The sequence below is a fragment of the Pongo pygmaeus genome, chromosome 15 (genome assembly GCF_028885625.2).
Source record: "Pongo pygmaeus isolate AG05252 chromosome 15, NHGRI_mPonPyg2-v2.0_pri, whole genome shotgun sequence".
Lineage (NCBI taxonomy): Eukaryota > Metazoa > Chordata > Mammalia > Primates > Hominidae > Pongo > Pongo pygmaeus.
Window position 1 is genome coordinate 105,869,953 of NC_072388.2, and position 144,179 is coordinate 106,014,131.

General features: G+C 42.4%; 2 pseudogenes and 11 gene segments (V, D, J or C); all 13 read right to left on the minus strand.

Annotated features, from left to right (window-relative positions):
* Positions 1-1,157: 1,157 nt before the first annotated feature.
* LOC129013268 (immunoglobulin heavy variable 4-59-like) lies at positions 1,158-6,512 on the minus strand. The segment is given in 3 exon segments: positions 1,158-1,534; positions 6,024-6,341; positions 6,424-6,512. Coding segments are annotated over 3 exon segments (681 nt in total).
* Positions 6,513-12,634: 6,122 nt separating this feature from the next.
* On the minus strand, positions 12,635-13,813 carry LOC129012415 (immunoglobulin heavy variable 4-38-2-like). The segment is given in 3 exon segments: positions 12,635-12,750; positions 13,322-13,642; positions 13,718-13,813. Coding segments are annotated over 3 exon segments (495 nt in total).
* Positions 13,814-25,414: 11,601 nt separating this feature from the next.
* LOC129012424 (immunoglobulin heavy variable 1-58-like) lies at positions 25,415-25,862 on the minus strand. The segment is given in 2 exon segments: positions 25,415-25,731; positions 25,817-25,862. Coding segments are annotated over 2 exon segments (363 nt in total).
* A 3,680-nt stretch (positions 25,863-29,542) lies between these two features.
* LOC129012421 (immunoglobulin heavy variable 4-59-like) lies at positions 29,543-30,721 on the minus strand. The segment is given in 3 exon segments: positions 29,543-29,682; positions 30,163-30,537; positions 30,620-30,721. Coding segments are annotated over 3 exon segments (561 nt in total).
* A 6,097-nt stretch (positions 30,722-36,818) lies between these two features.
* Positions 36,819-38,015, minus strand: LOC129012423 (immunoglobulin heavy variable 4-39-like). The segment is given in 3 exon segments: positions 36,819-36,958; positions 37,470-37,847; positions 37,923-38,015. Coding segments are annotated over 3 exon segments (585 nt in total).
* Positions 38,016-49,625: 11,610 nt separating this feature from the next.
* LOC129013269 (immunoglobulin heavy variable 1-58-like) lies at positions 49,626-50,073 on the minus strand. The segment is given in 2 exon segments: positions 49,626-49,942; positions 50,028-50,073. Coding segments are annotated over 2 exon segments (363 nt in total).
* Positions 50,074-54,362: 4,289 nt separating this feature from the next.
* LOC129012425 (immunoglobulin heavy variable 4-59-like) lies at positions 54,363-54,903 on the minus strand. The segment is given in 2 exon segments: positions 54,363-54,748; positions 54,831-54,903. Coding segments are annotated over 2 exon segments (432 nt in total).
* Positions 54,904-57,194: 2,291 nt separating this feature from the next.
* On the minus strand, positions 57,195-57,771 carry LOC129012426 (immunoglobulin heavy variable 3-23-like). The segment is given in 2 exon segments: positions 57,195-57,621; positions 57,698-57,771. Coding segments are annotated over 2 exon segments (501 nt in total).
* A 3,852-nt stretch (positions 57,772-61,623) lies between these two features.
* Positions 61,624-62,298, minus strand: LOC129012427 (immunoglobulin heavy variable 4-59-like). The segment is given in 2 exon segments: positions 61,624-62,135; positions 62,211-62,298. Coding segments are annotated over 2 exon segments (579 nt in total).
* Positions 62,299-74,252: 11,954 nt separating this feature from the next.
* On the minus strand, positions 74,253-79,550 carry LOC129012428 (immunoglobulin heavy variable 4-59-like; annotated as a pseudogene).
* A 3,365-nt stretch (positions 79,551-82,915) lies between these two features.
* On the minus strand, positions 82,916-83,497 carry LOC129012429 (immunoglobulin heavy variable 3-23-like; annotated as a pseudogene).
* A 13,011-nt stretch (positions 83,498-96,508) lies between these two features.
* LOC129012430 (immunoglobulin heavy variable 3-23-like) lies at positions 96,509-97,113 on the minus strand. The segment is given in 2 exon segments: positions 96,509-96,906; positions 97,006-97,113. Coding segments are annotated over 2 exon segments (444 nt in total).
* A 15,552-nt stretch (positions 97,114-112,665) lies between these two features.
* Positions 112,666-113,192, minus strand: LOC129013133 (immunoglobulin heavy variable 3-23-like). The segment is given in 2 exon segments: positions 112,666-112,982; positions 113,086-113,192. Coding segments are annotated over 2 exon segments (366 nt in total).
* Between the last annotated feature and the right edge of the window lie 30,987 nt (positions 113,193-144,179).

Consider the following 144,179-nt stretch of genomic DNA (forward strand, 5'->3'; position numbering starts at 1 on the left):
CAGGGAAATGTCCAAAAACAAAAAGATGAGGTTTGCTGTAAGGATGCAGGATCCAAACTAAATGAGCTCCCAGCACCTAATAAAGCTGTGGTGTTTTGAACAATAAAACAAGTAATGTAACAAGGATCTTCTTCAGAGTATGAAATAGATACCCATAAACCAATATGGACATCAGTAGATGACTAAATAAAGAAATAATGGGAAGGACACATCTCCTTACAGAAGTATTCCAAATATCTCAGGTGGGTAGTCCTCCAGTCAGATAGGGAAGGTTAAACACTCATGAATTGACTGTGTCCTAAGATTAGAGACATGGAAAAAATAATGACTATTGTGTCTTTTACAATGAGATTTCAGATATACTGCCAAAGACATGATCTTTGAATGAATAAAAATGTACATTTTTAAAATCTAAATTTGTACGTACACATGCACACACACACACACAAACATTTTTCTGCAATACACAGGGATAAGGGAGTAAAAGACAACTGCAGACTTGGAGAAAAAAATTCCAAGTCACATATTTGTTAAATGAATTATTTTAATTTGTTAAATGACTTTTATAATCAATGTGCAAGCATACTTACAACTCATAAAAAATGCAGTTAAAAAATGAACCAAATATCACGAGAGGCATCTCACCAAAAATTATACAAAAATTGTTAAATATGAATTTTTTTAGGGACATGTGCATTTAAATAAAAATTAGATACTGTTACTCACCTATTAGAATGGTTAAAACACACAATACTCTTAATGACAAATGACAACTTGAATGAGGAAAACCAAGAACTATCATGCATTGACGGTGGGAATTCAAAATGGGACATGCACAAAATAAGATTCTTTTTGGCATTTTTTGAAAATAGAGATAAAAGTAGAGTAAAAATGTGATCTTGTGTCTGTGTTCCAAAATATTCACAACGCTGATTCAGAAATTGATGTTTACGAAGATATCTTCAGAGGATGTCTATATCAGCTTTGTTAATTGGATTCATATTCCAATCCCTGAAATAGCTTACAGAATAAATGTTGTATGAAAAATCTCTCAAAAAATTAAAATTTCTCAAACACGCATTTATGTTGTTCCTTTTCTTTAATGACTTGACGTTGTTTTCTACGAAAATCTTCAATCTCATAATCTTTGTCATCCCCTCCATGCCAGTACAGCTGCCTCCTTCCTGGGGTTTCTGACACTCTCAGGATGTGGGTTTTCACACTGTGTCTGCCGCAGAGTAATACTCAGCCATGTCCTCGGATCTCAGGCTGCTCAGCTCCATGTAGGCTGTGCTCGTGGACATGTCCCTGGTAATGGTGACTCTTCCCTGGAACTTCTGTGCGTAGTTTGTGTTACCACTGCCAATGATGATCCATCCTATCCACTCAAGGCCTTGTCCAGGAGCCTGTTGCACCCACTGCATAGCGGAGCTAGTAAAGGTGTATCCAGAAGACTTGAAGGAGACTTTCACTGAAGAACCAGGCTTCTTCACCTCAGGCCCAGATTGCACCAGCTGGACCTGGGAGTGGGCACCTGTGGAGAGAACACAGGAGTGGGTGAAAGCCACCTTGACTGGACTCAATCCCCTCCTCATCGCTGGGACTTGGCAGCCCCTTACCGGTCACTGCTCCCACCAAGAAGAGGATCCTCCAAATCCAGTCCATGGTGAGGAGCTGTGCTGTCTGGGGCTTCTCTAGCTGAGGGATGTGGTTTCTGGGTGATGCTCTCAGAGCTGACAAATATCTTTATCTACCTCAGTGGATCTCAGGTTATTTGCGTATTCATGAGCAGAACATTTCATAGCTGAGGACCCTGATTCAGGATAAGAAAGGGAAGGTAAATGACACATCAGCCTTACAAAAGTGGGATGCTGATGCTTCAAGCCCTATCCTCCTTGAGGAAATGCATGCCCTGCTCCATTTACAAACTTTTGGTTGCCAGACATCCTTTCACTGAAGACCAAGCACCCAGTGGACATGCTCCTCACTGTGAACCCATAGTTGACTAGCGAATAGACCACCTGGATGATTTCTGGAACCATCACTCTCTATGACACTGAGAAGGTGCCTTGACCCCATCCTAGTCCCATCAGGCACCAGCACAGCTCACTGGTGACTCTGAGAAAGTGACTGCTGATGTCCCACGTGAGTGTCCATCAGGCCCCCCTGAGATCATCTGGGCACTCCTGAGACAGTGTCTCCAGCACCTGCCTGGCATCCTGATCCACCACGATCTTCAATAGAAACACTCTTGGTTTACAGATTTGCCCTGTGATGCCTAATTAGAGCCGAATTTCTCATCTCATGGACAATAGGAATCAGAAGATGTAAGAGAAGAGAAGTGGGTTTCTGATTAACTCATTGCTCCCAAAATAATCGTCAAGGAATTTGTGTTTTGGATAAGTTTGGGTTTTATTTCCTACTCTATTTAATAGAATTTCATGAACTGTTTACATACTTTCAGTTCATATCCATAGATCCTCATCTTTCCATATTGATTTCTGACTCACTAGGTCTGTGCACCTGCCACACTCTCAGATCCACCACTGCCCTGTCACTCACACAATGTAGGCAACATTACTTAACACTGAAATCTGAATTTTTAATTCATAGGAATATAGTGACTCCCACAATTCTGTATCCTTTCAATTAGTAAAACCATTCCTATCCTTTATACCCTCAATATTAGGATACTTACAGTCCTTGGAACCCACTTTAAAAAATAGTTTTGGTTGCCTTAAGTTATATGAATGGTTCTGATGTAACAGGATATTTAAAGACATATCAGCAACTTCTTGAACACTTAGGATTTTTTTTGTTGCCAAAGGAAGACACAGGTGCTGAGAGGGAACCTCACCCTCAGCCTCCTGTGCACCGCTCCAGGGATGGAACCTGTGCCGGGCGGCTTCTGCGCGACCCCTCCAGCCCAGCCCTTGCCTTGCGAGGAAGTTCCTGTGGGGCTCACAAAGCATCTTCCCCCAGCTTCCCTAGCCTAACATGAAATGGCTTTGTTCTGGTTTAGAATACTCCTTCAGTGACAGCATACGCTGCTGACACCATCTCTTGGAAGAATTGATTAGCTTTGCTAAATCTAATGAACTCTATAAGGAAACTCAAAGCAAGGATGCTATGACACAGGAGGGAGCCCCTTCTCTGAAGCTCCAGTTGCACTGAATCAGTGGACAATGAATCCAAAATCTTCCAGGAGATGTGGATGTGCCTTGTTTCTTGCAGTTGAAAGTTGCATTTGAGATTTCCAGCAGGTGGAGATGCTTTCAGATGAGAGCACACTTCATATCCACTATTCCAATAACACACGTTTTCCGTTTCTTCTAGTGCCTCACCTGTAGAAAGTGCCTCCTACACTGACACTAGGCTGAGGTATCTGACTTTTTTCTCCTAGAGATCTAAAGCAAACAGGATACAAGTGGAGACTTCAGAAATGCATGCAGGTTGTTATTTTCTTTGTCTCAGCTGAGAACCTTGCAAAGTCTTCATGATAAAAGAAGCTGAGGTGAACGAGGGAGTTTCCAAGATATTGTTTTTAAAAATGTTGAAGCCAGAGGCTTCATGTTGCTCTACTATCCTTGTCTAACTCTCTGCCATTGCTTTTTTAGTGTCCCTATGTTCTCCTCAGAGTCTGTGCATTGCCATACCCTCATATTTAATCCAGACCATCATCCTGGTTAGAAAGGATTGTGCAGTGCAGGTCAGCACTGCCTGTTCTGACCATGGAAACCTAGAGACTCGATCAGCTTCCTCTTCTGGGTTGTGACTTTGACCAGGCGTTTCCAGGGGAAAAGCTGAATTTTCATCTTTACTCTTTTTTGTGGTTTCAAGTTCCCTGGACTATTTGTTTACATCTTACCCTATTGGCTAATTTTACTCATTTGTATAATAATGGAGGAAGTGGAGAGGGATCTGGAATGGGCTGATTTTTCTTCTGGAAAAGTTCTTCCCTGTAGGATCTTTTGGAGAAGTCTCCTGGTATATTGGTATATTTTTCAGTAATTAAACTTCCCCAATTCTGACCCATAGGAAATGTACTTGGATTGGATTTTTTAGATTCTGAAGATTTCTGGAGGGAAATTCCAGAAGACTGAGGAGTGTGTGGCTCTCTGGAACTGTCATTTCACCGTAGTCCACATCTGTCTTGCAGATGTCTATAGTGCTAACCATGTAAGTGCCTTCAACAGCTTGTGGCTTCTGCAGCTTCTCTTCCAGTTAAGCAACTGTCAACTGCCATTCTGGACATGCCCATCTCTCCAGTTTTTGGAGTGGTAATTTAAAAAATGGAATTTCATTCATTTGATGAATTCTAAAATGTATTGAAGATCAGATTGTGCAGATGATTCTTGGTGTAAGAATGAGGGTGATGATTTCTGTAATCTTTATATTTTGGAGCAAAGACCAAAAGTACAACCAAAGGTCCTCTTCATGTGTTACTGGAGGCAGGATTCTAACCTGATTACATAGATGTGGCACCTGGTCTCACAGAAATGAACAGGCGAGACAACAGAGAAAGGACATGGCACAATGCTTATGAAAAATTCTCTGCAATTGTAATTTTCTCATGAGGAAGCAGAAATAGTGAAAGTGAAACAGTGTGACTGGTCATGTCTCAGGTGATGTTGTGTTCTGGAAAGTATCTCCAGTCCTGGGCTGGATCTAGTAGATTTACTCAGGCACCCAAGCCTGAAACAGGGACTCTTATTCCTTAAACAGAAGACATTCCAATGAGAAAGCTGTTCTCAGGTGAGTAGCAGAGCATGGAGGAGGAGATGGAAGCACACTTGGCTTTCCAGAATTGCTGAAACTTGAAGACCAAGGCCAGGATAGATAAGACCTTTCCCAGAGAAGCAAAAACCAAAGGAGTTCCTCAACGCTGGGCCGGCCTTAAATACCAATCGGTGCAAATTTATAAAGTTGAAGACATAGAGTAATGTTGGTGTGGTTTTCTGTGGCATACTTAGGAGACAGCTGAAGATAGTCAGTGGTCAGTCTGCATCCAACTGGTACTCATTGTCCATTAGTTATGTCCTAATAAAAGGTAAAAGCAAATTCTATGACAAAGCCACCAGGGCTTCTTTAAAAGACCTTGCCCAGAAGTTGGCCAACAGGGACATGACAAGTTTTTATATCAGAACTACTATTTTTTGCCTACTTTATGTGGAAATCTGAGAGATGTGCCCAGCCTCAGGGGGCTGATTCTCCACTCAGGGGACAGCGGTAACAGAGTTATGTGGTATTAGTCTGTGCGGACCTTCATAAGAAGACAACAAGGAGTGGGTGACTTAAACAACAAATATTGATTTTCTTAAAATTCTGCAGTCTGAATGTTGAAGATCAATGTGCTGGCAGGGTTGGTTCTTGTCGCGGCTTCTTCCTGGCTTGCACTGGGCCACCTTCTAGTGCATGACGTCTCCACGTGGCCTCTTCTATGCCTGCACGTGAAAAGTGAGAGGTCTCTGGTGTCTCTTCCTCTTCTTATAAAGACGACACGTGTATTGCATTAGGGTCTTACACTTATGACCACATTTAACCTTAATTATTTCATTAAAATTCCAATATAGATCCATTGAATTTAAGGTTTCAGCATATGAATTTCAAAGAGGGCACAATTCAGTTGATGACACAAATGAAGAGATGGTGAGAAGGGTTAGAATATATATTTTTTAATCAGTAAGCTATAATGGGCCATGCAGGAAGTTGTAGGAAAGTTCCTAGTAATTGGTGAAACTTCAACTACAGACGAAAATTTGTCTTCCTCATTTCTTTCCTGGCACAAGAATGTGAGGAAGCAGAACCACAGATAATAAAGAAAGAGGACCCCTGGGGACAGCGAGGTGTTGGCGAGGAGGGAGACCACAGAGCAGATGAGGAAGCCCCGCCCTCCCTGCACCTGCTCCTGACCCGGCCTCCAGCTCTGTGGGCCCCGCACGCCCCCTGCTGGTCGTGAGCAGCAACTGTGGCCGCCCTCTCCGCCTCCCTGCAGGGAGGTTTTTGTCTGGGCTCACACTCACCTCCCCTCACTGTGTCTCTCGCACAGTAATACACGGCCGTGTCCGCGGCGGTCACAGAGCTCAGCTTCAGGGAGAACTGGTTCTTGGACGTGTCTACTGATATGGTGACTCGACTCTTGAGGGAGGGGTTGTAGTTGGTGCTCCCACTGTAATAGATACCCCCAATCCACTCCAGCCCCTTCCCTGGTGGCTGCCGGATCCAGCTCCAGTAGTAACTACTGATGGAGCCACCAGAGACAGCGCAGGTGAGGGACAGGGTCTCCGAAGGCTTCACCAGTCCTGGGCCCGACTCCTGCAGCTGCACCTGGGACAGGACCCCTGTGAACAGAGAGACCCACAGTGAGCCCTGGGCTCAGAGGCACCTCCCATATCTACATGTCTGGATCCCTGAGACACTCACATCTGGGAGCTGCCACCAGGAGGAGGAAGAACCACAGGTGTTCCATGTTCTTGTGCAGGAGGTCCAGGACTCTCAGAAAGCATTTCCCATTAGAGCTGGACCCTGAATTTAAGGAAATGTGTGGTGGTTTCCTGTGGGTGCTTAAGTGAAGATTTGCATGTGGGTGGTGCCTTTGTATGGACAGGTGAAAAAGGAGGAGGGAGGCCCCAGTCCTTTGGGCTCGCCCTGGGAGTAGGATGCTGGCTGTGCCCTTTGAGAACTCAGTTCTCTTCCTGGGGCCTCCCCTCAGGAAGAGAGATAAATTTTTATTTACAGAAAATAATTCATAGGCTTGTAGACATTTATGTGGGTGTGTACAGGGTTGCTAAGATATGCTTATACACAGAACAGAAAGAATTATATTACATGGAAAGAAAAACAAAGAGCTTCTGAATTTGTAGGTCTTCTTTGCCACAGCTGTGTGAGATCACTAGATCATGTTATGATGGTGGAGGTAAAACTTCCCAACATTTTCATGGAGACAAAATACAAAAGAGTAAAGATTCAGATGAGATTCCTTCGAAAAATACCAGTAATGAGCAGGCCAAAAAAATGAACCATTATGGAAAGAGTGCTAAGAATTGGGGTTTGAGAACCTCTGCCTAGATTTCAGAAGATGTATGAAAACAACTGGATGTCCACTCATAAGTTTGCTGCAATGGTGGATCAGTCACGGAGAACTTCTGCTTCAGCAGTGAAGAAGGGAAATATAGGGCCAGAGCTCCCACACAGAGTCCTACTGGGGCACTACCTGGTAGAGCTGTGAGAAGAGGGCTGCTATCCTCCAGACCCTGGAATGGTAGATCCACTGACAGTTTGCACTTTGTGCCTGGAAAAGCCACAGACACTGAACACCCGCCTGTGAAAGCAGCCAGGAGGGAGGCTGTACCCTGCAAAGCCACAGGGGTGGAGCTGCCCAAGACCATCGGAACTCAGCTGTTGCATCAACATGTCCTGGGTGTGAGAAAGGGTGTTACAGGTGATCATTGTGGAGCTTTATGATTTGACTGCCCTGCAGGACTTTGGACTTGCATGGGGCCTTTTTGTTATGGCTAATTTCTGTGATTTGGAATGGGTGTGTTTACCCAATGCTTGAAAGTTGCTTTTGAATTTACAGGCTCATAAGTGGAAGGCACTTGCCTTGTCTCAGACGAAACGTTGTACTGTAGACTTCTGAGTTAATGATGAAATGAGTTTATACTTTGGGGAGCTGTTGGGAAGGCATGATTGGTTTTGAAATGTGAGGACATGAGATTTGGGAGGGAACCTGGGGTGGAATGATATGGGTCGGATGTGTCCCCTCTCAAATCTCATCTTGATGTGTAACTCTCATAATTCTCAATGTTGTGGGAGGGACCAGTGGGAGGTGACTGAATTATGGGAGTGGGTCTCTCCTGCACTGTTCTCTTAATAGTGAATGAGTCTCATGAGATCTGATGGTTTTAAAAAGGGGAGACCTCAGCACAAGCTTTCTTCTCTTGTCTGCCGCCATGTCAGATGTGCCTTTCACCTTCCACCATGGTGGTGAGGCCTTGGCAGCCACGTGGAACTGTAAGTCCAATAAAACTCTTTCTACTGTAAGTTTCCCAGTCTCTGGTATGTCTTTATCAGCAGCGTGAAAACAGACAAACACAGTCAGATGTGCACTACTCAAGGTCTCTGCACATGGAGGAAAAACAGGGAAATTGAAAATGCATTTTCTTGGTTTGATGAAAAATACCTATAGAAAACACAACCCTGTGCCAAGACGTCATGCAGAATTCAGAAATATTGGAATTGGAATAAATGTGAAAATTACAATCATTTGTAGATGCACATTTGTTCATTTACCTTCAAATGAAATAAAGTAAAAGCAGGTGTTCTGTGTAAAAATCCACAAAGAGTGTGTTGACCTTGAGAATACACCCCTCTCCCAGCCTCTAAAGGTGAGAAAATGCACCTGGATCAGGTGTCAACCTGCTGCTTTGTGACGTCTGTGGTATGGCTTGTGCTGAAGCCCAGGTGCTGCGGTCAACTCTAATGAAAGGAAGGACTCTTCAATGGTTTTGAGGCAGAGCCATTGCTGGAGTCATTGGGGCCCCCTGTGGGGTATTTTCCTCAGGACAGTGATCAATGAGATCAAGGCAGGTCATTTCTACCCCCAAAGTGACAGTCAGGCTTCTGCAGGGTGAGGATATGTCCTCCTGTTACAAAATAAAAGATACAAAGTTCGGGGGACATTTTGCAGTCAGAGACGACATCAAATGTTATTACAGAATTTGAAATCTCGAGAAGGTCCCTGGGGTAATTTGCTAACAAGGCAACCCTAGTTCATGACAGGAAACCGAGGCTTACACCACCTGCACTTGCCCCTGGGGACACCCCAGTACACAGTGTCCCAGGCTTTCCCTGGTTGTCCCTGGTATCCTGCAGGGAGGTTTGTGTCTGGGCTCACACTGACTTCTCACTGCATCTTTCACACAGTAATACACAGCCGTGTCCTCGGCTCTCAGGCTGCGCATTTGCAGAGACAGTGAATTCTGGGTATTGTCTCTGGAGATGGTGAATCGGCCCTTCACAGAGTCTGGGTAGAGTTTGGTACCACCACTTGTACTAGTAACTGAGACCGACTCCAAACCCTTTCCTGGAGCCTGGCGGATCCAGTCATAGCATAGCTACTGAAGGTAAATCCAGAGGCTGCACAGGAGAGTCTCAGGGACACCCCAGGCTGTACCAAGCGTCACCCAGACTCCACCAGCTGCACTTCACACTGGACACCTGCAAAAACAGAGACACCCTGGTCAGAAACTGCCACACATACCCACTGTTTCTGTCACTTATGTCCAATCACACTCAGTGTCTCTCATTCTCCATAAATCATCTTTTAAAATTGCAACAAGGAAAACCCAGCTCAGCAGAAACTCCATAGTGCTTCTTCTGTGTTCACTGTTCATGACTAAGTGGAGACAGCTGGGAATCCCAGGGCTGGGGCTCCTCTCCCAGAGTTGCAGGGTCAGGATTTGGCTGGTTTCAACAGCAGAGGGAGGGCCCTATTTGCTTGTCTCCTACTACATAGAGAGCCATCGGGTGGGAACCCTGAGGAGACGGCACACCCCAGATAAAATGACAGGGCCCCACAGGAGTTGGGTGACAATTATGGTATTTGGAAAATACACTGTCTTATTAGGAAATTTTGTGGTGATAAATATTGCACTATTTTATCTTTTGTATATTTGTGTAAATTATGTTCTGTAGGAGTCAATGGTTTCTCCATTTACATATGTGAAAGTCAACCCACACATTGAGGAGGGGCTAAGTGTGTGTCTACGAGCTCATGCCTGGGATGAGTGAGTCCCGGTATCTGGGCCTGTGATTCCTCATCACTGTTACTCCCTGAACCAAATCTTGGTAAGAATTGGACGTACCTCGTGTGCTTTGTGGAACCCACTTCCTGTACTGAGAATGTGTGTGATTCTGGTGCACTGTACCATTCACCTAAAAATAAGGAGGGAACTAGGGTTCAGGAGTTAAATTCTCAGACATTTCTGACATTTAATATATATATTTTCTATCTTTATACCACCTTTTTTGTCTAATTTTTCATTTGTCTGCTTGCAACAAATTTTGTGAGTGTTAACTGGCAGATAATAGACTTCACATATTTAAAGTGTGCAGTTGATCAACGTGATGTAAGCCATCATTACCAAGCTGGACAAGTAAATTCCCCTCAACATTTTCTCTTGTTCTTCTGTATGTTTCCTCCTTTCCCCTTCCTTTCATCTACCCTTTTTCCAGGTAAGTACTGATCTTCTGGATATTACTTTAGATTCTTTTTCATTTAAAAGAAATTTCATAAATGGAGTAATATGATACATATTCTTATTTGTCTGGCTTATTTTACTCGGCATAAACACTCAGATATTTTTCTTTGTTGTTCTGTGTACCAGAAATATATTTATTATAAGTGATGAGTAGTGTTCCAGTGAACACATTTACCATAATTTGTTTTTTTTGGGCAGCTGAAAAATGTTTGGATTCTTTTATTATTCTAGGTTTTACTTAAAAATATGCTGCTCAGCTTAAAAATGTACATAAATTTTCTCCCATTCTGTAGGTTGCCTGTTCACTCTGATGGTAGTTGCTTTTGCTGTACTGAAGCTCTTTAGTTTAGTTAGATTCCATTTGTCAATTTTGGCTTTTGTTGTCACTGCTTTGGTGTTTTAGACATGAAGTCCTTGCCAATGCCTATGTCCTGAATGGTATTGCCTAGGTTTTCTTCTAGGGTTTTTATGGTTTTAGGTCTAAAATGTAAGGGCTAATATCCAGAATCTACAATGAATTCAAACAAATTTACAAGAAAAAAACAAACAACCCCATCAAAAAGTGGGCGAAGGATATGAAGAGACACTTCTCAAAAGAAGACATTTATGCAGCCAAAAAACACAAGAAAAAATGCTCATCATCACTGGCCATCAGTGAAATGCAAATCAAAACCACAATGAGATACCATCTCACACTAGTTAGATTGGCAATCATTAAAAAGTCAGGAAACAACAGGTGCTGGAGAGGATGTGGAGAAATAGGAACACTTTTACACTGTTGGTGGGACTGTAAACTAGTTCATGCATTGTGGAAGTCAGTGTGGCGATTCCTCAGGGATCTAGAACTAGAAATACCATTTGACCCAGCCATCCCATTACTGGGTATATACCCAAAGGATTATAAATCATGCTGGTATGAAGACACATGCACATGTATGTTTATTGCGACACTATTCACAATAGCAAAGACTTGGAACCAACCCAAATATCCAACAATGATAGACTGGATTAAGAAAATGTGGCACATATACACCATGGAATACTATGCAACCATACAAAATGATGAGTTCATATCCTTTGTAGGGACATGGATGAAGCTGGAAACCATCATTCTCAGCAAACTGTCACAAGGACAAAAAACCAAACACCGCATGTTCTCACTCATAGGTGGGAATTGAACAATGAGAACACATGGACACAGAAAGGGGAACATCACACACTGGGGCCTGTTGTGGGGGTGGGGGGAGGGGGGAGGGATAGCATTAGGAGATATACCTAATGTAAATGACGAGTTAATGGGTGCAGCACACCAACATGGCACATGTATCCATATGTAACAAACCTGCACATTGTATCCTAAAACTTAAAGTATAATAAAAAAACCCACCATCCACACTTTGCTCAGAAATCCCCTCAGCTAAGTTTTTAAGTGTCACTTACTAATAAAAAAATAAAATATTCATATTTAGCTCAGAACATTAAAAACCTTTGGAAAAAAATTCATCTTAAACCCTCCAAGTCTAATTAACTCTCTTCAGGGATGCCCATTTTTTTCTTGTTTTCCTATAGGATATGGCCCTCGTTTCTACCTCAGTCCAGTCCTTGTTTTCATATGCATGAGGCAACCAACCATCACAGGCCCAGGAACATCTTGGAGGAATGTACCCTACCATCTGCCTCATTAGCCTTCAGGTGGGCAGTGGCCATTCCTTCAGCTGTTGTATGTGCTTTAGGGTTTTCCATTTAAACGTGCATTTCCCCAGCCCCCAAATAAAGTTCCTGGACATTAAAAAGTGATGTGGTGTTGTGGGCTTTAACAGCCAAATTTCGCTGAAAGTCTTTTCTGCCCTTGGTAATTGTGGAAGACTGGGAAGAAGGTAACAAAACTCAGACCCCATATAGCTCCTCATTTAGCAAAAGATTCAGTGCAAATTTAGAAAGATGAAGACATAGAGTAATGTTGCTGTGGTTTTCTGTGATATAATAATGAGACAGCAGAAGATGGTCAGGTGTCAGTTTCCATCCAGCTGGTACCCATTGTCCATTAGTTATGTCCTAATAAAGGATAAAAGACAACATTTGTGACAAAGCCCCAGGGCTTGTTTAAAAGACCTTGTCCCAACAGGGACATAACAGCTATTATATGAGAGCTACTGTTTTTGCCTAATTCATGTGAAAATCTGAGAGATGTGCCCATCCTCAGGGGGCTGCTTCTTCCTCCAGGAGACAGAACTAACAGAGTTGTGTGGTACTAGCCTGTCTGGGTCTTCGTAAGAAGACAAAAGGAGTGGGTGGCTTAAACCGCAAATATTAATTTTCTTACAATTCTTCAGTCTGAATATCAAAGATCAAGGTGCTGGCAGGGTTGGTTCTCAGTGCGGCTTCTTCCTGGCTTGCACAGGGCCACCTTCTAGTGCACTAGGTCTCCACATGGCCTCTTCTCTGTGTGCACGTGAGAAGTGAGAGGTCGCTGGTGTCTCTTCCTCTTCTTATAAAGACAACAGATATATTGCATTAGGGTCTCACTTATGTCCACATTTAACCTTAATTGTATCATTAAAATTCCATTATCGATGCAGTGGATTTAGGGTTTCAGCATATGAATTTCAAAAAGGGCACAATTAAATTGATGACATAAAACAAGAGATGGTGAGGAGCATTAGAAATATCTATATATGTATATGTATGTGTGTATATATATATATATAAGGTATAATGGGCCAGGCAGGAACTTGTAGGAATCTTGTAGGAAAGTTCTTAGTAATTGGTGAAACTTCAACTATAGACGAAAATTTGTCTTCCTCGTTTCTTTCCTGGTACAAGGATGTGAGGAAGTAGAATCACAGACAATAAAGAAAGAGGGACCCCTACGGAAAGCTGAGGTGTTGGCGAGGAGGGAGACGACCCAGCAGTTGAGGAAGCCCCACCCTTCCTGCACCTGCTCCTGACCCGGCCTCCCACTCTGTGGGCCCCGCGCGCCCCCTGCTGGTCCTGAGTAGCACCTGCGCCCGCCCCCTCCGCCTCCCTGCAGGGAGGTTTTTGTCTGGGCTCACACTCACCTCCCCTCACTGTGTCTCTAGCACAGTAATACACGGCCGTGTCCGCGGCGGTCACAGAGCTCAGCTTCAGGGAGAACTGGTTTTTGGACGTGTCTGCTGATATGGTGACTCGACTCTTGAGGGACGGGTTGTAGTAGGTGCTCCCACTGTAATAGATACTCCCAATCCACTCCAGTCCCTTCCCTGGTGGCTGCCGGATCCAGCCCCAGTAGTAACCACTGCTGATAGAGCCACCAGAGACAGCGCAGGTGAGGGACAGGGTCTCCGAAGGCTTCACCAGTCCTGGGCCCGACTCCTGCAGCTGCACCTGGGACAGGACCCCTGTGAACAGAGAGACCCACAGTGAGCCCTGGGATCAGAGGTAGCCTCCCATATCTTCATCCCTGAAACACTCACATCTGGGAGCTGCCACCAGCAGGAGGAAGAACGACAGGTGTTTCATTTTCTTGCACATGAGATAGATGACTCTCAGAAATTATTTGCCATGTGAGTTGGACCTGAATTTAAGGAAATGTGTGGTGGCTTCCTGTGCGTGCATAAGTGAGGATTTGCATGTGGGTGGTGCCTTTGAATGGAGCAGTGAAAAGGGATGAGGGAGGCGCCAGTCTTTTGGGCTCACCCTGGGAGGAGAATGCTGGCTGTGCCCTTTGAGAACTCAGTTCTCTTCTTGGGGCCTCCCCTCTCTAAGCCCAGAATCCTCTTCTTCCAGGTAAAGAGATGTGCTGAAGGAGCTGGTCTGAGAGATGAGTGTGATCATGGATCAAGGACAGATTTTGGAATAGGGTCAATACTGTTCTACCTTTAAAGATTCATATGAAACCAACCACACACCCAGGCCATCTAAATAGTCATTTACCGTTTCGGACATATTGGAACAGCAGCTGAATGTAATAATGACAGTGAATTCAAACAATCCTGGATCCTTCCAATGTTTTATTGTAGTTCAGAACATGCACCATGGTTAGAGGAAAGCTCTTGTCCCAGGAAGTGGGTCATTTTTAAAAAGCACCTAACAGCTGCCTTTCTCTGACCTTTTGAAATTTGGGATTCTGTCTGAGATCTCAGGAGAAGGTAGTGGGACATATCTCCATCCTTCTCAATGTGTGACCTTGATGTTGTGACCTGACCTCTAAACACTTCTGTAGAGAATACGTAGATTGAGTATTGCAGTGACAACTTCAGACATAAATTCTATAATGGGTCAGCACTGCAGGATAGTCTCAGGACGATCATGAAGATTATTGCAATTACCCTTCCCGTGAACCAGAAGACCTCCGTGAGCCCTCCCCTCTGAGAGCACAAGGAACTCTGGTTCTTCCCTAATGGTTCACACCTGTGAAACATGGCTGGACAATGATACTCAAGCCCAGAGCCCTTACCCACATATTTACCAATTCAGATCCATCTGTCTCTGAAAGACTTTCTCCTCCATTGATTTGCATGAACGAACCCTAGGGTGTGTGGTGTTGCAACTTGGGCATTTGACATTAGTTTGGTGAGTTATATAATAAATAATCTATCTCCATGGATGTGGGTAACAGGAGAGTCATCAGAAGTTGGGCTGTTTTAACATCAGGACAAATCTGGGCTGTCTTCTTAGGAGCTGAACAAGTGGGCTGACCTGTGGGATGGAAGAGGGGAAAAGACAGAACCAACATCCAGAGCCAGGTGAGCTCCTCACCTAGCAGGTGGTCTCTGGGACTTTTGTTTGAACAGATCCAGGGAGACCTTCCTCACCCTCGGGAGAATTATGAACATTGAGAGAAATTGAGTTAAATTTTTATTTACAGAGAATAATTCATAGGCTTGTAGACATCTATGTGGGTGTGTACAGGGATGTTAGGATATGCTCATATACAGAACAGAAAGAATTATATTTCCTGAAAAGAAAACCAAAGAGCTTCTGAATTGGTAGGTATTGTTTGCCACAAATGTGTCAGGCCCTAGATCAAGTTACAATGCTAGAGGTAAAACTTCCCAACAATGAGTTCTCAAACCTGATGTTTTGCAGAAGAAATAAGCTCATTATGGTTAGACAGAAGCTACTTTGTCTAGGAAGCTAGTCTTTTAAACTACAGTGCCTGAGAGGTGGTTTCCTGAAATCTTGTGAAAATTTATCTATTGAGGAAAAAGAAAATCAGGAAAACTGGTCTCAAATAATTGAAAGAAAGCTTATAAGAAATTTTCATCAATGCAGCTATGAAACTCCAGTTCGTCAATTTTTTTGGTTCATTTGTTACAACTCAAGAAGCACTTAAGAAATCTACTCAATTGGAAGCCTATTATCCAACAGAGATAATATTTCCTAACTTGAAAAACAGACTAGCATTCATAAAGAGACACTTACCGATGAAATCTACAACTTACACAGATTTGTGTAACCTGGAGAAGTTTCCCTAAGAAGATTTTTCTCTAGACATTTATGTATGCAAAAATATGTTTTGTGTACTTGTGCATGATTAATCTGTACAAACCGTTGGCACATTAAACAATCTTCGTGTAAACGTGATAACTTTATCACTTACTGTGCGTTCACACTTCACTGTTTCAAAAGTTCATCCCCCTTGCCCTGTAGCAACTGGTGTCTTTGAGAATGTGCTGTTGTTTCAAGTGAACATGTTCTAGATCTTCACTTGACTTCATTGTTTCATATTGAGTGTAGGTATGTATGGGACTGAAAACCCAACATTTTTAGCCAACAGATTCTCCTCTTATGAGATCATCCTGAAACCTGCCAACAACCTCCATCATCCACGCTAACAATCTTTTGCTTTTGGGAAATAAGAGGCAAATTCATAATCCATCCCTGCTTTAAGGTGAGGAATCTTTCGGAAATTCCATTATATTTAGTAGATATTCTCATTGATAGCCATAATCAAACATTATTTGTTTATAGATCATACCTCAAAACTGAAATTGTTTTTCATAATGGCTATACCATTCTACTTTTCCACAATTGTGGAAAGCAGTACAAAGGCTCCTAAAAGAATTAAAACCAGAAATATTACCCGACCAGAAATCCTGTTTCTGTGAGTCTACACAAACGAGATGAAATTACCACCTTGTAAAGATATCCACATCTTATATTTATTGAAATGCTGTTAAAAACAGCCAAGATATGGAAACAATCTGAGTGTCAGCAGATAGACAAATGGATAAAGACAATGTGGTATATATGCACAATAGAATATGATTTAATGTTACAAAAGAAGAAGATGTTGACATTTGCCACAAGATGGATCAATTCCCGTAACTATTAACAGTGCACACTATCCATTATAGCTCTTCCCTAGGGGATGACAGACCCTTATTCTGTAGTAACTACTGGCTATGATGGGAAGGCAACTTTTATGCACTGTTGAATTTTTCAGCATCACACATTAATGTCTTAAAATATTCTGCGGTGTCTGCATGTGATAAAGTAGAGTCTAACATTGGAGGTAAAATTAAAAATGCATGAGTCTTCTAGACACCAACTCATAGGATGATCATGGCTGTTTCCTTAAGGGTGTGAACCATAGGTCATACACACTAGATGGAGTACTTTTGACAAAAGAAGTTCCAGGGGTATAACTTTCTTGAACTGGCCAGAGACTGCACAGGTGGGGCAGACGGTCAGTGAGGGCACTTCCAGTCTAGGGCTGACTCCTGTAGCTCCTCCTAGGATGGGGCACTTACAGATACAGAAACTAAGTACCTGTCAGTCACTTGCCGCCACGACCATCCCTCTAGGTCACGTCTGACATCTGAAACACACAACTTGGGCACAGTCACCCGACAAAGGAGAAGACACAACAATGTTATCTTTTTCATCAACACAGCTCTGCATTCCTCTAAGACCTTAGCCTTTTCTAAAGAGAAAGTCATTAGCTGTTCCACTGCCAATGTTGATTCTATCTGAGCGCTTGAAGAAAAATCTTGATGTGGCACAGCTTTTTCTTTATAAGAGAGAGAGAGACTGAGGTCAGGCTTCCCTGTATTTGAAAGTTTTATTGTTGTCTTTTTTTTTCCGGCTGAATTGAAGCGCTGCCTTGTCAAAAACTACAGCCATTATGGTTGATGAATGCTTCTTTACTTTGATATTTCAGCTTGTGACCTATGAACTTCAATTGACTCGTGTAAATCTCAGGAGAATAATTACAAAATAACTCTCTAATTTGTGAGTATTTCTCCAATACTACCCTGCCCTTACTGCCAACAATCTTCTGGAAATGTTGAAGAAGAAATAAATAATAAATTCAATTTTAAAATTAAAATTATCAAAACTTTCAGAAACCCATGAACACCCTTTGCCAAAGCTACGGCCACTAGTGCGTACAACCTCTGGTCCACTCCCTCAGGGCACAGTCATAATAACCCTATGACTTAATATCTGAAGGTCCACGCATTACTTATTTTACCTCCCATATTAGAATTTGCCGTGTCAATGCAGATCTAACAACATATTTTAAGAGACTGATATTTCATGTATTAGTCTGTTTTCACGTTGCTGATAAGACATACCCGAGACTGTGTAATTTATAAAGGAAAATGTTTAATGGACTTACAGGTTCACACGGCTTGGGAGCCCTCAAAATCATGGTGCAAGGTAAGGAGGAGCAAGTTGTATCTTACATGGGGATAGCAGCAAGCAAAGAGAGGGCATGTGCAGGGAAACTCCCATTTTTAAAACCATCAGATCTCCTGAGACTCACCCAGTATCACAAGAACAGCACAAGAAAGAACTGCCTCCATGATTCAATCACCTCCCACTGGGTTCCTCCCATGATAAGTGGGAATTGTGGGATATATAATTCAAGATGAGATTTGAGCAGGGACACAGCCAAACCACATGGTTCCACCCCTAACACCTCTCATATCTTATGTCCTTACATTTCAAAACTGTTCATGACTTTCCAACAGCCCCCCAAAGTCTTAACTCATTTGAGCCTTGACTCAAAAGTCCACAGTCCAAGATCTCATCTGAGACAAGACAAGTCCCTTCCATCTATGAGTCTGTAAAATCAAAACCAATCAGTTACTCCCTAGACACAATGGGGGTACAGGCGTTGTGTCAATACAGCCATTCCAAATGGGAGAAATTGGCCAAAACCAAAGGTCCCATGCAAGTCTGAAATCCAGCTGGGCAGTCAAATCTTCATGTTCTACAATAATCTTCTTTGACTTCATGTCTCAAATCCAGGTTACCTGATGCACAGGTGGGTTCCCATGGTCTTGGGCAGTTCTGCCCCTGTGGCTTTGCAGGGCACAGTCTCCCTTCTGGTTGCTTTCACGGGATGCCCTTGAGTGTCTGGGGCTTTTCCAGACACACGGTGCAAGCTATTGGTTGATCTACCATTCTGAGTCCTGGAAGACAGTGACTTTCTTCTTACAGCTCCACTAGGTGGTGTCCCAGTAGGGACTCTGTGAGAGATTTCTGACCCCACATTTCCCTGTCGCACTGGGACTAAAGGTGTGTGCCACATTGCCTGCCTCATTTTTGTATTTTTTATAGAGATGGGTGTTTGCCATGTTGGCCAGGCTGGTCTTGAACTCTTGACCTCAGGTGATCTGCCTGCCTAAGCCTCCCAAAGTGCTGGGATTACAGGCCTGAGCCACTGTGCCTGGCCAAGATTAATAAAACTATGTCATTTAATGGTGTATTTAAAACTCCATGGTCATACAAACACACATACATACACAACAGCCCAGCAAAGACACATACATGTGCCCATGCAAAAGTGAATGTATATCTAAACACCAAAACAACACACCCATTTGTTTCATATTATTCTTATTATTTAATTGAATTTAAAGTGTGTTTGCAGTTTGAGGTTGTAGTACAAAATAATGCATTTCTACGTGTGTGTCTGCCTATTCCAATATTAAAAAGACAAATATATTTAAATACATGTTTTGGTAAAACTGAAAATCAATTCCATTCTTGTGAAGCATGTGACTTTAATGTGTAATGGTATGTATTTTAAATCTCAGTCTGTTATTAATAAATTGAAGAACTAATAAGACAAACATCACTTTAAAAATTGTATTGCATTATTTGTTGAATTTAGATGGTAGTTTTCAAACTAGGCAGAATAAAACTTTTTTATTTGAAAAGTTTTGAAAAAAACTTTTTTGGAATGAATATTCAATACAAACTCTAGTCTTTATTTGCCAGTATGCCTTTTATAATAGATAACATGCAGCAGCATGAAACTGAACCAAGCCCATACTTTCCAGGAGTCACTCACAATGGCAGCTTCCTAGAGCGTGGTCTGAGAGGGTGCAAGCATATGGGGATTTGGACTTCATCATTAAAACACTAGTGAGCCCCAGGGCTGAGCACACAGAGGGCAGCAGTAGCTGCAGAGCCCACTCTGTGGTACTTAGGGAAGGGAGGGAATGGGGTATGATGTCTGCAGGACCCTAGAAAATGGTGAGGAGGGCAGAGAGTCTGCAGGTAGATTAGCATACCGTAAGGAGAACCATTATTCTCCTATACTTGGTTGGCTTCCGTGATTATGAAGAGAAGGGAACTGTTCACCAGACTTGGAGGTCAGAAAGTAAAGGGACATTCTTTTTCCTGCATGGAGACTGAGGAAGATAAAAGACTTTCAAAGAAAAAGGGAAGATGGAGAAATAGTCTGCAAAACAGGACACCAGAAGCCAACCAAAGTGGAGAACAAGAGCCTTTAAAGTGCTGTTTAATTTCCACAAGCAACAGATGAAAGAAAAAGAAACCAAACACCATGCATATACTGAGTTGAAGTTAGAAAACAAATACAATTGCTTGACAATCACAGCACAAAAACACAAAACTCTATTCATGGAAACAGTTTGTATTGAGGATACATATTTTTTTAAGACAGGGTCTCACTCGGCCAACCAGGCTGGAGTGCAGTGGGACAATCACAGCTCATTGCAGTCTCAGCCTCCCAGTCTTAAGGGATACTCCCACCTCAGCCTTACAAGCACCTGAGACCACAGGCAGCATCACAGCCAGCTATCTTTTTTCTTTTTTGTATAGAAAGGATTTCACTATGTTGCTATCCTCTTCTAAAACTCCTGAGATCGAGTGATCGGCCTGCCTCAGCCACCCAAAGTGCTGGGATTACAGGTGGGATTTAAACAAATTTAATCTTTTAATAATAGTATTATTTTTAATACATAAAATATATAAATAACTTATTTTAAAAATTGTCCTGAGAGATCATTGCTAGTATTACTCAGAAAATATGCAGCATTAAAAGTTCAGTTAGGGTCTGGTGGTTCACACCTCTAATCCCAGTGCTTTGGGAGGTTGAGGCAGGTGGATCACCTGAGGTCTGAAGCTCGAGGCCAGCCTGGCCAACATGGCGAAACCCCATCTCTAGTAAAAGTACAAAAATTAGCCGGGCATGGTAGCAAACGTCTGTAATCCCAGCTACTCTGGAGTCTGAGGCAGGAGAGCTGCTTGAACCCTGGAGGCCAAAATTGCATTGAGCCGAGATCGTGCCACTGCACTCCAGCCTGGATGAGAAGAGCGAGATGAGGTTTCAAAAAAAAAAAGAAAGAAGGAAAAAGAGAGAAAGAAACAGAGAGAAAGAAAAAAAAAGTTGAATTAAATCCCTGTTGTGATTGGGTTACAGTGGCTCACGTCTGTAATCCCAGCACTTTGGGAGGCTGAGGTGGTAGGCTCACGAGGTCAAGAGATTGAGACCATCCTGGCCAACATGGTGAACCCCGTCTTTACTAAAAATACAAAAATTACCTGGGCGTGGAGACACATGCCTGTATTCCCAGCTACTCTGGAGGCTGAGGCAGGAGAATCACTTGAACCTGGGAAGAAGAGGCTGCAGTGAGCCGAGATGGCACCACTGCACTCCAGTCTGGCAAGAGAGGAAGACTCTGTCTAGAAAAAAAAAAATATCTCTGTTCTAAACTAATGTAGTGTAGGTAAGAAATCATGGATTTACAAGGAATTGATGGTGAGAAGTTCTGGGAAAGACTTTTGCTTGCCCAGGTCAGGAATCACCAAAGGCTAAAAGGAAACTATAGCCTCACAGGCTCCTGATGTGGAGAGCCCTTCTAAGAGGACACTGATGTGCTGAGCACCCCTTGGTGGTTCTCAGTGCCCTCCTCTCTGGTGTCCTGAGTGCCCCCTGGTGCTTCTGAGTGCTCCTTGGTGTCCTGAGCTCCCCCTGGTGCTCCTGAGCAACCCCTGTTGTCCTGATCGCTCCCTCTTGGTTCTGAGCGTCTCCTGGTGTCCTGAACGCCCCATGTTGGTTCTGAGCACCCCCTGGTAGTTCCGAACACCCCCTGGTGTCCTAAGGGCCACCTGGTGGTTCTGAGCGTCCCCTATTGTTGTAAGCACCCTCTGGTGTCCCGACCACCCCCCGGTGGTTCTGAGCACCCCCTGGTGTCATGAGCGCACCCTGGTGGTTCTGAGCGCACCCTGGTGTCCTGAGTGTCCCCTGGTGGTTCTGAGCACCTCCTGGTGTCCTGAGCGACCCCTGGTGGTTCTGAGCCCCCCCTGGTGGTTCTGAGCCCCCCTGGTGTCCTGAGCGCCATCTGTGATTCTGAGCACCCCTGCTAGCTCTGAGTGCAACTTGGTAGTGATGAGCAGCATCTACCACGCAGTTCCCTCCTGTCTCCCTGTAGAGGATTTGGCATCTGGGCTCACGCAGATGTTCCCTCTCCTGTGTCCCTCACAGTAATACTCGGCCTTGTCCTTGGCTTTCAGGTTGGTCATTTTAAGGTAGACTGCAGTTGAAAGGGTGTTGCTTGGGACTGTTAATTTACTTGAACCCATGGAAAGTAACTCTGAGAACTCCCACATGATCACTCACTGTTGTCACCTGCACTAATCTGTGTCATGAAACCTGCTGGACCAAGCTCATACTGTAGCCAGTAGAGGTGACATCAGAGGCTTTGCAGGAGGGTCTCAGCGAACCGCTGGGGTGTACAATTTTCCCCTCTGACTCCATCAGTAAACTTCACACAGGACTTCTACAAACACAGAGGAAATGGAAGAACGGCCCCATGTGGAGCAGCTGCAGCTGGACCTGATTCACAAGGGACGCTAATATTGAGGGTGATGAGAAGGGAAACCCAGATCAGTGCACACACCATGGTGTGGACACTGAGCAAGGGAACATACATGGGGTGGCTCCTCACCAGGGCCTGAAGGAAAAGGGGATGAGCTGCCTTTCATGAGGAGGGGAGGGGACACATTTCCATATCTTTCCTTTTGTGGCCATGGGTGCACTGCTCAGCATTGCTCATCCATCCTCTGTGTCTACATTTCAGGGAGGGCAGGATCAAAGGACTCCTGGGTCTGGATGCACAAGGTTAATCTGCTTATTACTCTTTTTTATTCTCTAGTATGGTCAGTGCTCAGGTATTTTCATAGTAGCAAACATTATCAAAAAGTATGTTCAGTGAGAACATAAAAATACATTTCCAGAGAAAAGGGATACCTTTCTCACAAAACAGTTCAATAGTGGATATATGTGCTTGTGTAAGGAAACAGTCAATGTGGAAATACACGTACTTATCTGATGGAAGAGTTCACATGGAGACATATTTGTTTGTCTGAGACAAGATTCCACATGAGGAAATGTCTGTTTTCTGAGGAAAGAGTAAATGTAAGGACCTATGTGGTAGTCTGAGGAAAGAGTCCATGTGGGGACATGTGTGTTTGTCTGAAGGAAGAATCCACATGAGTAAAGGTGTGTTTGTCTGACAGAAGAGTCCCCATGTTGACAGGTGTGTGTACCCATCTGAGGGTAAGTGCCCATTCAGGGACGGTGTATGCCTGAAGTGTGCTGAAGCTTGTAGAAAGTCTTTCTCAACCAAGGAAAGAAAAGAATCCTATAGGTTATTTGCTTGAAGAAGGAAAAAAACCTGGATCGCCTAAAAAATTCATTTTTTTATTAAAGGTCTTTAGTGAATGGTAACATCTTATATGCAAATGAGGAAAATTACTTCATTCTTTGTTGCATGCGTATCGTGATATCCCCACCCTCACCAAATAAGTTATTAGAAAATTTTATACAGTCTGCATTTAATCCTGAGGTTAATGAACTGACAAATTTTTTTTCACAAAAATTGTATATATTTAGGTTTATATTTTCTGTCACAAAAGTATGAGCTTAGCCAAATTAATCGTGTCATTCATGTCTCAACCATTGTATATCACTAAAAATAATTTCGCACTTGTTAAACAGTGCCATTTTTACTTATTTTATACCCACTCTCTAAATTCCTTGAATATCCTCTATATGTTTACCTGACTATAGTTTTGGCTTCGAAAGAATTTCAAATAAATGACGTTATACATTGTCATTGAAATGACTTCACTGAGGAAAGTGGAAAATGAAACGGCTGACCTAAGCACCTTTAAAAATGAGGAAATTCTATAAGTTTAAAGTGTAAAGAAACTGTACATAAGGACCCTGTTCTAGTAGATAAACATGTTTTCCACAGGGGTACAGCTTTACATTTCTGATACTGCTGGGCATGTCCTGAAATTGTGCAGCTAAGTAATCAAATGGCGTATGGTGGAATGGGGGGTTCCTCACTTAGCCGTGGGTGCTTATGGAGAGTCAAGGAAGGAAGGCTAGAAAGGTCCATGTGGCAGCATAGTTGGGTGGAGAGACCAGTGTGTGCTCAGTTTTAATGTAATCAAGTTACAGAAGATTAGATACATAAACAGTTTCGATGTGTCCATAAACATGGGTTCATATAAACATGCACATATACTAGGCCAATTGGTTGGGATGTCCTAGAAGTACTTATACCACATTAACGACACACATACCCAGTACCATATTTTTAAATTTTAATACTATTCTTTAACATCAGAAACAAGCAGTCTTTAGAAAAATGGCTGATTCTATGTACAAAAAAGGTAACGTAGAAAAGAAGCTTAGAATTTATTGTAATACTTGGAAACAGGGAAATGCTTTTAAAAAAAGATGAAGTGTGCTGTAAGGATGCAGGATTCAAATTAAATGAGCTCCCAGCACCTAATAAAGCTGTGGTGATTTGAACAATCAAACGAATAATGTAGCAAGGATCTTCTTCAGAGTATGAAATAGACATCCATAAACCAATACGAACATCCATAGACGACTAAATAAAGAAATAATGGGAAGGACACATCTCCTTACAGAAGTATTCCAAATATCTCAGGTGGATAGTCCTCCAATCAGATAGGGAAGGTTAAATACTCATGAGTTGATGGCGTCCTGAGATTAGAGACATGGAAAAAATAATCACTATTAGTGTATTTTATAATAAGATTTCAGATATAATGCCAAAGACATCATCTTTAAATGAATAAAAATTTACATGTTTTTAATCTAAATTTGTACGAACACACACACACACACACACATTTTTCTGCAATACACAGTGATTAGGGAGTAAAAGACAACCGCAGACTTGGAGAAAAAAATTCCAAGTCGCATATTTGTTAAATGACTTTTATAATCAATATGCAAGCATACTTTCAACTTATAAAAATGCAGTTAAAAATGAACCAAATATCATGAGAGACATCTCACCAAAAATTATACAAATATTGTTAAATATGAATTTTTTTAGGGACATATGCATTTAAATAAAGATTAGGTAACATTACTCACCTATTAGAATGGTTAAAACACACAATACTCTTAATGATAAATGGGAACTTGAATGAGGAAAACCGAGAATTATCATGCATTGATGGTGGGAATTCAAAATGCACAAAATAAGATTCTTTTTGGCATTTTTTAAAAATAGAGATAAAAGTAGAGTAAAAATGTGAACTTGTGTCTGTGTTTTAAAGTATTTACAACACTGATTCAGAAATTGATGTTTACAAAGATACGTTCAGAAGATGTCTATATCAGCTTTATTAATTGGATTCATATTCCAATGCCTGAAATAGCTTACAGAATAAATGTTGTATGAAAAATCTCTCAAATAATTAAAATTTCTCAAATACACATTTATGTTGTTCTTTTTCTTTAATGACTTAATGTCATTTTCTAAGAAAATCTTCAATCTCATAATCTTTGTCATCCCCTCCATGCTAGTACAGCTGCCTCCTTCCTGGGGTTTCTGAAACACTCAGGATGTGGGTTTTCACACTGTGTCTGCCGCACAGTAATACACGGCCATGTCCTCGGATCTCAGGCTGCTCAGCTCCATGTAGGCTGCGCTCGTGGACGTGTCCCCGGTAATGGTGACTCTTCCCTGGAACTTCTGTGCGTAGTTTGTGTTACCACTGCCAACGATGATCCATCCTATCCACTCAAGGCCTTGTCCAGGAGCCTGTCGCACCCACTGCATAGCAGAGCTAGTAAAGGTGTATCCAGAAGCCTTGCAGGAGACCTTCACTGTGGACCCGGGCTTCTTCACCTCAGGCCCAGATTGCACCAGCTGGACCTGGGAGTGGGCACCTGTGGAGAGAACACAGGAGTGGGTGAAAGCCACCTTGACTGGAATCAATCTCCTCCTCATTGCTGGGACTTGGCAGCCCCTTACCAGTCGCTGCTGCCACCAAGAAGAGGATCCTCCAAATCCAGTCCATGGTGAGGAGCTGTGCTGTCTGGGGCTTCTCTAGCTGAGGGATGTGGTTTCTGGGTGATGCTCCCAGAGCTGACAAATATTCATATTTACCTCAGTGGATCTCAGGTTATTTGCATATTCATGAGTCAGAGCATTTCATAGCTGAAGACCCTGATTCAGGATAAGAAAGGGAAGGTAAATGACACATCAGCCTTACAAGGGTGGGATGCTGATGCTTCAAGCCCTAATCCTCCTTGAGGAAATGCATGCCCTGCTCCATTTACAAACTTTTGGTGGCCAGACATCCTTTCACTGAAGACCAAGCACCCAGTGGACATGCTCCTCACTGTGAACCTATATTTGACTAGCGAATAGACCACCTGGATGATTTCTGGAACCATCACTCTCTATGACACTGAGAAGGTGCCTTGATCCCATCCTAGTCCCATCAGGCACCAGCACAGCTCACTGGTGACTCTGAGAAAGTGACTGCTGATGTCCCACGTGAGTGTCCAGCATGTCCCCCTGAGATCATCTGGGCGCTCCTGAGACAGTGTCTCCAGCACCTGCCTGGCATCCTGATCCACCAAGATCTTCAATAGAAACACTCTTGGTTTACAGATTTGCCCTGTGATGCGTAATTAGAGCTGAATTTCTCATCTCATGGACAATAGGCATCAGAAGATGTAAGAGAAGTGGGTTTCTGATGAACTCATTGCTCCCAAAATAATCGTCAAGGAATTTGTGTTTTGGGTAAGTTTGGGTTTTATTTCCTACTGCATTTAATAGAATTTCATGAACTGTTTACATACTTTCAGTTCATATCCATAGATCCTCATCTTTCCATGTTGATTTCTGACTCACTAGGTCTGTGCACCTGCCACACTCTCAGATCCACCACTGCCCTGTCACTCACACAATGTAGGCAACATTACTTAACACTGAAATCTGAATTTTTAATTCATAGGAATATAGTGACTCCCACAATTCTGTATCCTTTCAATTAGTAAAACCATTCCTATCCTTTATACCCTCACTATTAGGATACTTACAGTCCTTGGAACCCACTTTAAAAAATAGTTCTGGTTGCCTTAAGTTATATGAATGGTTCTGATGTAACAGGATATTTAAAGACATATCAGCAACTTCTTGAACACTTAGGATTTTTTTTGTTGCCAAAGGAAGACACAGGTGCTGAGAGGGAACCTCACCCCCAGCCTCCTGTGCACCGCTCCGGGGATGAAACCTGTGCCAGGTGACTTCTGCGCGCCCCCTCCAGCTCAGCCCTTGCCTTGCGAGGAAGTTCCTGTGGGGCTCACAAAGCATCTTCCCCCAGCTTCCCTAGCCTAACATGAAATGGCTTTGTTCTGGTTTAGAATACTCCTTCAGTGACAGCATACGCTGCTGACACCATCTCTTGAAAGAATTGATTAGCTTTGCTAAATCTAATGAACTCTATAAGGAAACTCAAAGCAAGGATGCTATGACACAGGAGGGAGCCCCTTCTCTGAAGCTCCAGTTGCACTGAATCAGTGGACAATGAATCCAAAATCTTCCAGGAGATGTGGATGTGCCTTGTTTCTTGCAGTTGAATGTTGCATTTGAGATTTCCAGCAGGTGGAGATGCTTTCAGATGAGAGCACACTTCATATCCACTATTCCAATAACACACGTTTTCCCTTCCTTCTAGTGCCTCACCTGTAGAAAGTGCCTCCTACACTGACACTAGGCTGAGGTATCTGACTTTTTTCTCCTAGAGATCTAAAGCAAACAGGATACAAGTGGAGACTTCAGAAATGCATGCAGGTTGTTATTTTCTTTGTCTCAGCTAAGAACCTTGCAAAGTCTTCATGATAAAAGAAGCTGAGGTGAACGAGGGAGTTTCCAAGATCTTGTTTTTAAAAATGTTGAAGCCAGAGGCTTCATGTTGCTCTACTATCCTTGTCTAACTCTCTGCCATTTCTTTTTTAGTGTCCCTATGTTCTCCTCAGAGTCTGTGCATTGCCACACACTCATATTTAATCCAGACCATCATCCTGGTTAGAAAGGATTGTGCAGTGCAGGTCAGCACTGCCTGTTCTGACCATGGAAACCTAGAGACTCGATCAGCTTCCTCTTCTGGGTTGTGACTTTGACCAGGCGTTTCCAGGGGAAAAGCTGAATTTTCATCTTTACTCTTTTTTGTGGTTTCAGGATCCCTGGACTATTTGTTTACATCTTACCCTATTGGCTAATTTTACTCATTTGTATAATAATGGAGGAAGTGGGGAGGGATCTGGAATGGGCTGATTTTTCTTCTGGAAAAGTTCTTCCCTGTAGGATCTTTTGGAGAAGTCTCCTGGTATACTGGTATATTTTTCAGTAATTAAACTTCCCCAATTCTGACCCATAGGAAACATATTTGGATTGTATTTTTTAGATTCTTGAGATTTCTGGAGGGAAATTCCAGAAGACTGAGGAGCGTGTGGCTCTCTGGAACTGTCATTTCACCGTAGTCCACATCTGTCTTGCAGATGTCTATAGTGCTAACCATGTAAGTGCCTTCAACAGCTTGTGGCTTCTGCAGCTTCTCTTCCAGTTAAGCAACTGTCAACTGCCATTCTGGACATGCCCATCTCTCCAGTTTTTGGAGTGGTAATTTAAAAAATGGAATTTCATTCATTTGATGAATTCTAAAATGTATTGAAGATCAGATTTTGCAGATGATTCTTGGTGTAAGAATGAGGGTGATGACTTCTGTAATCTTTACATTTTGGAGCAAAGACCAAAAGTACAACCAAAGGTCCCCTTCATGTGTTACTGGCGGCAGGATTCTAATCTGATTACATAGATGTGGCACCCGGTCTCACAGAAATGAACAGGCAAGGAAACAGAGAAAGGATATGGCACAACGCTTATGAAAAATTCTCTGCAGTTGTAAGTTTCTCGTGAGGAAGCAGAAATTGTGAAAGTGAAGCAGTGTGACTGGTCATGTCTCAGGTGATGTTGTGTTCTGGAAAGTATCTCCAGTCCTGGGCTGGATCTAGTAGATGCACTCAGGCACCCAAGCCTGAAACAGGGACTCTTATTCCTTAAACAGAAGACATTCCAATGAGAAAGCTGTTCTCAGGTGAGTAGCAGAGCATGGAGGAGGAGATGGAGGTATCCTTGGCTTTCCAGAATTGCTGAAACTTGAAGACCAAGGCCAGGAGAGATAAGACCTTTCCCAGAGAAGCAAAAACTAAAGGAGTTCTTCAACGCTGGGCCTGCCTTAAATACCAATCTGTGCAAATTTATAAAGTTGAAGACATAGAGTAATGTTGGTGTGGTTTTCTGTGGCATACTTAGGAGACAGCAGAAGATGCTCAGTGGTCAGTCTGCATCCAACTGGTACTCATTGTCCATTAGTTATGTCCTAATAAAAGGTAAAAGACAAATTCTGTGACAAAGCCCCCAGGGCTTCTTTAAAAGACCTTGCCTAGAAATTGGCCAACAGGGACATGACAAGTTTTTAAATCAGAACTACTATATTTTTGCCTACTTGATGTGGAAATCTGAGAGATGTGCCCAGCCTCAGGGGGCTGATTCTCCACTCAGGGGACAGCGCTAACAGAGTTATGTGGTATTAGTCTGTGCGGATCTTCATAAGAAGACAATAAGGAGTGGGTGGCTTAAACAACAAATATTGATTTTCTGAAAATTCTGCAGTCTGAATGTTGAAGATCAATGTGCTGGCAGGGTTGGTTCTTGGCGCAGCTTCTTCCTGGTTTCTACTGGGCCACCTTCTAGTGCATGACGTCTCCACATGGCCTCTTCTATGCCTGCACGTGAAAAGTGAGAGGTCTCTTGTGTCTCTTCCTCTTCTTATAAAGACAACACGTCTATTTCATTAGGGTCTTACACTTATGACCACATTTAACCTTAATTATTTCATTAAAATTCCAATATAGATCTATCGATTTTAAGGTTTCAGCATATGAATTTCAAAGAGGGCACAATTCAGTTGATGACACAAATGAAGAGATGGTGAGAAGGGTTAGAATATATATTTTTTAATCAGTAAGCTATAATGGGCCATGCAGGAACTTGTAGGAAAGTTCCTAGTAATTGGTGAAACTTCAACTACAGACGAAAATTTGTCTTCCTCATTTCTTTCCTGGCACAAGAATGTGAGGAAGCAGAACCACAGATAATAAAGAAAGAGGAGCCCTGGGGACAGCGAGGTGTTGGCGAGGAGGGAGACCACAGAGCAGACGAGGAAGCCCCGCCCTCCCTGCACCTGCTCCTGACCCGGCCTCCAGCTCTGTGGGCCCCGCGCGCCCCCTGCTGGTCGTGAGCAGCACCTGCGTCCGCCCCCTCCGCCTCCCCGCAGGGAGGTTTTTGTCTGGGCTCACACTCACCTCCCCTCACTGTGTATCTCACACAGTAATACACGGCCGTGTCCGCGGAGGTCACAGAGCTCAGCTTCAGGGAGAACTGGTTCTTGGACGTGTCTACTGACATAGTGACTCGACTCTTGAGGGAGGGGTTGTAGTTGGTGCTCCCACTGGAATAGATATATCCAATCCACTCCAGTCCCTTCCCTGGTGGCTGCCGGATCCAGCCCCAGTAGTAACTACTGATGGAGCCACCAGAGACAGCGCAGGTGAGGGACAGGGTCTCCGAAGGCTTCACCAGTCCTGGGCCCGACTCCTGCAGCTGCACTTGGGACAGGACCCCTGTGAACAGAGAGACCCACAGTGAGCCCTGGGCTCAGAGGCACCTCCCACATCTTCATGTCTGGATCCCTGAGACACTCACATCTGGGAGCTGCCCCCAGGAGAAGGAAGAACCACAGATGTTTCATGTTCTTGCACAGGAGGTCCAGGACTCTCAGAAAGTATTTCCCGTGTGAGCTGGATCCTGAATTTAAGGAAACATGTGGTGGTTTCCTGTGGGTGCTTAAGTAAGGATTTGCATGTGGGTGGTGCCTTTGTATGGACAGGTGAAAAAGGAGGAGGGAGGCCCCAGTCCTTTGGGCTCGCCCTGGGAGTAGGATGCTGGCTGTGCCCTTTGAGAACTCAGTTCTCTTCCTGGGGCCTCCCCTCAGGAAGAGAGATGAATTTTTATTTACAGAGAATAATTCATAGGCTTGTAGACATTTATGTGGGTGTGTACAGGATTGCTAAGATAAGCTTATACACAGAACAGAAAGAATTATATTACATGGAAAGAAAAACAAAGAGCTTCTGAACTTGTAGGTATTGTTTGCCACAAATGTGTGAGATCACTAGATCATGTTATGATGGTGGAGGTAAAACTTCCCAACCTTGTCATGGAGACAAAATACAAAAGAGTAAAGTTTCAGGTGAGATTCCTTTGAAAAATACCAGTAATGAGCAGCCCAAAAAAATGAACCATTATGGAAAGAGTGCTAAGAATTGGGGTTTGAGAACCTCTGCCTAGATTTCAGAAGATGTATGAAAACACATGGATGTCCACTCATAAGTTTGCTGCAATGGTGGATCAGTCATGGAGAACCTCTGCCGCAGCAGTGAAGAAGGGAAATATAAGGCCAGAGCTCCCACACAGAGTCCTTACTGGGGCACTACCTAGTGGAGCTGTGAGAAGAGGGCTGCTATCCTGCAGACCCTGGAATGGTAGATCCACTGACAGTTTGCACTTTGTGCCTGGAAAAGCCACAGACACTGAACACCCGCCTGTGAAAGCAGCCAGGAGGGAGGCTGTACCCTGCAAAGCCACAGGGGTGGAGCTGCCCAAGACCATCGGGACTCAGCTGTTGCATCAACATGTCCTGGGTGTGAGAAAGGGTGTTACAGGTGATCATTGTGGAGCTTTATGATTTGACTGCCCTGCAGGACTTTGGACTTGCATGGGGCCTTTTTGTTATGGCTAATTTCTGTGATTTGGAATGGGTGTGTTTACCCAATGCTTGAAAGTTGCTTTTGAATTTACAGGCTCATAAGTGGAAGGCACTTGCCTTGTCTCAGATGAAACTTTGTACTGTAGACTTCTGAGTTAATGATGAAATGAGTTTATACTTTGGGGAGCTGTTGGGAAGGCATGATTGGTTTTGAAATGTGAGGAGATGAGATTTGGGAGGGAACCTGGGGTGGAATGATATGGGTCAGATGTGTCCCCACTCAAATCTCATCTTGATGTGTAACTCTCATAATTCTCAATGTTGTGGGAGGGACCAGTGGGAGGTGACTGAATTATGGGAGTGGGTCTCTCCTGCACTGTTCTCTTAATAGTGAATGAGTCTCATGAGATCTGATGGTTTTAAAAAGGGGAGACCCCAGCACAAGCTCTCTTCTCTTGTCTGCCACCATGTCAGATGTGCCTTTCACCTTCCACCATGGTGGTGAGGCCTTGGTAGCCACGTGGAACTGTAAGTCCAATAAAACTCTTTCTACTGTAAGTTTCCCAGTCTCTGGTATGTCTTTATCAGCAGCGTGAAAACAGACAAACACAGTCAGATGTGCACTACTCAAGGTCTCTGCACATGGAGGAAAAACAGGGAAATTGAAAATGCATTTTCTTGCTTTGATGAAAAATACCTGTAGAAAACACAACCCTGTGCCAAGACGTCATGCAGAATTCAGAAATATTGGAAGTGGAATAAATGTGAAAATTACAATCATGTGTAGATGCACATTTGTTCATTTATCTTCAAATGAAATAAAGTAAAAGCAGGTGTTCTGTGTAAAAATCCACAAAGAGCATGTTGACGTTGAGAATACACCCCTCTCCCAGCCTCTAAAGGTGAGAAAATGCACCTGGATCAGGGGTCAAGCTGCTGCTTTGTGACGTCTGTGGTATGGCTTGTGCTGAAGCCCAGGTGCTGTGGTCAACTCTAATGAAAGGAAGGACTCTTCAATGGTTTTGAGGCAGAGCCATTGCTGGAGTCATTGGGGCCCCCTGTGGGGTATTTTCCTCAGGACAGTGATCAATGAGATCAAGGCAGGTCATTTCTACCCCCAAAGTGACAGTCAGGCTTCTGCAGGGTGAGGATATGTCCTCCTGTTACAAAATAAAAGATACAAAGTTGGGGAGACATTTTGCAGTCAGAGACGACATCAAATGTTATTACAGAATTTGAAATCTCGAGAAGGTCCCTGGGGTAATTTGCTAACAAGGCAACCTTAGTCCATGACAGGAAACCCAGGCTTACACCACCTGCACTTGGCCCTGGGGACACCCCAGTACACAGTGTCCCAGGCTTTCCCTGGTTGTCCCCGGTATCCCGCAGGGAGGTTTGTGTCTGGGCTCACACTGACTTCTCACTGCATCTTTCACACAGTAATACACAGCCGTGTCCTCGGCTCTCAGGCTGCTCATTCGCAGATACAGTGAATTCTGGGTATTGTCTCTGGAGATGGTGAATCGGCCCTTCACAGAGTCTGGGTAGAGTTTGGTACCACCACTTGTACTAATAACTGAGACCCACTCCAAACCCTTTCCTGGAGCCTGGCGGACCCAGTCATAGCATAGCTACTGAAGGTAAATCCAGAGGCTGCACAGGAGAGTCTCAGGGACACCCCAGGCTGTACCAAGCGTTGCCCAGACTCCACCAGCTGCACTTCACACTGGACACCTGCAAAAACAGAGACACCCTGGTCAGAAACTGCCACACATACCCACTGTTTCTGTCACTTATGTCCAATCACACTCAGTGTCTCTCATTCTCCATAAATCATCTTTTAAAATTGCAACAAGGAAAACCCAGTTCAGCCCAGACTCCATGGTGCGTCTTCTGTGTTCAGTGTTCATGACCAAGTGGAGACAGCTGGGAATCCTGGGGCTGGGGCTCCTCTCCCAGAGCTGCAGGGTCAGGATTTGGCTGGTTTTCAACAGCAGAGGGAGGGCCCTATTTGCTTTTCTTCTACTATATAGAGAGCTCTGGGGTGGGAACCCTGAGGAGATGGCAGACCCCAGATAAAATGACATGGCCCCACAGGAGTTGGGTGACAATTATGGTATTTGGAAAGTACACTGTCTTATTAGGAAATTTTGTTGTGATAAATATTTGCACTATTTTATCTTTTGTATATTTGTGTAAATTATGTTCTGTAGGAGTCAATGGTTTCTCCATTTACATATGTGGAAGTCAACCCACACATTGAGGAGGGGCTAAGTGTGTGTCTACGAGCTCATGTCTGGGATGAGTGAGTCCCGGTATCTGGGCCTGTGATTCCTCATCACTGTTACTCCCTGAACCAAATCTTGGTAAGAATTGGACATACCTCTTATACTTTGTGTAACCCACTTCCTGTACTGAGAATGTGTGTGATTTTGGTGCACTGTACCATTCACCTAAAAATAAGGAGGGAACTAGGGTTCAGGAGTTAAATTCTCAGACATTTCTGACATTCAATATATATATTTTCTATCTTTATACCACCCTTTCTTTGTCTAATTTTTCATTTGTCTGCTTGCAATAAATTTTGTGAGTGTTAACTGGCAGATAATAGACCTCACATATTTAAAGTGTGCAATTGATCAACATGATGTAAGGCATCATTACGAAGCTGGACAAGTGAATTCCCCTCAACATTTTCTCTTGTTCTTCTGTATGTTTCCTCCTTTCCCCTTCCTTTCATCTACCCTTTTTCCAGGTAAGTACTGATCTTCTGGATATTACTTTAGATTCTTTTTCATTTAAAAGAAATTTCATAAATGGAGTAATATGGTACATATTCTTATTTGTCTGGCTTATTTTACTTGGCATAAACACTCAGATATTTTTCTTTGTTGTTCTGTGTACCAGAAACATATTTATTATAAGTGATGAGTAGTGTTCCAGTGAACACATTTACCATAATATTTTTTTTTTGGGCAGCTGAAAAATGTTTGGATTCTTTTATTATTCTAGGTTTTACTTAAAAATATGCTGCTCAGCTTAAAAATGTACATAAATTTTCTCCCATTCTGTAGGTTGCCTGTTCACTCTGATGGTAGTTGCTTTTGCTGGGCTAAAGCTCTTTAGTTTAGTTAGATCCCATTTGTCAATTTTGGCTTTTGTTGTCACTGCTTTGGTGTTTTAGACAAGAAGTCCTTGCCCATGACTATGTCCTGAATGGTATTGCCTAGGTTTTCTTCTAGGATTTTTATGGTTTTAGGTCTAAAATGTAAGGGATAATATCCAGAATCTACAATGAACTCAAACAAATTTACAAGAAAAAAACAAACAACCTCATCAAAAAGTGGGTGAAGGATATGAACAGACACTTCTCAAAAGAAGACATTTATGCAGCCAAAAAACACAGGAAAAAATGCTCACCATCACTGGCCATCAGAGAAATGCAAATCAAAACCACAATGAGATACCATCTCACACCAGTTAGAATGGCAATCATTAAAAAGTCGGGAAACAACAGGTGCTGGAGAGGATGTGGAGAAATAGGAACACTTTTACACTGTTGGTGGGACTGTAAACTAGTTCATCCATTGTGGAAGTCAGTGTGGTGATTCCTCACGGATCTAGAACTAGAAATACCATTTGACCCAGCCATCCCATTACTGGGTATATACCCAAAGGATTATAAATCATGCTGTTATGAAGACACATGCACACGTATGTTTATTGCGACACTATTCACAATAGCAAAGACTTGGAACCAACCCAAATATCCAACAATGATAGACTGGATTAAGAAAATGTGGCACATATACACCATGGAATACTATGCAACCATACAAAATGATGAGTTCATGTCCTTTGTAGGGACATGGATGAAGCTGGAAACCATCATTCTCAGCAAACTATCGTAAGGACAAAAAACCAAACACCGCATGTTCTCACTCATAGGTGGGAATTGAACAATGAGAACACATGGACACAGGAAGGGGAACATCACACACTGGGGCCTGTTGTGGGGGTGGCGGGAGGGGGGAGGGATAGCATTAGGAGATATACCTAATGTAAATGAGGAGTTAATGGGTGCAGCACACCAACATGGCACATGTATCCATATGTAACAAACCTGCACATTGTATCCTGAAAACTTAAAGTATAATAAAAAAAAAAACCCCACCATCCACACTTTGCTCAGAAATCCCCTCAGCTAAGTTTTAAGGGTAACTTACTAATTAAAAAAAAGAAAATATTCATATTTAGCTCAGAACATTAAAAAACTTTGGAAAAAAATTCATCTTAAACCCTCCAAGTCTAATTAACTCTCTTCAGGGATGCCCATTTTTTTCTTGTTTTCCCATAGGATATGGCCCTTGCTTCTACCTCAGTCCAGTCCTTGTTTTCATATGCATGAGGCATCCAACCATCACATGCCCAGGAACATCTTGGAGGAATGTACCCTACCATCTGCCTCATTAGCCTTCAGGTGGGCAGTGGCCATTCCTTCAGCTGTTGTATGTGCTTTAGGGTTTTCCATTTAAACGTGCATTTCATCAGCCCCCAAATAAAATTCCTGGACCTTAAAAAGTGATGTGGTGTTGTGGGCTTTAAAAGCCAAATTTCGCTGAAAGTCTCTTCTGCCCTTGGTAATTGGGGAAGACTGGGAAGAAGGTAACAAAACTCAGACCCCATATAGCTCCTCATTTAGCAATGGATTCAGTGCAAATTTAGAATGTTGGAGACATAGAGTAATGTTGCTGTGGTTTTCTGTGATATAATAATGAGACAGCAGAAGATGGTCACTGGTCAGTTTCCATCCAGCTGGTACTCATTTTCCATTAGTTATGTCCTAATAAAGGATAAAAGACAACATTTGTGACAAAGCCCCAGGGCTTGTTTAAAAGACCTTGTCCCAACAGGGACATGACAGCTTTTATATGAGAGCTACTGTTTTTGCCTAATTCATGTGAAAATCTGAGAGATGTGCCCAGTCTCAGTGGGCTGCTTCTCCCTCCAGGAGACAGAGCTAACAGAGTTGTGCGGTATTAGCCTGTCTGGGTCTTCGTAAGAAGACAAAAGGAGTGGGTGGCTTAAATTGCAAATATTGATTTTCTTACGATTCTTCAGTCTGAATATCAAAGATCAAGGTGCTGGCAGGGTTGGTTCTCGGTGCGGCTTCTTCCTGGCTTGCACAGGGCCACCTTCTAGTGCACTACGTCTCCACATGGCCTCTTCTCTGTGTGCACGTGAGAAGTGAGAGGTCGCTGGTGTCTCTTCCTCTTCTTATAAAGACAACAGATATATTGCATTAGGGTCTCACTTATGTCCACATTTAACCTTAATTGTATCATTAAAATTCCATTAGCGATGCAGTGGATTTAGGGTTTCAGCATATGAATTTCAAAAAGGGCACAATTAAATTGATGACACAAAACAAGAGATGGTGAGGAGCATTAGAAATATAAATATATATATATATATATATATATATATATATATATATATAAAACGTATAATGGGCCAGGCAGGAACCTGTAGGAAAGTTATTAGCAATTGGTGAAACTTCAACTATAGACGAAGATTTGTCTTCCTCGTTTCTTTCGTAGCACAAGGATGTGAGGAAGTAGAATCACAGACAATAAAGAAAGAGGGACCTCTAGGAAAAGCTGAGGTGCTGGCAAGGAGGGAGACGACTGAGCAGTTGAGGAAGCCCCACCCTCCCTGCACCTGCTCCTGACCCAGCCTTGTATATTCTGTGCACCCCGCGCGCCCCCTGCTGGTCGTAAGCAGCACCTGCGCCCGCCCGCTCTGCTGCTCTGCAGGGAGGTTTTTGTCTGGGCTCACACTCAGCTCCTCTCACTGTGTGTCTCGCACAGTAATACACGGCCGTGTCCGCGGAGGTCACAGAGCTCAGCTTCAGGGAGAACTGGTTCTTGGACGTGTCTACTGATATGGTGACTCGACTCTTGAGGGACGGGTTGTAGTAGGTGCTCCCACTGTAATAGATACTCCCAATCCACTCCAGTCCCTTCCCTGTTGGTTGCCGGATCCAGCCCCAGTAGTAACTACTGCTGATGGAGCCACCAGAGACAGCGCAGGTGAGGGACAGGGTCTCCGAAGGCTTCACCAGTCCTGGGCCCGACTCCTGCAGCTGCACCTGGGACAGGACCCCTGTGAACAGAGAGATCCACAGTGAGCCCTGGGATCAGAAACAGCCTCCCATATCTTCATCCCTGAAACACTCACATCTGGGAGCTGCCACCAGCAGGAGGAAGAACGACAGGTGTTTCATTTTCTTGCACATGAGATCCATAACTCTCAGAAATTATTTGCCATGTGAGTTGGACCTGAATTTAAGGAAATGTGTGGTGGCTTCCTGTGGGTACCTAAGTGAGGATTTGCATGTGGGTGGTGCCTTTGAATGGAGCAGTGAAAAGGGATGAGAGAGGCCCTGGTCTTTTGGGCTCACCCTGGGAGGAGAATGCTGGCTGTGCCCTTTGAGAACTCAGTTCTCTTCTTGGGGCCTCCCCTCTCCAAGCCCAGAGTCCTCTTCTTCCAGGTAAAGAGATGTGCTGAAGGAGCTGGTCTGAGAGATGAGTGTGATCATGGATCAAGGACAGATTTTGGAATAGGATCAATACTGTTCTACCTTTAAAGATTCATATAAAACCAACCACACACCCAGGCCATCTAAATAGTCATTTACCCTTTCGGACATATTGGAACAGCAGCTGAATGTAATAATGACAGTGAATTCAAACAATCCTGGATCCTTCCAATGTTTATTGTAGTTCAGAACATGCATCATAGTTAGAGGAAAGCTCTTGTCCCAGGAAGTGGGTCATTTTAAAAAAGCACCTAACAGCTGCCTTTCTCTGACCTTTTGAAATTTGGGATTCTGTCTGAGATCTCAGGAGAAGGTAGTGGGACATATCTCCATCCTTCTCAATGTGTGACCTTGATGTTGTGACCTGACCTCTAAACACTTCTGTAGAGAATATGTAGATTGAGTATTGCAGTGACAACTTCAGACATAAATTCTATAATGGGTCAGCACTGCAGGATAGTCTCATGACGATCATGAAGATTATTGCAATTACCCTTCCCTTGAACCAGAGGACCTCTGTGAGCCCTCCCCTCTCAGAGCACAAGGAACTCTGGTTCTTCTCTAATGGTTCACCCCTGTGAAACATGGCTGGACAATGATACTCAAGCCCAGAGCCCTTACCCACATATTTACCAATTCAGATCCATCTGTCTGTGAAAGACTTTTTCCTCCATTGATTTGCATGAACGAACCCTAGGGTGTGTGGTATTGCAACTTGGGCATTTGACATTAGTTTGGTGAGTTATATAATAAATAATCTAACTCCATGGATGTGGGTAACAGGAGAGTCATCAGAAGTTGGGCTGTTTCAAAATCAGGACAAATCTGGGCTGTCTTCTTAGGAGCTGAACAAGTGGGATGACCTGTGGGACAACAGAGGGGGAAAGACAGAACCAACATCCAGAGCCAGGTGAGCTCCTTACCTACCAGGTGGTCTCTGGGCCTTTTGTTTGAACAGATCCAGAAAGACCTTCCTCACCCTCAGGAGAATTATGAACATTGAGGGAAATTGAGTTAAATCTTTATTTACAGAGAATAATTCATAGGCTTGCAGACATCTATGTGGGTGTGTACAGGGATGTTAGGATATGCTCATATACAGAACAGAAAGAATTATATTTCTTGGAAAGAAAACCAAAGAGCTTCTGAATTGGTAGGTATTGTTTGCCACAAATGTGTCAGGCCCTAGATCAAGTTACAATGCTAGAGGCAAAACTTCCCAACAATGAGTTCTCAAACCTGATGTTTTGCAGAAGAAATAAGCTCATTATGGTTAGACAGAAGCTACTTTATCTAGGAAGCTAGTCTTTTAAACTACAGTGCCTGAGAGGTGGTTTCCTGAAATCTTGTGAAAATTTATCTATTGAGGAAAAAGAAAATCAGGAAAACTGGTCTCAAATAATTGAAAGAAAGCTTATAAGAAATTTTTATCAATGCAGCTATGGAACTCCAGTTCATCATTTTTTTTGGTTCATTTGTTACAACTCAAGAAGCACTTAAGAAATCTACTCAATTGGAAGCCTATTATCCAACACAGATAATATTTCCTAACTTGAAAAACAGACTAGCATTCATGAAGAGACACTTACCGATGAAATCTACAACTTACACAGATTTGTGTAACCTGGAGAAGTTTCCCTAAGAAGATTTTTCTCTAGACACTTATGTATGCAAAAATGTGTTTTGTGTATTTGTGCATGATTAATCTGTACAAACCATTGGCACATTAAACAATCTTCGTGTAAACGTGATAACTTTATCACTTACTGTGCGTTCACACTTCACTGTTTCAAAAGTTCATCTCCCTTGCCCTGTAGCAACTGGTGTCTTTGAGAATGTGCTGTTGTTTCAAGTGAACATGTTCTAGATCCTCACTTGACTTCGTTGTTTCATATTGAGTGTAGGTATGTATGGGACTGAAAACCCAACATTTTTAGCCAACAGATTCTCCTCTTATGAGATCATCCTGAAACCTGCCAACAACCTCCATCATCCATGCTAACAATCTTTTGCTTTTGGGAAATAAGAGGCAAATTCATAATCCATCCCTGCTTTAAGGTGAGGAATCTTTCGGAAATTCCATTATATTTAGTAGATATTCTCATTGAGAGCCATAATCAAACATTATTTGTTTATAGATCATACCTCAAAACTGAAATTGTTTTTCATAATGGCTATACCATTCTACTTTTCCACAATTGTGGAAAGCAGTACAAAGGCTCCTAAAAGAATTAAAACCAGAAATATTACCCGACCAGAAATCCTGTTTCTGTGAGTCTACACAAACGAGATGAAATTACCACCTTGTAAAGATATCCACATCCTATATTTATTGAAACGCTGTTAAAAACAGCCAAGATATGGAAACAATCTGAGTGTCAGCAGATAGACAAATGGATAAAGACAATGTGGTATATATGCACAATAGAATATGATTTAATGTTACAAAAGAAGAAGATGTTGACATTTGCCACAAGATGGATCAATTCCCGTAACTATTAACAGTGCACACTATCCATTATAGCTCTTCCCTAGGGGATGACAGACCCTTATTCTGTAGTAACCACAGGCTATGATGGGAAGGCAACTTTTATGCACTGTTGAATTTTTCAGCATCACACATTAATGTCTCAAAATATTCTGCGGTGTCTGCATGTGATAAAGTAGAGTCTAACATTGGAGGTAAAATTAAAAATGCATGAGTCTTCTAGACACCAAGTCATAGGATGATCATGGCTGTTTCCTTAAGGGTGTGAACCATAAGTCATACACACTAGATGGAGTACTTTTGACAAAAGAAGTTCCAGGGGTATAACTTTCTTGAACTGGCCAGAGACTGCACAGGTGGGGCAGACGTTCAGTGAGGGCACTTCCAGTCTAGGCCTGACTCCTGTAGCTCCTCCTAGGGCGGGGCACTTACAGATACAGAAACTAAGTCCCTGTCAGTCACGTGCAGCCACGACCATCCCTATAGGTCGTGTCTGACATCTGAAACACACAACTTGGGCACAGTCACCCGACAAAGGGGAAGACATAACAATGTCATCTTCTTCATGAACACAGGTCTGCATTCCTCTAAGACCTTAGCCTTTTCTAAGGAGAAAGTGATTAGCTGTTCCACTGCCAATGTTGATTCTATCTGAGAGCTTGAAGAAAAATCTTGATGTGGCACAGCTTTTTCTTTATAAGAGAGAGAGAGACTGAGGTCAGGCTTCCCTGTATTTGAAAGTTTTATTGTTGTCTTTTTTTTTCTGGCTGAATTGAAGCGCTGCCTTGTCAAAAACTACAGCCATTATAGTTGATGAATGCTTCTTCACTTTGATATTTCAGCTTGTGACCTATGAACTTCAATTGACTCGTGTAAATCTCAGGAGAATGATTACAAAATAACTCTCTAATTTGTGAGTATTTCTCCAATACTACCCTGCCCTTACTGCCAACAATCTTCTGGAAATGTTGAAGAAGAAATAAATAATAAATTCAATTTTAAAAATAAAATTATCAAAACTTTCAGAAACCCATGAACACCCTTTGCCAAAGCTACGGCCACTAGTGCGTACGACCTCTGGTCCACTCCCTCAGGGCACAGTCATAATAACCCTATGACTTAATATCTGAAGGTCCATGCATTACTTATTTTACCTCCCATATTAGAATTTGCCGTGTCAATGCAGATCTAACAACATATTTTAAGAGACTGATATTTCATGTATTAGTCTGTTTTCACGTTGCTGATAAGACATACCCGAGACTGTGTAATTTATAGAGGAAAATGTTTAATGGACTTACAGGTTCACACGGCTTGGGAGCCCTCAAAATCATGGTGCAAGGTAAGGAGGAGCAAGTTGTATCTTACATGGGGATAGCAGCAAGCAAAGAGAGGGCATGTGCAGGGAAACTCCCATTTTTAAAACCATCAGATCTCCTGAGACTCACCCAGTATCACAAGAACAGCACAAGAAAGAACTGCCTCCATGATTCAATCACCTCCCACTGGGTTGCTCCCATGATAAGTGGGAATTGTGGGATATGTAATTCAAGATGAGATTTGAGCAGGGACACAGCCAAACCACGTGGTTCCACCCCTAACACCTCTCATATCTTACGTCCTTACATTTCAAAACTGTTCATGACTTCCTAACAGCCCCCCAAAATCCTAACTCATTTGAGCCTTGACTCAAAAGTCCACAGCCCAAGATCTCATCTGAGACAAGACAAGTCCCTTCCAACTATGAGTCTGTAAAATCAAAACCAAGTCAGTTACTCCCTAGACACAATGCGGGTACAGGCGTTGTGTCAATACAGCCATTCCAAATGGGAGAAATTGGCGAAAACTAAAGGTCCCATGCAAGTCTGAAATCCAGCTGGGCAGTCAAATCTTCATGTTCTACAATAATCTTCTTTGACTTCATGTCTCAAATCCAGGTTACCTGATGCACAGGTGGGTTCCCATGGTCTTGGGCAGTTCTGCCCCTGTGGCTTTGCAGGGCACAGTCTCCCTTCTGGTTGCTTTCATGGGATGCCCTTTAGTGTCTGTGGCTTTTCCAGGCACACGGTGCAAGCTATTGGTTGATCTACCATTCTGAGTCCTGGAAGACAGTGACTTTCTTCTTACAGCTCCACTAGGTGGTGTCCCAGTAGGGACTCTTTGAGAGATTTCTGACCCCAGATTTCCCTGTTGCACTGGGACTAAAGGTGTGTGCCACAATGCCTGCCTCATTTTTGTATTTTTTATAGAGATGAGTGTTTGCCATGTTGGTCAGGCTGGTCTCGAACTCTTGACCTCAGGTGATCTGCCTGCCTAAGCCTCCCAAAGTGCTGGGATTACAGGCCTGAGCCACTGTGCCTGGCCAAGATTAATAAAACTATGTCATTTAGTGGTGTATTTAAAACTCCATGGTCATACAAACACACATACATACACAACAGCCCAGCAAAGACACATACATGTGCCCATGCAAAAGTGAATGTATATCTAAACACCAAAACAACACACCCATTTGTTTCATATTATTCTTATTATTTAATTGAATTTAAAGTGTGTTTGCAGTTTGAGGTTGTAGTACAAAATAATGCTTTTCTATGTGTATGTCTGCCTATTCCAATATTAAAAAGACAAATATATTTAAATACATGTTTTGGTAAAACTGAATGTCAATGCCATTCTTGTCAAGCATGTCACTTAAATGTGCAATGGTATGTATTTTAAATCTCAGTCTGTTATTAATAAATTGAATAACTAATAAGACAAACATCACTTTTAAAATTGTATTGCATTATTTGTTGAATTTAGATGGTAGTTTTCAAACTAGGCAGAATAAAACTTTTTTATTTGAAAAGTTCTGAAAAAAACTTTTTGGAATGAATATTCAATACAAACTCTAGTCTTTATTTGCCAATATGCCTTTATAATAGATAACATGCAGCAGCATGAAACTGAACCAAGCCCATACTTTCCAGGAGTCACTCACAATGGCAGCTTCCTAGAGCGTGGTCTGAGAGGGTGCAAGCATATGGGGATTTGGACTTCATCATTAAAACACTAGTGAGCCCCAGGGCTGAGCACACAGAGGGCAGCAGTAGCTGCAGAGCCCTCTTTGTGGTACTTAGGGAAGGAAGGGAATGGGGTATGATGTCTGCAGGACCCTAGAAAATGGTGAGGAGGGCGGAGAGTCTGCAGGTAGATTAGCATACTGTAAGGAGAACCATTATCCTCCTAAACTTGGTTGGCTTCCGTGATTATGAAGAGAAGGGAACTGTTCACCAGACTTGGAGGTCAGAAGTAAAGGGACATTCTTTTTCCTGCATGGAGACTGAGGAAGATAAAAGACTTTCAAAGAAGAAGGGAAGATGGAGAAATAGTGTGCAAAACAGGACGCCAGAATCCAAACAAAGTGGAGAACAAGAGCCTTTAAAGTGCTGTTTAATTTCCACAAACAGCAGATGAAAGAAAAAGAAACCAAACACCATGCATATGCTGAGTTAAAGTTAGAAAACAAATACAATTGCTTGAAAATCACAGCACAAAAAAACAAAACTCTATTCATGGAAACAGTTTGTATTGAGGATACATATTTTTTAAGACAGGGTCTCACTCGGCCAACCAGGCTGGAGTGCAGTGGGACAATCACAGCTCACTGCAGTCTCAACCTCCCAGTCTTAAGGGATACTCCCACCTCAGCCTTACAAGCACCTGAGACCACAGGCAGCATCACAGCCAGCTATCTTTTTTTCTTTTTTGTATAGAAAGGATCTCACTCTGTTGCTAGCCTCTTCTAAAACTCCTGAGATCAAGTGATCTGCCTGCCTCAGCCACCCAAAGTGCTGGGATTACAGGTGCGATTTAAACAAATTTAATCTTTTAATAATAGTATTATTTTTAATAAATAAAATATATAAATAACCTCTTTTAAGAATTGTCCTGAGAGATCATTGCTAGTATTACTCAGAAAATACGCAGCATTAAAAATTCAATTAGCATGTGGTGGCTCACACCTGTAACCCCAGTGCTTTGGGAGGTTGAGGCAGGTGGATCACCTGAGGTCTGAAGCTCGAGACCAGCCTGGCCAACATGGCGAAACCCCATCTCTAGTAAAAGTACAAAAATTAGCCGGGCATGGTAGCAAACATCTGTAATCCCAGCTACTCTGGAGGCTGAGGCAGGAGAGCTGCTTGAACCCTAGAGGCCAAAATTGCATTGAGCCGTGATCGTGCCACTGCACTCCAGCCTGGATGAGAAGAGCGAGACGAGGTTTCAAAAAAAAAAAAAAAAAAAAAAGAAAGAAAGAAAGAAAGAAAGAGAAAGAAAGAAAAAAAAGTTGAATTAAATCCCTGTTGTGATTGGGTTACAGTGGCTCACATCTGTAATCCCAGCACTTTGGGAGGCCGAGGTGGTCGGATCACGAGGTCAAGAGACTGAGACCATCCTGGCCAACATGGTGAACCCCGTCTTTACTAAAAATACAAAAATTACCTGGGCATGGAGACACATGCCTGTATTCCCAGCTACTCTGGAGGCTGAGGCAGGAGAATCACTTGAACCTGGGAAGAAGAGGTTGCAGTGAGCCGAGATGGCACCACTGCACTCCAGCCTGGCAACAGAGGAAGACTCCGTCTAGAAAAAAAAAATCTGTGTTCTAAACTAATGTATTGTAGGTAAGAAATCATGGATTTACAAGGAATTAATGGTGAGAAGTTCTGGGAAAGACTTTTGCTTGCCCAGGTCAGGAATCACCAAAGGCTAAAAGGAAACCATAGCCTCACAGGCTCCTGATGTGGAGAGCCCTTTTAAGAGGACACTGATGTCCTGAGCACCCCTTGGTGGTTCTCAGTGCCTTCGCCCCGCCACGGTGTCCTGGAGTGCCCCCTGGTGCTTCTGAGTGCTCCTTGATGTCCTAAGCTCCCCCTGGTGGTCCTGAGCAACCCCTGTTGTCCTGATTGCTCCCTCTTGGTTCTGAGCGACTGCTGGTGTCCTGAACCCCCCATGTTGGTTCTGAGCACCCCCTGGTGGTTCCGAACTCCCCCTGGTGTCCTAAGGGCCACCTGGTGGTTCTGAGCGTCCCCTGTTGTTGTAAGCACCTTCTGGTGTCCCGACCACCCCTGGTGGTTCTGAGCACCCCCTGGTGTCATGAGCGCACCCTGGTGGTTCTGAGCGCACCCTGGTGTCTTGAGTGTCCCCTGGTGGTTCTGAGCACTTCCTGGTGTCCTGAGCAACCCCTGGTGGTTCTGAACGCCCCCTGGTGGTTCTGAGCCCCCATTGTGTCCTGAGCGCCATCTGTGGTTCTGAGTACCCCTGCTAGCTCTGAGTGCAACTTGGTAGTGATGAGCAGCATCTACCACGCAGTTCCCTCCTGTCTCCCTGTAGAGGATTTGGCATCTGGGCTCACGCAGATGTTCCCTCTCCTGTGTCCCTCACAGTAATACTCGGCCTTGTCCTTGGCTTTCAGGTTGGTCATTTTAAGGTAGACTGCAGTTGAAAGGGTGTTGCTTGGGACTGTTAATTTACTTGAACCCATGGAAAGTAACTCTGAGAACTCCCACATGATCACTCACTGTTGTCACCCGCACTAATCTGTGTCATGAAACCTGCTGGACCAAGCTCATACTGTAGCCAGTAGATGTGACATCACAGGCTTTGCAGGAGAGTCTCAGTGAACCGCTGGGGTGTACAATTTTCCCCTCTGACTCCATCAGTAAACTTCACACAGGACTTCTACAAACACAGAGGAAATGGAAGAACGGCCTCATGTGGAGCAGCTGCAGCTGGACCTGATTCACAAGGGACACTAATATTGAGGGTGATGAGAAGGGAAACCCAGATCAGTGCACACCCCATGGTGTGGACACTGAGCAAGGGAACATATATGGGGTGGCTCCTCACCAGGGCCTGAAGGAAAAGGGGATGAGCTGCCTTTCATGAGGAGGGGAGGGGACACATTTCGATATCTTTCCTTTTGTGGCCATGGGTGCACTGCTCAGCATTGTTCATCCATCCTCTGTGTCTACATTTCAGGGAGGGCAGGATCAAAGGACTCCTGGGTCTGGATGCACAGGGTTAATCTGCTTATTACTCTTTTTTATTCTCTAGTATGGTCGGTGTTCAGGTATTTTCATAGTAGCAAACATTATCAAAAAGTATGTCCAGTGAGAACATAAAAATACATTTCCAGAGAAAAGGGATACCTTTCTCACAAAACAGATCAATAGTGGATATATGTGCTTGTGTAAGGAAACAGTCAATGTGGAAATACACGTACTTATCTGATGGAAGAGTTCACATGGAGACATGTTTGTTTGTCTGAGACAAGAGTCCACATGAGGAAATGTCTGTTTTCTGAGGAAAGAGTAAATGTAAGGACCTATGTGGTAGTCTGAGGAAAGAGTCCATGTGGGGACATGTGTGTTTGTCTGAAGGAAGAATCCACATGAGTAAAGGTGTGTTTGTCTGACAGAAGAGTCCCCATGTTGACAGGTGTGTGTACCCATCTGAGGGTAAATGCCCATTCAGGGACGGTGTATGCCTGAAGTGTGCTGAAGCTTGTAGAAAATCTTTCAACCAAGGAAAGAAAAGAATCCTATGGGTTATTTGCTGGAAGAAGGAAAAAAACCTGGATCGCCTAGAAAATTGATTTTTTTATTAAAGGTCTTTAGTGAATGGTAACATCTTACATGCAAATGAAGAAAATTACTTCATTCTTTGTTGCATGCATATGGTGATATCCCCACCCTCACCAAATAAGTTATTAGATAATTTTATACAGTCTGCATTTAATCCTGAAGTTAATGAACTGACAAATTTTTTTTTACAAAAATTGTATATATTTAGGTTTATATTTTCTGTCACAAAAGTATGAGCTTAGCCAAATTAATCGTGTCATTCATGTCTCAACAATTGTATATCACTAAAAATAATTTTGCTCTTCTTAAACAGTGTCATTTTTACTTATTCTATACCAACTCTCTAAATTCCTTGAATATCCTCTATATGTTTACCTGACTATAGTTTTGGCTTCGAAAGAATTTCAAATAAATGACGTTATACATTGTCATTGAAATGACTTCACTGAGGAAAGTGGAAAATGAAACTGCTGACCTAAGCACCTTTAAAAATGAGGAAATTCTATAAGTTTAAAATGTAAAGAAACTGCACATAAGCACTCTGTTCTAGTAGATAAACATGTTTTCAACAGGGGTACAGCTTTACATTTCTGATACTGCTGGGCATGTCCTGAAATTGTGCAGCTAAGTAATCAAATGGCGTATGGTGGGATGGGGGGTTCCTCACTTAGCCGTGGGTGCTTATGGAGAGTCAAGGAAGGAAAGCTAGAAAGGTCCATGTGGCAGCATAGTTGGGTGGAGAGACCAGTGTGTGCTCAGTTTTAATGTAATCAAGTTACAGAAGATTAGATACATAAACAGTTTCGATGTGTCCATAAACATGGGTTCATATAAACATGCACATATACTAGGCCAATTGGTTGGGATGTCCTAGAAGTACTTATACCACATTAACAACACACATACCCAGTACCATATTTTTAAATTTTAATACTATTCTTTAACATCAGAAACAAGCAGTCTTTAGAAAAATGGCTGATTCTATGTACAAAAATGGTAACGTAGAAAAGAAGCTTAAAATTTATTGTAATACTTGGAAACAGGGAAATGCTTTTAAAAAAAGATGAAGTGTGCTGTAAGGATGCAGGATTCAAACTAAATGAGCTCCCAGCACCTAATAAAGCTGTGGTGATTTGAACAACCAAACGAATAATGTAGCAAGGATCTTCTTCAGAGTATGAAATAGACATCCATAAACCAATATGAACATCCATAGATGACTAAATAAAGAAATAATGGGAAGGACACATCTCCTTACAGAAGTATTCCAAATATCTCAGGTGGATAGTCCTCCAATCAGAAAGGGAAGGTTAAATACTCATGAGTTGATGGCGTCCTGAGATTAGAGACATGGAAAAAATAATCACTATTAGTGTATTTTATAATGAGATTTCAGATATAATGCCAAAGACATCATCTTTAAATGAATAAAAATTTACTTGTTTTTAATCTAAATTTGTACGAACACACACACACACACACACACACACATTTTTCTGCAATACACAGGGATTAGGGAGTAAAAGACAACCGCAGACTTGGAGAAAAAAATTCCAAGTCGCATATTTGTTAAATGACTTTTATAATCAATATGCAAGCATACTTTCAACTTATAAAAATGCAGTTAAAAATGAACCAAATATCATGAGAGACATCTCACCAAAAATTATACAAATATTGTTAAATATGAATTTTTTTAGGGACATATGCATTTAAATAAAGATTAGGTAACATTACTCACCTATTAGAATGGTTAAAACACACAATACTCTTAATGATAAATGGCAACTTGAATGAGGAAAACCGAGAATTATCATGCATTGACGGTGGGAATTCAAAATGCACAAAATAAGATTCTTTTTGGCATTTTTTAAAAATAGAGATAAAAGTAGAGTAAAAATGTGAACTTGTGTCTGTGTTGTAAAATATTTACAACACTGATTCAGAAATTGATGTTTACAAAGATACGTTCAGAAGATGTCTATATCAGCTTTATTAATTGGATTCATATTCCAATGCCTGAAATAGCTTACAGAATAAATGTTGTATGAAAAATCTCTCAAATAATTAAAATTTCTCAAATACACATTTATGTTGTTGTTTTTCTTTAATGACTTAATGTCATTTTCTAAGAAAATCTTCAATCTCATAATCTTTGTCATCTCCTCCATGCTAGTACAGCTGCCTCCTTCCCGGGGTTTCTGAAACACTCAGGATGTGAGTTTTCACACAGTGTCTGCCGCACAGTAATACACGGCCATGTCCTCGGATCTCAGGCTGTTCAGCTCCATGTAGGCTGTGCTTGTGGACGTGTCCCTGGTAATGGTGACTCTTCCCTGGAACTTCTGTGCGTAGTTTGTGTTACCACTGCCAACGATGATCCATCCTATCCACTCAAGGCCTTGTCCAGGAGCCTGTCGCACCCACTGCATAGCAGAGCTAGTAAAGGTGTATCCAGAAGCCTTGCAGGAGACATTCACTGTGGACCCAGGCTTCTTCACCTCAGGCCCAGACTGCACCAGCTGGACCTGGGAGTGGGCACCTGTGGAGAGAACACAGGAGTGAGTGAAAGCCACCTTGACTGGAATCAATCTCCTCCTCATTGCTGGGACTTGGCAGCCCCTTACCTGTCGCTGCTGACACCAAGTAGAGGATCCTCCAAATCCAGTCCATGGTGAGGAGCTGTGCTGTCTGGGGCTTCTCTAGCTGAGGGATGTGGTTTCTGGGTGATGCTCCCAGAGCTGACAAATATCCATATTTACCTCAGTGGATCTCAGGTTATTTGCATATTCATGAGTCAGAGCATTTCATAGCTGAAGACCCTGATTCAGGATAAGAAAGGGAAGGTAAATGACACATCAGCCTTACAAGGGTGGGATGCTGATGCTTCAAGCCCTAATCCTCCTTGAGGAAATGCATGCCCTGCTCCATTTACAAACTTTTGGTGGCCAGACATCCTTTCACTGAAGACCAAGCACCCAGTGGACATGCTCCTCACTGTAAACCTATATTTGACTAGCGAATAGACCACCTGGATGATTTCTGGAACCATCACTCTCTATGACACTGAGAAGGTGCCTTGACCCCATCCTAGTCCCATCAGGCACCAGCACAGCTCACTGGTGACTCTGAGAAAGTGACTGCTGATGTCCCACGTGAGTGTCCAGCATGTCCCCCTGAGATCATCTGGGCACTCCTGAGACAGTGTCTCCAGCACCTGCCTGGCATCCTGATCCACCAAGATCTTCAATAGAAACACTCTTGGTTTACAGATTTGCCCTGTGATGCATAATTAGAGCTGAATTTCTCATCTCATGGACAATAGGAATCAGAAGATGTAAGAGAAGTGGGTTTCTGATTAACTCATTGCTCCCAAGATAATCGTCAAGGAATTTGGGTTTTGGATAAGTTTGGGTTTTATTTCCTACTCTATTTAATAGAATTTCATGAACTGTTTACATACTTTCAGTTCATATCCATAGATCCTCATCTTTCCATATTGATTTCTGACTCACTAGGTCTGTGCACCTGCCACACTCTCAGATCCACCACTGCCCTGTCACTCACACAATGTAGGCAACATTACTTAACACTGAAATCTGAATTTTTAATTCATAGGAATATAGTGACTCCCACAATTCTGTATCCTTTCAATTAGTAAAACCATTCCTATCCTTTATACCCTCAATATTAGGATACTTACAGTCCTTGGAACCCACTTTAAAAAATAGTTTTGGTTGCCTTAAGTTATATGAATGGTTCTGATGTAACAGGATATTTAAAGACATATCAGCAACTTCTTGAACACTTAGGATTTTTTTTGTTGCCAAAGGAAGACACAGGTGCTGAGAGGGAACCTCACCCCCAGCCTCCTGTGCACCGCTCCAGGGATGGAACCTGTGCCGGGCGGCTTCTGCGCGCTCCCTCCAGCCCAGCCCTTGCCTTGCGAGGAAGTTCCTGTGGGGCTCACAAAGCATCTTCCCCCAGCTTCCCTAGCCTAACATGAAATGGCTTTGTTCTGGTTTAGAATACTCCTTCAGTGACAGCATACGCTGCTGACACCATCTCTTGGAAGAATTGATTAGCTTTGCTAAATCTAATGAACTCTATAAGGAAACTCAAAGCAAGGATGCTATGACACAGGAGGGAGCCCCTTCTCTGAAACTCCAGTTGCACTGAATCAGTGGACAATGAATCCAAAATCTTCCAGGAGATGTGGATGTGCCTTGTTTCTTGCAGTTGAATGTTGCATTTGAGATTTCCAGCAGGTGGAGATGCTTTCAGATGAGAGCACACTTCATATCCACTATTCCAATAACACACGTTTTCCCTTCCTTCTAGTGCCTCGCCTGTAGAAAGTGCCTCCTACACTGATACTAGGCTGAGGTATCTGACTTTTTTCTCCTAGAGATCTAAAGCAAACAGGATACAAGTGGAGACTTCAGAAATGCATGCAGGTTGTTATTTTCTTTGTCTCAGCTAAGAACCTTGCAAAGTCTTCATGATAAAAGAAGCTGAGGTGAACGAGGGAGTTTCCAAGATCTTGTTTTTAAAAATGTTGAAGTCAGAGGCTTCATATTGCTCTACTATCCTTGTCTAACTCTCTGCCATTGCTTTTTTAGTGTCCCTATGTTCTCCTCAGAGTCTGTGCATTGCCACACCCTCATATTTAATCCAGACCATCATCCTGGTTAGAAAGGATTGTGCAGTGCAGGTCAGCACTGCCTGTTCTGACCATGGAAACCTAGAGACTGGATCAGCTTCCTCTTCTGGGTTGTGACTTTGACCAGGCGTTTCCAGGGGAAAAGCTGAATTTTCATCTTTACTCTTTTTTGTGGTTTCACATTCCCTGGACTATTTGTTTACATCTTACCCTATTGGCTAATTTTACTCATTTGTATAATAATGGAGGAAGTGGAGAGGGATCTGGAATGGGCTGATTTTTCTTCTGGAAAAGTTCTTCCCTGCAGGATCTTTTGGAGAAGTCTCCTGGTATACTGGTATATTTTTCGGTAATTAAACTTCCCCAATTCTGACCCATAGGAAACATATTTGGATTGTATTTTTTAGATTCTGGAGATTTCTGGAGGGAAATTCCAGAAGACTGAGGAGTGTGTGGCTCTCTGGAACTGTCATTTCACCCTAGTCCACATCTGTCTTGCAGACGTCTATAGTGCTAACCATGTAAGTGCCTTCAACAGCTTGTGGCTTCTGCAGCTTCTCTTCCAGTTAAGCAACTGTCAACTGCCATTCTGGACATGCCCATCTCTCCAGTTTTTGGAGTGGTAATTTAAAAAATGGAATTTCATTCATTTGATGAATTCTAAAATGTATTGAAGATCAGATTTTGCAGATGATTCTTGGTGTAAGAATGAGGGTGATGACTTCTGTAATCTTTACATTTTGGAGCAAAGACCAAAAGTACAACCAAAGGTCCCCTTCATGTGTTACTGGAGGCAGGATTCTAACCTGATTACATAGATGTGGCACCTGGTCTCACAGAAATGAATAGGCAAGAAAACAGAGAAAGGACATGGCACAACGCTTATGAAAAAGTCTCTGCAGTTGTAATTTTCTCGTGAGGAAGCAGAAATTGTGAAAGTGAAACAGTGTGACTGGTCATGTCTCAGGTGATGTTGTGTTCTGGAAAGTATCTCCAGTCCTGGGCTGGATCTAGTAGATGCACTCAGGCACCCAAGCCTGAAACAGGGACTCTTATTCCTTAAACAGAAGACATTCCAATGAGAAAGCTGTTCTCAGGTGAGTAGCAGAGCATGGAGGAGGAGATGGAGGCATCCTTGGCTTTCCAGAATTGCTGAAACTTGAAGACCAAGGCCAGGAGAGATAAGACCTTTCCCAGAGAAGCAAAAACTAAAGGAGTTCTTCAACGCTGGGCCTGCCTTAAATACCAATCCATGCAAATTTATAAAGTTGAAGACATAGAGTAATGTTGGTGTGGTTTTCTGTGGCATACTTAGGAGACAGCTGAAGATAGTCAGTGGTCAGTCTGCATCCAACTGGTACTCATTGTCCATTAGTTATGTCCTAATAAAAGGTAAAAGACAAATTCTGTAACAAAGCCCCCAGGGCTTCTTTAAAAGACCTTGCCCAGAAGTTGGCCAACAGGGACATGACAAGTTTTTAAATCAGAACTACTATTTTTTTGCCTACTTGATGTGGAAATCTGAGAGATGTGCCCAGCCTCAGGGGGCTGATTCTCCACTCAGGGGACAGCGCTAACAGAGTTATGTGGTATTAGTCTGTGCGGATCTTCATAAGAAGACAATAAGGAGTGGGTGGCTTAAACAACAAATATTGATTTTCTTAAAATTCTGCAGTCTGAATGTTGAAGATCAATGTGCTGGCAGGGTTGGTTCTTGGCGTGGCTTCTCCCTGGCTTGCACTGGGCCACCTTCTAGTGCATGACGTCTCCACATGGCCTCTTCTATGCCTGCACGTGAAAAGTGAGAGGTCTCTGCTGTCTCTTCCTCTTCTTATAAAGACAACACGTCTATTGCATTAGGGTCTTACACTTATGACCACATTTAACCTTAATTATTTCATTAAAATTCCAATATAGATTCATCGAATTTAAGGTTTCAGCATATGAATTTCAAAGAGGGCACAATTCAGTTGATGACACAAATGAAGAGATGGTGAGAAGGGTTAGAATATATATTTTTTAATCAGTAAGCTATAATGGGCCATGCAGGAAGTTGTAGGAAAGTTCCTAGTAATTGGTGAAACTTCAACTACAGACGAAAATTTGTCTTCCTCATTTCTTTCCTGGCACAAGAATGTGAGGAAGCAGAACCACAGATAATAAAGAAAGAGGAACCCTGGGGACAGCGAGGTGTTGGCGAGGAGGGAGACCACAGAGCAGATGAGGAAGCCCCGCCCTCCCTGCACCTGCTCCTGACCCGGCCTCCAGCTCTGTGGGCCCCGCGCGCCCCCTGCTGGTCCTAAACAGCACCTGCGGCCGCCCCCTCCGCCTCCCTGCAGGGAGGTTTTTGTCTGGGCTCACACTCACCTCCCCTCACTGTGTCTCTCGCACAGTAATACACGGCTGTGTCCGCGGCGGTCACAGAGCTCAGCTTCAGGGAGAACTGGTTCTTGGACGTGTCTACTGACATGGTGACTCAACTCTTGAGGGAGGGGTTGTAGTTGGTGCTCCCACTGTAATAGATATATCCAATCCACTCTAGTCCCTTCCCTGGTGGCTGCCGGATCCAGCTCCAGGAGTAACTAGTGATGGAGCCACCAGAGACAGCGCAGGTGAGGGACAGGGTCTCCGAAGGCTTCACCAGTCCTGGGCCCGACTCCTGCAGCTGCACTTGGGACAGGACCCCTGTGAACAGAGAGACCCACAGTGAGCCCTGGGCTCAGAGGCACCTCCCACATCTTCATGTCTGGATCCCTGAGACACTCACATCTGGGAGCTGCCACCAGGAGGAGGAAGAACCACAGATGTTTCATGTTCTTGCACAGGAGGTCCAGGACTCTCAGAAAGCATTTCCATGTGAGCTGGACCCTGAATTTAAGGAAATGTGTGGTGGTTTCCTGTGGGTGCTTAAGTAAGGATTTGCATGTGGGTGGTGCCTTTGTATGGACAGGTGAAAAAGGAGGAGGGAGGCCCCAGTCCTTTGGGCTCGCCCTGGGAGTAGGATGCTGGCTGTGCCCTTTGAGAACTCAGTTCTCTTCCTGGGGCCTCCCCTCAGGAAGAGAGATAAATTTTTATTTACAGAGAATAATTCATAGGCTTGTAGACATTTATGTGGGTGTGTACAGGGTTGCTAAGATATGCTTATACACAGAACAGAAAGAATTATATTTCATGGAAAGAAAAACAAAGAGCTTCTGAATTTGTAGGTATTGTTTGCCACAAATGTGTGAGATCACTAGATCATGTTATGATGGTGGAGGTAAAACTTCCCAACATTGTCATGGAGACAAAATACAAAAGAGTAAAGATTCAGGTGAGATTCCTTCGAAAAATACCAGTAATGAGCAGGCCAAAAAAATGAACCATTATGGAAAGGGTGCTAAGAATTGGGGTTTGAGAACCTCTGCCTAGATTTCAGAAGATGTATGAAAACACATGGATGTCCAGTCATAAGTTTGCTGCAATGGTGGATCAGTCATGGAGAACCTCTGCCGCAGCAGTGAAGAAGGGAAATATAAGGCCAGAGCTCCCACACAGAATCCTTACTGGGGCACTACCTAGTGGAGCTGTGAGAAGAGGGCTGCTATCCTCCAGACCCTGGAATGGTAACTGACAGTTTGCACTTTGTGCCTGGAAAAGCCACAGACACTGAACAGCAGCCTGTGAAAGCAGCCAGGAGGGAGGCTGTACCCTGCAAAGCCACAGGGGTGGAGCTGCCCAAGTCCATTGGAACTCAGCTGTTGTATCAGCATGTCCCGGATGTGAGAAGGGGAGTTACAGGTGATCATTGTGGAGCTTTATGATTTGACTGCCCTGCAGGATTTTGAACTTGCATGAGGCCTTTTTGTTATGGCCAATTACTGTCATTTGGAATGGGTGTGTTTACCCAATGCTTGTAACTTGCTTTTGAATTTACAGGCTCATAAGTGGAAGGCACTTGCCTTGTCTCAGAAGAAACATTGTACTGTAGACTTCTGAGTTAATGATGAAATGAGTTTATACTTTGGGGAGCTGTTGGGAAGGCATGATTGGTTTTGAAATGTGAGGACATGAGATTTGGGAGGGAACCTGGGGTGGAATGATATGGGTCGGATGTGTCCCCACTCAAGTCTCATCTTGATGTGTAACTCCCATAATTCTCAATGTTGTGGGAGGGACCAGTGGGAGGTGACTGAATTATGGGAGTGGATCTCTCCTGCACTGTTCTCTTAATAGTGAATGAGTCTCATGAGATCTGATGGTTTCAAAAAGGGGAGACCCCAGCACAAGCTTTCTTCTCTTGTCTGCCGCCATGTCAGATGTGCCTTTCACCTTCCACCATGGTGGTGAGGCCTTGGCAGCCATGTGGAACTGTAAGTCCAATAAAACTCTTTCTACTGTAAGTTTCCCAGTCTCTGGTATGTCTTCATCAGCAGCGTGAAAACAGACAAACACAGTCAGACGTGCTCTACTCAAGGTCTCTGCACATGGAGGAAAAACAGGGAAATTGGAAAATGCATTTTCTTGGTTTGTTGAAAAATATCCATAGAAAACACAACCTTGTGCCAGGACATTATGCAGAATTCAGAAATATTGGAATTGGAATAAATGTGAAAATTACAATCATTTGTAGATGCACATTTGTTCATTTATCTTCAAATGAAATAAAGTAAAAGCAGGTGTTCTGTGTAAAAATCCACAAAGAGTGTGTTGACCTTGAGAATACACCCCTCTCCCAGCCTCTAAATGTGAGAAAATGCACCTGGATCAGGGGTCAAGCTGCTGCTTTGTGATTTCTGTGGTATGGCTTGTGCTCAAGCCCAGGTGCTGAGGTCACCTCTAATGAAAGGAAGGACTCTTCAATGGTTTTGAGGCAGAGCCATTGCTGGAGTCATCGGGGTCCCCTGTGGGGTATTTTCCTCAGGACAGTGATCAATGAGATCAAGGCAGGTCATTTCTACCCCCAAAGTGCAGTCAGGCTTCTGCAGGGTGAGGATATGTCCTCCTGTTACAAAATAAAAGATACAAAGTTGGGGGGACATTTTGCAGTCAGAGACGACATCAAATGTTATTACAGAATTTGAAATATAGAGAAGGTCCCTGGGGTAATTTGCTAACAAGGCAACCCTAGTCCATGACAGGAAACCCAGGCTTACACCACCTGCACTTGCCCCTGGGGACACCCCAGTACACAGTGTCCCAGGCTTTCCCTGGTTGTCCCAGGTATCCTACAGGGAGGTTTGTGTCTGGGCTCACACTGACTTCTCACTGCCTCTCTTGCACAGTAATACACAGCCGTGTCCTCGGCTCTCAGGCTGTTCATTTGCTGATACAGTGAGTTATGGGCATTGTCTCTGGAGATGGTGAATCGGCCCTTCACAAAGTCTGTGTAGAATAAGGTACCACCACTTGTACTAATAACTGAGACCCACTCCAAACCCTTCCCTGTAGCCTGGCGGACCCAGTGCATAGCATAGCTACTGAAGGTGAATCCAGAGGCTGCACAGGAGAGTCTCAGGGACCCCCCAGGCTGTACCAAGCGTCCCCCAGACTCCACCAGCTGCACCTCAAATTCGACACTTGCAAAAACAGAGACACCCTGGTCAGAAACTGCCACACATAGCCACTGTTTCTCTCACTCATGTCCAGTCACACTCAGTATCTCTCATTCTCCATAAATCACCTTTTAAAATTGCAACAAGGAAAATCCAGCTCAGCACAAACTCCATGGTGCGTCTTCTGTGTTCAGTGTTCATGACCAAGTGGAGATCGCTGGGAATCCCAGGGCTGGGCCTCCTCTCCCAGAGCTGCAGTGTCACGATTTGGCTGGTTTTCAACAGCAGAGGGAGGGCCCTATTCGCTTGTCTCCTACTACATAGAGCGCTCTGGGGTGGGAACCCTGAGGAGTTGGCAGACCCCAGATAAAGTGACAAGGCCTCACAGGAGTTGGGTGACAATTATGGTATTTGGAAAATACACTGACTTATTAGGAAACTTTATTGTGATAAATATATGCAGTATTTTATCTTTTGTATATTTGTGTAAATTACGTTCTGTAGGAGTCAATGGTTTCTCCATTTACATATGTGGAAGTCAACCCACACATGGAGGAGGGGCTAAGTGTGTGTCTACGAGCTCATGTCTGGGATGATTGAGCCCCGGTATCTGGGCCTGTGATTCCTCATCACTGTTACTCCCTGAACCATATTTTAGTAAGAATTGGACCCAACTAGTGTGCTTTGTGGAACCCACTTCCTGTGCTGAGAATGTGTGTGATTTTGGTGCACTGTACCATTCACCTAAAAGTTAGGAGGGAACCAGGGTTCAGGAGTTAAATTCTCAGACATTTCTGACATTTAATATATATATTTTCTATCTTTATACCACCCTTTCTTTGTCTAATTTTTCATTTGTCTGCTTGCAAAAAATTTTGCGAGTGTTAACTGGCAGATAATAGACCTCACATATTTAAAGTGTGCAATTGATCAACGTGATGTAAGCCATCATTACCAAGATGGACAAGTGAATTCCCCTCAACATTTTCTCTTGTTCTTCTGTATGTTTCCTCCTTTCCCCTTCCTTTCATCTACCCTTTTTCCAGGTAACTACTGATCTTCTGGCTATTACTTTAGATTCTTTTTCATTTAAAAGAAATTATATAAATGGAGTAATATGGTACATATTCTTATTTGTCTGGCTTATTTTACTCAGCATAAATACTTAGATTTTTCTCCTTGTTGTTCTGTGTACCAGAAATACATTTATTATAATTGATGAGTAGTGTTCCAGTGAACACATTTACCATAATTTGGTTTTTTTTGGGCAGCTGAAAAATGTTTGGATTCTTTTATTATTCTAGGTTTTACTTAAAAATATGCTGCTCAGCTTAAAAATGTACATAAATTTTCTCCCAATCTGTAGGTTGCCTGTTCACTCTGATGGTAGTTTCTTTTGCTGTGCAGAAGCTCTTTAGTTTAATTAGATCCCATTTTTCAATTTTGGCTTTTGTTGCCATTGCTTTTGGTGTTTTAGACATGAAGTCCTTGCCCATGCCTATGTCCTGAATGGTACTGCCTAGGTTTTCTTCTGGGGATTTTATGGTGTAGGTCTAACATGTAAGGGCTAATATCTAGAATCTACAATGAACTCAAACAAATTTACAAGAAAAAAACAAACAACCCCATCAAAAGGTGGGCGAACGACATGAACAGACACTTCTCAAAAGAAGACATTTATGCAGCCAAAAAACACAAGAAAAAATGCTCATCATCACTGGCCATCAGTGAAATGCAAATCAAAACCACAATGAGATACCATCTCACACCACTTAGAATGGCAATCATTAAAAAGTCAGGAAACAACAAGTGCTGGAGAGGATGTGGAGAAATAGGAACACTTTTACACTGTTGGTGGGACTGTAAACTAGTTCAACCATTGTGGAAGTCAGTGTGGCGATTCCTCAGGGATGTAGAACTAGAAATACCACTTGACCCAGCCATCCCATTACTGGGTATATACCCAAAGGATTATAAATTATAAACCACGCTGCTCTAAAGACTCATGAACACGTATGTTTATTGCGACACTATGCACAATAGCAAAGACTTGGAACCAACCCAAATATCCAACAATGACAGACTGGATTAAGAAAATGTGGCACATATACACCATGGACTACTATGCAGCCATATAAAATGATGAGTTCATGTCCTTTGTAGGGACATGGATGAAGCTGGAAACCATCATTCTCAGCAAACTATCACAAGGACAAAAAAACCGAACACCGCATGTTCTCACTCATAGGTGGGAACTGAACAATGAGAACACATGGACACAGGAAGGGGAACATCACACACTGGGGCCTGTTGTGAGGTGGGGGGAGGGGGGAAGGATAGCATTAGGAGATATACCTAATGTAAATGAGGAGTTAATGGGTGCAGCACACCAACATGGCACATGTATCCATATGTAACAAACCTGCATGTTGTGCACAAGTACCCTAAAACTGAAAGTATAATTAAAAAAAGCCACCATCCACACTTTGCTTAGAAATCCCCTCAGCTAAGTTTTAAGTGTCACTGACTAATAAAAAAATAAAATATTCATATTTAGCTCAGAACATTAAAAACCTTTGGAAAAAAATTCATCTTAAACCCTCCAAGTCTAATTAACTCTCTTCAGGGATGCCCATTTTTTTCTTGTTTTCCTATAGGATAAGGCCCTTGTTTCTACCTCAGTCCAGTCCTTGTTTTCATATGCATGAGGCATCCAACCGTCACACACCCAGGACCATCTTGGAGGAACATACCTTACCATCTGCCTCATTAGCCTTCAGGTGGGCAGTAGCCATTCCTTCAGCTGTTGTTTGTGCTTTAGGGTTTTCCATTTAAAAGTGCATTTCCCCAGCCCCCAAATAACGTTCCTGGACCTTAAAAAGTGATGTGGTGTTGGGGGCTTTGACAGCCAAATTTCTCTGAAAGTCTCTTCTGCCCTTGGTAACTGGGGGAGACTGGGAAGAAGGTAACAAAACTCAGAGCCCATGTAGCTCCTCATTTAGCAAGAGATTCAGTGCAAATTTAGAAAGTTGAAGACGCAGTGTAATGTTGCTGTGGTTTTCTGTGATATAATAACGAGACAGCAAAAGATGGTCACTGGTCAGTTTCCATCCAGCTGGTACTCATTGTCCATTAGTTAAGTCCTAATAACGGATAAAATGCAACATTTGTGACAAAGCCCCAGCGCTTGTTTAAAAGACCTTGTCCCAACAGGGACTTCACAGTTTTTATATGAAAGCTACTGTTTTTGCCTAATTAATTCATGTGAAAATCAGAGAGATGTGCACAGCCTCAGGGGGCTGCTTCTTCCTCTAGGAGACAGAGCTAACAGAGTTGTGTGGTATTAGCCTGTCTGGGTCTTTGTAAGAAGACAACAGGAGTGGGTGGCTTAAACTGCAAATATTGATTTTCTTACAATTCTGCAGTCTGAATGTGGAAGATCAAGGTGCTGGCAGAGTTGGTTCTTGGTGCGGCTTCTTCCTGGCTTGCACAGGGCCACCTTCTAGTGCACTACGTCTCCACATGGCTTCTTCTCTGTGTGCACGTGAGAAGTGAGAGGTCGCTGGTGTCTCTCTTCTTATAAAGACAACAGATATACTGCATTAGGGTCTCACTTATGTCCACATTTAACCTTAATTGATTGTATCATTAAAATTCCATTATCGATGCATTGGATTTAGGGTTTCAGCATATGAATTTCAAAAAGGGCACAACTAAATTGATGACACAAAACAGGAGATGGTGAGAAGCATTAGAAACATATATATAACACATATATAACATATATATAACACATATATAACATATATATAACATATATATAACATATATATATATATAACGTGTATATGTATATATAAAACGTATATATATATAAAAGGTATAATGGGCCAGGCAGGAACTTGTAAGAAAGTTCTTAGCAATTGGTGAAACTTCAACTATAGACGAAAATTTGTCTTCCTCGTTTCTTTCCTGGTACAAGGATGTGAGGAAGTAGAATCACAGACAATAAAGAAAGAGGGACCTCTACGGAAAGCTGAGGTGCTGGCGAGGAGGGAGACCACCCAGCTGATGAGGAAGCCCCACCCTCCCTGCGCCTGCTCCTGACCCGGCCTTGTATATTCTGTGCGCCCCGCGCGCCCCCTGCTGGTCCTGAGCAGCACCTGCGCCCGCCCGCTCCGCCTCCCTGCAGGGAGGTTTGTGTCTGGGCTCACACTCAGCTCCCCTCACTGTGTCTCTCGCACAGTAATACACGGCCGTGTCCGCGGCGGTCACAGAGCTCAGCTTCAGGGAGAACTGGTTCTTGGACGTGTCTACTGATATGGTGACTCGACTCTTGAGGGACGGGTTGTAGTAGGTGCTCCCACTGGAATGGATACTCCCAATCCACTCCAGTCCCTTCCCTGGTGGCTGCCGGATCCAGACCCAGGAGTAACCACTGATGGAGCCACCAGAGACAGCGCAGGTGAGGGACAGGGTCTCCGAAGGCTTCACCAGTCCTGGGCCCGACTCCTGCAGCTGCACCTGGGACAGGACCCCTGTGAACAGAAAGACCCATGATGAGCCCTAGGCTCAGAAACAGCCTCCCATGTCTTCATCCCTGAAACACTCACATCTGGGAGCTGCCACCAGCAGGAGGAAGAACGACAGGTGTTTCATTTTCTTGCACATGAGATCCATGACTCTCAGAAATTATTTGCCATGTGAGTTGGACCTGAATTTAAGGAAATGTGTGGTGGCTTCCTGTGGGTGCCTAAGTAAGGATTTGCATGTGGGTGGTGCCTTTGAATGGAGCAGTGAAAAGGGATGAGGGAGGCGCCAGTCTTTTGGGCTCGCCCTGGGAGTAGGATGCTGCCTGTGCCCTCTGAGAACTCAGTTCTCTTCCTGGGGCGTCCCCTCTCCAAGCCCAGAGTCCTCTTCTTCCAGTAGGAAATGTGCTGAAGGAGCTGGTGAGGGAGATGTGTGTGATCATGGATCAAGGACAGATTTTGGAATAGGGTCAATACTGTTCTACCTTTAAAGATTCATATAAAACCAACCACACACCCAGGCCATCTAAATAGTCATTTACCCTTTCAGACATATTGGAACAGCAGCTGAATGTAATAATGACAGTGAATTCAAACAATCCTGGATCCTTCCAATGTTTTATTGTAGTTCAGAACATGCATCATGGTTAGAGGAAAGCTCTTGTCCCAGGAAGTGGGTCATTTTAAAAAAGCACCTAACAGCTGCCTTTCTCTGACCTTTTGAAATTTGGGATTCTGTCTGAGATCTCAGGAGAAGGTAGTGGGACATATCTCCATCCTTCTCAATGTGTGACCTTGATGTTGTGACCTGACCTCTAAACACTTCTGTAGAGAATATGTAGATTGAGTATTGCAGTGACAACTTCAAACATAAATTCTATAATGGGTCTGCACTGCAGGATAGTCTCATGATGATCATGAAGATTATTGCAATTACCCTTCCCTTGAACCAGAGGACCTCTGTGAGCCCTCCCCTCTGAGAGCACAAGGAACTCTGGTTCTTCCCTAATGGTTCACCCCTGTGAAACATGGCTGGACAATGATACTCAAGCCCAGAGCCCTTACCCACATATTTACCAATTCAGATCCATCTGTCTGTGAAAGACTTTCTCCTCCATTGATTTGCATGAACGAACCCTAGGGTGTGTGGTATTGCAACTTGGGCATTTGACATTAGTTTGGTGAGTTATATAATAAATAATCTAACTCCATGGATGTGGGTAACAGGAGAGTCATCAGAAGTTGGGCTGTTTTAAAATCAGGACAAATCTGGGCTGTCTTCTCAGGAGCTGAACAAGTGGGATGACCTGTGGGATGGAAGAGGGGAAAAGACAGAACCAACATCCAGAGCCAGGTGAGCTCCTTACCTACCAGGTGGTCTCTGGGCCTTTTGTTTGAACAGATCCAGAAAGACCTTCCTCACCCTCAGGAGAATTATGAACATTGAGGGAAATTGAGTTAAATTTTTATTTACAGAGAATAATTCATAGGCTTGTAGACATCTATGTGGGTGTGTACAGGGATGTTAGGATATGCTCATATACAGAACAGAAAGAATTATATTTCTTGGAAAGAAAACCAAAGAGCTTCTGAATTGGTAGGTATTGTTTGCCACAAATGTGTCAGGCCCTAGATCAAGTTATACTGCTAGAGGTAAAACTTCCCAACATTGTCGTGCTGAGAAAATGCAAAAGAGTAAAGATTCAAGTGAGATTCCTTTGAAAAATACCAGAAATGAACAGGCCAAAGAAATGAACCATTATGGAAAGAGTGGTCATTAAATGAAACAGTAAATTCCATGTGTAGGTGACAGGGAAGTTCCATCTGACAGCTCATTTTCACCCCGTGGGTAATGAACGCCCCCTGCAGTCCAGCTCCCTCTCTGAAGGGAGGTTTCTGTCTGAGCTCTGTGAGTGAGCTGGAGTCATTGTGAGCCATTGAGAAAAGCAGCAGTGTGCCAGGTTGTATTGAGTTCTCTAAGTTAAGAGGTGGTGAATATGTGCCAGTTTCACTGCCCTCATTGTGTTTTATTCTCCAAACTCTCTTGGATGTCCAGATTTGAACACATGGAGTATTGATGGAACTCAACATAACTAGGAAGTTTTCTGTGAAGATGTAGGTAACAATGTGGGTGTAATTAAAGTTGCGAAAATATTATTATCCAAAATGTCAAAGTCAGTATCTATTAATTTATCTTTATTTTTTATTTTACATACAAAGACTTGTTCTGTTGCGAAGGCTGTAGTACAGTTTTGCCTACCAACTTTATAGCATAAAAATGATCAGCCCAATTTATGTAGTTGTGTTATCTCCATCAAGGATTTAGGACCATGTGACCTGTGACATATCTCTAGTCACAGAGGGAAGAGAGGTGGTTTGTTGAGTTGTTGCTACTTCTTCAGAGGGGAATTTAAACAATCAACTCCTCACCTCACCTCACCCAGTCTATTTTTATAACTGTGCATGACACTAACAGTGAATTCTCCTTTAGTGACATGATATGCTTCTCACACCATCTTTTGTAACAGTGAATTGGCCTTAGAAAACCCAGTGAACTCTGCAGGGAGACCCCAAGAAAAGATCTCATGCATCACCAGAGAGCCCTGTCCTGCAGCTCGAGAAGCACTGAATCATTGGACACCTGGTGAATCCAAAAACTCTTCCGGGGTTTGGGGGAGACTCTTATTTCCTTTAGGGTCCTGCAGTTGATTATAAAACCCGAGAAGGCCTGCAGGTGCAGATGCATGTGGATAGAAGCCATTCCAACTCTATGATTCAAATCACACACACGCAGACACACACACGTGCACGCGCACACACGTTGTGGCTAATTTTTACATGAATGGGCCCCATGTTAGCCCTTTTTTCTGGTATCCATCTCATGGAAAGCACTCCCCACACTGGCAGTAAGGCTGAGTATGTATCGACTTTCTTCAAACAGAAGTACAGAAAACAGAATACAAGTGGACACTTGGGAAGTATGTGCACATTCAATTCACATGGTCTCACTTTGGAACTTTGCAGATTCCCCGTGAAAAGTAAATTTGAGACCAATGAGAGTGAGATCATTTCCTTGGTGCTGAAGTTGCTGGCATCAGAGATTTTGAATTGCTCTATTTTCCTTAACATTTTTCTCCTGTTTTCCTCCTCAGATAGAGTTTGTGCATTGCCACACTCTCATATTTAATCCATATTGACTAAAATGGTGAGACGTAATGTGTGGAACACGGAAGCATCACATATTCTTACGGCTGAATCTTAACGCTGTGGTGGTCTTCTTCCTCTGGGCTGTGCCCTATACAGGAAGTCTCCAGAGGTGAAGCTGATTTTGCTCTTTTCTGGCTGAAACATCACAGGAAAATTTTCTTAAATGTACCCCTATTGGCTAATTTTACCCATTTTCATGATAAAAGTAGGCTGCCGGCAGGGGCTTGTAATGGGGATAGATTGCCTTTCCCCACAAAGTTGAAGATCTAAAAATGCCCTTCCCCTGGTTGGTCTGTCTGAAGAAGGCCTGGTTGTATTTATCAGAGATTTGGTGTCCTGGGATTATAGCCATGCAGGGATCTATGTGGATTCTCTCTCTGAGAACCTGGAGGTTTCTGGAGGATAGGGTGATAAGAGTATGGGGGGTGGGGCTCCCAGGATCTCTCACCCTCATGCTAGTCCAGACATGCCCTTTATGTTTATTTAGTTCAGATTTTCATATAACATATCGCACAGCCAGATTCATTTAAATTATCCATACTCAGTTCATATTAGAGCAGCAGCTGAGTATAATAATCACACTGAACTCAGACAAATCTGAGCCCAATCCAATTTTTACTGTAGCTCAGAGCAGCTTTACTGACTCACTTAACTTGGAGATTATTTCTTCCCTGAAACAACTGTAAGGGTTGCTATGGAGTCTCTGTGGGGTTGGAGTGTTTTCATCAGCCTGTCATGCAGGGTATTCTGAATGATGTAGACCTTTTCACTTAGATAGTAATTATTCCTAGTGATGTGGAAATGGCGGGCGGCCCTCAATTCTGTTTATATCTTTTGTTCCCCTGAGCATCTACAAGAATCCCATGAACCTCAGGACTCTCCTTTATGGTTGACTCTGAAGATTGTCAATTGCCTCAGTGCTACAGACAGAGGGAGCTAAGGGAGGATTCTCAGTTAACTGATATGTTGAGCCAGCAACTTAGGACACATCCAAGAATGAACCATTTTTGTCAATGCCAATCAATATTAAATTCGAGATTCATGATTTTCACTACATTGGAGTTAATATTTTCATGATTCTTGACAATGAGTTCTCAAACCTGATGTTTTGCAGAAGAAATAAGCTCATTATGGTTAGACAGAAGCTACTTTATCTAGGAAGCTAGTCTTTTAAACTACAGTGCCTGAGAGGTGGTTTCCTGAAATCTTGTGAAAATTTATCCATTGAGGAAAAAGAAAATCAGGAAAACTGGTCTCAAATAATTGAAAGAAAGCTTATAAGAAATTTTTATCGATGCAGCTATGAAACTCTAGTTCATCAATTTTTTTGGTTCATTTGTTAAAACTCAAGAAGCAATTAAGAAATCTACTCAATTGGAAGCCTACTCCAACAGAGATAATATTTCCTAACTTGAAAAACAGATTAGTATTCATGAAGAGACACTTACCGATGAAATCTACAACTTACACAGATTTGTGTATCCTGGAGAAGTTTCCCTAAGAAGATTTTTCTCTAGACATTTATGTATGCAAAAATATGTTTTGTGTATTCGTGCATGATTAATCTGTACAAATCCTTGGCAAATTAAACAATCTTCATGTAAACGTGATACCTTTATCACTTACTGTGCGTTTACACTTTACTGTTTCAAAAGTTCATCCCCCTTGCCCTGTAGCAACTGGTGTCTTTGAGAATGTGCTGTTGTTTCAAGTGAACGTGTTCTAGATCCTCACTTGACTTCATTGTTTCATATTGAGTGTAGGTATGTATGGGACTGAAAACCCAACATTTTTAGCCAACAGACTCTCCTCTTATGAGATCATCCTGAAACCTGCCAACAACCTCCATCATCCATGTTAACAAGCTTTTGCTTTTAGGAAATAAGAGGCAAATTCATAATCCATCCCTGCTTTAAGGTGAGGAATCTTTCGGAAATTCCATTATATTTAGTAGATATTCTCATTGAGAGCCATAATCAAACATTATTTGTTTATAGATCATACCTCAAAACTGAAATTGTTTTTCATAATGGCTATACCATTCTACTTTTCCACAATTGTGGAAAGCAGTACAAAGGCTCCTAAAAGAATTAAAACCAGAAATATTACCCGACCAGAAATCCTGTTTCTGTGAGTCTACACAAACGAGATGAAATTACCACCTTGTAAAGATATCCACATCCTATATTTATTGAAACGCTGTTAAAAACAGCCAAGATATGGAAACAATCTGAGTGTCAGCAGATAGACAAATGGATAAAGACAATGTGGTATATATGCACAATAGAATACAATTTAATGTTACAAAAGAAGAAGATGTTGACATTTGCCACGAGATGGATCAATTCCCGTAACTATTAACAGTGCACACTATCCATTATAGCTCTTCCCTAGGGGATGACAGACCCTTATTCACTAGTAACTACAGGCTATGATGGGAAGGCAACTTTTATGCACTGTTGAATTTTTCAGCATCACACATTAATGTCTCAAAATGTTCTGCGGTGTCTGCATGTGATAAAGTAGAGTCTAACATTGGAGGTAAAATTAAAAATGCATGAGTCTTCTAGACACCAAGTGATAGGATGATCATGGCTGTTTCCTTGAGGGTGTGAACCATAGGTCATACACACTAGATGGAGTACTTTTGACAAAAGAAGTTCCAGGGGTATAACTTTCTTGAACTGGCCAGAGACTGCACAGGTGAGGCAGACGGTCAGTGAGGGCACTTCCAGTCTAGGGCTGACTCCTGTAGCTCCTCCTAGGATGGGGCACTTACAGATACAGAAACTAAGTCCCTGTCAGTCACGTGCAGCCACGACCATCCCTATAGGTCGTGTCTGACATCTGAAACACACAACTTGGGCACAGTCACCCGACAAAGGAGAAGACATAACAATGTCATCTTCTTCATGAACACAGCTCTGCATTCCTCTAAGACCTTAGCCTTTTCTAAGGAGAAAGTGATTAGCTGTTCCACTGCCAATGTTGATTCTATCTGAGAGCTTGAAGAAAAATCTTGATGTGGCACAGCTTTTTCTTTATAAGAGAGAGAGAGACTGAGGTCAGACTCCCCTGTATTTGAAAGTTTTATTGTTGTCTTTTTTTTTTTCCGGCTGAATTGAAGCGCTGCCTTGTCAAAAACTACAGCCATTATGGTTGATGAATGCTTCTTCACTTTGATATTTCAGCTTGTGACCTATGAACTTCAATTGACTCGTGTAAATCTCAGGAGAATAATTACAAAATAACTCTCTAATTTGTGAGTATTTCTCCAATACTACCCTGCCCTTACTGCCAACAATCTTCTGGAAATGTTGAAGAAGAAATAAATAATAAATTCAATTTTAAAATTAAAATTATCAAAACTTTCAGAAACCCATGAACATCCTTTGCCAAAGCTATGGCCACTAGTGCGTACGACCTCTGGTCCACTCCCTCAGGGCACAGTCATAATAACCCTATGACTTAATATCTGAAGGTCCATGCATTACTTATTTTACCTCCCATATTAGAATTAGCCGTGTCAATGAAGACCTAACAACACAAAAACACAAAACTCTATTCATGGAAACAGTTTGTATTGAGGATGCATATTTTTTAAGACAGGGTCTCACTCGGCCAACCAGGCTGGAGTGCAGTGGGACAATCACAGCTCACTGCAGTCTCAGCCTCCCAGTCTTAAGGGATACTCCCACCTCAGCCTTACAAGCACCTGAGACCACAGGCAGCATCACAGCCAGCTATCTTTTCTCTTTTTTGTATAGAAAGGATCTCACTCTGTTGCTAGCCTCTTCTAAAACTCCTGAGATCAAGTGATCTGCCTGCCTCAGCCACCCAAAGTGCTGGAATTGCAAGTGCAATTTAAAAAAATTTAATCTTTTAATAATAGTATTATTTTTAATAAATAAAATATATAAATAACCTATTTTAAGAATTGTCCTGAGAGATCATTGCTAGTATTACTCAGAAAATATGCAGCATTAGAAGTTCAATTAGCGTGGGGTGGCTCACACCTGTAATCCCAGTGCTTTGGGAGGTTGAGGCAGGTGGATCACCTGAGATCTGAAGCTCGAGACCAGCCTGGCCAACATGGCGAAACCCCATCTCTAGTAAAAGTACAAAAATTAGCTGGGCATGGTAGCAAACATCTGTAATCCCAGCTACTCTGGAGGCTGAGGCAGGAGAACTGCTTGAAACCTGGAGGCCAACGTTGCATTGAGCCGAGATTGTGCCACTGCACTCCAGCCTGGAGGAGAAGAGCGAGACGAGGTTTCAAAAAAAAAAAAAAAAAAAAGAAAGAAAGAAAGAAAGAGAAAGAAGGAAAAAAAAGTTGAATTAAATCCCTGTTGTGATTGGGTTACAGTGGCTCACGTCTGTAATCCCAGCACTTTGGGAGGCTGAGGTGGTTGAATCACGAGGTCAAGAGATTGAGACCATCCCGGCCAACATGGTGAACTCCGTCTTTACTAAAAATACAAAAATTACCTGGGCATGGAGACACATGCCTGTATTCCCAGCTACTCTGGAGGCTGAGGCAGGAGAATCACTTGAACCTGGGAAGAAGAGTTTGCAGTGAGCCGAGATGGTACCACTGCACTCCAGCCTGGCAACAGAGGAAGACTCTGTCTAGAAAAAAAAAAAAAAATCTGTGTTCTAAACTAATGTATTGTAGGTAAGAAATCATGGATTTACAAGGAATTAATGGTGAGAAGTTCTGGGAAAGACTTTTGCTTGCCCAGGTCAGGAATCACCAAAGGCTAAAAAGAAACCATAGCCTCACAGGCTCCTGATGTGGAGAGCCCTTCTAAGAGGACACTGATGTCCTGAGCACCCCTTGGTGGTTCTCAGTGCCCCCCCCCGCCGGTGTCCTGAGTGCCCCCTGATGCTTGAGTGCCACTTGGTATCCTGAGCTCCCCCTGGTGGTCCTGAGCAGCCCCTGTTGTCCTGATCGCTCCCTCTTGCTTCTGAGCGTCTGCTGGTGTCCTGAGCGCCCCATGTTGGTTCTGAGCACCCCCTGGTGGTTCCGAACTCCCCCTGGTGTCCTAAGGGCCACCTGGTGGTTCTGAGCATCCCCTGTTGTTGTAAGCACCCTCTGGTGTCCTGACCACCCCCTGGTGGTTCTGAGCACCCCCTGGTGTCATGAGCGCACCCTGGTGGTTCTGAGTGCACCCTGGTGTCCTGAGTGTCCCCTGGTGGTTCTGAGCACCTCCTGGTGTCCTGAGCAACCCCTGGTGGTTCTGAGCCCCCCTGGTGGTTCTGAGCCCCCCTGGTGTCCTGAGCGCCATCTGTGGTTCTGAGTACCCCTGCTAGCTCTGAGTGCAACTTGGTAGTGATGAGCAGCATCTACCACGCAGTTCCCTCCTGTCTCCCTGTAGAGGATATGGCGTCTGGGCTCACGCAGGTGTTCCCTCTCCTGTGTCCCTCACAGTAATACTCGGCCTTGTCCTTGGCTTTCAGGTTGGTCATTTTAAGGTAGACTGCAGTTGAAAGGGTGTTGCTTGGGACTGTTAATTTACTTGAACCCATGGAAAGTAACTCTGAGAACTCCCACATGATCACTCACTGTTGTCACCCGCACTAATCCATGTCATGAAGCCTGCTGGATCAGGCTTATACTGTAGCCAGTAAAGGTGACATCAGGCTTTGCAGGAGAGTCTCAGTGAACCGTTGGGGTATACAATTTTCCCCTCTGACTCCATCAGTAAACTTCACACAGGACTTCTGCAAACACAGAGGAAATGGAAGAATGGCCCCATGTGGAGCAGCCGCAGCTGGACCTGATTCACAAGGGATGCTAATATTGAGGGTGATGAGGAGGGAAACCCAGATCAGTGCACACTCCATGGTGTGGACACTGAGCAAGGGAACATACATGGGGTGGCTCCTCACCAGGTCCTGCAGGAAAATGGGATGAGCTGCCTTTCATCAGGAGGGGAGGGGACACATTTCCATATCTTTCCTTTTGTGGCCATTTCCATATCTTTCCTTTTGTGGCCATGGGTGCACTGCTCAGCATTGCTCATCCATCCTTTGTGTCTCCATTTCAGTGGGGGAAGGATCAAAGGACTCCTGGGTCTGGATGCACAGGGTTAATCTGCTTATTACTCTTTTTTATTCTCTAGTATGGTCAGTGTTCAGGTATTTTCATAGTAGCAAACATTATCAAAAAGCATGTTCAGTGAGAACATAAAAATACATTTCCAGAGAAAAGGGATACCTTTCTCACAAAACAGTTCAATAGTGGATATATGTGCTTGTGTAAGGAAACAGTCAATGTGGAAATACACATACTTATCTGATGGAAGAGTTCACATGGAGACATGTTTCCTTGTCTGAGACAAGAGTCCACATGATGCAATGTCTGTTTTCTAAGGAAAGAGTAAATGTAAGGACAAATGTTGTAATCTGAGGAAAAAGTCCATGTGGGGACATGTGTGTTTGTCTGAAGGAAGAATCCACATGAGTAAAGGTGTGTTTGTCTGACAGAAGAGTCCCCATGTTGACAGGTGTGTGTACCCATCTGAGGGTAAGTGCCCATTCAGGGACGGTGTATGCCTGAAGTGTGCTGAAGCTTGTAGAAAATCTTTCTCAACCAAGGAAAGAAAATAATCCTATAGGTTATTTGCTTGAAGAAGGAAAAAAACCTGGATCGCCTAGAAAATTGATTTTTTTATTAAAGGTCTTTAGTGAATGGTAACATCTTATATGCAAATGAGGAAAATTACTTCATTCTTTGTTGCATGCGTATCATGATATCCCCACCCTCACCAAATAAGTTATTAGATAATTTTATAAAGTCTGCATTTAATCCTGAGGTTAATGAACTGATAAATTTTTTTTACAAAAATTGTATATATTTAGGTTTATATTTTCTGTCACAAAAGTATGAGCTTAGCCAAATTAATCGTGTCATTCATGTCTCAATCATTGTATATCACTAAAAATAATTTTACTCTTCTTAACCAGTGCCATTTTTACTTATTTTATACCCACTCTCTAATTCCTTGAATATCCTCTATATGTTTACCTGACTATAGTTTTGGCTTCGAAAGAATTTCAAATAAATGACGTTATACATTGTCATTGAAATGACTTCACTGAGGAAAGTGGAAAATGAACTTGCCGACCTAAGCACCTTTAAAAATGAGGAAATTCTATAAGTTTAAAGTGTAAAGAAACTGCACATAAGCACTCTGTTCTAGTAGGTAAACATGTTTTCAACAGGGGTACAGCTTTACATTTCTGATACTGCTGGGCATGTCCTGAAATTGTGCAGCTAAGTAATCAAATGGCGTATGGTGGGATGGGGGCTTCCTCACTTAGCCGTGGGTGCTTATGGAGAGTCAAGGAAGGAAGGCTAGAAAGGTCCATGTGGCAGCATAGTTGGGTGGAGAGACCAGTGTGTGCTCAGTTTTAATGTAATCAAGTTACAGAAGATTAGATACATAAACAGTTTCGATGTGTCCATAAACATGGGTTCATATAAACAGGCACCTATACTAGGCCAATTGGTTTGGATGTGCTAGAAGTACTGATACCACATTAACAACACCCAGTACCATATTTTTAAATTTTAATACTATTCTTTAACATCAGAAACAAGCAGTCTTTAGAAAAATGGCTGATTCTATGTACAAAAAAGGTAACGTAGAAAAGAAGCTTAAAATTTATTGTAATACTTGGAAACAGGGAAATGTTTTTAAAAAAACATGAGGTGTGCTGTAAGGATGCAGGATTCAAACTAAATGAGCTCCCAGCACCTTATAAAGCTGTGGTGATTTGAACAACCAAACGAATAATGTAGCAAGGATCTTCTTCAGAGTATGAAATAGACATCCATAAACCAATACGGACATCAATAAATGACTAAATAAAGAAATAATGGGAAGGACACATCTCCTTACAGAAGTATTCCAAATATCTCAGGTGGATAGTCCTCCAATCAGGTAGGGAAGGTTAAACACTCATGAGTTGGTTGCGTCCTGAGATTAGAGACATGGAAAAAAAATAATCACTATTAGTGTATTTTATAATGAGATTTCAGATATAATGCCAAAGGAACGATCTTTAAATGAATAAAAATTTACATGTTTTTAATCTAAATTTGCACAAACACACACACACACACACACATTTTTCTGCAATACACAGGGATTAGGGAGTAAAAGACAACCGCAGACTTGGAGAAAAAAAATCCAAGTCGCATATTTGTTAAATGAATTATTTTAATTTGTTAAATGAATTATTTTAATTTGTTAAATGACTTTTATAATCAATATGCAAGCATACCTGCAACTCATAAAAATGCAGTTAATAATAAACCAAATATCACGAGAGGCATCTCACCAAAAATTAAACAAATATTGTTAAATATGAATTTTTTTAGGGACGTGCATTTAAAGAAAAATTAGATAATATTACTCACCTATTAGAATGGTTAAAACACACAATACTCTTAAAGATAAATGGCAACTTGAATGAGGAAAACCGAGAATTATCATGCATTGACGGTGGGAATTCAAAATGGGACATGCACAAAATAAGATGCTTTTTGGCATTTTTTAAAAATAGAGTTAAAAGTAGAGTAAAAATGTGATCTTGTGTCTGTGCTCCAAAATATTTACAACACTGATTCAGAAATTGATGTTTACAAAGACACATTCAGAGGAAGTCTATATCAGCTTTATTAATTTGATTCATATTCCAATCCCTGAAATAGCTTACAGAATAAATGTTGTATGAAAAATCTCTCAAATAATTAAAATTTCTCAAATACATATTTATGTTGTTCCTTTTCTTTAATGACTTAATGTCATTTTCTAAGAAAATCTTCAATCTAATAATCTTTGTCATCCCCTCCATGCCAGTACAGCTGCCTCCTTCCTGGGGTTTCTGACACTCTCAGGATGTGCGTTTTCACACTGTGTCTGCCGCACAGTAATACACGGCCATGTCCTCGGATCTCAGGCTGCTCAGCTCCATGTAGGCTGTGCTCGTGGACGTGTCCCTGGTATTGGTGACTGCCCTGGAACTTCTGTGCGTAGTTTGCGTTACCACTGCCAACGATGATCCATTCTATCCACTCAAGGCCTTGTCCAGGAGCCTGTCACACCCACTGCATAGCAGAGCTAGTAAAGGTGTATCCAGAAGCCTTGCAGGAGACCTTCACTGAGGCCCCAGGCTTCTTAACCTCAGGCCCAGATTGCACAAGCTGCATTTGGGAGTGTGCACCTGTGGAGAGAACACAGGAGTGGGTGAAAGCCACCTTGACTGGACTCAATCACCTCCTCATCACTGGGACTTGGCAGCCCCTTACCTGTCGCTGCTCTCACCAAGAAGAGGATCCTCCAAATCCAGTCCATGGTGAGGAACTGTGCTGTCTGGGGCTTCTCTAGCTGAGGGATGTGGTTTCTAGGTGATGCTCTCGGGGCTGACAAATATCCATATTTACCTCAGTGGATCTCAGGTTATTTGCATATTTATGAGTCAGAGCATTTCATAGCTGAAGACCCTGATTCAGGATAAGAAAGGGAAGGTAAATGACACATCAGCCTTACAAGGGTGGGATGCTGATGCTCCAAGCCCTAATCCTCCTTGAGGAAATGCATGCCGTGCTCCATTTACAAACTTTCGGTGGCCAGACATCCTTTCACTGAAGACCAAGCACCCAGAGCACATGCTCCTCCCTGTGAACCCATATTTGACTAGCGAATAGACCACCTGGATGATTTCTGGAACCATCACTCTCCATGACACTGAGAAGGTGCCTTTACCTCATCCTAGTCCCATCAGGCACCAGCACAGCTCACTGGTGACTCTGAGAAAGTGACTGCAGATCTCCCACTTGACTGTCCAGCATGTCCCCCTGAGATCATCTGGGCACTCCTGAGACAGTGTCTCCAGCACCTGCCTGGCATCCTGATCCACCACGATCTTCAATAGAAACACTCTTGGTTTACAGATTTGCCCTGTGATGCATAATTAGAGCTGAATTTCTCATCTTATGGACAATAGGAATCAGAAGATGTAAGAGAAGTTTGGGGTTCCGGATGAACTCACTGCTCCCAAAATAATAGTCAAGGAATTTGTGTTTTGGATAAGTTTGGGTTTTATTTCCTACTCCATTTAATATAATTTCATGAACTCTTTACATACTTTCAGTTCATATCCATAGATCCTCATCTTCCCATATTGATTTCTGACTCAGTAGGTCTGTGCACCTGCCACACTCTCAGATCCACCACTGCCCTGTCACTCACACAATGTAGGCAACATTATTTAACACTGAAATCTGAATTTTTAATTCATAGGAATATAGTGACTCCCACAATTCTGTATCCTTTCAATTAGTATAACCATTCCTATCCTTTATATCCTCACTATTAAGATATTTACAGTCCTTGGAACCCACTTTAAAAAATAGTTCTGGTTGCCTTAAGTTATATGAATGGTTCTGACATGATGGGATATGTAAAGACACATCAGCAGCTTCTTGAACACTTAGGATTTTTTTTTTGTTGCCAAAGGAAGACACAGGTGCTGAGTGGAAACCTCACCCCCAGCCTCCTGTGCACCGCTCCGGGGATGGAACCTGTGCCGGGCGGCTTCTGCGCGCCCCCTCCAGCCCAGACCTTGCCTTGCGAGGAAGTTCCTGTGAGGCTCACAAAGCATCTTCCCCCAGCTTCCCTAGCCTAACATGAAATGGCTTTGTCCTGGTTTAGAATACTCCTTCAGTGACAGCATATGCTGCTGACACCATCTCTTGAAAAAATTGATTAGCCTTACTAAATCTAATGAACTCTATAAGGAAACTTAAAGCAAGCATGCTATGACACAGGAGGGAGCCCCTTCTCTGAAGCTCCAGTTGCACTGAATCAGTGGACAATGAATCCAAAACCTTCCAGGAGATGTGGATGTGCCTTGTTTCTTGCAGTTGAATGTTGCCTCTGAGATTTCCAGCAGGCACAGATGCTTTCAGGTGAGAGCACACTTCATACCCACTATTCCAATAACACATGTGTTCCCTTCCTTCTGGTGCCTTGCCTGTAGAAAGTGCCTCCTACACTGACACTAGGCCGAGGTATCTGACTTTTTTCTCCTAGAGATCTAAAGCAAACAGGATACAAGTGGAGACTTCGGAAATGCATGCAGGTTGCTACTTTCTTTGTCTCAGCTAAGAACCTTGCCAAGTCTTCATGATAAAAGAAGCTGAGGTGAACGAGGGAGTTTCCAAGATCTTGTTTTTAAAAATGTTGAAGTCAGAGGCTTCATATTGCTCTACTATCCTTGTCTAACTCTCTGCCATTGCTTTTTTAGTGTCCCTATGTTCTCCTCAGAGTCTGTGCATTGCCACACCCTCATATTTAATCCAGACCATCATCCTGGTTAGAAAGGATTGTGCAGTGCAGGTCAGCACTGCCTGTTCTGACCATGGAAACCTAGAGACTGGATCGGCTTCCTCTTCTGGGCTGTGACCTTGACCAGGCGTCTCCAGGGGAAAATCCAAATTTTCATCTTTACTCTTTTTTGTGGTTTCAGTTTCCCGGGACTATTTGCTTACATCTTACCCTATTGGCTAACTTTACTCATTCGTACAATAATGGAGGAAGTGGGGCGGGATCTGGAATGGGCAGATTTTTCTTCCCTTCACATTGCATAAGGTCCTGGAAAAGTTCTTCCCTGTAGATCTTTTGGAGAAGGCTCCTGGTATATTTTTCAGTAATTGAACTTCCCCAATTCTGACCCATAGGAAACGTATTTGGATTGCATTTTTTAGATTCTGGAGATTTCTGGAGAGGAATCCCAGAAGACTGAGGTGTATGCAGCTCTCTGGAACTGTCATTTCACCCTAGTCCACATCTGTCTTGCAGACGTCTATAGTGCTAACCATGTAAGTGCCTTCAACAGCTTATGGCTTCTGCAGCTTCTCTTCCAGTTAAGCAACTGTCAACTGCCATTCTGGACATGCCCTTCTCTCCAGTTTTTGGAGTGGTAATTAAAAAAATGGAATTTCATTCAATTGATGAATTCTAATCTGTATTGAAGATCAGATTGTGCAGATGATTCTTGGTGTAAGAATGAGGGTGATGACTTTTGTAATCTTTACTTTTTGGAGCAAAGACCAAAAGTACAACCAAAGGTCCTCTTCGTGTGTTACTGGAGGCAGGATTCTAACCTGATTACATAGATGTGGCACCTGGTCTCACAGAAATGAATAGGCAAGAAAACAGAGAAAGGACGTGGCACAATGCTTATGAAAAAGTCTCTGCAATTGTAATTTTCTGGTGAGGAAGCAGAAATTGTGAAAGTGAAACAGTGTGACTGGTCATGTCTCAGGTGACGTTGTGTTCTGAAAAGTATCTCCAATCCTGGGCTGGATCCAGTAGAGGCACTCAGGCACCCAAGCCTGAAACAGGGACTCTTATTCCTTAAATAGAAGACATTCCAATGAAAAACCTGTTCTCAGATGAGTTGCAGAGCATGGAGAAGGAGATGGAGGCATCCTTGGCTTTCCAGAATTGCCGAAACTTGAAGACCAAGGCCAGGATAGATAAGACCTTTCCCAGAGAAGCAAAAACTAAAGGAGTTCTTCAACGCTGGGCCTGCCTTAAATACCAATCTGTGCAAATTTATAAAGTTGAAGACATAGAGTAATGTTGGTGCGGTTTTCTGTGGCATACTTAGGAGACAGCAGAAGATGCTCAGTGGTCACTCTGCATCCAACTGGTACTCATTGTCCATTAGTTATGTCCTAATAAAATGTAAAAGACAAATTCTGTAACAAAGCCCCCAGGGCTTCTTTAAAAGACCTTGCCCAGAAATTGGCCAACAGGGACATGACAAGTTTTTAAATCAGAACTACTATTTTTTTGCCTACTTGATGTGGAAATCTGAGAGATGTGCCCAGCCTCAGGGGGCTGATTCTCCACTCAGGGGACAGCGCTAACAGAGTTATGTGGTATTAGTCTGTGTGGATCTTCATAAGAAGACAATAAGGAGTGGGTGGCTTAAACAACAAATATTGATTTTCTTAAAATTCTGCAGTCTGAATGTTGAAGATCAATGTGCTGGCAGGGTTGGTTCTTGGTGCGGCTTCTTCCTGGCTTGCACTGGGCCACCTTCTAGTGCATGACGTCTCCACATGACCTCTTCTCTGCCTGCACGTGAAAAGTGAGAGGACTCTGGTGTCTCTTCCTCTTCTTATGAAGACGACACGTCTATTGCATTAGGGTCTTACACTTATGACCACATTTAACCTTAATTGTTTCATTAAAATTCCAGTATAGATCCATTTAATTTAAGGTTTCAGCATATGCATTTCAAAGAGGGCACAATTCAGTTGATGACACAAATCAAACGATGGTGAGAAGCATTAGAATATGTATTTTTTAATCAATAAGTTATAATGGGCCATGCAGGAACTTGCAGGAAAGTTGCTAGTAATTGGTGAAACTTCAACTATAGACGAAAATTTGTCTTCCTCGTTTCTTTCCTGGCACAAGAATGTGAGGAAGCAGAACCACAGATAATAAAGAAAGAGGAGCCCTGGGGACAGCTGAGGTGCTGGGGAGGAGGGAGACCACTGAGCTGATGAGGAAGCCCCGCCCTCCCTGCACCTGCTCCTGACCCGGCCTCATGCTCTGTGGGCCCCGCGCGCCCCCTGCTGGTCGTGAGCAGCACCTGCGCCCGCCCCCTCCGCCTCCCTGCAGGGAGGTTTTTGTCTGGGCTCACACTCACCTCCCCTCACTGTGCCTCTTGCACAGTAATACACGGCCGTGTCCGAGGCGGTCACAGAGCTCAGCTTCAGGGAGAACTGGTTCTTGGACGTGTCTATTGATATGGTGACTCGACTCTTGAGGGACGGGTTGTAGTAGGTGCTCCCACTGGAATAGATACTCCCAATCCACTCCAGTCTCTTCCCTGGGGGCTGCCGGATCCAGCTCCAGTAGTAACTACTGATGGAGCCACCAGAGACAGCGCAGGTGAGGGACAGGGTCTCCGAAGGCTTCACCAGTCCTGGGCCCGACTCCTGCAGCTGCACCTGGGACAGGACCCCTGTGAACAGAGAGACCCACAGTGAGCCCTGGGATCAGAGGCAGCCTCCCATATCTCCATGTCTGGATCCCTGAGACACTCACATCTGGGAGCTGCCACCAGGAGGAGGAAGAACCACAGGTGTTTCATGTTCTTGTGCAGGAGGTCCAGGACTCTCAGAAAGTATTTCCCGTGTGAGCTGGACCCTGAATTTAAGGAAATGTGTGGTGGTTTCCTGTGGGTGCCTAAGTGAGGATTTGCATGTGGGTGGTGACTTTGTATGGAGAGGTGAAAAAAGGAGGAGGGAGGCCCCAGTTTTTTGGGCTCACTCTGGGAGTAGGATGCTGGCTGTGCCCTTTGAGAACTCAGTTCTCTTCCTGGGGCCCCCCTCTCCAAGCCCAGAGTCCTCTTCTTCCAGGTAAAGAGATGTGCTGAAGGAGCTGGTCTGGGAGATGAGTGTGATCATGGATTAATGACAGATTTTGGAAAACGGTCAATACTCTTCTACCCTTAAATATTTATATAAAACCAACCACACACCCAGGTCATCTAAATTGTCATTTACCACTTCAGACACATTGAAACAGCAGCTGAATGTAATAATGACAGTGACTGCAAACAATCCTGGATCCATCCAATGTTTATTGTAGTTCAGAACATCCATTATGGTTAGAGGGAAGCTCCCTGTCCCTGGAAGTGGGTCATTTTAAAAAAGCTCCTGAGAGCTGCCCTTCTGTGACATTTTGAAATTTGGGATTCTGTCTGAGATCTCAGGAGAAGGTAGTGAGACATATCTCAACCCTTCTCAATGTGTGACCTTGAAGATGTGTCCTGGCCTCTAAACACTTCTGAATGAAAATATGTGGATCAGGGATTGCAGTGACAACTTCAGACAAAAACTCTATAACAGGTCAGCACTGGAGGATAGTCTCATGAAGATCATGAAGATTAGTGCGATTACCTTTCTGGGGAACCAGAGAGGACCTCTGTGACCCCTCTCCTCTGAGAGCCCAAGGAACTCTGGCCCTTCCCTGACAGGTCAGACTTGTGAAACATGGCTGGACAATGATGCTCAAGTCCAGAGTCCTTACCCACATATTTATCATTTCAGGTCCATCTGTCTCTGAAAGACTTTCTCCTCCATTGAATTGCATGAACATACCCTAGGATGTGCAGTATTGCAACTTGGGCCTTTGATATTAGTTTGCTGAATTATATAATAAATAATCTATCTCCATGGATGTGGGTAACAGGAGAGTCATCAGAAGTTTGATGTGTTTTAAAATCAGGACAAACCTGGGCTTTCTTCTTAGGACCTGAAACACTGGACTGACCTGTGGGACAATAGAGAGAAAGAGACAGTCCCCACACCAGAGCCAGGTGAACTCCATACCTGCCAGATGGTTTCTGGGCATTTTGTTTGAACAGATCGAGAAGGACCTTCCTCATCCTCAAGAGAATTATGAACATTGAGGGAAATTGAGATAGATTTTTGTTTACAGAGAATAATTCATAGGCTTGTAGACATCTATGTGGCTGTGTACAGGGTTGCTAGGACATGCTCATACACAGAACAGAAAGAATTATATTTCGTGGAAAGAAAAACAAAGAGCTTCTGAATCTGTAGGTATTGTTTGCACAATGTGTCAGATCACTAGATCATGTTATGATGGTGGAGGTAAAACTTCCCAACATTGTCATGGAGACAAAATGCAAAAGAGTAAAGATTCAAGTGAGATTCCTTTGAAAAATACCAGTAATGAACAGGCCAAAAAAATGAACCATTATGGAAAGAGTGCTAAGAATTGGGGTTTGAGAACCTCTGCCTAGATTTCAGAAGATGTATGAAAACACATGGATATCCAGTCATAAGTTTGCTGCAATGGTGGCTCATTCATGGAGAACCTCTGCTAGGGCAATGAGGGAGGGAAATATAGAGCCAGAGCTCCCACACAGAGTCCCGACTGGGGCACTGCCTAGTGGAGCTGTGAGAAGAGGGCTGCTATCCTCCAGACCCTGGAATGGTAACTGACAGTTTGCACTTTGTGCCTGGAAAAGCCCTAGACACTGAACACCAGCCTGTGAAAGCAGCCAGGAGTGAGGCTGTACCCTGCAAAGCCACAGGGGTGGAGCTGCCCAAGACCATCGGAACTCACCTGTTGCATCAACATGTCCCGCGTGTGAGAAGGGGAGTTACAGGTGATCATTGTGGAGCTTTATGACTTGACTGCCCTGCAGGATTTTGGACTTGCATGGGGCGTTTTTGTTATGGCCAATTTCTGTCATTTGGAATGGGTGTGTTTACCCAATGCTTGAAAGTTGCTTTTGAATTTACAGGCTCATAAGTGGAAAGGACTTGCCTTGTCTCAGATGAAACATTGTACTGTAGACTTTTGAGTTAATGATGAAACGAGTTTATACTTTGGGGAGCTGTTGGGAAGGCATGATTGGTTTTGAAATGTGAGGACATGAGATTTGGGAGGGAACCTGGGGTGGAATGATATGGGTCGGATGTGTCCCCTCTCAAATCTCATGTTGATGTGTAACTCCCATAATTCTCAATGTTGTGGGAGGGACCAGTGGGAGGTGACTGAATTATGGGAGTGGGTCTCTCCTGCACTGTTCTCTTAATAGTGAATGAGTCTCATGAGATCTGATGGTTTTAAAAAGGGGAGACCCAGCACAAGCTCTCTTCTCTTCTCTGCTGCCATGTCAGATGTGCCTTTCACCTTCCACCATGATGGTGAGGCCTTGGCAGCCACGCGGAACTGTAAGTCCAATAAAACTCTTTCTACTGTAAGTTTCCCAGTCTCTGGTATGTCTTCATCAGCAGCGTGAAAACAGACAAACACAGTCAGATGTGCTCTACTGAAGTCCTCTGCACATGGAGTAAAAACAGGGAAATTTGAAAATGCATTTTCTTGGTTTGATGAAAAATACCTATAGAAAAGACAACCCTGTGCCAGGACATCATGCAGAATTCAGAAATATTGGAATTGGAATAAATGTGAAAATTACAATCATTTGTAGATGCACATTTGTTCATTTATCTTCAAATGAAGTAAAAGCAGGTGTTCTGTGTAAAAATCCACAAAGAGTGTGTTGATCTTGAGAATACACCCCTCTCCCAGCCTCTAAATGTGAGAAAATGCACCTGGATCAGGGGTCAACCTGCTGCTTTGTGACGTCTGTGGTATGGCTTGTGCTGAAGCCCAGGTGCTGTGGTCAACTCTAATGAAAGGAAGGACTCTTCAATGGTTTTGAGGCAGAGCCATTGCTGGTGTCATCGGGGTCCCCTGTGGGGTATTTTCCTCAGGACAGTGATCAATGAGATCAAGGCAGGTCATTTCTGCCGCCAAAGTGACAGTCAGGCTTCTGCAGGGTGGGGATGTGTCCCCCTGTTACAAAATAAAAGATACAAAGTTGGGGGGACATTTTGCAGTCAGAGACGACATCAAATGTTATTACAGTATTTGAAATATAGAGAAGGTCCCTGGGGTAATTTGCTAACAAGGCAACCCTAGTCCATGACAGGAAACCCAGGCTTACACCACCTGCACTTGTCCCTGGGGACACCCCAGTACACAGTGTCCCAGGCTTTCCCTGGTTGTCCCTGGTATCCTGCAGGGAGGTTTGTGTCTGGGCTCACACTGACTTCTCACTGCCTCTCTTGCACAGTAATACACAGCCGTGTCCTCGGCTCTCAGGCTGTTCATTTGCAGATACAGTGAGTTCTGGACATTGTCTCTGGAGATGGTGAATCGGCCCTTCACAGAGTCTGTGTAGAGTTTGGTACCACCACTTGTACTAATAACTGAGACCCACTCGAAACCCTTTCCTGGAGCCTGGCGGACCCAGTTCATAGCATAGCTACTGAAGGTGAATCCAGAGGCTGCACAGGAGAGTCTCAGAGACCCCGCCCCCAAGTCTTTACTAAGCCTCCCCTAGACTCCACCAGCTGCACCTCACACTGGACACCTGCAAACACAGAGACACCCTGGTCAGAAACTGCCACACAAATCATCTGTTTCTTTCACTCATGTCCAGTCACACTCAGTGTCTCTCATTCTCCATAAATCACCTTTTAAAATTGCAACAAGGAAAACCCAGCTCAGCCGAGACTCCATGGTGTGTCTTCTGTGTTCAGTGTTCATGACCAAGTGGAGACAGCTGGGAATCCCAGGGCTGGGGCTCCTCTCCCAGAGCTGCAGGGTCAGGATTTGGCTGATTTTCAACAGCAGAGGGAGAGCAGGGTCAGGATTTGGCTGATTTTCAACAGCAGAGGGAGACCCATATTTGCTTGTCTCCTACTACATAGAGAGCTCTGGGGTGGGAACCCTGAGGAGATGGCAGACCCCAGATAAAATGACATGGCCCCACAGGAGTTGGGTGACAATTATGCTATTTGGAAAATACACTGTCTTATTAGGAAATTTTGTTGTGATAAATATTTGCACTATTTTAGCTTTTGTATATCTGTATAAATTATGTTCTGTAGGAGTCAATGGTTTCTCCATTTACATATGTGGAAGTCAACCCACACATGGAGGAGGGGCTAAGTGTGTGTCTACGAGTTCATGTCTGGGATGAGTGAGTCCCGGTATCTGGGCCTGTGATTCCTCATCACTGTTACTCCCTGAACCAAATCTTGGTAAGAATTGGACATACCTCGTGTGCTTTGTGGAACCCACTTCCTGTACTGAGAATACGTGTGATTTTGGTGCACTGTACCATTCACCTAAAAGTTAGGAGGGAACTAGGGTTCAGGAGTTAAATTCTCAGACATTTCTGACATTTAATATATATATTTTCTATCTTTATACCACCCTTTCTTTGTCTAATTTTTCACTTGTCTGCTTGCAATAAATTTTGCGAGTGTTAATTGGCAGATAATAGACTTCACATATTTAAAGTGTGCAATTGATCAACATGATGTAAGCCATCATTACCAAGCTGGACAAGTGAATTCCCCTCAACATTTTCTCTTGTTCTTCTGTATGTTTCCTCCTTTCCCCTTCCTTTGGTCTACCCTTTTTCCAGGTAACTAGTGATCTTCTGGATATTGCTTTAGATTCTTTTTCATTTAAAACAAATTACATAAATGGAGTAATATGGTACATATTCTTATTTGTCTGGCTTATTTTACTCAGCATAAACACTTAGATATTTTTCTTTGTTGTTCTGTGTACCAGAAATATATTTATTATAAGTGATGAGTAGTGTTCCAGTGAACACATTTACCATAATTTGTTTTTTTTTGGGCAGCTGAAAAATGTTTGGATTCTTTTATTATTCTAGGTTTTACTTAAAAATATGCTGCTCAGCTTAAAAATGTACATTAATGAGAACTATATATTTATTTTTAAAACAATATCATCAGCAATAACAGATAAACAGAAAAGATGGAAGTTCGCAAATTTTACTAAATGCTTCAGATAATTGAAGGTTTAAAACAAAAAAAAATTGAAATCTAGGGAGAGGAAAGTTCTTGTATGGAGTAATAAAGCCAAGATATGAAATTACCTGAGGCACAGTCTGTCGTATTCAACGTAGGCCATTGCAAGATGGAGCACAAATATACATTGCATTGCTTGAAGTCGAGTGTGTTAAGCGTGTTGTAGTGAGAAATTCTAAGGGACAACATACTGAAGAGTTGTGCTATTCTCTTGAAGAACCTTTACAGTCACAAAAACCTATTCTTCCCAAAGTGACCATCTGGTAGAGAATGAGAGCCCACACTTCTGAAATGTATCCAGACCCAGCTCTCTGATTCCCACTATGAAACTAAGATATTACCCTGCAGGAGCAAGCCATGAAAATCAGCGTCCTAGGGCACTGGAGCAGCCCCTCATGAATTGATATGGGAACAGAGGTCCCCATCAAAGCTCTATTGAGAAGCAGCTCCCCTCACTTTCTTATGGAATCAGAGCCTTAATCTGCAGGTCATGGCAGCAGATCTGGAAGATGGGGACACCAAAAGGGAACATTAGCGCTGTGGGAGGGAACAACTGGGGAAAACAGGAAGACTGTACCCCAGGGGAAGAAGCAAGAACACACAGACCCGTATCTCACTTGTAGGAAGGTCGGGAAACCTTGGAAGGTCACACTCAGACTCAAGATCACAATGGCTTTCTAGAATTATGGCCCAACGAGAGGTCAGACTCTTCCTTTAGTCTAATACCTTCGGCCAATTTCACAATTGGCAGTTAAATATAACACTTTAATCCACCCTAGGAATGTGAAAGAGATTCTCTGTAGAATGGAATGAGGTGAATAGACAAAGCCAAGCAGGCGTGAAAACAAGGTATCACTAGAGGATCTGAAGTCTCTGGTGCACATAGAAGAACACACTTCAACTGCTACAGCCATTGCAAAAGTAAATATCAAATGTAGCTCTGAAGAGATGCACAGATATCTCCACAATCAAGGCCCAGCACAGATAGGGTGTGGTCAAATACAGGCAGAAATGCACAAAATAAAATAATAAGTCAATATCAAGAGTCCAAACATGGCTGGTTATCAACAAAAATTATAACATTCATCAAAATCATATAAGTTATAAAAAACACCAAAGTCATAATGGAAAAATCATCAGAATTGATATTTGTAAATGACACAATACTAGAACTATCTTATTAAGTAGGATATATAAAGTAATTAAATTGAATTTGTTAAAAGTATCTGAAAGAAAATGTGGACACAATGCAAGACTCGATAGGTAACTGACAGAGAGAAATACTAAGAAAGAATCAAATGGAAATTCATAAATTTATCAAAAGTGATGCAGTATAAAATTGAATATACCTTGGGCACGCTCAGGAGTAGAATTTGCTCAGCTTTTAAATGAAACCAGGGACTTAAACTCCGTTACTGGAAATTACACAAAGTGAATTTCAAAGAGAAAAAGAGTGAAGAAATTTAAGAACTAATATCAAAAAGTATAGTGTAGATATATTTCAAATTTTAAAAATAGAAATTAGAAACACAGAGAAAATATCTTAAGAATTAATGATATCTTAAGATATACTTATATCTTAAGATATATTTCTTAAGAAAAATATCTTAAGAATGTGAAACACCTAACTACAGATCCAAAAATCAGAGAACCCCAAGCCGGGTAAACACACACAGACACACCTGCACGATACATAGGAACATAGTCTGTGAGCCAAGAGTTCAAATTTACGGTGAGCTGTTATCACATCACTCCACTTCCAACGTGCAACAGAGAGAGACTCTGTCTCTAAAAACAAACAAAAAAGAATCAAAAAGATTTCAGCCGGGTGCAGTGGCTCACACCTCTAATCCCAGCACTTTGGGAGGCCAAGGTGGACGGGTTACCAGAGGTCGAGAGTTTGAGACCAGCCTGACCAACGTGGAGAAACCCCATCTCTACTAAAAATGCAAAATTAGCTGGGCGTGGTGGTGCATGCCTGTAATATCAGCTATTGGGAGGCTGAGGCAGGAGAATCGCTTGAACCCGGGAGGCGGAAGAGGCAGTGAGCCAAGATAGTACATTTCACTCCAGCCTGGGCAACAAGAGCGAAACTCCATCTCAAAAAATAAATAAATAATAAAATAAAATAAAAAAGATTTTCACACAACTGCAAGGCTACTAAAATAGGAGATGTTAAACTGAGCAACCTCAAAGATCCTCTGGTGTTTCTGATGTTTTTAAACAGATAGCTGACCTAAGACCTTCAGACTAAGCTGATAATCCTTAATAGTAAAAAGTTTCCACCCAAGTCACTGGACCGGGATCCCTGTCTAATTCCCCACACCCTCCTCCTGCTTCTCATTGTTATTTGCTTTGACTTATAAACACTCATCTCATTTTCTGTAGACCTGGGTGTTATCCATCATATTGAACCCTTATCTCTTTTCTTATTCATTATTTTTATAGTTGCTACATAGGATAACTCGTCACACTGTATTTTGATGTGTGACAGCTGATAGCTTAAGTCTCATTCCTCCATTACCTCCTTTTTTACACACAAGGTGAATATCAGTCCAGAATCACAGGAGCTTCCTTATTTGAAGCCAGTGGGAATTTCCCACCCTATAAACCCCTTTCTGTGAGTGGAAAGACTCAGTCTGCCACCACCGCCAAACCATGATAAAAACCCGAGCCCCTCTCTTTCCCTGCCCTATCAAGCCATTTTGCACTTTCCTGAGAGAACTGCCCTGCTCTCAGCAGACACGTCTAGAGTGGAGATAACTATCCCTTCCATATCCACTTGGTCTGAGGGTGTGTCACCATCTGACATCACATCCACACTAAATCTTCATTGAGATATCTTGGCCTTTGCATGACGTCAACTACAAGTGGTGCTGGGAGCTTGGTGTCACAGCTCCTATTAACAGGACACATCTGATTCCTGAACCATCTCCGGGACAGAGCTGGACATGTGATATGGTTTGGCTCTGTGTTCCCACCCAAATCTGATCTCGAATTGGAATCTCCGCACGTCCAGGCAGGGACCTGGCAAGAGGGGATTGGCTCATGGGGGTGGTTCCTCCATGCTGTTTTCATGATTGAGGTCTCAGATTGAGGTCTCAGGAGATCTGATAATTTAAGGTGTGTGGTGGTTCTCCCCACCGCTCCTGCTGCCATGTGAGATGTCTCTTGCTTCCCCTTCACATTCTGCCTTGATTGCAAGTTTCCTGAGGCCTTTCCAGCCATGCAGAACTATGAGTCAATAACCTATTTTCTTTATAAGTTACCCAAACTCAGATAGTTCTTCGTAGCAGTGGGAAAACAAACTAATACAACATGCCTGGAGTGGTTTAATAAACCCCCTTCACGTCATAAAATGATGTTATTATTTTGCTGTATTGTAGTGTTTCCACAAAAATATAGAGAAGTGCAGGCTCACTCATATGAATATTCAGGAGTCTCTGACTTTTTATGTATTTTATCTCTGTCTGACTCCGTTTCTACCAAATTACACATGTTACAGTTAGTACTATCTTTAATGATGTTAAACTAAAAAAATTAATCTTCACATGAAGTGTTCAATTGTACAAATATTGTCATAGACATCATTATTATCAACATAGATAACAAGCCAATTATGCTCAAAATTTTCTCTTTTCTATAATTCCTCCTGTCTACACTTTCCCTTCTCCTACAATATTCACAGTGAACTACTGATTCTTTATGTAACTTTAGTTTTTATTCTATAGAATGTATAAAAGTGGTATCATATGTATGTACTGTCATTTATTTGGCTCATTTTACTCACCATATACGAATTTAACCATGCTGTTGAGCATACCCAACATTAGTATATTGTGGTCGCAGTCGGTAGTATGCCAATGAATGACTTTTCCACAATTTGTTTACCAGTTAAGCTGATGATTGACATTTGGATTTTTGGCCATCTCAGTATGATAAGCAAAGCTGTCACTCAGCTTGGAGAAGTACACAGCTGAGAAACACATGGTTCTTTTACTTGCAACAGCATAAACAACAACAAAGCTGAGAAAGCTGCACATTAATCAATTTTATTCAATACATCAGGTAATGAAAGTTATAGATTTCTTTGTGTGTGGAGTGGGGGTTATGTCCATTTGTGTGAGACAGAATAAGGGGGAAAGAGAGACAGAGGAAGAGAGGAAACCTACAAAACTGACCACAATTTATGAAGTCCTCAAGTAATTACGGGGAATTAGCCCTTACGGACAAGGTCGATAGAAGTTGAAGAGGAAAACTTGACACACCTACGTACGGTTATATATTTATAGAAGTATGATTTCCTAATCATACACTCATACGCAGTAGAACACATGTAGTGGATGGTGTCTAGTGGTGAAATATGATGGTGATACAAAATCCCTCATCCAGCCCCTTTTCACCCCATCTGCACCTGGCCTGAGGCTGAGCCTAGAACCTGCTCTTTCTGAGTCCCCACAATGGTCCTGAGCCACCTGCTGTACCGAGTCCCCTCTGGTGTCCTGATTTTCCTCGATGGTTCCTGAGAGACCCCGGCGGACCTGAGCGCCTCTACAACGGTGTTGCGTGTGCCCTGGAATCCAGAGCACCCCCCTTCCACCATCAGCACCCCCTGCTGTCCTGTGCACCCCTCCAGGAAGGTTTGGGCGTGAGCTCGCACTGTGGTCCCCTCACTCTGTCTCTTCTTTAAAAATACAGGGCTGTGTGTTTGTTGCTCACATAGCTCCACTGTAAAAACAAGTGTTTTTGGACCCGAATTTGGAGATGGTGACTGGATTCATAAGGAGTGGGTGGGAATTTTTGCTCCCTTCATGACGTGTGCACCTGGTCCACCCCAGTCCTTCCCATGTGGACTCGTGGATCCAGCTCCAGCAGGAAGCACTGGTTGTGATGGAAAATCCAGAGACAGCACAGGTGAGGGAGAGGGTCTGCTAGGGCTCCACCGGGCCAACAGTGCACTAAGAAACACAGTTGTTTGTGAGCACAGATTCTGGACAAAATGTTAACATTTCCAAAGACACACATTTTAATGAGAATAAAGAACTCACTGGTGTTCAATTTCTGATTCTGCTACAGCAATGCAGTAGATTCCAAGGTTAGATTCCCTCAAATATATGGTCGCCTTTTCCCCGCAAACTTGCAATCAAGTAAAAGAGAGAAACTTATGTCAGGAGAATGGGCATTGAAATAGCTCTGCCTATGATAAGGATAATTTTCTGAATAGGATTGGGATGTGATCACCTAAACGGTGTCCTAATTCTGAACCCACAATTAGACCTGAGCAACAATCACTGGCAGTGGAGGTCGCTCACATGGAGAAATATCTGACTCAGTGAAGCTGCAGCTGGGGTCTCTGCAGGCCCTAAGTTATACAGGAACGGCTCATTTCTCAGGCTAAGAGGGAGGACAAACTGCCCTTTCTCTGGGGGAGGTGCGGGTTAGCATGTGGAAAGAACTAAACTTCCTTTAATCAAGCTCTCTGCACGTGGACAGAAACCAAAAGATATGAAAAAAAGTCGTTTCAGTTTTAACTGAACAATTTCTCATTAGAAAGGCAATAATATGTCTGAATCTGGCACAAAATTAAGAAACGATGAATTTTGGGTAAAGTTGAACATCACAATTTTTGCACATTATGTTCTTAATTCACTGTGTTATCTGAGAAAATGAAGTAAAATCATAGTTTTTATATAAAAAATCCATAAACAGTGTGCTGGCCCTGAGAATGCACCTCTTATCCCTCCAGCATCAGGGAGCCCAATAGACCAGACCGCCAGCTGCTGTACTGCACTCTAACACCCGTCACCTGGTGTGTGCCAAAGACACCCATGCTGGGAGCTCCTTCCAGACAGTGGCTGTGCACAGTGGAGACACTGAGGCATGGCTGTTGATGGGACCCATGGGAGATCCCTGATGGACAACTGTGCTCTTGGAGGCATCAATGGCCTCGCTGGACTTAGCTTGGACCACATGGTAGTTAGGGAAGCTCCATCAAACTCCCACTCTTCTCCAGCATTGTGGGGTGACAGTGTCTACAGCCTCACCCGGCTCCTATGCGTTTTTATGCCTTCGGTATTTACATCTGTTTTTGGGACATATGAGAATGTTTCCTCTTTCAAGTTTTCTAATCCGGCGACCTCATGGGGGGCACAGAAACATACATGTACAGAGGCTCTGAAGGGAACTGTTAGAAGCAGAGAAAACCACAGACCCTGAAGGAAAGCAGCCACTGACCTCCAACTGCACCTGCCCTGGGGAGGCACATGTTTTGTGAGTGCTGAGTGTCCCCTTCAGCCCAGACTCCTTTCTTCTTTCTGCAGGAAATTTTGTGTCTGTACTTAAACTAATGTTTCCTCACTTGGTACCTTATGCACAGCCATGCATGGCCATGTCCTCAGCTCTCTGACTGTTCATTTGTAGATACAGCGAGCTTAGCATTGTCTTTGGAGATGGTGAATCTGCCCTTCACAGAGTCTGCATGGTATATCTGACTTCCATCATATTTTGTATCTATTACTCATTCCAGCCCCTTCCCTGGAGCCTGGTGAACCCAGCTCATTCAGAAGCCACTGAAGGTGAATTCAGAGGCTACACAGGAGAGTCTCCGGAACTTCCCAGGTTGTCTCAGGTCCTCTATGGACTCTATCAGCTGCACCTCACACTGAACACCTGCAAATGCACGGACATCCTGGTCAGAAACTGCCAAACATATCCAGTGTTTCTCTCACTCATATCCACTCACTGTCACTCCCTCTAGTTCTCTATGAGTCACCTTTCAAAATAGCAACAAGAAATATTCAGCTTGGTTCAAACCCCATAGTGAGTCCTCTGTGTTCAGTCCTGATTACCAAATGGAAACCCCTGGGAATCCCAGGGCTGTGGCTCTTCTCCCAGAGCTGCAGGGCCAGGTCTGGGCTTGTTTTCACCAGGAGAGCGAGGGCCCTGTTTTTATGCCCCCTCCTCTATAGCAAGCTCTGATGTGGGATGCCTGAGGACAGGGCAGTGCCCAGAGCAGATGTGAGACTCCTGGAGGAGCAGAATTGAAAAAGCGGGACTAGACTGAAAAAAAAAAAACAAAAACCCAGATCCTGCAAAGCAATAAAATAATTCCAACTCACAGAATTGGATAATATTCCATGTATCTGGAGGAGCTTAGAGGCAATGGCAGCATTTGGGAAAATATGATTACTTACCGTGTGAATATGCCATGAATCTCACTCAGCAATTATTATTTTCTTCTACCTTTCACACGTGTACAAATACAAACATAACCGCATTAAGCAAACTTTCAGAGACAAAAATGAAGAGAAAACAACATAAACATAAGGGAAGACCTTAATTACAATAATGCACAGCAAATCCAAAAAGAAAATTCTTTTTTTTTCTTTTTTTTTTTTGAGATGAAATTTCACTCTTGTTGCCCAGGCTGGAGTGCAATGACTTGATCTCGGCTCACTGCAACCTCGGCCTCCCGGCTTCAAGTGATTCTCCTTTCTCAGCCTCCTGAGTAGCTGGGATTACAGGCACGTACCACCATGAGAAGCTAATTTTTTGTATTTTTAGTAGAGATGGGGTTTCATAGTGTTAGCCAGGATGGTCTCCATCTCCTGATCTTGTGATCCACCTGCCTCGGCCTCCCAAAGTGCTGAGATTACAGGTGTGAGTCATGGCGCCTGGCCAAGAAAATTCTTAATAAGCCTCTGAACCTGAAGAACACTATTGAACAAATTTTCCTGAAAGACATTTACAGAACCTTCCAACCAGGAGCCGTGTAATACACGTCCTTCTCAAGCACACATTGAACATTCTCCGTGATAGGTTATCTGTTACATCATAAAATAAGCCTTAACATTTAAAGAAGTAATGCCAACCTTTCTGTAACTTTTTCAAAAATTGGTGCAGAGTCCACATTCCAAAAGCTTTTTAAATATATAGTAAATAAACTTTATTTATCTGTTTCTCGGAGATGACACTGCCAACAGTCACCGATTTGCATACAATACTGTTATGTATTGGCTATTTACAATTTACAGTAGCGTTTATTCTTCTGAAAAATATAAATACAAAAGCTAATTAACGGTGAAACCCCATCTCTACTAAAAATACAAAAAATTAGCCGGGTGTGGTGGCAGGCTCCTGTGGTCCCAGCTACTTGGGAGGCTGAGGCAGGAGAATGGCGTGAACCCGGGAGGCGGAGCTTGCAGTGAGCCGAGATTGCGCCCCTGCACTCCAGCCTGGGCGACAGAGAAAGACTCCGTCTCAAAAAAAAAAAAAAAAAAAAGCCAAGTAAACAGTGAGATATTGCCATTTGGTATTTATTACTTGTCATAGCTTAAAGAACTTGTGTCTAGCAAATAATCAACAAATCAACCTGAATAAAATAATCAATTAAAGGCTCTAATTAAAAAAAAAATTCCTTTAAGTTTCACCTCAAAATCTATTGCACAATCTTTTTGAAAAAAAAAATCACCCTTAAAGTAATTAGGAAAGGTCAGCAGTTCTTTAAAAAGAATGGAAGAAAGGAGTATTATGTAAGCCCATAAAGCAGGTTAAGTCATTCAAAATACCTTTTAAACTACATAAAATTCTTCCAAACAGAAAATTGAAGAAAAATCTATCACCATTTCCACTCTGATAAAATCTATTTTAAAGGCAGTCGGCAATATACCTTCCAAACCCTTTCTTATGAAGCTACCATTCCAGAATTACTAGTAATAGACAAAGGCACCACGGTAAAAGAAAACTATAGACCAATATCATTAGTAGACATAAATTAACCCCCCAACGATAGTACAATAAATTCTAAAGATTTTTTTAGAACACCATACACCATGACCAACTCAAATTTATTCCTGAGATTCATAGTTGATTCAACATCCTCAAAACCATCAATTTGGTACACCACATTAAAAACCTAAAGAAAAAACTATCTCAGTAACATTTCATCAGACACAGAAAAAAATTCGAAAAATTCAGGGTTTCATTATAAAAACTCTGAACAAAGTAGGAAGACAAGAAAACAACTTGTACATAATAAAAGCCATTAAGAAAAGTGACAGCAGCCAGGCGTGGTGGCTCATGCCTGTAATCCCAGCACTTTGGGAGGCTGAGGTGGGTGGATCACCTGAGGTTGGGAGTTTGCGACCAGCCTGACCAAAATGGAGAAACCCGTCTCTACTAAAAATACACAATTAGCCAGGCGTGGTGGGCGCCTGTAATCCCAGCTAGTTGGGAGGCTGAGGCAGGAGAATCGCTTGAACCCGGGAGGCGGAGGTTGCATTGAGCAGAGATCACGCCGTTGCACTCCAGCATGGGCAAAAAAAAGTGAAACTCAGTCTCAAAATAATAATAATAATAATAATAATAATAATAATAAAACAAAGTGACAACTATTATTGTACTCAATAGTAAAAGGTTAGAGTATTTTGGTCTAATATCTGTAACAAGGCAAGAATAAAGCTTGAGGCATTTCACTTCCAGGCCTCAACATTTGTTACAAACACAGAGTAATAAATCCGAATGGTATCGGCATAAATGCATATAGAGAGTTTAGATATAAGCCCACATATTGATGGCGAACTGATTTTCAGCATGAGAACCAGTGATATACTATGGCTAAATTATAGTCTCTTCCAAAGAGCACTTTATGGAAACTGGATTTTCATATTCGAAGAATTAAGAATTTTAGGTTAGAATAAACACAAAAATTAACTCTAAATTCATTAAATATTTAAATGAAATACTGGAATTGTAAAACTCTCAACTCTTAAAAAATTAGCAATCCTTTTCTGGATTTTGCATTCAAAGCACATAAAAAAAAAGCAGAATTGAACAAGTTGGACTGGATTAAAAATAAAGATCCTGCAAAGCAGTTACACAATTCCAACTCACAGAATTGGATAATATACCATGTATCTGAAAAAGTGTTAATATCCAAACGAAAATGAAACTTCTACAACTCAATAGCAAAAATAAAAAGCATAATATAAAAATAAGCAGTTTTATACCTCTAACAATGTAAGAACCTAGAACTCAAGTTAAATGTTTTTCTCCATAGGTAATGGTCCGTCTTATGGTGTACTTGGCTGGGCAATACTTTGTAGTTATTTGATCAAACACTAATCCAGGTGGTGGTGTGAATTTTTAATAGATGTTATTAAAACTGTAATCAGCTGCCTCTATGTTAGGTACATTATCATTGATAACCCTCTTGGCCCTGATTCCACCAGAGCAGAACTGGAGAAGGTAAAACTCCATGGTGATTAAGCAGCTTCAGCTCTTCCTGAGACTTCCAGCCTGCACTTACTGATGGCTGGCCCTGAGGATATTGGATGTTCCAGCCATCCCCCAAAATTGTCATCCCCTACATCTTACAGGAAAGTGGTGTGTCCCTCTGCAGCTTGTCAAACCTAAATATCAGACAGAAAGAGATTCTCCAAAATCAAATCATATTTATTTGAAAATGAGCATTGCAATGGGATTATCCCTGGTCATATTCAGGTAGGTAAAGGAAGACAGGTTGGTAAAGGTTGTTTTAAAGGATAAATGAGAGGACTTACATTAGCTGTTATGAGACAATTATCCTGGGGTAGAAGAATCAATAACAAGGGTGGAATCAGTTTAAGGCTGGACAGGGAGTTGCAGGGCAGATATCTCCACAATATTAATTCCCTTATTGTTGTGGTAGCGCTTGTTCAAGGTTGTGGTTGTGCAGATTACTTTTATGGTAGTTCTTGTTGTCAGGGATGTGTGCATGAGAACTCTCTGTTCGTGACCTTCTCCAGCTTCACCTTTAAAGATTACAAAACAAGTGGCTCCATTTTTATTCTGACAACATTCACACCCTCTTCCTCACACCACTAGTGCAGAGCGTTACTCTGTGAAGGTTTTTCAGAACAGGATTAGAAACACATCCACATCCCATGTTAACCAAACAAGCTTGTCCCCTTCAGTTCCCACTGGCAATTGCATTTCCAGATGAGTCTCCACGCAACACAGTGGAGGGTCCTGAGTGACAAGGAGTGAAGAAAGTCTCACCAGCCTCTCCTGTGTGACTGCAGCAGCCACAGCCTGAGACCCTCTTGAGCTCCAGGAAAGGGCTTGAGGCCTGGAATTTTGACCACAGGGAAAACATCTTCCTTTTTCAGAAAGCAGGAAAAGTAAATGGAAAAATGAGAACAACGACTACAAAAGAAAGTAAATGAATTAGGAACAAAAGAAGCACCAGATCAGTGTTGATGCTGATTTGCATACTTCAGTGTCAGGAGAAGCGCCAGACATGAAACCTGTGAGGTTTTACATGACGCTGACCCTGGCCCAGCCTCTCTGTTGTCTGTGACCGGGATCTGTAAAGACTGTTCCAGTCAGGGAATCTCATTGAGGTTCCTGTCCTGGGTCTCATTGGAGAAGACTCACCAGGAAGCCCTGAGCTTACTCAGGACTCTGATCCTGGTGACCACGGTTGAGGAATTTTCATCCCTGTAAGCATCAATCTGCATTTTGTGTCGGTGAGAATAGGTCCCCACATTAAAATAATTTCTTTCAAATACATAGAGAAGACATTGTTAGGCACAGATTTCTAAACTTAGACAGGTTCCCTGGGGAACTGTAAGAAGAAGATGAAGTCCCACATCCTGACAGGAAATCAGCCTCCATCTGCACCTGCCTCCAGGGCTGACTCTGATCAGTGGGTCCTGAGCGCCCCCTGCAGCTGATTCCCCTCAGCGTTCCTGCAGGGAGGTTTGTGTCTGGGCGCACAATGACTTCCCCTCACTGTGTCTTTCGCACAGTAATACACAGCCGTGTCCTCGGCTCTCAGGCTGTTCATTTGCAGATACAGCGTGTTCTTGGCGTTGTCTCTGGAGATGGTAAATCGGCCCTTCACAAAGTCTGCATAGTATGTGCCACCACCAGTACTAATAGCTGAGACCCACTCCAGACCTTTTCCTGGAGCCTGGTGGACCCAGTGCATGTCGTAGCTACTGATGGTGAATCCAGAGGCTGCACAGGAGAGTCTCAGGGACCCCCCAGGCTGTACCAAGTCTCCCCCAGACTCCACCAGCTGCACCTCACACTGGACACCTGCAAACACAGAGACACCCTGGTCAGAAACTGCCACACATATCCACTGTTTCGCTCACTCATGTCCATTCACACTCAATCTATTTCTCCATGAATCACCTCTTAAAATAGCAACAAGGAAAACCCAGCTCAGCCCAGACTCCATGGTGAGTCCTCTGTGTTTAGTGCTGATCACCGAATGGAAACACAGCCGACTTCCAGTGCTGGGGCTCGTCTCCCAGAGCTGCAGGGTCAGGGCTGGGCTGGTTTTCATCAGCAGAGGGAGGACCCTATTTGCATGTCCCCCACTATAAAGCAAGCTCTGGGGTGGGACATCTGAGGAGAGGGCAGCACTCAGTGCAGATGAAGTGTCCTGGGACAGATTGGAATAATTATATCATTCAGGAAAATATAATTTTATATTATGTGCTTGTGCCTTGATTAACATTTATCTCTCATAATCTTAATTTATTCTTACATATTTATACAATATATTTAATGTAGGTTTCAACGTTACATTTTACAGGAGATAATTTACACAGAGAACACAGCAGTTGTGCAGTGTGTCTAAAATTACACATCTAAAAAAATTAGTCCTATTACCTGGGCCTGCGCTCTAACCACTGGAGGAGGCAGCTCCCCTGAGACAACTCCAGGGCAGCGTGGCCCATGCCTAGTGAAGTCTGCAGGATTCCCCATCTGTTATGTCAACTTTCTGTAATTTACCGAAATACGTAGAGTGAACCATGGTTCATGTATGTGTTTTCATAAGTCAGTCATATTCCTTGTGTTAATATTGATCTGTTTATTGCTCCATTTTAGTCAAATGTTATCTCATCAGTTTCTTTGTTATTGCTTTATTCAAGTGTAATTAATAAATAATTAATTCAAATTTATAGTGACGGATTTGAAAAATGTTGACCTATGTTTGCAACCATTTACTCAGCACTTCAATCAGGTTTTGAATCATTAAATTAATCCCTAAATATTTGTCTTATTTCTCTGAAATTCAACTCACATCCCCATTACTCCCGACAGTGTACTGTCAGACAAACTCAAATTTTCTCCATGTTAATTTACAACAGTAGCCTCTTCTAAAATTCCTACAAATGTATCATATAAAATTTACTCTTAATTCCTTAGTTTCTTTCACTCGGCACAATTACTTGAGAATTTAGCCATGTTTTTTATATGAGTGAGGCATACCTTGATTTCAAGCTGCATTATATTCCAGTACATAAATATATGCCAAACTATTTAATTGTTCACCTGTAACCAAATGTGATTTGTTCTCTCAGTTAATGGATTTGATAGAGAAAAGCAGTTACTAAAGCATGGGAATATAAAAAGGAGTAAAGTATGGGTCGTGCGCGGTGGCTCACACCTGTAATCCCAGCACTTTGGGAGGCCGAGGAGGGCGGATCACGAGGTCAGGAGATGGAGACCATCCTGGCTAACACGGTGAAACCCCGTCTCTACTAAAAATACAAAAAATTAGCCAGGCGCGGTGGCGGGCGCCTGTAGTCCCAGCTACTCCGGAGGCTGAGGCAGGAGAATGGCGTGAATCCGGGAGGCGGAGCTTGCAGTGAGCTGAGATCGCGCCACTGCACTCCAGCCTGGGCGACAGAGCGAGAATCCGTCTCAAAAAAAAAAAAAAAAAAAAGAGTAAAGTATGATCTTATTCTGACCTCATTAACAACAAACCTGAACAACCACACACAAAAAAACCTTCAACATATCTGAGTTTATATCAGAGAGAAAACAAACAATAAGCAAAACCTGCAATCTGAGGAGAGAGGAGGCTGCAGAGAGAAGCAGGACCCATGTATTAGTGTACCTGGGGCAGATACCACTGGATGGCATTTAAGATCAGAACAGGCTGGCTTGGAAATATTCAGTGAGTTGCGTGAGGATGCATGTGCTCATAGTGTTAGACTGTGAAACTCCTGGTGCTTGCAGGCTTTTCCTACAGAATTATTATTAATATTCTTGCTGCACTTTATGCAAATAATCAGGCCAAGTTTAAGACTAAAGTTTATTTTGCAAACAACTCAGTCTTATCATTATTTGCTTCTGACAAAAACCAAAACTGGAAAGAGAAACATTATATTTCAAAACATATCATACACTTGTCTTTAAATTCTAATCTCCTCAGTTGTTTAAGTATTTGCCTGCATTTTAGACTAACTCTGCTTATTCCTGAGCGCCAATCAATGATCTCTGGCTACAGCCCAGAAGAAGCAAAAAGGGATGGGGAATATAAAAAATCCGTATCAGTATTTTAATTCTAAGCAATTATCCTTTAAATCATGCCAGGTGATGGGAATGAATAGGGTGCCCCTAACCTGGAGGTTTCCTTGGGAAAATAAATCCCAGGGAGCTAACAAAAGCCAAGCCCCATGCGCCCAAACCTTAGCAGGCATAACTACAGCCGCAGTTATCTGGGCATGTCAGCAGCCCTGGAATTTTCTTTCAAACTGTCCTTATCACCTTGATAACCTTGTTAGGTTTGGGTACATGTCTTCTAATAAACCGATTTGTCTCTTCTCATTTTCAAACCATCAAACTCCAAACGCTCATGCAACTGAAGCCTGGGATAATGGCTCCCTTTTCCTGGGGTCCCTTAGACAGGCCTCCAAGAGAGATCTTCCCCAAACAGCATCCCCCGTCAGCTGGAAGCAGTTAAGATTTGTCTTTGTCTCTATTCTAATGACAGTTAGATGTACTTCTTCAAAGAGGAAAATGGTGGAGGTAGGAGGCAGAGAACTCTCCTAGGCAGGTAGGGAAGAGTCCCCGTAGACTCTCCAACGCACCAAGGTCATTGAGCACAGGGGGTTGCCTAGACATGCCTGCAGTGAAAATTGTTAATGTTGTCTTTATCACTCTCTGAATAAATAGCCACACATAATAATCTAGCTGCATGAAGATAAAAAATAACTAGTTTGAAATTAGAACAAGTCCCAATAAAGTCAAAGTTAGCATGTGGTTTATAACGTGATAGACAGGAGACATAGCTGAATACTAAGAATGTGTTCACATCTGTTTTATGTCATGATCAGGAAAATATTGTGTATATTCTCTATGTAAGAGTCCCATTGACAGCATTGATGAACACTGATGGATAATACCTCAATAATAAAGTAAGGGTTATTAACTAGTAATTTGTATTAAGAGAACAATTTTTTTTAGGATATATTATTCTATGTGTTGTGAAATCACTGAGAAGGCAGAAAACATTGAACTTATTAGAGTTTTTTAATAAATTAAAAATGAGAATTAAGTACATATGCTTCCAGATGGTGCACAACTTTGGAATGTTTTGTTTTATTTTGAGATGGACTCTCACTGTGTCTCTCAGGCTGGAGTGCAGTGGCACAATTTCGGCTCACTGCAGCATCAGCCTCCAGGGTTCAAGCAATCCTCAAGCACCACCACGCCTGGCTAATTTTTGTATTTTTAGTAGAGATGAGGTTTCACCATATTGGCCAGGCTGGTCTCCAGCTCCTGATCTCAAGTGGTCCACCCACCTCGGCCTCCCAAAGTGCTGGGTTTACAGGCATGAGCCACTGGCCTGGCCTGGAATATTTTTACAAACAGAGAGGGTTCTTATGTATTCTGGAAATCCTATCAAAGTGTAAAACAAGGAAAGAAACTCTCAGATGAATTTCTACCTACTACAGAGCTGATTAATATCATTTTAAAGCAAATGCTAACATGTAGACAACATGGGGCTAAAAAATAAAATATACAGTGATTCAATACGGCAAACACTGTAGCTCAATCTAGTTTATAATATTATCCAATCATGGAGGGCATTGTCATTGTTCATACAAGACAGAGTCAATCCCACTCACAACCTTCTGGGAATGTTTAAAAAGTGGCATCTCTACATATTTTAATAAAATGTAAAACTCCCTTGGTCAAGGGTTCTCCCACTAGCACTTTGGAATCATGGTCCAGTCCTCAGGGTACATCAGTTATTACCCTATGACTTGGTAGCTAAAAGGCCCATACGCTTATAGACTTTACTCCCAGAGATCATGTTTGCTCTTTTGCATGCATGTGTTACAAAATACTGAAAGTGATTCCTGTGTGATATCCACTCTAATAATGAAGAGTTTAAGGCTTTCTTTTTACTACATCTTTTCCACAATTCCCTGTGGTCTTCAGCAGGAAACTGGAAGGAACATCAGCAGAAAATACCGCTCGTGAATCATATTGGAAGGAATCTTATCAGATGCTTTTAACTAACTCACTGCAGAAAACATTCAGGCAGTTAATTATTGGGTTCATATTTTACAACTAAAGAATAAATTCAAGTCAGATGCAGTGGATCATCCCTATAATCACACCACTTTCAGAAGCAAAGTGAGGGAAATCCTATGGGACAAGGAAATCGAAGCCAACCTGAGCAACATAAAGAGATGCTATTTCTATGAAAAAAACGTTTAAAAAATAAGGAGGGTAGGGGTGGCGTGCCCATCTAGTTGTAGATACTCAGAAAGCTAAGATGGAAAGGTTATGTAAGTCAGCAGCTCAAATTTACATTGAGCTATGATCACACAACTGTACTTTAAGCTGTGGAACAGTGTGAGAGCCTGTCCCTAAAAACGAACAAAAAAGTGTCAATTAAGAATTCCACACAACTGTAAAGCTACTCAAATAGGAGATGTTAAACTGAGCATCCTCATAGACCCTCTGGCGTTTCTGATGTTTTTAAGCAGATGGCTGACCTAAGACCTGCAGAATGAGCTGGTAGTCCTTGATTGTGAAAAGCTTCTACCCAAGACATTAGACCAGGCCCCTGTTTAATTCTCCATCCCCTTCTTCTTTTTCTCGTTATTCTTTGCTTACATTTCTAAAGTCATCTCATTTCTGTAGATCTGGGTGCTGTCCACCCACACTGAACACTTTTTTTTTTAACAGTCTAGTAATACAATTTTATTATCTTTCAGAATTTTTTTTTTGTCAGCACATATTCTTTTTGTTTTGTTTTGTTTTGTTTTTGAGATGGAGTCACTCTGTTGCTCAGGCTGGAGTGCAGTGGCACGATCTTGGCTCACTGAAACCTCTGCCTCCCGGGTTCAAGCAGTTCTCCCACCTCAGCCTCCTGAATAGCTGAGACTACAGGTATGTGCTACCATGCTCGGCTAATTTTTGTATTTTCAGTAGAGATGGGGTTTCACCATACTGGTCAGGCTAGTAGTCTTGAACTCCTGACCTCAAATGATCCGCCTGCCTCGGCCTCCCAAAGTGCTGAGAATACAGGCATGAGCCACTGCACTCAGCCAGCACATATTCTTGTTATGTTTTTAAAACTAGTTATTAAATTAGATTTTACTGATTAGTAGATTCTAGTGCAGAAGCTATAGAACAGCAGTCCCCAGCCTTTTTTGGCACCAGGCACCAGTTACGTGGAAGATAATTTTTCCACAGGTGGGGGTTTGGGGGATGGTTTCAGGATGATGATTCAAGCATATTACATCTACTGTGCACTTTATTTCTATTATTACTACATTGTAATACATAATGAAATAATTACACAACTCATCATAATGTAGAATCAATGGGAGTTCTGAGCTTGTTTTTCTGCAACTAGATGGTCCCATCATGAAGAGATAGGAGACAATGACATATCATCAGGCATTAGAGTCTCATAAGGAGCATGTGACCTAGATCCCTTGAACGTGCAGTTCACAAAAGGGTTTTCACTCCTACGAGAATCTATTGCCTTTGCTGATCTGACAGGAGGCAGAGCTCAGGTGGCAATGTGAGCAATGGGGAGTGGCTGGAAATACAGATGAAGCTTCACTCGCTTGCCTGCCACTCACCTCCTGCTGTGCAGCCTGGTTCCTAACAGGTCATGGACCTGTGTGTGGTTTGCGGGCTGGGGACTCCTGCAAGGATCCAGATTTAAATTCAGAAGAAGCTTCATCTACTTCTGTAGTTCCATTTTCTTGCAACACCTGCTGCAGCAAACTTGAACATTGCAGGATTTTCTCAAGCCTCTCAATTTGGTCATCTTGCTTTTTTATAGTTTTTCTTATCATGGCATTTTCTACTTCAAGCCTTATTTTGTGTGCTGCTTCACATTGTATTTTTGTGCATGGGCTTCCGTCTCCATAGTACATTTTATAGTTGCTGTAAGTTGATCCTGTATTTCTTGAAATGAAGGACATTTTCTGGGGTGTCCATGGCCCGAGGACGCTGGCTGGCAGCGGCCAAACTTGAACCGCAAATGAGAAGCCGCCGCTGATTCGAATCCACACTGAACACTTATCTTCTTTCTTACTCATTATTTTTATTCCTGCTGCATAGAATAAGTTGTCACACTATTTTTTGGTGCATGACTGCTGATTACTTAAGGCTCACTCCTCCATCATCTCCTTTTTTGCCACACAAGATGAATCTAGTTCAGACTCACAGGAGCTTCTTCATTTGATGCCAGTGGGAGTTTCAAACCCTATAAACCCCCATCTGTGAGTGGGAAGCCTCACTCTGCTGCCACCACTAAACCATTATAAAAACGCTGAGGCAGTCTCCTTTGGTTTTCTTTCAAGCTATTTTAGATTTTCCTGGGAGACCTGCCCTGCACTCAGCAGACAACTCTACAGTACATATAATACGCTTTTCCATATTCACTTGCTCTGAGTGTGTGACTTTATCAGACACGACTTCCAAACTAAATCTCAGTTGAGATCTCTTGGCTTTGCATGTTGTCAACTATAACTGATGGTGTGAGCTTGGTGTCACTGTTTCTATCAACAGGACACACTAGATCCCTGAAACAACTCCAGGACAGAACTGGACATGTGATATAGATTCGTTTTGTGTCCCCACCTAAATATCATCTCAAATTGTAATCCCCACGTCAGGGGAGGGACCAGGTGAGAGGTGATTGGATCATGGGGGCAGTTTCCCCATGTTGTTCTCATGATAGTGAGTGAGTTCTAACAACCGCTGATAGTTTAAAAGTATGGGTCACTTCCCCCGCTCTGTCTCTCTCCTGCTGCGCTGTGAGACGTGCCTTGCTTCCTCTTCACCTTCCACCGTGATTGTAAGTTTCCCGTGGCCTCCCCAGCCATGCAGAACTGTGAGTCAACTAAACCTCATTTCCTTGTAAACTACCCAGTCTCAAGTAGTTCTTTATAGCAGTGTGAAAATGAACTAATACAACATGCCTGGTGGGTTTGACAAACTTTCTTAGTGATGTAAAATTATGCCATTATTTTGCTGTATTCTAGTGCTTCTCTAAAAATACAGAGATGTTCAGCACTCATTCATGTGTATATTCAGGATTCTCTGACTTTTCATGTATTTTATTTATCTCTAATTCCTCTGATACCTATTTATACCTGTTCTAATTAATGCTATCTTTAATGGGGTTAAACTAAAAAAAAATCTCCACATGAAGTGTTCAATTTTGCAAATATTGTCATAGACATTATCACTATCAACATAGATAACAAGTCAATTCCCTCAAAATTTCATCTTGTTCCATAATTCCTCCTTCCTAGACCATCCCTTCTTCTACAATATTCACAGTGAACTACCGATTTTTTTGCAACTTTAGATTACTTTTTGTTCTATAGAACTTATGAAAGTTGTATCCTATGTATGCACTTTGATCACTTTGGCTCATTTTACTCATCTGAAGTACTTGTGAATTCAGCCATGCTGTTGAGCGTAGCCAACATTAGCTGATGGTAGTAGTGGGTAGTATGTCAATGAATGACTTTTCCACAATGTGTTTACCAATTAAGCTGATGATTGACATTTGGGTTGTTTTTCATTCTGGGTATTATGAACAAAGATGCTACTCAGCTTAGAGAAGTACACAGCTGGGAAACAGATGGTTTTTATTGCTACAACAACATAAACAATGAAGCTGGAAAACACATTAATCAGGTTTATTGAATACATCAGGTAATAAAAGTTATAGATTTATGTGTGTTGTGGGGTGGGTGTATGTAAATTTCTGTGTGAGAGAGAGAGAAGAAGGGAGGAAGGAAGGCAGAAAAAGAGAGGAATCCTACATAATTGACCACAATTTATGAGGTCCTCAAGTAATTATGGGGAATTAGTCCTTACGGACAAGGCTGATATAAGATGGAGAGGACAACTTGATACACCTAGCTATGGTTATGTATTTACATAAATATCATTTTCTAATCATACAAACACTCACATGCATTAGAATAGATGTAGTGGAGGGTGTCTGGTGGTGAAACATGATGGTCACACAAAACCCCTCATCCAGCCCCTTTTCACACCAGCTGCACCTGCCCTGAAGCTGAGCCTTGAACCTGTTCTTTCTGAATCCCCACAATTGTCCTGAGCTCCCCACTATACCGAACACCCTTTGGTGTCCTGATTTTCCTCCATGGTTCCTGAGAGCCCCCAGCTACCTGTGTGCCTCTACAATGGTCTTGAGTGCCCTTTGGTGTCCTGAAAGCCCCCTGGGGTCCTGAGTAACCCCTTCTGTCCTATGCACCCTCACAGGGAGGTTTTGGTGTGAGCTCACACAGTGGTTTCCTCACTGTGTCTTTTGCTTAAAAATACGTGGCTATGTGATTATTGCTCATGTAGCTCAGCTGTAGGAAGAACTGTTTTTGGACATGGATCAGGGGATGGTGACTGGACTCTTGAGGAGAGGGGAGTAATGTGTGCTCCCTCCGTGACCTATGCACCCGATCCACTCCATTCCCTCCCGTGAGGGCTGAGGGATGCAGCTCCAGGAGGAAACACTGGTTGTGATGGAGAATGCAGAGATGGCACACAGGAGGGAGAGGGTCTGTGAGGGCTTCACCAGGCCAAGAGTGCACCGAGATGGAGAATGCAGAGATGGCACACATGAGGGAGAGGGTCTGTGACGGCTTCACCAGGCCAAGAGTGCACCGAGAAACACAGTTGGCATGCACAGGTTCTGGACAATATGTTGAAATTCCCAAATACATACATTTCTGTGAGAATAAAGAGCTCACCTGTGTTTGATTTGTGAGTCTCCCAGAGTAACGCAGTGGATTCTGAGATTGGATTCAGACAAATATAGGGTCACATATTTCTCCATACTTGGAACCAAGTAATAAAGAGAAACTTATGTCAGGAGAATGGCCATTGAACTATCTCTGTTTATGGTGATTTGCAGAATAGGATTCAGATGTGATAACCTAAAGGGTGTCCTAATTCTTAACCCACAATTAGGCCTGAGCAGCAGTCGCAGGCACTGGAGGTCGCCCGCATGGAGAAATGTCTGACTCACTGAAGCTGCACCTGGAGGTCTCTGCAGGCTCTGAGTTGTGCAGGAACAGCTCCTCCCTTAGACTTAGAGTGAGGACAATCTCTGCTCTTTCTCTAGGGGAGGTGAGGTTTAGTGTGTGGAAAGAACCCAACTTATTTTCAACAAGATCTCTGTACTTGGGCAAAAAGAAAGAATATGAGAAAAAATGATTTCAGTATAAACAGAACAATTTCTCATGTGGAAGGCAATAATATGTCTGGATCTTGCACAGAATTAAGAAACAATGAATTTGGGGTAAAGCTGAAAATTACAATTTCTTTGCAGATTCTGTTTTTAGTTATCTGTGTCATCTGAGAAAATGAAGTAAAATCAGGGTTTTTATATAAAAATTCACAAAGAGGGTGCTGGGCCTGAGAATGCACCTCCAATCCCTCCAACATCAGGGAGCCCAATAGACCAGGCAGCCAGCTGCTGCACTGAACTCTAACACCAGTCACCTGCTGTGTGCCAAAGACACCCATCCTGGGAGCTCCTCACAAACAATGGCTGTGCACAGTGGAGGCACGGAGGCATGGCTGTTGCTGGGACACATGGGAGATCCTGATGGACAACTGTGCTCCGGAAGGCACCAATGGCCTCACTGGACTTAGCTTGGACCACAAGATAGGTAGGAAGCTCCACTGAACTCCCACTACTCTCCAGTGCTAGTTGTGAGACTGGCATTGTGGGGTGGCAGTGTCTACAGCCTCACCCAGCCGCCTGTGCATTTTTGTGCCTCTAATACTTACTTCTGTTTTGGGGACATATAAGAATGTTTCATCTTTTAAATTAAAGTTTTGTAATCCAGGGACCTCATGGTGGGCACAGAAACATAAAAGTGCAGAGGATTTGAGGGGACCTGCTACATGCAGAGGAAGGCGCAGATCCTAAAGGACAGCAGCCCTTGACTGCTTTTCTGTACCTGCCCTGGGGCTCCACTTGTTTTGTGAGTGCTGAGTGTCCCCTTTGGCCCAGACTCCTTTCTTCTTTCTGCAGGAAATTTTGTGTCTGGACTCACACCGATGTTTTCTCACTTGGAACCTTATGTACAGCCGTGCATGGCCATGTCCTCAGCTCTCAGACTGTTCGTTTGCAGTTACGGCGAGTTCTTAGCATTTTCTTTGGAGATGGTGAATCTGCCCTTCACAGAGTCTGCATGGTATATCTGACTTCCATCGTATTTTACATCTATTACTCCCTCCAGCCCCTTCCCTAGAGTATCATTGACCCAGCTCATTCAGTAGTTACTGAAGGTGAATCTGTAGGCTACACAGGAGAGTCTCAGGAACTTCCCAGGTTGTCTCAGGTCCTCTATGGACTCTATCAGCTGCACCTCACACTGAACACCTGAAAATACACCAACATCCTGGTCAGAAACTGCCAAACACATCTACTGTTTCTCTCACTCATATCCACTCACTCTCACTCACTCTATTTCTCTATGAGTCACCTTTTAAAATAGCTACAAGAAAAATTCTGCTTAGCTCAAACCCCATAGTGAGTTCTGTGTTCAGCCCTGATTACCGAATGGAAACCCCTGGGAATCCCAGGGCTGTGGCTCTTCTCCCAGAGCTGCAGGGCCGGGTCTGGGGCTTGTTTTCACCAGGAAAGGGAGGGCCCTGTTTTCATGCCTCCTCGTCTATAGCAAGCTCCAGTGTGGGACGCCTGAGAAGAAGGCAGTGCCCAGAGGAGATGTGAGACTCCTGGAGGAGCAGAATTGAACAAGTGGAACTAGATTAACAAAAAAAGATTCTGCAAAGCAACGAAATAATTCCAGCTCACAGAATTGGATCACATACCATGTATTTGGAGGAGTTAGTGGCAATGGCAGCATTTGGGAAAATATGATTACTTATAACGTGATTGTGCCATGAAACTCACTAAGCAATTATTATTTTATTTTATTTTTTACACAGTACAAATACAAATATAAATGCATTAAGCAAACTTTAAGATATATATAGAGAGAGAGAGAGAGAAAAATAGAAAACAATATAAAAATAAGGGAAAACCTTTATACCTCACTTAGAATAATGTATAGCAAATCCAGAAAGAAAATTCTTAATAAGCTTCTGAACTTGAACAATGCTATTGAACAAATTTACCTGAAAGACATTTACAGAACCTTCCAACCAAGAGCCATGTAATACACATCCTTCTCAAGAACCCTTTGAACATTCTCCATGATAGGTTATATGTTACATCATAAAATTAGTCTTAACATTTAAAGAAGTAATGCTAATCCTTCTCTAACTGTTTCAAAAATTGGTGAGGAGTCCACCGTCCAAACTCTTTTTTTATGTATAGTAAATAAACTTTATCTGTTTCTCAGAGATGACACTGCCAACAATCACAGATTTGCATACAATACTGTTAGGTATTGGATATTTACAATTTACAGTATTGTTTTTTCCTCTGAAAAATATAAGTACAAAAGCTAAGTAAACAATGACATACTGCCATTTGGGATTTATTACATGCCATAGTGTAAAGAACTGGTCTCTAGCAAATATTCAACAAATCAACCTGAATAAAATAGTCAGTTAGGGATTTAGTACATGTCACAGCTTAAAGAACTGGCCGTTAGCAAATATTCAACAAATCAACCTTAATACAATAGTCAATTAAGTGATTTATTATTTCTAATTCATTAGAAAAAATCCACTAAGTTTCACCTCAAAATGTATTACGCAATCTTTATGAAAAAAAATCACCCTAAAAATAATTAGGAGAGGTAAGCAGTTCTTTAAAAAGAATGGAAGAAAGGAATATTATGTAAGCCCGTTAAGCAGGTTAAGTCATTCAAAATATCTTTTAAACAACATAAAACTCTTCCCTTGGGAGACCGAGGTGGGAGGATCACGAGGTCAGGAGATCGAGACCATTCTGGCTAACACGGTGAAACCCCGTCTCTACTAAAAATACAAAAAGTTAGCCAGGCGTCGTGGCAGGCGCCTGTAGTCCCAGCTACTTGGGAGGCTGAGGCAGGAGAATGGCATGAACCCAGGAGGCGGAGCTTGCAGTGAGCCGAGATTGTGCCACTGCACTCCAGCCTGGGCAACAGAGTGAGATTCTGTCTCAAAAAAAAAAAAAAAAAAAACTCTTCCCAACAGAAAACTGAAGAAAAAAGCTATCACCATTTCTCCACTGATAAAATCTATTTTGAAGGCAGTCTGCAACATACCTTCCAAACTCTTTCTATGAGGCTACCGTTAGAGTATTACCAGTAATAGACAAAGGCACCACAATAAAAGAAAACCATAGACCAATATCATTAGTAGACATAAATTAACCCCCCAATAACAGTAAAATAAATTCTACAGATTTCATGGAAGACCATACACCATGATCAACTCAAATTTATTCTGAGATGCACAGATGATTCAACATTCTCGAATCAATCAATTTGGTACACCACATTAAAAAACTAAAGAAAAAAATATCTCAGTAACATTTCATCAGTCACAGAAAACATTTGAAAAAAATTCAGGGTTTCATTATAAAAACTCTGAACAAAGTAGGAAGACAAGAAAACAACTTGTACATAATGAAACCAATTAAGAAAAGCCACAGCTATCATTATACTCAATAGTAAAATGTTAGAATATTTTAGTCTAATATCTGTTACAAGGCAAGAATAAAGCTTGAAGTATTACACTTCCAGGCCTCAACATTTATTAGAAACATACAGTAATAAATCAGAATGGCATTCGCATAAATTCATACAGAGAGCTTAGATATAAACCCACATATTGATGGCCAGCTGACTTTCAGCATGAGAACCATCGATATATAATTGCTAAATTATAGTGTCTTCCAAAGAGCGTGTTATAAAAATTGGATTTTTACATGCAAAGAATTAAGAATTTTAGTTTAGAATAAACCAAAAATTTAATTCTAAATGCATTAAATATTTAAATGAAATACCTGCAATTGTAAAACTCCCAACACTCAAAAAATTAGCAATCTTTTTCTGGGTTTTACATTCAAAGGACATTTAAAAAAACAGAATTGGACAAGTGGGACTAGATTTAAAAAAAGATTCTGCAAAGCAATGAAATAATTCCAACTCACAGAATTGGATAATATACCATGTATCTGAAAAAGCGCTAGTATCCAAAATGTAAATGAAACTTCTACAACTCAATAACAAAAATAAAAATAGCATAATTTAAACATAATCAGTTTTACACCTATGACAATGTAAGAACATTGAACTCATGTTCATTAATGTTTTTCTCTGTGGGTGACAGTCTGCCTGATGGTATGCTTGGTTGGGCAATACTTTGTAGTTATTTGATCAAACAATAATCCAGGTGTGAATTTTTAAATAGATGTTATTAAAACTGTGATCAGTTGACTCAATGTTAGGTAGATTATCATCAATAACAAACTTGGCCCTGATTCCATTAGAACAGATCTGGAGAAGGTAAAACTCCGTGGTGATTAAGCAGCTTGAGCTCTTTCTAAGACATCCAGCCTGCATTTACTGACGGCCGACCCTAAGGATATTGCATGTTTCCAGCCATCCCCAAAAATTGTTATCCCCTACATCTCACAGGAAAGTGGTGTGTCCCTCTGCAGATTGTCAAACCTAAACATCAGAGAGAAAGAGGTTCTCCAAAATCAAGTCATATTTATTTGAAAATGAGCATTGCAATGGGATTATCCACGGTCACATTTAGGTTGGTAAAGGAAGACAAGTGTTTAAAGGATAAATGAGAAGATTACGTGAGCTATTTTGAGACAATTATCCTGGGGTAGAAGAATCAATAACAAGGGTGGCATCAGTTTAAGGCTGCAGGGCAGATATCCCCACAATATTAATTCTCTTATTGCTGTGGTAGCCTTTGTTGAAGGTTGTGGTTGTGCAGAGTATTTTTAGGGTAATTCTTGTTATCAGGGATGTGTGCATGAGAACCCTCTATTCATGACCTTCTCAGGCTTCACCTGTAAAGATTATAACACACGTGGCTCCATTTTTATTCTGACAACGTTCACACCCACTTCCTCCCCCACTGGTGAAGAACGTTACTGTGCGAAGGTTTTTCAGAACAGGATTAGAAACACATCCACATCCCATGTTAACCAAAAAGCTTGTCCCTTCAGTTCCCACTGGCAACTTGTATTTCGAAATGAGTCTCCATGCAACACAGTGGAGGGTCCTGAGTGACAAGGAGTGAAGAAAGTCCCACCAGACTCTCCTGCGTGACTGCAGCAGCCACAGCCTGAGACCCACCTGAGCGCCAGGAAAAGGGCTTATGGCCTGGAATTTTGACCACAGCAAAAACATCTTCCGTTTTTAGAAAGCAGGAAAAGCAAATGGAAAAATGAGAACAACAACTAAAAAAGACAGTAAATGAATTAGGAAAAGAATCTCCAGATCAGTATTGATTCTGATTTGCATACTTCAGTGTCAGGAGAAGGGTCCAACGAGAAACCTGTGAGGTTCTACATGACACTGACCCTGGCCCAGCCTCTCTTTTTGCTGTAATAAGAATCCCCAAAGACTGTTCTTGCTGGGATTCACTCAGGATGGTGGCGGAAATATTAAAGGGAAATATTAAGGAAAGTTTTAGGGAATAGTCATAAACTTTTTGGAAGGCCGAAAGGTTGAAATAATTGAACAGGCTGAAGGCGGCTGGTTCTTGCCTTAGAGCATTAGGCATAGGGTAAATACTAGGGACAACAGAGGCCTCCCCAGTTAAGTCTGGTTACCCTACCTCCATTAACTAACCAGGGTATTGCCCCCTAATGGTATTTACTTTAGACTGCAGTCCCTGAGCTTTAATCATTCGTAGAACTACTCTCTTAACCATGTTAATTATCCACAAGTGTGTTGACTCAGAGCTTATGTTGTTAGTTCTATACTAAATACAAGCCTGGAGTGCGAGCTGCTCAGGGCCACTGCTGCCATTCTTTACAGGATTCTTCTTGGAGTCTGTAAGTGGCCTCAGACCCTCAGCTGAACTGGCAAAACAGAATATCTGTGTGTCAGTGTACGTTTTATTCATCCGTCACCGGGTCAGGGGTCTGCAGGAACAGACCCCCGCAGCTAGAGCTCTCTTGTGAGGAGAAATACCTCAGTTCTAGTCAGGAATTTTTCTGGAGTTCCTGTCCTCAGTCTGACTGGAGAAGACTCACTTGGAAGCCCTGAGCTTCCTCAGGACTCTGATAGTGGTGACCATGGTTGAGAACTTTTCATCTCCTCTGTAAGGATCAATCTGCATTTTCTGCATATGAGAATAGGTTTTCATATTAAAACAATCATTTTAAAAATATGTAGAAATGACACTAGTAATCACAGAATTCTGAACTTAGAGAGGTTCACTAGAGAAACTTTAAGAAGATGAAGTCCCACATCCCAACAGGAAATCAGCCTTCATCTGCACCTGCCTCTGGGGTTGACTGTGATCAGTGGGTCCTGAGCGCCCCCTGCAGCTGATTTTCCCCAGCGTTCCTGCAGGGAGGTTTCTGTATGGTCCCACCCTAACTTCTCCTCACTGTGTGTCTTTTGCACAGTAATAGACAGCCGTGTCCTCAGCTCTCAGACTGTTCATTTGAAGATACAGTGTGTTCTTGGCATTGTCTCTGGAGATGGTGAATCTGCCCTTCACAGAGTCTGCATAGTATGTGCTACTCCCACCACTATAAATAACTGAGACCCACTCCAGACCCTTCCCTGGTGCCTGGCGGACCCAGTGCATAGCATAGCTACTGAAGGTGAATCCAGAGGCTGCACAGGAGAGTCTTAGGGACCCCCCAGGCTGTACCAAGTCTCCCCCAGACTCCACCAGCTGCACCTCACACTGGACACCTGCAAACAAAAAGACACCAAGGTCAGAAACTGCCACACACATCCACTGTTTCTCTCACTCATGTCCACTCACACTCAATATCTCTATTTCCTCATGTATCACCTTTAAAAATAGCAACAAGGAAAACCCAGCTCAGCCCAAACTCCATCATGACTCTTCTGTGTTCAGTGCGATCACCAAATGAAAACACCTGGGAATCCCAGGGTGGGGGCTCCTCTCCCAGAGCTGCAGAGTCAGGGTTGGGCTGGTTTTCATCAAGAGAGGGAGGGACCTATTTGCATGTCTCCTGCTATATAGCAAGCTCTGGGGTGGGATGCCTGAGGAGAGGGCAGGGCCCAGGGCAGATGAGAGTGTCCTTGGGGATTTCGATGACAATGATTATATTTGGGAAAATGCTGTTTTATTGTGAAATTGTTCTGTGATAAACACTTAATAACTATCACATTTTTAATTATGTTTACCTATGTGTATAAATTATGGTATTTAGGAGTCAGTGGTTTCTTCATGTACAGATGTAAAAGTGAACCCACACATGGAGGGGCTATGTATGTGTCTAAGGGCTTACATCTGGCATGAGTGAGTCCTAGTATCCGGGCCTATGTGCCTCACAGCTGGCCTCAGTTGCTCTCTGAACCAACTCTAGGACAGAGCTAAAGGGGCCTATTGTGGTTTGCAGAATCCACTTCCTGTCACAAGAACTTGTCTGATTTTGCTGCATTTACCTAAAAATATGCAGACAAGGTTCAGGCAGATAAATATTTAGGTATACCTGACATTTAACATATTTTTTTGTTCCTTGCTATATTTCCTTTTTTGTCTAAAATTTCACTTGTTTACTTGTAATAAATTTTATAAGTTTTAATTGACAGATAATAAAATTCAAATATTTAACCTGTACAATAGTAAACATTGAAAAAAAATCCCTGTTTTCAAGAAGTGACAAGTCAACTCCCCTCAACATTCCTCTTGTTCTCTTATATGTTTTTTGTTTTTTCTCCTTCCCTTCTTCTACCATTTCTTTATAAAACTACTGATGTTTTCGTGTTTCTTTAGACTAGCTTTTATTTTCTAGAATTTATAAGAATGAAATAAGATAGTATGTACTCTTATCTATTTGGCTTATTTTTCTCAGTAGAAATACTGAGAATTAAACCTTTTTGTTGTATGTGTTTATTTCTTATAAATATTGGGTAGCATTTCAGCAAACAAATGTAGCATAATTTCTTTTTCTATTAAGCTGCTAATTGATACTTGAATTTTTTATTACTCTAGGTCTTATTAATAATTCTGCTACTCAGCTTCATAATGTACATAAATTATAAATTATACATAAATTATATAAATGTTTCACTTTTTAAATACAATAAAAGATTAAACAAGAGAATGTGCAGTTTGGCAAATTTTCTTTAATATTTCAGATAATTGAAGTTATGAGATAAAAAATAAACCTGTAAACCGAAGAGTATCTGAGACTAATCTCAATAGATTTAGGAAGTTCATTTTCCAAGATTAAGGACATGCCTGCGACACCGCCTCAGGGAGTCCTGAGGATATGTGCCAAGGTTGTGGGGTACAGCTTGGTTTAGGGGGACATGAGACATTAATCAATACATGTAAGAAGTATATTGGTTTGGTTCAGAAAGGCAGGACAACTTGAAGTGGGGAGAGAGCTTCCAGATCATAGTTAGATGTGAAACAAATGGCTGCATTCTTTTGAGTTTCTGATTAGCCCTTTACTGAATGCACAATTTACAGGAGTATTCACATAAGCCTATTATTCACGCAGCGAAACAATAGCGCAAAGGTAGCAATCAGATATGCATTTGACTTACGTGAGCAGAGAAATTATTCTGTCTGTTGTTGGTTCATAAGGGTTTTCCTTGTGGTCAAATTTTGAAGGAGGTATGCAGCTTTTTAAAACCTTAGTAGCTATCATTTTAGGGAAAGAATGGAGGTGGGTTTGCCCCAAGCAATTTTCAGCTTGACTTTTCCCTTTAGCTTAGTGATTTGGGGTCCCAAAATTAATTTTCCTTTCACGCACATGGAAATCTTGGGAGAAACGAGTTCTGGTAGAGAGAAACAAGCAGGAAAGCAGCTGTTAACCTTTGTGTGCACCTCCCTCCGGGGTTGACTCTGATCAGTGGGTCCTGACTGCCCCCTGCAGCTGATTTCCCCCATGTGTCCCTGGAGGTTTGAATCTGGGCTCACACCAGCTTTTCCTCAGGTGTTTCTCTTGCACAGTAATGTAGGGACATGTTCTTGGTTTGCAGATTGCCCATTTGCTGGTACAGCGTCTTCTTTATATTGTCTCTGGAGATGATAAATTTAAGACAAATAAATATTCTGTCACACAAATAGATCCTAAGAAAACCTATTTCCAGCACATTGATTCTTCAGTAGACACTTTAGCAGAGTTTACAGGTGAGTAGCCATATGAAATACATCCAATACCAGAACCTATTTAAAAAAATACAGATTGTCAAAAACGGAAAAATTAGGTTGAAATTCAGTTTTTACATTTTTATTTTCTTTATAATGTAAGTGTGTAAAGCAATTATAAAAATGCCAATATTACATTTTCATACCATATGTAAGTACAAACTGAGAAAAAAATGAAGAAAATAATAAAGATCAGAGCATTACATGCAACCTACCAAGACTGAATTATAAATTTAAAAAATGAGCCGACTAATAAGTAAAGAGATTGAATCAACTGTCAAAAAGCTCCCCAAAAAGGAAAGACCAAGATTAGATGGCTTCATTCGAGAATTTTATTACATATTAAAAATTATCATCCATTCCTTTAAAACTTGTATGAGACATTGGAGAGCAAGTAGCTGTACTGACCTCATTTTATGCAACTAGCCTTACTGTGAGGCCAAGTTAGAGACATAAACCATAAAAAATGAAAATTAGAAGCCAAGGATATAATAAGCAAAGATATGAAAATACTGAAAAAAATGTTAGTAAACCAATTTCAACAGTGTATGATAAGAAGCAAAACCGGGCTTAATACCTAAGTAATGGGTTGATAGGTGCATCCAACCACCATGGCACATGTTTACCTATGTAACAAACCTGCACATACTGCACATGTACCCCAGAACTTAAAATTGAAATTTAAAACGGAAGAAAAACATAAGAAAGTTAGATTTATTTCTGGAGGTGATTCAACAATTTACATGAATTGATTTCTAGTCGTTCATTTAAAAGTAGTGTATTGGTCAAATCCAAAGAGCTCAGAGTAAATTTCAAATGTCACAATAAATGATAAGAATTTGAAGTGATTAATGATAATTATCTTAATTCTTAATTATCATAGTTATTCCATATTGCATTCACAAATCATAACATTGCTTCTTACCTTGTAAATATAAACAACCATAATTTCTGAATTTACAATAAAATTGTAAAATTGTAAATTGAATATGGAAAACTTAGGTGATGGCTTTGGATTGAGCAATGAGGTTTTAGATATTATACCAAAAACACCACTCAAGTATGAAAAAAATGGAACAATCACTGAATCCAAAATTTAAGTTTTTATGTGAAGAAAAAAGACGCTGTTAAGCGAATTTTTAAAAAGCCACAGATTTGGAGAGAATATTTAAAAACGCGATGTTTGTTAAAGAACTTGTACAGAGAATATACCAGGATTTTCAAGACAGAACAGTGATAAAACAAGCACAAGAATGAAATAATGAGATTGTCCTTCTAGACCTCTGTTGACTCAAATAGGGGCGGCACCATGTATGAGAGGCAGAAGATAGGAAAACCGCTCCCATTTGTAAAAGCACGCAGTTTATAGAGCAATTTTTACTTAGCACCGTCTCCCTAAAAATCTCCATTTTACATAAGAAAAAGAGCCTGGATTCCCGGTATGTCCTGCATGTCAACATTTCAGAAGATAAAACAGGGTTTCGGATGACCTCGTTTCTTTTTCTTTCTTTCTTTTCTTTTTTTTTTTTTTTTTTGACAGGGTCTATCTGTGTTGACACCAACAGAGCTTACTGCAGTTTCAACCTCCCAGCCCTGGCTCAGGTGAGCCTCCCACATCAGCCTCCCACGTAGCTGGGACTACAGACACATGACTACCATGCCTGTCTGATTTTTTGTATTTTCTGTTGAGATGCGATTTTGCGATTTTGCCCAGGTTGCTGTCAAACTGCTGAGCTCAAGTGACCCACCCACCATGACCTCTCTTGGGTGTCCTTCACAGCTAAGGAGCTCATCACCAGGTTGGCCACTCCTGGATTCCTTAGGTCAGAACTCCAGACAGCCATTCTTCTTAGACCATCGTATTATCTTCAGGGTATGGTTGAGTTATTACTGTTAGGTCCACCTCCTGTACAGTCCACCCCGGCATCCCCTTAAATGGCCACCACTCTCTTTTCAGGCCGTTCTTCCCTGATTTCCTTGGGGCCAGGTGTGTGCAGGGGCATTGCTACCTCATGCTGCAGCAGCAATCCAGACCACAACAAAAGAGAGTAGGGAGCATAACAGCAGTCACACTCTATGGAAGCTTTCACAAGCACCTGGGAGTTGGTGCAACCACGTGGTTATACAGTCATAAGACAGAGATTCTGCAGCTGAAATATGGGTACCCAGGGCCACCATGGCTGCGGTTATCTTCTGAGAGTAATCAGGGATATATACACAGCATTCTGTTTTAATGTGCAGCTTTTGTTCTGAGCAGCAGTGAAGATGTCTAGGCCATGAGATTTTGGAAACTAATGGGTCTGATTTGGGTGGTGTCTTCAGTGAGAAGAGCAATAGCATTGTAGGTATCACTGAAGGCTGTGGCCATGTGTTTAGCTAGGGAATTAACTGGCAACTGTCCATCAGTTGTTGCCATTTGGGAGGCAATGCAAACAATGGGTAAATCCACCAGGCTGCACGCTTGTGGTGGTGTCTGACTTTTACATTCTCCCAGTTAGTAGGGCTGCTGTCTGAATGGAACACAATGATCCTGGCAATGATCTACCAGTCCAATGAGAGCATAGGTAAGGCCAGCCATGGGTGTTGTGTGCCCATAGGCATCCCTGAAGTGAGGAGAGGGCCCACATCTGGAGAGAGTCACACTGCCAACCCAGCCACATATCTGTGGTTATTTGAAGAGGTGGGTTACATTGCTGCGGGGGGAGCCATCCCATATTATGGGTTTTAGCTTGAGGCATGCTATTATCATGCCTTTAAATACATAAGGGTGCACAAACCACTGCCTGCATCTGCACTGCCCTCATCAACTGTAGCCTATCATGTACAGCCTACTCCACAGTGGAGTAACATTAACCTGATCCTGTACTACATGAAAAACGTGCCACCTCATCTCATTGACAATGGGAAACTCACTGCATGAGGTGCTGTTGTTTCTAATGGGAATAGGTGAAGGTCATTATGCCAAGTACAGAAAAGGCTCCAGGGTCTCAGTTTAGCTGTACCTACTTGGATGCACCATGGCAGATCCACAGTGAAGAAGAGCAGTTGTTCTCCACGTATCTAATTGTTCATTTTGTTCTTAAGAAACGCCACCATCTGCCACCACCCGGTCAGTGAAGAAGTTTGCTGCACTCCTTCTGTGGGTGGAAGGTAAGATGTTTAGTGGGCACAAGAAAGGACAAGTCATGTCACGGCCACTTAACAAGGCACAGGAAGTTGTGTTGTTCTGAGAGAGCACCACCCCTGGCTTGGCCCAGTGCCTGGTTTACAACACTCAATGGATTGTACCCCATCGTGAGTCCATAATGAAAACATGATCTCTTCCATAAGGGAGGACATGGACTCCTTATTTAGAAGCATGAGGAGGAGTAGGGTGTAAAATAATGTGACCTGTATCTCCTGTTCTAGGCCCTTCCTCCATGGAGTAGAAAAACTGAACCATCAGAGGCTGGTTTGCTATGTCCAGGGCCAATAATAATGTGCTCACTTCTACACAGGAAGATCCTGTGTCAAGGGCGATAGCACATTACTTCGAGTCCCACGTAAGGGCAAAATATACTGTCCCTTATGTTGTCAACCTGGATCCTGATGGTGGCATCATGTCCTTGCATCAGAAAAGTGTATGCATTGGAGCAATGCGAATGCCCATGTTCATTCAGGGTGTGAATGGCTGCTGGTGAGCGGTGACAGAGCTAGAGAGCATGTCTCCTTCTGGAGTTGTTGCTGGAAGTTTCTCTATTTCTTCAATCAGCCCTGCTGCTGTGGGTTGTGTGGCAGGTGGAAATGCCTATTGATATCCAGGGCCTCCATCCATTCTTGAACTTTGTGTCTAGTAAAGATAAGTCCCAGTCACTGTTGATATTGGTGGAGATGCAGTAGGGCTCACTTAGCCGCTCCAGTATTTTTATGTTGGTCTTCTGGGTGGCATGCTTGCTGGGATATGCTTGCATGAGCCTGTTCAGCTGTCTGCACAAGTCCAAGCACAGCAGGAGCCCTCAGATAGAGGCAAAGGCCCTACATAGTCTACCTTCCACCACTGTGCTGGGCTGCAGCCCTGGGTGATCTGTCCTGTGTCATGCAGCAAGGGCCTGGGGCATTCCTGCACACGGATAGGGCACAGCTCACACATGCGTACTGTTCCATTTTATTGTAGTGGTAGGCCCCAATTCTGCATTATGTTTCAAAGGATATCCTGTCCCCGATGTCCTATCCTCTTATGTAGCCAGTGGGCCACTTTTTCTGTGAGGAGACATCCTGGAGTTGCTGAATGCAGGCTAGCTTCTCCGCCTGGTGACTTCAAGGTAGCATAGATGTGGTATGGGCATCCACATCCACATACCATTATATACATTCCCCAGATGTGACGGAGAATGTCCTTCTAGATGTCAGTCACCACCAAAGAGGGCAGCCAATCTCCATCCAATTCTGTGCTTCTCTTGTAGTAGCCCTGCATCCTAGCTGCTCTATCAGTGACTCAAAGGGGCCAAGGTACAGCTCAGGCCATGGCTTCAGAGGGTTCAAAGCCCGAAGCCTAGGCAACTTCCACTTGGTGTTGAGATTGTGGGTGTACAGAAGTCAAGAATCCAGGTGTGGGAGCCTCCACCTAGATTTTAGCAGATGCATTAAAATGCCTGGATGTCCAGGCAGTAGTTTGCTGCAGGGTCGGGCACTCATGGAGAACACCTGCTAGGGGAGTGCAGAAGGGAAATGTGGGGTTGAAGCCCCCATACAGAGTTCCCACTGGGGCTCTGCCTAGTGGCACTGTGAGAAGATGGCCACCATTTCCCCTACCCTAGAATGGTAGATCCACTTACAGATTGCACCATGCACCTGGAAAAGCCACAGATTCTCAATGCCAGCCTGTGAAAACAGCTAGGAGGAAGCTGTGCCCTGCAAAGCCACAGGGGTGGAGCTTCCCAAGACCATGGGAACCCACCTCGTCCATCAGCATGACCTAGATGTGAGACATAGCATAAAGGGAGATTATTTTGGAGCTTTCAGATTTTACTGCCTTGCTGAAATTTGGAGTTGCATGTTTGCCTTTAGCCCCTACATTTTTGCCAATTTCTCTTAATTGGAATAGTTTCATGAAATCTGATGGCTTCAAAATTATGGGACTTTGCACAAGCTTTCTTTGCCTGCTGCCATTCACGTAAAATGTGACTTCCTCCTCCTTGCCTTCCCCATGATTGTGAGCGCCCCCACCCCCCTACCACGTGGAACAGTTAGTCAATTAAAACTTTTACTTCTGTAAATCGCAGAGTCTCGGTTATGTCTTTATCAGATGCGTGAAAATGGACTAATATACTTGGTGAATCCAAAAAATAATCGATGTTCAGATTGTGTGGATGTTTCTTGTTGTAAAAATGGGGGCAATGACTTTCAAGATCTGTACATGTTTGAGCAAAGTCCCAAAGTTTTCTCAACGTAATCTTTGACCTGTTACTGGAAGCAGAACTCTAATCTCTCTACATATAAGTGGAACCTGGACAGACATAACTGAACATGCAAGGACAATGAGGAATGACACAGCAGATCACTTATGAGAAATTCTCAACAATTTTAATTTTCTTCTGAGAAAATGGCCATTCAGAAAGTACACTGGGTGAGAGCCAGTTATATCTAATAGAGGTCTATATCTATATCTAATAGAGGTATATCTATATCTAATAGAGGTCTATATCTAATAGCAGGCTCACCATGAAAAACTGACAAACGTGTCTGAGTTCAGCAAGGGAGAACACACTCTTATGCAACACGTTATATCAAGCGGATTCTCACTTATAGAAAGGCAGCATGGGACCACAGAAGCCTGGGATCTCTTGTGAACTGGTCTCCCAAGGCTCAAGACATCTCCTTGCAGTGGATGGAGTCTTGTCAGCCTGTGCCCCACTTGTGCCACAGCTGAGGGCCCTGAGAGGAGACCACCCTGTGGTATACCTCCCAAGGACTAAGTGACCCCCGTGATAAAGCTCTGTAGGACATCCTGCTTCCAGAAGAGAAAAAAACAAAGCCCGGGATGTCCCGAGCAGTTTCTCCCTAACTCAAGATGTTTCATCCTTTCGGAGGAACAGAAACAAAGCCTGGGCTTTTCCAGGCAGTTCCTCCCTATCTCTGGATGCTGCATTTCCAGAACATTCTATGGTTATTTTTGAGAACTACATTAAGGAAGGAGAACTGGGGTGTTTGAGGCCACCTGGAGAACTGTCCTGCACATGGGACAACCACTTAATTCACAGAGTCCTGTGAGTGATAGTCTGAGAGAGAAGATGAAATAAACGAGGAGGAGTCATGTGGCCGACCCCACACTTGGGTTCTGCTCCAGGCCCATGCTTTTCAATCTGCTTTGCAAGTGTGGGCCACAAAGACGTCACTTGTCTCACAAAAGTCAAGCGAGTGAGGAGATCTCAGTGGTTGGAAGACGATCAGTTTAACCGGGCAGGGAGAAGAAGCCCCTGGCTCTGACAGGAAGCCCCGTCCCCGCTCCGGTGCGCGGCCTCGGGGCCGCCCATGGGCTCAGAGGGCCTTTGGCGCCCCCTGCAGGACAGAGGCCGCTCCGCCACCGGGTGCTCAGGTCCACGTAGCCGAGTGTCCTGGGCTCTGTCCATGTCCAGGAGCAAGGTCTGCTCACTCTGGGTCTGTATTTGGTGATCTGGGCTTGGAAAAAATGGGAATGCAGATTTGAATTACGGAGCTTTCAGGAAGTTTTCATATGTCTTAATGTCATTTCTTCATGTGTCATTTTTGCTGATGGCATTGATAGACCCCCAAAACTAGACTGACTTCAGTAATGGAAATTTGATAAAATTTAAACAGCTGAGTAGTTTTTTTAGCAATATATAAAAAGCTTAAAATTCTTTAACTTAGAAAATGTATTGATCAGACTTTGATTGCACTGGAGTAGAGATGGATGTGGAGGAGTCCAAGGATTACCTGTGCACACAATGCAATGACTTCTAATGACTTCCTTCCTTCCTTCCTTCCTTCCTTCCTTTTTCCCTTTCCTTTCTCCTTTACTTTTCTATTTTCCTTCTTTTCCCTTTCCTTTCCCCTTTACATCTTTTCCTTTTTCCTTTTTCTTTTCCATTCCTTCCACTGAGTCAGCACAGATGAACACACAGATATAAAGCTCAGTAAATCATTATTAGCATTCTTTATTGTGCCTCCCACCCAGGAAGGTCAGGAGGAATTGTCTGTCATATGGAATTCTAATTTTAAGAGAGTGAAACTCTTTGTATGCTTATGTATCATTTCTGAATCTTCTGTGATGATACTACTGTTTTTTTAAACCACTTTTTGTTGAATTGACTTTTTTATTGAATGTTAAATGTTCTTTCTATATTATTTTGCAGATTCATGATAAGGTACATAAGTATAAACTACATTCTTGCAATTGTACTCTGTTCTCTTTGTTTTCTTAATACAATTATTTAAATATAAAAATTATTTAATTATAAATGCCAAATATTTATTGTATGTGTTTGTGGAATATGATATGTAATTTTGATACAGGTATTCATTTTGGAATGGGTAAATCAAGCTACCTAACATGTCCATCACCTCAAAATTTTATCATTTCATAGTGGGAAAAACTTTAACGTCTACTTTTTTTAGTAATTCTGAAATATATAATACTTTGTGGCTGTCGTTGTTATTCTGGGCATAATTTACTTCTTCTGTCCAATTGGAACATTTTACACTTTGATCAAAATCTCCCCTTTCCCAGTCCATCCCTCCAGTACCTTGTAACCAACATTCTACTCTCTATTTCTGTGAATCTACAATTTAATACAGTACAGTCAACTTATGAATTATTGTACTCCTGTGTCTGGTTTGTTGCACTTAGAATGAGGTCCATTGGATTCATGCATGCTGTCACAAATGCAGGATTTCCTTTTTTTTTGAAAGGATGAACATCACTCCAATGTGTATATACTGTGTTTTCTTTATTCATTCATCCAGTGATGGGAATTTAAGATGTTTCCATATTTTTACTATTGTAAATAATGCTGCAACGAATATGGATGTGTGGATATCTCATTGACTGCTGATTTCATTTTTAAAAAATACATGGTCAGTGGTGGGGTTGCTGGATACTATCATAGATCTATTTCTATTTTTGAAAGGCTCTTATATGTTATTCGTAATCACGTTAATAATTTGCATTTTCACTAACAGTGTACAAAAATGCCCTTTTCTTCACATCTTCCTCACAGATACTTGTCATTTTTCATCTTTCTGAAGATAGTCATTTAACATCTATGAAGTGATACTTAATTGTGGATTAAATTTAAATTTCTCTAATTATTAGTCATGTTTAAATTTTTTATATATCTGTTTTCTAATTGTATTTACTCTTCTGAAAAATGTACATTCAAGTCTTTTGGCTATTCTTAATAGGGTCACTTGTTGTTTTTGTTGCTTTTGTTATTGAGTGGTTTGGCTCTCTTATATATTTTGGATACATTCCTCTTATCAGATGCCTAATTTTGTAAAATTTTTGCCAACCTGTGGATTGTTTCCTCCTTCTGTTAATTGTATTCTTTGATCTGCAGAAATCTGTAGTCTGATGCAACCCCATTTGCCTATCTTTGCTTTTGTTGCCTATGTTTTGGCAATAGTGTCCAGAAAATTATTGCTCAGACCACCGTCTTGGAGCTTGTCCCCTATGTTTCTTTAGAAGTTTTACAGTTTCTGTTCTTGATCCAAAGTCACTCATATTCTGTTCCATTGGTCTGTGTGTCTGTCCCTCAAGCAATGTCATGGAGACGGGATTAATGCGTGCCCTAAAGTAAGTATGTTTTTTTTTTTCTAAATAGTAATTGAAAAAATCAATACCTTAAAAAATATCACCATGTGTACCTTCCTCTGGGTCTAGGCCCCATTCGTGGTGTAACCTGAGTGTTCCTGGTGTCCTCCACTGTTTTTCAGGGAGGTTTGTGTCGGGGCTCACACTGATGTTCCCTCAATGTTCCTCTCACACAGTAACACAGAGCTGTGTTGGAGCTCAGCTGGAGGAATAACGGTTTTTTCAATATGTCACAGGAGATGCTGCTGTGGCTCCAGAAGGATGGGTTGTATTTGGTGACTCCAGAATAACCTATTTCTCCCAGCCACTGCAGGCCTTTTCCCAGTGGCTTGTGGATCCAATGCTAGTAGGTACCACTGTTTGTTATGGATAAATCAGAGACAGTGCAGGGGAGGGAGAGGGTCCAAGAGAGCTTCACCAGTCCAGGACCCAACTCCTGCAATAGCACCTGGGACAGGACACCTAGGGACAAAGATAATCAGTTTCTGTCAGTCACCTGCACTCATAAATATTTCAAAGACCTACGTGTGACATCTGAAACACTCACCTTCAGTAGCTGTCAACATGCACAGGAGAAGACAGGCCATCTCATTTTCTTTGAGACCACAGCTCTGCCATCTCCAGAGATTTTCTGTCTTGTCTGAGAAGAGATTCGTCAGCTCCCACATGATGAGAGTGAGACTTAACCCAAGAGATTGAAGATAAATTTGCATGTTTGGAGCCCTGTCCTGGCAACTGGGGAGAGACTGATTTCAGGCTTTCCTGAGACAGCCATGGCCCCTGGCGGGCATCTCTTCTCTGGAGCTTACGTAGTATGTATTTCTGCATTTGGAGGGAATTTGATCTTTAAAACACTACATGTGTTACTTAATACAATGTAATGGCCCTATAAATGATTTCCCCTTCAAAATAATTAATTATAAATAAAAAATTGTAAAATATAATAGCCTTTCTTTAGTAGGTAACACTTTAAACAAAAATTATGAAGGAAACAAGCTGATTTTTTTCCCCTTGAATTTAGGTTCATGAAGTATTTTATTTATTTTTAGGAAATATTGTAGTTGACAACACAGCTGTTGGGGAGAGACTTCACAAGGCTGTGACTCAGAAAGAAAAGGAGCTGTTGTAACTCTTTCATCCAAGACAAGAGAGCAATCATGTTGACTTTGCTGGCAGGAGAGAAAGAATAGACCCGCAACTTGGAAGAGAGCTATTTCATAGTCACAACTCATTAGTGCTAATTCCGCATTCATGTTTTTCAAGCGTATGACAATTTATTTGGAGTTCTCTATGCAGAAGGTATGAGATTTCAGGGCACTTCCAGTTGACTTCTTCAGCACTTATTCTACAAAACTCATTGAATGTGGTTATTGCAGCCACATTTATAGGGGCCTTCTCTGTGCCATGGAGGGGCTCTTCCAAGTGCCGGGCCCTGAAGTGCAACATTCACATGGGTGTTGATCCATCCCCACCTTGTCTAATACAGGATTTTATTTAAAGGATGTAAGTTTTTGACATCAGTTTTCCTACTGTGATGCCGCTCATATTAATCCAGTAATTGGCATTCATGTTTGTCATGGGAAGGAAGCTTTGCTAGAGTAATGTGCAAATTCAGTCACCGTGCACAGCTAAAGGTGTTTCTCACTGACTTTAACTCCATGACATTATTAAACACCACAGGGCTCTACACAATCTGGGTTCACCCAGGGATTTTCCAATTCCTTCTATATGGGACTTGTGTGGTGATTACTACAAAAGGAGTGAGTGACCCAGAGCCTACTTAGAAGGGCAATCTCCAATGTGGATACATTAGTATCTCATCTCATAAAGACATGGAAAATACCTAGCACATGGAAAGTCCTGAGAAGAAACCTGGCATATGAAAAAAGCCTCGGCCCATTAGCTGCTGATCAACTTACTGTAAAATTTATTGCCTTCATATCATTTTGGAAAATTGAAGCAAAGGGTGGTGAATTGAAGTGTGATGTTGCTTGCTTGGTACAACAGCGGGGTAAGGATAATGAAGAGCCCTGTGATCTCGAGGAGACGGCCTAATCCAAGGAGAGGGAGGATCCAGGTCGTGGGGACTCACACGGGGCACCTGCTTCTGCTTGTCCCGCAGCCACTCCCAGAAGCCTTCAGGAGACAGGGGTGCGGATGGGCCCTTGAGATGATCCAATGAGATCTGGAAGTCCAGAAAACATAATGATCTGGGATAAATTTTAAAAAATAAAATAAAAAATTTTATTGTAAATTCACAAATTATGGTTGTTTATATTTACAAGTTAAGAAGCAATGTTGTGATTTGTGAATGCAATATGGAATAACTATGATAATTAAGAATTAAGATAATTATCATTAATCACCTCAAATTCTTCTTATTTATTGTGACATTTGAAATTTACTCTGAGGTCTTTGGAATTGACCAATATACTACTTTTAAATGAACAACTAGAAATCAATTCATGTAAACAAATAAAAACAACTGAAATTAATTAGGAATGACTCTAATAATTTACACTTAGTTCATCATTGAGTTTGATTCTTCAGGAAATATTTTTGGAATTATTTTATTGTAATGTTTAGTATGAATGCCTAGCATGTATGCATAGGTCTGTGTATTGATACATCTTTCTGTCTTTTTCTTTTTTTGTGTGTGAGATGGTGTATTGCCCTGTTGCCCAGGCTGGAGTACAGTGGCACAATCTTGGCTCACTGCAACCTCCGTCTGCTGGGTTCAAGCAATTCTCCTGCCTCAGCCTCCCGGGTAGCTGGGATTACAGGTGTGTGCTACCACACCCGGATACTTTTTGTATTTTTAGTAGAGACGGGCTTTTGCCATGCTGGCCAGGCTGGTTTCGAACTCCTAACCTCAAGTAATTCACCTGCCTCAGCCTCCCAAAGAACTAGGATTACTGGCACGAGCCACCGTTCCCGGACTGTACATATATCTACGGCCATAGATTTATGTCCCTATAGCTATGTAGTTGCTGATGTCAACAAATGTTAATAAAACTCTGGAGGAATCAGTGCAAATAATTAGGAATGTTTATTTCTTGAAAGTATATACTTAAAAATACTTATATACAGAATTTTAATAATTATTAAAATTTAAATACTAACAATAATAAATTCATAATAAATACAAGTAATACAATATCACAGCCTAGAAAGCTCCAGAGTTCTGCAAATGCAATCCTGACTTTTCCAGCTGAGGAGAAAGGAAACCTCCCCCTGCACCTGCTCCTGGGACCTGTCCTGTCCTGTCCCGTGCGCCCCCTGGTGGCCCCGCGCGCCCCTGCAGGGAGGTTTGTGTCTGGGCTCACACTGACCTCCCCTCACTGTGTCTGCAGCACAGTAATACACGGCCGTGTCCTCGGTTTTCAGGCTGTTCATTTGCAGATACAGCGTGTTCTTTGAATCATCTCTTGAGATAGTGAATCTGCCTTTCACAGACGCGGCGTATTCCGCTGTTCCACCATCAGCTTTGTTTTTAATACGGCCAACCCACTCCAGCCCCTTCCCTGGAGCCTGGCGGACCCAGCTCAACCAGTAGTTACTGAAAGTGAATCCAGAGGCTGCACAGGAGAGTCTCAGGGACTCCCCAGGCTTTACCAAGCCTCCCCCAGACTCCACCAGCTGCACCTCACACTGGACACCTGCAAACACAGAGACATCGTGATTAGAAACAGCCACACATATCCACTGTTTCTCTCACTCATGTCCACTCACACTCAGTATCTCTAGTTCTCCATGAATTACCTTTTAAAATATCAACAAGGAAAACCCAGCTCAGCCCCAACTCCGTGGTTGGTGGTCTGTGTTCAGTACTGATCACCAGGCGGAAACTCTTGGGAATCCCAGGGCTGGGGCTTCTCTCCCAGAGCTGCAGAGTCAGGGCTGGGCTGGTTTTCATCAGCAGAGGGACGGCCCTATTTGCATGTCTCCTACTATATAGCAAACTCTGATGTGGGACGCCTGAGGAGAGGACAAGGCCCAGATAAGATGACTGTGCCTTGCAGGAGTTTGGTGACAATGATGGTATTTGGAAAATATGTTGTCTTATAAAATTATGCTGTGATAAACACTTTGAACTGATCACCTTATTTTATTTTTACATATTTATGTAAATTATGTTTTGTCGCAGTCAATGTTTCTCCATGTACAGATGTGAAAGTAAACCACACATGGAAAATGGGCTAATGGTGTATTTAAGAGCTCATGTCCGGATAGGTAAGCCTCGGTATCTTTCCCTGTGCTCCTCATCACTGGCCCCACTTACTCCCTGAACCAACTCCAGGACAGAGCTGGGGATGCCTAGTGTGGTTGTGGAGCCCAATTTCTGTATTGAGAACATGTGTAATTTTGCTGCACTCTAGCATTCACCTAAAATATGGTGAGAACTAGGATTCAGGCAGATAAGTTCTTAGGTATTTTTGAAATTTAATATACATTTTTCTATCTTTCTATCATTCCTTCCTTGTCTAAGTATCCATTTGTTTGCTTGTAATAAATTTAACAAGTTTTAGTTTACATATAATAATCTTTCATATATTTATATTGTACAGTTGATAAACATGATGGAACCGTCATCGTTATCAAGGTGGACAAGAGAATTCTCAATATTTCCTTTTGTTCTTCTGTATTCTTCGCCCTTTTCCCTTTAATCCTTCTACCCCTTTCCCTGGCAACTACTGATCTTTACGTTGCTGCAGATTCATTTTAATTTATCAGAATGTATATAAATGAAATAACATAGTATATATTCTTATTTATTTGGGTTACTTAACATAAACAATTAGATACTTTACCTCATAGTTTGGTATAGCAGACTTTTTTACTATAAATACTGGGTAGCATTCTAGCAGACAAATTTACCATAATTTGTTTTTCTATTAAGCGGCTGAACAATATTGGATTTTTTTATTATTCTAGGTCTTACTAAGGATCTGCTATTAAGCTTGGAGATGTACATAGAAAAGGAATATCTTTTTCTTATTTGTACAACTGCATCAACAATAACAGATAAACAGAGAAGATGGAAGTTTGAAAATTTTCTTTAATACTTGCAATATTTAAAGTTTCAAACAAACAACAAATCTGGTTTAAGGAGAAGCAAGTTCTTGTAGAGAGTAACAAAGGCAGGGTTTGAAATTACATATTTCTATGGCAGAGTCTGGAGTATGACATATAACCTATTACAAGAAAAAATCGAAATATATTTTGGGTTGCTTGAAATTGTGTGTGGTAAGCATGTTGTCGTGTGAAATTGTAAGGGATCATATACTGAAGAACTATCCTATCCTCTTGAATCCCTTTCCCCAAGAAAGGGGACAGTCACAAAAATCTTCCTTTCCCCAAGTGTCTGTCTAGGAAACAACAAGAGCCCACACTTCTGAAATGTATTCAGACCCAGCTCCCTAATTCCCACTACAGAACTAGGAATTTACCCTGCAGGGGCAGGTCACTGAAACCAGATTCCTAGGTGCACTTGTTCAACACCTCAGGAATTGGGATGGGAACACCAAAGATCTGTTGAGAAGCAGCTTCCCTATCATTCTGATGGAATCAGAGCCTTAGTCTGCAGGGCAGGGCAGCAAATCTGCAAGGTGATGACACCTATGGAGAACACTGGAGCTGCGGGAGGGAACGCCTGGCGAAAACAGGAGTCTTCTACCCCAGGGGAAGTGGCAAGAACACACAGACCAGCATCTCCTCTGGAGGAGGGTCAGGAACACTCGCAAGGTCACACGTAGACCCAGGGTCACAATGCCTTCCTAGGAATATGGACCAAGGAACGTGGACCTAGGAATATGGACCATTTAGTCTAATGTCTTCCACCAGTTTAGAAATTGTCAGTTAAATAAAACACTTGAATGCACCTGAGGGAGCTGAAAGAGATTCTCTGGAGGACAGAAAAAGGTGAAGAGACAAAGTCAAGCAGAAAAGACAAAGAAGGTATCACTGGAGGATCTGTAGTCTCTGGTGGACATAGTAGGACAGACTTCAATTAGTTTTTGAAACCTTTATATCAGTCTTTAGTAATTTATATAACATAGTCAGACTCATTAATGGATTCTTATTGTCCCCATCAGGGATGAGGGTCCATGTGGGCACGTGGTGCAGTTCTAGTCATGGAGGCAGGAGAGATGGTCTGTTGAGGTATTCCTGGTCCTTCAGAAAATAATTGCAGAAATGTCTCTTCCCCACTTCCAGACAATATTTAATATATGTGTGTGAACCTTGGGAATGTTGTCACCATGTCACTGTATGATGGGAGTCCCCTGGGGAGTGAAGCTGACTTTCTGGATATATCAGTGTGGAAAATTGAGAAAAGAAACTTCCTGGGCACATGAGCTGTCAAATCATTCAATCCTGGAGCCTCTCATATCCAGGCTTCCTGTTTCATCAGGTTGTGATTTTCCTCATTGTTTAGTCAGCCTGAGTTGTCTTTCTTCACTATCTGCTAAAATAGTTGCACATGATAACCTAGAAGTATTAACATAAATAAGTAATAAATTTGAAAATTAGGACAAGTCCCAAGTGAATTCAGTTACTGTGTGGTTAATAATGTGATAGACAGGAGACATGGCTAGATACTAAGTGTGTATTCACATCTATTTTATCTAGATTCACAAAATATTTTGTATATCCCTTAGGTAATATTCCCATTGAGACCCTTGATTTAGCATTATTTCTTTATGAATAACACCTAAGTAATAAAATGGTGGTTAGTAACTAATAATTTATATTACTAGTACATTCATTTAGGATATATTCCTCTACCTGATGTAAAATCAGCCAAGAAGGCAGAAGTTATTGCACTTATTAGAGCTTGTCAATTAACCAAAGACCAGGATTAAACACAGATGTTCTACTGTAGTGCAGAATTTTAAACGGTGCTGCAGGCAGAGGAGGTTTTTAAATCTTCCGGAAGCCCCATCAAAATGGACAGCAAGAAACGACAGTTTTAAATAGAATCGTACATTCTACAGTCCTGACATATAAATGTGAAACCGAATGCAAACAAAAAGGAAAAAAACTAATATGCAAACTAGAATAATGTTCTGGTGCATCATTATAGGAAACATTGAGTCTTAACCTGGTTTGTAATATTATCTAAATATAGAAGGCATTGCCATTGTTCATATCATACAGAAATCAGACCTATTAACAATATTCTGGATACGTTGAAAAATGGCATCTTTAAATAAAAAATATAAAAACTTTAATAAAATATGGAAAATCTCTTGGCCGGCGATTATCCCACTAGCACTAAGGCATTCTGGTCCCTCCCTCAGGATTCATCCGTTATTGCCCTATGACTCGGGAGCTGGAAGATTCATACATTTAGAAATTTTACCTTCATTGCTCACCTTCATCCTGCTGCAGGAGGTGTGTGTTACACAATATTGAAAGCAATTTTTATACTCACTCCAATCACCAAACTGTTAAGGTTGCCTTTTTAGGTCATCTTTTAGCAATATTTTGCGATCTTCAACCAAGAAATTATATCTATTGGAAGAAACATAGGAAAAAATTCTGCTGTTGAAACATTGGGATAAATCTTATCAGGCACTATTAACCAAAACACTTCAGAAAAAATTCAGGGAGTCAGTTCTTGGGTTGATATTTTGCAACTAAAGAATCAGTTCAGTCCAGATGTGGTGGCTCATGCCCATAATTCCACCACTTTGAGAAGCAAAACCAGGGGAATCACATGAGACCAGGTGTTTGAGACCAGCCTGGGCAACATAGAGAGACCCCGTCTAGTCCTAGCTACTTAGGAGGTTGCGACAGAAGGATTATGTGAGCCAGGAGTTCAAGGTTACAGTGAGGTATGATTGTGCCACTGCACTCCAACTTGTGTGACAGAGTGAGACCCTATTCTCTAATAATAATAACAATAACTAAGAATTTTACACAATTATAAGGCTACTGAAATAGAAGATAGTAAACTGAGTATCCTCAGGAGTCCTCTGGGGCTTGTGATGTTTTGGAGCAGATAGTTCACTTAAGATATTCAGAATAAGCGGATGGTTTTAGATGGTGAAACGTCCCCACGCAAGACGTTGGAACAGGACCCTTGTCTAATCCCCTGCCCCGTGCCTTTCACCTCTTTCTCCTCGTTTTCCTCCTCCTTTTCATTATAATTTGCTTATTCTTATAAGCAGTCTTCTCATTTTTTTTGTAGACTTGGTTGTTGTCCACCCATATTGGACTGATCTTTTCTTTTTATTCACGATTTGTATAGTTGCTACATAGAATAAGTCATCAGACTATTGTTTTGATGTCTGACTGTTGATAACTTAATGCTCATCTCCATCATGTCCTTTCTTTCCAACACAAGGTGAATCTTGTTAGGAATCACAGGAACTCCCTCATTTGATGCCATCTGGAGGTTGAAACCCCACAGATTCATTTCTGTAAGAACCCTCACTCTGCCTCCACCACCAAACCACTAGAGCAACTGTGAGCCAGTCTCCTTTCTTGCTCGATCGAGCCATTTTGGACATTCCTGAGAGACAGGCACTAATCTCAGCAGACACCTCAAGGGGTAATTAATCTTTCCATATTCACATGGGGGAGTGTGTGGCACCCACGGGTGTGACATTCACACTACATTTTAGTTGAGATCTGTTGGTCTTTGTATGGTGTCAACTAGAACAAATGTTGTGAGCTTGGTGTCACGGCTCCTAACCACAGGACACACCTGTTCCCTGAACCAACCCCAGGACACAGCTGGACATGCCTGCTGTGGTTTCATTAACCCCCGTTATGTAATGAAATCATGACATTATTTTGTTGTATTCTAATGCTTTCCTAAAGATAGAGTTAGGCTTAGAGTTTATTCATATGTATATTCAGGAGTCTTTGATTTCATATATGTATTTAATTAAATCTTTAATTCTGTGTTGAGAAATTTAAAATTTCTTCACTTTATGAGTGAAGTACTTAAGCCAACGTTCTATGATTTTCTTTTTTTATTTATCATATATTTTATTCATCTCTGTCTAACTCATTTTCTACCAAATTATACAAGTTTAAATTTGTAATATTTTAATGAGGTCAAATTAGCAAATAATAGCCATTCCGTAACGTGTACAATTTGACAAGTAGTGACATAACCGTTACTTTTCTCAACATAGAAAAAATCAACTATGCTCAAAATTTCCTCGTTTTCCTAAAATTTCTGGTTCCTACACCTTCCTTTCTCTGGTTCCTACACCTTCCCTTCTCACACCACGTCTAGAGTCAATTACTGGTTTTCTTTATGTAACTTCAGATTACTTTTCATTTTGTAGAAATTATAAAAAAGGAATTGCATGTATGTACTTTTGTTCATTTGTCTTATTTTCCTCATCATATGTACTTGTGCCTATACCTTTGCTGTTGAGTATATCCAGCTGTACCTCATTGTAACAATGGGTGTTTTTCCAGTGAATGAATTTACCACAATTTGTTTACTGATTAAGCTGCTGATTGATATTTGGATTGCTTTCAGTATCTGGGTATTATTTAAAACCTAATACTCATCTTAGAGAAATGAGCAGCTGAGAAACACAACGTTCTTATTCTTACAGCTATATGAACAGGAGCTAAACTGGAAAAGCTGCCGTTTAACCAATTGTCTTCAACACATCAGGTGATTGAAGTTGTAGAATTCTGTGTGCTAGAGTGAGTTTGTGAGTGAGAGAGAAGGAGGAAAGAAGAGAGAAGGAGATCCTACATAATTGACCATAATTTATGAAGTGCTCAAATAAACACAGAGACTCAGATTCTTTTTGGAAAAGGTCCACACAAGATGGAGAGGACGACTTGATGCACCTACATTTGCTTATATATTTACATAAATGCCATTTTCTAATGATACACAGAATCACGTACATGAGAATAAACATAGTGGCGGGTGTCCAGTGGTGAAATATGATGGTGATGCCAAACCCCATCTCCAGCACCTTTTCCCTCTTCCACCTGCCTTGATATATCCTGAGCGCCCCCTGGTGTCCTGATCGCCTCGTGCTGCTCCTCAGCTTCCCTGCAGGGAGGTTTGTATCTGGGCTCACAGTGGGTTTCCCTCACTGTGTCTTTTGTATAAAAACTCATGGTTGTGTACTCGTTGCTCAGGTAGCTCAGCTGTAGAAGAAACTGTTTTTTGGATGTGGATCTGGAGATGGTGACTGGACTCTTGAGGAGTGGGTTGGAATGTGCTCTGCCTCATGATCTGTGCACCTAATTCACTCCAGTCCCTTCCCTGGGGGGCTGATGGATCCAGCTCCAGCAGGAAGCACTGACTGTGATGGAGAATGCAGAGATGGCACAGTTGAAGGAGATGGTCTGTGAGGGCTTCAAGAGGCCAAGAGTGCAATGAAAAACACAGTTGTCGGCATGCACAGGTTCTGAACAACACGTTGAAATTCACAAATATGCCCATTTTGATGAGAATGAAGAGCTCACTTTTTTTGAAATTTCTTGGTCCACTAGAGAAAATAGTAGATTCTGAGGTTAGAATTAGATAAATATATGGTCACATTTTTTTCTCCAAACTTTGAACCAAATAAGAAAGAGAAAATGCTGTCAGGAGATTGGGCATTGGGTTATCAGCTCTATCTATGATAATGGTGATTTTCAGAATAAGGTTGACCTGTGATAGCCTAAAGGGTGTCCTAATACTCAATCCAACATTAGATGTGAGTAGCAATCACTGGCAGTGGAGGTCACCTCACATGAGGAAACATCTGACTCTGCAAAGCTGCACACGGGGGTCTCTGCAGGCCCTTAGTTGTACAGGACCTTCTCCTCCCTCAGACTCAGAGTAAGGACAATGTGCTCTTTATCTGGGGGAAGTGAAGGTTAGTGTATGGAAAGAACCAAACTCACTGTAATCAATATCTTTGTACTTGGACAGAAACCAAAGTTTACAAGAAACCACGAACTTGGGGTAAAGTAGGAAATTACAATTGTTTGCAGGCTGTGTGCTTGCTTCTCCATGTCATCTAAGAGAGCCAAGTACAATCAAGTTCTCTTATGTACATATCCATAAACGGTTTTTCGACCCTGAGAACAGACCTCCCATACCTCCAACATCAGGGAGCACTGGGACCAGGCACCCGGCACAGCTCTCTGGCACCATCACCCAGTTTTTGACAAACAGACACATGCTTGATCTCCTCCCAAACAATGACTGTACACATAGTGGATTCTTGATGGGCAGCTATGCAACAGGAAGAACCAATGGCCTTGACAGACTTAGCTTGGACCACAGCATTGTTAGGAAGCTCCATCAGACTCCCACCTTCTCCAGCACTGTTGTGAGATTGGCATAGTGGGCTGACAGTGTCTACAGCCTCACCCGGCCTCCTGAGCGCTTTTCTGCCTCTTGCCTCTCCCTGAGACCCCACCACTTGCACCTCACACTAGACACCTACAAACATAGGGACATTTTGATAAGAAACTGCCACACATAATCACTGTTTTTTCACTGATATCCACTCACACTCAATGCCCCTAGTTCTCCATTATTTGCCTTTTAAAATCACAAGAAGAAAAACCCAGCTCAGCCCTAACTCTGTGGTGAGCCATGTGTGTTCAGAGCTGATCATCAAATCAAAACTCTTGGGAATTCAGGACTAGGCCTCTTCTGCCAGAACTGTAGGGTCACAGCTGGGATGGTTTTCATCAGGAGAGGGAGGGCCCTATTTTTCTGTCTCCTCCTCTCTAGCAAATGCTGAGGTGGGACTCCTGAAGACAGACAGAGCCCAGAGCAGATGTGAGACTCCTGGATGGGTTTAGTGGTGATGGCAGCATTTGGGAAAATATAATTTCTGATTATGTGATCTTCCCATTAAAATTACTAAACAAATATTATTTTATTTCTATTTTATATATTTGTAAAAATAGAAATATAACTGCATTAACCAACTTTAAGAGATATGAAGGCATAAATAGAAAACAATAAAAGAGAGGAGATTTCAGCACCTCACCCTCAATAATGTATAGAACATCCACAAAAAAATTCTTAGGAAGCCAGTGGACTTAAACAACAGTATTGAACAAACGGACCTAATAAACATCTACAGAACATTCCAACTGAACGCAGTGTAATACGCATGCTTCCCAAGCACACTTAAATATTCTTTATGATAGGTTATATGTTAGATTAAAAAATGACTCTCAGCATTTAAAAGAGTCATGCCAACCATTCTCTAACTTTTTCAAAAATTGATGAGGTGCCAACCTTCTAGACTCTTTCTAAAATGCTACAATTACCATATTACCAGTAATAGACAAAGGCAAAAGAAGAAAATTCAACTTTAGACAAATATTCTTAATATATACAAATAAACTACTCCCAAATAATAGTCAAGTACGCTCTATAAGATTTTAAAAGGATCATGCACCATGACAAACTCAAATTTATTTTTGAGATGCACAGGTGATTCAATATCCTCAAATTAATAGATTTGGTGGGCTAACGTAAGAAAATAAAGAAAAAAATCCCAATAACTTCTCACCAGACACAGAAATAACATTTTAAAATATAAGATTTTATAATAAAAACTCTAAAATGTATGAACGCAAGAATATAACCTGTACATAATATAAGGCATTATGAAAAGTCATACATATTATCATACTTAATAGAGAAAGGTTAAAATATTTTACTATAATATCTGTAACATGGCAAGAATGAACTTGAAGGCATTTTACTTCCAGATTTCAAAGGTAATTACAAAAATAGAGTGATAAAATCAGGGATGTTGCCATAAATATACAGAGAGAACTCAGAAATAAACTGATATATGGATGGCAAACTGATTTTCAGCATGAGAACCAACAATATACAATTAATAAATCCAAGTCTCTTCCTAAGAGGGTGTTAGAAAAACTAGATTTACACATGCAAATAATTAAGAATTTTAGGTTAGAATAAACACAAAAATTAACTCCAAATGGGCAAAATAGTTAAATGTAAGGCCTGAAATTGTAAAATTTCCTCCACCCAAAATAATATTAGCAATGATTTCCTTTTTTTTTTGATTTCCTATATTTCACATTAAAGGCACAGACAACAAAAGCAGAACTGAACAAGTGGAAATACATTAAAAAAAAATTCTACAAAGCGTGGAAAAAATTCCAGCCTACAGAATGGGAGACTATAATAGCAGCCACACATCAGAAAAAGTGTTAGTATCCCAAATATACATGCAACCTCTACAACTCATTAGCAAAATCATCACTGCCTGATTGCAAAGTTGTCAGTATTTCACCTTAAAAAATTTAAGAACATAGATCTCATGTTATTAATTGTAAGTTTTATAGTACATGTGGTTAGGGTAGATTTTGTAGTTATTCAATCCAACACTAATATAGGTGGTGTTAGTGAATTTACTTAATAGGTGTTAGATGTTATTAAAACTGTCATCGGCCAGTCGTGGTGGCTCACACCTGTAATCCTAGCACTTTGGTAGGCCCAGGCAAGTGGATCACCTGATGTCAGAGGTTGGAGACCAACCCAGCCAACACGGCAGAACCCCGTCTCTACTAAAAATACAAAAATTAGCTGGGAGTGGTAGCACATGCCAGCAATGCCAGCTACTTGGGAGGCTGAGGTAGGAGAATTGCTTGAAACCAGGAGGCAGTAGTGGCAGTGAGCTGAGACCGTGCCACTGCATTTCAGCCTGGGCGAGAGTGTGAGACTCCGTCTCAAAAATAAATAAATAAACAAATAAATAAATAAAATGAAATAAAATAAAAATAAACTGTCATCAGCTGACTCTAGATTAGGTAGCCTGTCATCGATAAAAACAGGTGGGCCTGATTCCATCAGAGCAGAACTGGAGAAAATAAAATTCCACGGTGATTCAGCAGCTTCGCCTCTCTCTGGGACCTCCAGCCTGCACTTACTGATGGATGATCTTATGGACACTGGATATTCTTAGACATCTCCAAAAAGTTTCAACCTCTGTGCCTCACATAAAAGTGGCATGTCCATTTGTAGTTTGTCAACCCTAAAGAACGGACAAAGAGAGACTCTAAAATATAATAATATTTATTCTAGGATGTGTATTGCAATTGAAATATGTATGGGCGCATTCAGGTTGGTAAAGAAAGATGAAGAATTAAGAAAAAATGAGGAGGGTTACACAAGCCATTTTGAGATAATTATCCTGGGCTAGAAGAATCAATAACAAGGGTGACATCGGTGTAAGGTAGAACAAGCAGTTGCTGGGCAGATATACTTGGAGAAGTAACTCTTTTAAATTTGTGGTGGCCTTTGTGCAAGGTTGTGGTTATGCAGAGTCTCCTTATGACAGTTCTTGTTATCAGGAGTATGTGTGTTAGAACCCTCCTTCATGGCCTTCCCCAGATTCATTCATTAGGTTTTTTAGTTTTTTTTTTTTTTTTTTTTTGATGGAGTATCACACACTGTCCCCCAGGCTGGAGTGCAGTGGCGCAATCTCGGCTCACTGCTAGCTCTGCCTCCCGGGTTCATGCCATTCTCCTGCCTCAGCCTCTGGAGTAGCTGGGACTATATGCGCCTGCCACCATGCCTGGCTAATTTTTTTTGTATTTTTTAGTAGAGACGGGGTTTCACTGTGTTAGCCAGGATGGTCTTGATCTCCTGACCTTGTGATCTGCCTGCCTCGGCCTCCCAAAGTGCTGGGATTACAGGCGTGAGCCACTGCACCTGGCCAGATTTATTAGGGTTTTAACACAAGTGGCTCCATCTTGATTCTGATAAAGTTCACAAGCTCTTTCTAACACTACTTTTGAAGCAGATGACTCTGACAGTGTGCATGGAACAGGGTTAATTCCACATCCACATCCCATTTTGATCAAATAAGTTTATCCCCTTCACTATTAATGGCCAATTGCGTTCCCAGATAAGCCTACACACAACACAATGGGGGGTCCTGAGATAATGGGGAGAGAAGGAAGTCCCATCAGCCTCTCCCACGTGGCTGCAGGAGCCACAGCCTGAGCCCCACCTGAGCTCCAAGAAAATGCCTTGAGCCCTGGAATGTAGACCAAGGGGACCATTTATTTCTTTTTCAGGAAACAGGAAAAGCAAATAAAAAGGGAGAACAAACACTCCAAAGAAAGAACATGGATTGGGAGCAAAAGGAGCACCAGGTCAGTGCTGCTGCTGATTGGCTTTAGGGTCAGGAGAGGGGTCAGACGTGAAATCTGTGAGCTTCTACATGACACTGACCCTGGCCCAGCCTCTCTGTTGGCTTTAGTGTCAGGAGAGGGGTCAGACGTGAACCCTGTGAGCTTCTACAGGACACTGACCCTGGCCCAGCCTCTCTGTTGGCTGCGATCAGAATCCCTAAAGACCGTTCTAGTCAGGGAATCTCCCTGAGGTTTCTGTCCTGGGTCTGATTGGAGAAGTCTCACCAGGCACCCCTGAGTTTCCTCAGGACTCTGATTTTGGCGACCATGGTTGAGGACTTTTCATCTCTGTAAGTGTCATCTTCATTTGAGGCATGTGAGAATAGTTCCTCAAAGTAAAATGATATATTAAAAAATATGTAAAGATGATATTAGGAAGCACATAATTCTAAACTTAGATTCACTAGAGAAACTGTCAGAAGAAGATGAAGTCCCACATCCTGAAAGGAAATCAGCCTCCATCTGCACCTGCCTCTGGGGTTGACTCTAGTCAGTGGGTCCTGAGCGCCCCCTGCAGCTGATTTCCCCTGAGCGTTCCTGCAGGGAGGTTTGTGTCTGGGCTCACACTGACTTCCCCTCACTGTAGCTTCACTCACACAGTAGTAAATGGCTGTGTCCTCAGCTATCAGACTGTTCATTTGAAGATACAGTGTGTTTCTGGCATTGCGTCAGGAGATGGCGAATCGGCCCTTTACAGTTTGCATAATACATGCCACCAGCAATACTAATACCAGAGACTCACTCCAGCCCCTTTCCGGGAGCATGGTGAATCCAGTCCATATCACAGCTGGTAAAGGTGAATCCAGAGGCTGCACAGGAGAGTCTCAGGGACCCTCCAGGCTGTACAAAGCCTCCCCCAGACTCAACCAGCTGCACCTCACACTGGACACCTGCAAACACAGAGACATCCTGGTCAGAAATTGCCAGACACGACCACTGTTTCTCTCACTCATATCCACTCACACTCAATATCTCTAGTTCTTCATGAATCACCTTTTGAAATAGCAGCAAGGAAAATCCATCTCAATCCAAATTCCATTGGGAGATGTTTGAATTCAGTCTCTATCATTAAATAGAAAAACCTGGGGGCATCCCAGGGCTGGGGATCCCTTTTCAGAGCTGCAGGGTCAGGGCTGGGCTGTTTTGTATCAGCAGAGGGAGGGCCCTATTTGAATGTCTCCTACTATAGCAAGCTCTGGGGTGGGGGTGGGGGGGACACCTGAGAAAAGGGCATTGCCCATATCAGATTACAGTGTCTTGTGGGGAGATTAAAGTAATCCATCATTCAAGAAAATTTAATTTTATATTGCATGGTAGTGAAACAGGAATTAAAAGAAATTAAAAATGTTTAAGCAAAAACTCAGTTGTATGAAGAAAAACCAAATCCTCCGAGGAAGAGAAACGGCTGGAGCCCTTTAAAATTAACTGCCCGTTTTTCTGTGGCTAGTGAGCCTTATCTCTCCCTTTCCCAGGCATTGTGAAGACTCTGTTTCTCCAGCTGTGCAGCTGCAAGGTCACTAAACAGATAATCTCAAGTCATAAAACATGTTGTTCCTTGAATAGTAAGAAATGATGTAATGCAAGTCTTCATAGACTAACTGTCTTTGTTTCTCGATTCTGTAATATGCTTCCCCCTGCACAGATCTCCCCCCACCCCATAAAATGTTTAAAAGATAACCAGACTCTTTGTTCGGTGCTCAGTCCTGTGGATGTTAATCCGACTGGGTCTGGTGCACCTAAATAATTAAATAATTCCTCCTCAACCCCTCGGTCTCTCTGATTCCTTAATTATCCCGTAACATTTCTGGTGGCCCCCACGGGGATCGGAGATGACAGATTTACCGTTTCCTTTGCCTGCGGGACTAGGGCCCCGGGGCCAGGGGAGACCCGGCATCCAAGTCGCGCCGCGGGAGCTTCACCAAGTCGCGCTGCAGGATGGAGACTGGCTCTCCCTGCGTCCTGGTGCCCTGCCTGGCAGCACAATGGAACCAGAGACTGGGCTGCAGGACGATACCAGCACTCCAGGAACCGCAGTAAGGAGAAGGGCTCCAGGCAGGAAAGCCGTCCCGTAGGGAGGACGGGAGCTTGATCTCCTCCCGGGGATGACCACGGGCAAGAGTGGCTTGCCACCCCGGCTGGGAGTGTGTAGGTGTGTGTGCACCCACCCAGGACACGTGAGAGGCCCGTTTCATCTGACGAGCAGGCGTAGGAGTGATGTGTGTCTGTGTGTGAATGTGGGAGCCTAACTAGGCTCACCTGGGACACCGGAGAGGCCCCTTTTCGTCCAATGAGGAGTCCTGGAGCAGGGGAGGTGTGTAAAACTGTGTGAAAGAGACGGTCTCTGGAGACGCCAACGCAGGGAGTGAGGTGGGGAGGCACAGATCCCTTAGCGTGGGCTGTGTGCTCCGAGACAAGTGCGGGGGAAGCAAACCTAGGACGTTGTATACGGCTGATAGGACCAGCTCCATGGCCGTAGCAGGCTGTGAGAGGGGAAGGCGCGCTCCTGGCTGAGCAAGTCTGAAACTCCGTAACAGGACCCAATCTGGTCTCTGAAAAGGGATCCCCATACTGAGATAGATTGGCCTGCTTTAAATGTGGGGTGGCCCCTTGAAGGTACAATAGACAGGGAATTAATTTGCTGTGTGTTTAAGGTGGTCACTGAAGTTGGAGGACAACCACGATACACAGACCAGCTTCCCTATGTAGACTCTTCGCTCAGTGTGGCACAAACTCGCCCCAAGTGGCTACAGATCTGCCTAGAAGGATATTACAAGGCATTAGTGGCTCAGGCAGCCCAACCAAAGGAAGGAAAAAAAAAAAAATAGAAGCAAAGAGACGGCTCAATTTATAGCTGCTGCACCAGCAGAAAGTAACCCTGGATTTGCTACAGGGCGTGGCCGAGGCAGAGGCCGAGGAAAAAGGCAGACAAGACCGGGAGAGGAAAGCCGGTCCTGGTTGGACAGGAACCAAAGTGCAAGGTGCATGCAAATGAGCCACTGGAAAGATGAGTGCCCTGAAAAGGAAACGGATGGAGACGATGGTCAATGGTCTAACACCCGAGTGCGGCGTGCGGTTGCTGGTCGTGGTGCTTCAACGGCAGATCCTGATCTGATCCGCTTAGCGGAGCCGAGAATTTTGAGTACTGAGACAGACCGGGCTTCATACTTTCAGGCCCCGCGGAGCCTATGGTCGCAATGGAAGTAGGGGGTGGATTAATGGATTTTTTTGGTCAATACTGGTGCTGATTTCTCTGTGGAAACTCACCCAATTAGCCCCCCCACAAAGAACTGTGCTACTATCGTAGGGGCTACTGGGGCCAAAGAAAAGAGACTTTTTTGCAAATCCAGGAGATGTGATACTGAGGAATTAAAGTGTAGCATGCATTTCTATATATGCCAGATTGTCCAGTGCCTTTGTTGAGGAGAAACTTACTCCAGAAACTGCAGGCACAGATTTCCTTTACACCTAAACGGAATAAGACTCTGGAGATGGGGAAGCCAAAGGCAATGGTATTGACTTATGGCTAGATAAATGCAGCCTTGACTAGCAGTTTATTGTAGAATGCTCACAGCTCACACCAAGAGAAACCAGCTGCGCTGGCAGCTACTAAAAGTCACAGAGGCTTGTAGTTCCAAAAGTAAAAAGTGAAAGCCAAAAGTGAAAGTGAAAATCAGCTGCTCCGGCAGCTATGGAAACAAAGAAAAAGTCTCAGGAAAAAGAAAATCAGTTTTACAAGAACCATAGGAGGAAATAGAGACCCATCCTCCCTACATTCCAATCTACCCCTCTTTACCAAGACTGACTGCCCCTAAGGAGTTAAGTTCAAAGGGACACAGGCTCCCAGTCTCACCCAAGAAGGAGAAATCAGAGCTCTGGGAAGTTAAAGTAAAAGGCTGGAAAAGTCAGGCAGGCTGTCTCAAGTCTAGCCGTGCCCAAGTTATGCTTATGCCTCTTAAGAGGACAAGAGGACCCCCACTAGGACCCAGATGATGCAGTCCAGCTTCAGCACCTGAAACAGTGCCCAGAAACACTTCTGCAAAGGCTAAAGGATGATAAAAGAAAAAGGTAACCGATATAAAAATCTCGGAGGTGCTCCAAGGTGCAGATAAAAGCACCAGCCAGTTTTATAAAAGACTTTGTGAGGCATTTTGGTTGTACACTCCGTTTAACCCTGAGACTGCTAAAAATCAGTGCATGGTGAATATGGCATTTGTAAGGCAGACTCAAGGAGATATCAGGCATAAATTGCAGAAGTTAGAAGCTCCGTAGACGTGAATGCTACTCAGCTTATTAAAGTGGCTACCAAGTTGTACATTAACTGAGATCAGGAGGCAATGAAAAAAGCTGATTGGAGGCTTGAAAAGGGCTAATTTACTAGCTGCAGCCCTTACGGGAGGAGAAGCTGGCTTTTCAAGGAGGCATGGATGCAGGCATAAAGGCAGTCATGGAAAAGACTAGTCTGGACAGAAGTTTGAAAGCCAGCCAAGGCTAGAGAAAAATTAACGTGGACGGTGCAAAAGGAAAGGGCACTAGAAGAATAAATGTCAAAAAAATTAAAAAGAATGGTCAAGGCCATGGTATTAAAACACAACAAAACAAAACAAACAAACAAACAAAAAACACTGTCCCAGGGCTACTGCACCCAGGAAAAACCCAAGACCTCTGCACCTGCTGTGAAACGCAGAATATAAAGTGAAAAAAAAAAAAAAAGCTAAAGTCTGCTCTAAAAGTGTCCAGTATTTAAGCTTTTATATAAGCCAAGAGAAAAGAT